At 32.1% G+C, this 129,593-nt stretch overlaps 2 protein-coding genes and 1 pseudogene across 3 annotated transcripts; all 3 read right to left on the bottom strand.

Annotated features, from left to right (window-relative positions):
- Positions 1-9,245: 9,245 nt before the first annotated feature.
- LOC143064393 (putative N-acetylgalactosaminyltransferase 9) lies at positions 9,246-39,156 on the bottom strand. 2 transcript variants are annotated; one of them, XM_076237195.1, is made up of 11 exons: positions 38,770-39,156; positions 31,063-31,229; positions 28,287-28,464; positions 25,858-26,061; positions 22,755-22,872; positions 20,495-20,582; positions 18,515-18,612; positions 18,004-18,138; positions 17,438-17,545; positions 15,007-15,132; positions 9,246-14,508 (listed from the first exon to the last, which is right to left on the bottom strand). In XM_076237195.1, the coding sequence occupies exons 1-11, from the start codon at positions 39,099-39,101 to the stop codon at positions 14,368-14,370; spliced, it is 1,695 nt and encodes a 564-aa protein (XP_076093310.1). In that variant the 5' UTR covers positions 39,102-39,156; the 3' UTR covers positions 9,246-14,367. The 2 variants fall into 2 exon arrangements, with proteins under 2 accessions (XP_076093310.1, XP_076093311.1); XM_076237196.1 differs by lacking the exon at positions 25,858-26,061 and adding an exon at positions 23,327-23,527.
- Positions 39,157-47,461: 8,305 nt separating this feature from the next.
- Positions 47,462-80,382, bottom strand: LOC143064392 (adenylosuccinate lyase-like). Its single transcript, XM_076237194.1, has 13 exons — positions 80,199-80,382; positions 69,620-69,823; positions 68,878-68,922; positions 68,479-68,558; positions 67,723-67,894; positions 66,593-66,639; positions 64,512-64,602; positions 64,010-64,079; positions 63,312-63,459; positions 62,682-62,772; positions 54,900-54,989; positions 54,119-54,295; positions 47,462-47,940 (listed from the first exon to the last, which is right to left on the bottom strand). Exons 1-13 carry the CDS (start codon positions 80,346-80,348, stop codon positions 47,848-47,850), a joined length of 1,458 nt encoding a protein of 485 aa, XP_076093309.1. The 5' UTR covers positions 80,349-80,382; the 3' UTR covers positions 47,462-47,847.
- Positions 80,383-81,803: 1,421 nt separating this feature from the next.
- Positions 81,804-83,407, bottom strand: LOC143062545 (ankyrin repeat domain-containing protein 45-like; annotated as a pseudogene).
- Between the last annotated feature and the right edge of the window lie 46,186 nt (positions 83,408-129,593).

The raw sequence follows: 129,593 nt of genomic DNA, 5'->3' as shown, positions 1-129,593 counted from the left end.
ATGGCTTTTAGAGCGTTATGTAGTGTATAAAAAAAAATTCACTGATACACTAAAATGTTAATTATTATAACGAATCACAATATTACGGCTATTTTTTTAATATGATAATGTAAGAATATACCAATGACGATAAAAATAATCAATAATTGTTTTTAAAATATTTGCCATCAACATTTTAAAAACCGTTTTACATCAGTAGTTGTGGTTAACATGATTTTCACCGGTTTCCGTTAATAACAGGATAATTATAAAACGCTTCATTTGTGTTTATTTGGCATAAATATGCACTTCGATATTTACTTTATACAAAACAACTTTCGTTTGTAACATTTCTTATTCGATTTACAAGAAATTTTTAATTTGAATAGGACGCATCAATCTGTTACAAAATTTATATAATTTCGGAATTACGGTCCGGGACGTTTATTTTTGTTTAGGTAGCACTCCACAGTTAGAAAATAAAATAAAAAATGAGCCACAAATTTTTTTTATCATATCCTATTTCTGGATTTCTAATTAACATAAACCTAACTGTTTGTGTGGTACATGTGCATATGCTTGTAATCAGTATCTTCCATAAATTTGATTTTCAAAAGTTAAAAGGGTGAAAAATAGTTCCTTTGATGTGTATCCATGGCAACATTCTGCATTTATTTACCATAAAATATTGCAAAAAGGGGGGTGAACATGTCACATATCCCCCCAAAATTTGGATCAAACTAGAATTTCAATGCCTTTGAGTGGTATCTTTTTAGTAACTGTTGACATACATCTTCCTAATTATCAAATAAAAAATGGGTGTCTTTCCCCTCTTTTTTTTCTTAAAATCTAATCACAAAGTTCGTGCCATAAAAAGTTGGAAAAAAACAGTACAATAATTGCCGGACCAATGTATGGTATGGACATGCAAATACGGACTGTCATACAGAAAACAGCCTATATTACATACATTACATAATTTTGATGTTCATATAAACCCAATACGAAGGCTATTTTGATACTCAGCTATCCAAAAATGAATTTTATTGCACACTAGCTCTCATATTTGAAAAGTCCACAGGGGCCAAAATGCGAAACCACACACCTAACTGTGGAGTGCTACCTTAATCCTCACTCTGTTCAGTTCTATCACTGTACAGGCAAAACGGTAGTATTAAATTTTCCCAGCATTAGGTTGGACTTTTGTGTACCAAAGGCAGTTGAAAGAAGTCAAATTAGGAGCGCTGGGATTGGATGTAAGGGAACAATATATTTTTTATTTATCTATGAATAACTGCAGTGTGTATATTTACAACATAAATTTTGAAACCTATTGAAATATTTTCTAGAGAATTATTCGAAAAGACTTCCAAAATTTCATAAATTTGGTGCAAAATAACGGTGGGCATGGATAACATAAACAAGCTCCGTTGGAAGTTGGTCATGATACTATTTGGCTTTAATTTTTAAAACAGAATAATAAAGTACTAACAACAACATATAACTGTTTTATCCAGGTTTTTATCTTAAAAAGTGGTAAATTTACAAAATGTTAATATTGTCGCCTATGGCAGAATAAATAGTACTGTTTTCCCTCCAAGCCAAATGTCGATTAGCATTTCACATTAAAATTGTTTAATTAATATCAGTTTTAGGGTTTATATTTGTCTTTACACTAGTTTTATATTTGCTTTGTTGTTGATTTCATTGTTTTTTGTTATTCTTAATACCCAAAGTGGTAATATATATTGTTTTTATCATTGTTTACATGTGGTAACATATATTGTTTTTTATCATTGTTTACATTGTGTTAAGTAATCGCTTTAAAATTATTCCGGATCTGTTGTGAAAATTTTCCGGATAATGTCAGAGTTAGGTAGTCCTTTAATACTTACCCCAACAAGTGCCAAGAGAGGGAAGTCTTCCTTAGATTGGCAGGAATGCATAATTTGTCAATAACTGACAAGGGCAAAGTAAGTTTTATTGAAGCTACTAAACTACGGAAAGATGAGATCTATTTGAAGATTGTAGAAGAGTTGTCTTCTATTAATCAAATTTTTTCGGAAAATATTGATGTTAAATACCATAGATCCTGTTGTAAATCTTACACCAGTAAGCAGAATCTATCTTGTTATAAACAAGAATTTATGGAAACGGAGGAGAATATAGGTGGTGCTTGCATTTTTTCACCTGCTGCAAGCACATCTAGAATCACAACTCTATCAGAGTGGTATTCCTGTATTTTTTGTAAGAACAAAACCTACAAAAAAGATATGTGATTATGGACTTTCCGAATTGATTTTCCTCTAAGTTCAGTATGTTTGTGATTTTACTTTTTTTTCACAAAGTGAAATCAGAAGACAGAATTAAGAATATACTTGAGGCAGCTAGAAATAATTCGGATCCACAGTTTTACATGAAAATTTTACTGAAAATGCCCTTTATCATTCGGCCTGTATAACTAAATATCTACTGAAAACACCCCAAAAAGTAAAAAAGCAGAATCTTCTGACCACGATACTGCATTTGTGAAGTTGGTATCAGAAATTAATTCAGACCTGATGGTAAAGCATAAGGCTTTTATGATGTCCACCTTACTTGAGAAATTTCGTTTCCTGCTTCCACAGGACTATGCCGACAAATACACAACATATAAATTGCAAAATAGGTTAATGAATTATTACGGCGATTCAATTGTCATACAACCACAACAAGGCCAGGGTAAATCAAATATCATGTTCAGCAGCTCTATATCTATCGGTGAACTCAAAATAGCACAGTTAGATTTGGAAATTGAATGTTCCAAAAATACAACAAGTGAAGAATAGATTTTACACACCGCTGCCAATATTTTAAGGCGTGATATACATAGCCTTGATCTAAACAATGATTATTACCCAACACCTTCCGAATGTTCTCTGCCGTTGTCAATTCAATCAATGCCCCCAACCTGACCAAACTTATTTGTTGGTTAATAGATGAAAAGTCTTTTCTGGCCGTTACAAACCAAAATCATACTACAGTAGAAAAAATGCGAAAATGTATGTTGCTTACAGAAAGCATAGTTTCAATGAGTACTAATGTAATCACTCCATTTCAAATTGGTCTTGCATTACAATTGTATCACGAATTTGGATCAAAACAATTAGTTGAAACATTAAATGCTTATGGGTTTTGCAGTTCGTATGATGAGGTAAGGCGATACCTAACAAACTGATCAAGTCATCAAATTGATAGGATCAAAAATTGCGTGTATGTTCCAAACGGTATTGTACCGCTGTCGTCCAATGGTTGTCTTGTCCAGGAAGGATCAGATAACATTCACATTAACACGGAAACGGTGGATGGCAAAGATACTTTCCATTCTATGGCTAGAGCTGTTTTCCAACTGCAGACTGAAATGACAGATGCAAGCTCTGTACATGCTGAACAGGTAAAAGTTAAACGAGGACAGGAAAAATTTCTACCAGTCGACGAGCAGACAATGTCTTTGATAAACAAGCCAAAAATGCGTTCTGAGCCTCCCCGTCGTGAGAATGCATATAGTGACATACAATCTTGTTCAGAAAGATGTGAAGCTTCTTTAGACTCCGTTGGGGTTTTGCTGCGACTTCTGTTCAGAGAAGTAATGAAATTTCCAAAGGAACTTCCAGAACAAATTAAACAAGCAATCCCTTTCTGGACTGGGTTTAATGGCCTAGTCTCAGAATCACTTCCTTGTCGGACACTTGTTACATATGCACCAGTTGTTGACTCGAAGCCAAGCGATATGTCAACCGTTTATACAACAATAAAGAAATGTATGGACATGTCAAAAGAAGTAGGACAGGACTTTGCAATACAGACGTTTGATCAACAACTTTACGCAGTATCACAGCAAGTGAAATGGTCAATGCCGGAAGTTTTTCAATCCCATATTTTGAGGCTTGGTGGATTCTACACACTTTCTTGTTTTAAAGCTTGTATTGGCAAATTGTGGGCATATGGAGGTCTTCGGGATCTTATGGTTGATTTTGGTGTTTATGCCGGATGCACTGTTGACCAGATGCTCTTAGGGAAACAGTTTAACCGATGTTAACACTCGTATATGAAGCATTACGATCGTTATGGTTTGCTTCGTTTTTCAAATGGTGTGAGGAAAATGATGGTATTGATGCAATACCAAAGGATGTATGGGTGATGCTGTCCAAATGTCAAGCAAAGTTTTCAGATGAATCGGAATCTTACAAAGATGTACTTACCGAGCTAACGATTCTGTATACCACCCATATATCACCATTAACAGTTAGAATCAGGAACATGGGATATCTCGAGTCCCCGACATTTAGGTACTGGTATATGTTCCTGAACGCGGTTGAAGTAATGCTCCAAAACATTCGTGCAGAACGGGAGGGTTTGTGGTCATTGCATTTACATACTACTACTGATATGCTGCCATACTTCTTCATAACCAACAGAACAAATTACTCCAGATGGACCCCGGTTTATATTCTTGATATCCCTTATAAAGTCCAATCAGCATTTGATTCTGGTGAATTGCAAAAAAAAAGGGAACTTTTAAAGGCATTTGGAGTGACATGGCCACCGAAAAAAAAACATTATAAAAGACTCTAAAGGGCATGGGGAAATTGTTGGGTTAACCCGCAAAAAATCTGCTTTCATTAGATGGACATTAACGAGACATGTTCTCGGTCATTTCGGTTCAGTAATGCGTGATAGAGTTGGTTTGTCCATAGAGAGTGAGTTATCTCACGAGGAAATGAAACCAACAGCAATGACACGAGATAACCAACAGGTTAGTGATTTTATATCATCAACAAAATGACAGATTCTTTTGGTGTTACCTTACATCCAGTTCCTCTAATTAACATTTCAACTGGGATGCACGCATCTAAAGAAGTTGAAGATTCTTTATTGAATTCTATTGATGAGGGCACACAAAGGCTTAAATCCTTTGTTGATGGTTCTTTGTCAAATGGGCAGTCTCGAAGTTTCTATAACCCGATATCAAGATCTAAACTAAAGTCTTTCGAGGATATGACGAAAAAAACTAAACTAAAGTGTCGTTCTGGTGACACAGTTAATGTGCATATCAACCCAGAGTTAGTTTTTAGGCGTGCCTTGGCTTTGGCAAATTGTCGAGAGGATGTAACAGTTGAAAAAGTTCTGTCCTATCCAACTGGTCCAATCCCAACATCCATGTTCCATGACGATGGTACAATGCGCAAGACTTGCAAGGCAGATTTAGCTCACATACTGGAACAGGATGTAGTAGTCTGTCAGATCCTTCCAATATTCAATATATCCCTAACCCCCCATATAAGAGATGGCATGGCATTATTGCAATCTATCAATGCAAAAAGGTTTAAAACATTTGGTGAATTGGATTTAGATTTTGTGCGCAATCAGGTTGCTTGCTTTCAATATGCTTCAGTGGCAATCTCCGTACAGCGCTCGTTTCTTTTCCGTATACTTAGTACACTACAATACAATAGTGATACGAAGTAAGTACGGAACGGATGTGAGCTCTGCGCCGGAGATTGCTTCAGTGGTTGCTGACATTTTTGATAGATATGACATTCATAATTCCATTAAAAGCTCTGAACGGGAACGTCGATCAAAGTCTTTTTTCAATCCAAAGGTGTTTTAAGTAATCGAAGGAAGAATCATTCCAGACTGGAAAAAAATTCTTAGTTCAGGTGAAAACAAGCAGTCACTTATAAAGTTTCTTGGTGAATTCACTTTGCAATATATGAAAGAAAATAGTTGTCTAATGGAAGGACAAAAACTGTACCTTGCTGGATCATTTCACAATCCAGAAATAGTGAAAATAATAAGTCCCAAAGATATATCAGATTGCAGTGAATTGTCAAGTACACAAGAAGAGGCAGATACACGTATTATTCTGCATGCCTTGAATGCTGACAAACTGTACAGGGAAAACGGTGTAAACGGTCGCATTATTGTAAAGTCTCCGGATACGGACGTGCTAGTACTTTTAATACATTATTTCCCACAGATGACTCATATATCTGAATTGTGGTTTCAAACAGGAATGATCACTAGCATTAAGCATTGTCGGCGTTACATTCCTGTTCATGAGCTGTGTGGATCGTTAAATTCAGTTTTGTGTAAAATCCTACCAGCTGCACATGCTATTACAGGATGTGATACTACATCGTCTTTATTTGGCATAGGCAAGAAATCCATGTTAAAGGCACTAAAAGAAACGCCTGTTCATTTCAATGACTTGTCCCAGATATCTTTATTAGATATAGAAGATTCGGTAGCTGTCAGTCGAAAACTCGTAACTAGGCTTTATGATCCTAAAGGAAAGTCCAAACGCTGCCATAATAATCTGAACAGTTTCCGGGTGAAATTAGTTACATGTAAAGATTCTAGCTTGGTCCGACTCCCTCCTTGTGACGCATCTTTTAAACAGCACGTCCTCAGATCTTCTTTCCAAACCAAAATCTGGATGACTGCACATATCGCCAAGTCTGCTATTGGATCGCCTCTACAGTTTGGTTGGAAAGAGGGAAAGTGTGGTCTTGAACCTGTCTTGTTTGAAGGTCAAATGTCATCTGACTTCCTTCAAGATTTGGTGTGCACATGCAAAGGAAAATCAGTTTGCAGTAAAAGTTGTGTGTGTTTTGAACAGAATTTGTCCTGTACTGAACTTTGTCAATGTCAAGCATCAGACCTTTGTAAAAACATCAATACACACCTGACAGATATAAATGATGATGATGATGCTTGATTACTTGACCTATTTACGTTTAAATAATGCTTATTCATATATAAACTCGTTTCGTTTTTAGTTTTTTCTAATGATTTAATATACGTTTAGTTTACTTTGACACTGAAGCTATTTCCGTTTATTATGATAGGATGATCCAGATATCCGAATGTTAAAAAACGTCAAAAAACGTTGACATGATGCTAATATATTTTATAAAACCTTATATGAATGCATCTTGATTGTACAACAAAAATATTAATGACAGCTTTTTTCTGCAAAAAAAAATGTCAAAACTTTACTAAAATAACCATCATGACCATTGAAACTGAAATCAATGAAATTAACTTTTATCCCTCCTTTACCTGACTTTAAACTTTTGTATAGTAGCAAGTCGTGTTCAGACGAACTAAATGAAGTCATAAATAAACAAAATGTATCATATAACGAAAAACGTCAATTTTAACGTTCAAAATGACGTATTTAAAAAAAAACTGGTAATCCCAACAGGCTCCATATATGCTGAATGAAATATTGTCCCATGATTGTTTAATATGTTTTATGTTCCTAAGTTTAGCCCAAAATTGACAGTAAAGACAAAATTTTGTAATATCCAATTGTTGACCTTTGACCTCAATTATGCAAAATTCCGACCACTTCTCATGCTTACGGCATCATTAATATGAAAGTTAATAATTTTATCTTTTACATGATATATTATTTAGCCGTGTGTTCGGTGGGTGCATTAAAAAATATATATGATTCTACCGCTGGTCTACAAGTCATCGTGTTGATAAACGTTTTTATCACATGATCAAAGTCAAGTTGAACCAACCTTCCTGTATCAGTGACCTCCCGGTTGTACAAGACTTTGTATACCTTAGCTATAAGAGGAATATAATTATTATGTTCTTTGCTCTTATGTTATTATGTCTGATACAAAATACTTCCATTCTAACAAACACGTATTAGCAGAGATCATGTTGGGTTGAACTACTGCAGTAGGTTTACCTCATAAATCCTCCATAACACCAAGAACGGCTAATTTTATTGCTTATCTATTTTGATAAATCTCAATGTGTAAATACACTTTTCTAGCTCCAATCGATTTTAACAGGAACAGCCAACAATTGCTAAAATGCAAAAAATTGTAATTACAGGGCACACAACTGAAAAGCAAGGATTTAGATTTTCTTCCCCGTTTCATTGTGGATGCATCTCGGGTGACAGTTTTGAAATAGCTCTGAATGTTTATACGATGGTAAGGATTTGCCGAAACATTTCAGTGGCAATAACTGCAAAACAGTTGGACAGATTGTTAGCCAAAATGTTCATAGTAGATAGAACTAATTGAGCTCACCATTTTATCCATTCGGGTAACGTCATAAAAAGAAAATATGACGTATACAAAACCTCAAACAAGAACAATGTCCTAAAGGCCTCTGGAGCTTTTTCTATTTACCACATTTAATCATGTGTTTGAATGATGTTTTGGATTAAAATAGTTTATGAGAAAAGGATCTATTGCGTGCATGCCATTTCAGCACATGCTCTTAAGAGAGTCATGCTGGTATTTATCTAAAAGGGGTTGATCTCAGCTAGGTGCTCCGGAATGGTAAGCAAATCCTGCTCCGCGTGTGGCATCCATTGTGTTGCTTATGGAAGTACAAACATGTTGATTAGTCTTATACGGTTGGTCACATTTTGGGGACAAGGAAAACGGGATTGTGGTTATGAAGATTGGAACACATCTGTCGTCTTCTGTGATATAAATATTTCATAATGATCAACCAATTCATGATGGCTTCTGTAAAATTTCCAAAAATTGATTTCAACTCTACAACTTAGAACTCTTGGTTTTATAAGGTTCTTTTATTAGCTTCAACCCTCCATTAAAGAAATCCAGATTTGTAAACTTAAGCTCTAAAAAACGTATCAACTGGGAGATGCATACTCCACATGCAGGCACTGCTTGAATGTTGCTACATAAAAATGGAAAATTCATACATTTGGAAGCTGAAAACATCTCTTTTGACGTAAAGTTGGGTTCCCAACCGACCCTCATCGTCCATTTAGATATAAATCGAGATATAGTGGTCCTTACTCCTTAATGTTGCATGCTTAGGGGAGAAGCAGCAAATATCAATTTTAAAATCTTTGGTTCCTCCCACACTCATCAGTATAGAAGTTATGGAGGTCCAAAGAATTTTATCTTATTTGCATTCTCCTTAGGAAGCTCCAGTATGAAGTCAGCTTTATATGAATAAAGGAATAGGTCAGCAAGAAGAGCACAGTTGGTTGCCATTGGAATGCCAATTGTTTGATGGGAAAAAATGTCAGTAAAGACAACAAATGTGTTGTCAGGAAAATTCAATTATCTTGATAATGTCAGTTCCAAAGAATTATTTGTTTGATGGTACAACATTAAGTTCGTAAAGGTTATTATAAAAAGAAAATAGCAGCAGAGTATACAGTTTCAACACATAGAGAGGACCACAACTAGTGTTTCATCTGCAGGCAGCATAAAAACATTTAATGATAATTTTATTAGCAAATAAACAAGGATTTCTCTAGCACCCAACATAAACTATTAAAAGAAAATAAATAAAATTACTAAGTATGATTATCAACTTAACAGATCTAAGACTGTTTATGGTATGTTTCGAAGTTACATGAAATATCAAATGCACCTGTTGGTAATGACTTATAAACTAATTTTTACAAATAAAATAACATAACAATTATTTTTTTAATAAAGATTCCTTTTAAATTAGTTATTTAATTCATTTGAGCAAACAAACATTTAAAAATTCCTGTTATAGAATATGCAACAAAGCAACTCCTGGAATCTCATAACTTTACAATAATCTTTAGAAATCAATATTGGAACAAGCATTGTTAACCACTGTGTCCTCAGATTCCCTAGGACTACATCTGCTATTAGACTAAATCTAATCTAAGTAATTCAAATAATTAACTCATTGTGTACCTACTCATAATAAGACATTATTCCCAAAAACAGAGCAAATTATTCCAGAAGACAAAAGATGCACAAACTAAAAAATAAATACTTGGAATATAAAAGTTAGTCTAGCAGCATGGTTATATCTTCCACAAATACCCCTCAATCAGAACAAAGTTGGCTATATGTCAACTCATCATTACACCAGTACTGCTGCACACACACAAATATATCTAAACTATTAAATTATAACCCCAAATGTTAAAATAAAAATCTAATGGCAGTTAGATAGACAATGTACTTACTAAAAGACTTAATATTCTTGATGGCAGAATAAATGTACGAAGACATTGTTATCTGAGAAGACTCCAAGAGCCTAACAAATGTACTTTAAACCGTATTTTTTTGCTCATTATCATAATGTATTTTAAAGTGGGATTAATTGTCAAGGTGCAAAATCTGAGACATAATCCTCAATTTAAAATATGAAATTTTGACTGTAAGACGTTTCTTTGCCGGACATTAATAAACAGATTAAGGACATTGTGGCTCATGTCTTAACTTACTTTCACCTTTGTTTAAATTATGCCTGCATCTTAATCTTAGGTCTTCATTATGTGTCTATATTATTTCCAAATGAATATAATAATATTGGTTTTCTCAAAGTTGCAGGAAGTTTCTATTATTAATTTCAAAACAATTATTGATTTGTTTCAAACAATAATTTAACAATAGAAGTAATGCGGGGAAATTGCCCAATACCCCTTTAGGACAATTTTATGATACCATCAGGAACAAATTTCCCTCATTTGTATTTATGAGTCAATCATTATTGTATCTAAATTGTTAATATTCATCTTTAAGATCAAATTGTATTCTTAAACTTATTTCCTCAATAAAAATGATATTGTTGAAATGAAAACTTTTTGTATATATGAAAATGTAATACCATCAAAACATACTACATCAAATGTGGTTTCATATAAAAAAAAAAATAAAGAACTGCGCCATGAGTGCATGATACGCCCGTCGCTTTTTCAACGAATAAAGTTCCATTACTCCTCAATGTTATATCAGAAATTTATAAAAAAAACTAAAGGGAGGTTATTATAGATATAAACGAGTCACCAAAGTTTCATGAAATCTGCTCAAAGCACTTTTGAGTTATTGTCCGAAAACTGGAAAATCCCTCCTTTTTTATGAATAAAATCTCATAACTCGGAAACGTAAAATCTGTAATTTATAAAAATCGAAAGGGAGCTTAGGCCAATAAATATAAACAATTCTACAAAGTTTCATGAGAACAGCTCAAAGCATTTTTGACTCGGAAACCTAAAATCGAAAGGGAGCTCACGTCAATAGATATATTCAATCCACCAAAGTTTCATACTAACTGGATTAAGCGTTTTTGACTTATTGTACGACATGTGGACAACCATTTGATTTTTAGGTGATGGTTATTATTTGATATTCAAAGAAATGTTATGTGAAATTTTTACTGCAGTTCTCTGGACAAAATAAAACTTACAAAGACTTATAAACGAGAAAACTTGGAGGTATTACTACTGAATCAATGTGTTGCAAATTGACTGTAATCTATGACTTCAAAAGAAAAACTAATAAACACGTCCATAAATATTGATTAAAACCTTCAATAAACATTACATTCCTCTTTTATACATCAAACATCTATTTTTCTTACCTTATAAAATTGGACAATTCAGTATCGTTAAGAAATAACTGACAATTTTCTTAAATATTTACAGTGTCAAGAATACAGTGATTTGTTTTAAGCACAAGTTGAATAGTTTTGTTGTAAAATAAAAAGTATACTTATAAATGACGTTTGTAGCTTATGAATTGATAACTGCATAGGCTAGGTATGCAATATGATTGATTGATTGATTGATTGATTTTGGTGCTAAATGCAACTTAAAGCATATTCTGATATAACATGACAACAAGTTTTAATTGGGGTATTCATTATTTTTATGATGTCAAAAATGTCAACTTATAATCATTGTGTTTAAGTTTTGCTAACTTTTAGTACTCAGAAAGTAGTAATTTTAGAAAATCTGGTTTTAAATTAAAGTTGCATTTAAGATAATATGGGTCAATACCATATGTTAGTAATTAAGTAGAAGTAGTATGAGAATCAAAACAGGTTAAACAACACAAAATAAAACATAATACATTGTATATACAGACAACAAGCACTAATTATTCACAACATTTACATATATATACTATCTGTTAATCTAAATATTAACATGTCAATGATATGTTCATAATAAGACACAATATACTCGTTGCTCATAATGTAAAAAGTATATAACATTCATCGAGTAGATTTAATACCATGTACAATTTAATTCTGAATAGTTTCACGCACATCTGAACATTAATAATATAAATTTGATAGGGAAAAGGGGTGTGATTGCCAATAATAAAAAATCCATCTAATGACCAAAGAACAAAGATATAAATAACTATAATATATGTATTTTATACTTTATCTAGTTACTTTCCACTAACTAAGAGACTTCATAAATCATTATCGTAAGATTGTAACATCACATGTCAAAATATTAAGAAAATATCTAACTTTTAAAAAAAGAAGGGACAACTTATTTATATAGACATGGTATCTTAAAGTAAATATAAGAATAAATAATACAATAAATGTAAAAACATAAATTCCTTACAATATTACAATTGTTTTTTTAAAACTAAATTTGCAGTAGATTTTCTGAAAACTTCATCAGTAAATTATGATAGATATAATCTCTGTAAGAGAAAAAATAATCAATTGTTAACACTACATTTTCTCATTAAGATGTAAATTGCATAGAGGTAAGGGTTGAGAAGGGTACAAAAATGAATTCTTTATAAAAATAGGTTATTTGTAAGTAGATGACATTTAAAGAGGTAAATTAGGAACCTAGAACTACATTACTCATCTGACAAACATTATAATTATGAAATAAAGATACAAAAAAGATATAAAAGCTTGGGATTTGTTTTACAAAAAAATGAATGTCTGACTAATCAAAGAATGGCGCTCTTTTGTGTTTAAAAGGTTTCTATATACATTTTTTATTTTCAATTTTTTTTTAGAGTATCAAGAAATTTAAAAAACATTCAAATAGTTTTAAACAGGATATTTCTGTTAAATTCAAAACAACATAATATGATTTCAGAAACCAGTGTGGTGTGTTTTGTATGTTGAACATTTTGAACATTTTGAACAAAAGATGACTAGGTTAAATCACATTATTTCAAATACTATATTTTTAATTATGCAGATTTCAACCTTTATTTTCTTTGGTTACATCTTCTGACATCAGACTCGGACTTCTCTTGAACTGAATTTTAATGTGCGTATTGTTATGCGTTTACTTTTCTACATTGGCTAGAGGTATAGGGGGAGGGTTGAGATCTCACAAACATGTTTAACCCCCCGCATTTTTGCGTCTGTCCCAAGTCAGGAGCCTCTGGCCTTTGTTAGTCTTGTATTATTTTTAATTTTAGTTTCTTGTGTACAATTTGGAAATTAGTATGGCGTTCATTATCACTGAACTAGCATATATTTGTTTAGGGGCCAGCTGAAGGACGCCTCTGGGTGCGGGAATTTCTCGCTACATTGAAGACCTGTTGGTGACCTTCTGCTGTTGTTTGTTTTTTTTTTTTTTTTTTCCTATGGTCGGGTTGTTGTCTCTTTGGCATATTCCCCATTTCCATTCTCAATTTTATTACTATAAAATGTTTATGTGACTCCAATATTATTGAGCTCTTAAGTATGAACACCAACCAATGCCGACACTGTAGGCTGCTGATTTACTTAAACATGGTAACTGTGGAAACACATTCAAAAAAGAATATTTCTAAACTTAATTCACATATCAAAGGAGTAAATATAATTTTCTTCAAGCTTGAATGCAGACTTTGGCAAAACTGCAAAATTAAATATTTAGGAAAATACAATTTCCCTCAGTCCACAAAAATGTGTTCCCACAAAAATTAAATGAATCCACACTATACTATTTCAACACAACAAATATTCATCACAGTGTAGATTAATTGAATACATTATAAATTATAATTGGATTAATTTCAATAATAACAATTTACCACATAATTTGCGTGAACCATTGAATAATACTCAACATCATTTTCAAAATATGAAAACAACCTGGATTCTTAAATTGTAACCATATAGTACTTCAATACTGCATGGGGGTTTCTGTGTTTAGTAACAAACTTTGCAATAATTCATTACATTCTAAAATTAGATAATAGGAATAGTTCATTCTTATATTTAGAAAAACAAGGCAAAAATGTTTGACAACCTTTAACAGATAAGTACAAAATTTGTAAAAATTCAATGTAAGAATATCAAATAATCATAATTTTTAATGTATGATATAGCATGTTTAGATGGAATTTACACAAAACATTCACATTATTTTAAAAAATCTTTATAAAAATTTGTGAATAAAATGGTTTAGATTAACTCTAAAATCATATGGTCAATGTACATGAATATACATGAATTTGGACTAATATTCAAAACCCTCATATAAATCACAGATATAAATCTAGCATAACATAGTCTACACCTTTACTATATAAAATCCCTGAAAGCACATCTCAAACAAATACCCACAGCTAAGTGTACCATGTCCAATCATAAATTGAGATAATGTTCAAATGTCCAAATCTGTGAGTCTTGACCATTACATGGGTTGACCACAACAGTTCCACCTGACTTCACTCCTGCTATGTCTAAACATTTCCCGGACTCCTTGTGCTTTATTGTTCCCTTTTCCTGTTTAATAGAGACATATTTCCATTTAATATGACTCACTGTTTTGAAGGATCATTTTATGTCAATATACATGATAGGTAAAATCTAAAGTTCCACACACTTTCCACCGTCTGATAGTTAATTGTATCATTCTAGTTTCATTTCAGTTGTTAACAAAAAACAAAATAAGCTAACTTTTCATTTCATTTATTTCAATACACCAGACAAATAATTGATAAGCATTTATTTTGACAGCTACTAATCTGTTATGTGCCTCTTCACATCAATTTATTGTTGTTTCCAACATGTGTTTTAGGAGGGAGATATCGTTCAATATTTCTCGTGATCATGTAAAACGACAATAAATCTCTATCAGAAATGTTTCTTGTAATGGACCATTTTATTCATTTTCATCCATTATAGCCTTCTTGTGGTACATAATTACCAACATGTATTTCACACTTTTCTCTTCCATACAGATTATTATTCCATACATGATAACAAATATATTAGGGTTACCTTATCATGGACCCATTTATGACTTTTAGCTCCATTACAGTTTTCTAGCGGCACATCTTTACCAGAATGGTGTGCTAGACATCCTTCCTCTCTGCGTAGTTCATTATCAATGCTTATAGAAAATACCTGTTAATATGTAATGACACACGGTGATGCAAAAATGTTAGAATATAAACTTATTATCTCCCTTTACTTGCAATAATAAATGTCTAATTCATTGTTTTTTTTAAATTATAATTTCATTTTTTCAAATTATTAAAGTTAAGTATCGAAACAAATGATCTTTATTCTCATAAACCAAATACATAGTTATAGAGAAGCTAATATGATCAACATACCTTAAAAGACAGATTAATAAAATTTCTGTTCCCATGTGTCCAAAAATAAGTTATATTCTATAAATTTAATATTATTCAGATTAACCTTGGAAACAATAAACATTTGTAACTACTCTGGATTAATTTATATGGCATTTATCAAGAAGCTATGAATTGTCAATACAGAAGAATCAGAGAGATTAAAACTGGAGGCTCTAAAGAGCCTGTGTCGCTCACCTTGGTATATGTGAATATTAAACAAAAGAAGCAGATAGATTCATGACAAAATTGTGTTTTGGTGATGGTGATGTGTTTGTACATCTTACTTTACTGCACATTCTTGCTGCTTACAATTATCTCTATCTATAATGAACTTGGCCCAGTAGTTTCAGTGGAAAATGTTAGTAAAAATTTACAAATTTTATGAATTTTTGACTATAAAGGACAATAACTCCTTAGGGGGTCAATTGACCATTTCAGTCATGTTGACTTATTTGTAAATCTTACTTTTCTGAACATTATTGCTGTTTACAGGTTATCTCTATCTATAATAGTATTCAAGATAATAACCAAAAACAGCAAAATGTCCTTAAACTTACCAATTTAGGAGCAGCAACCCAACAACAGGTTGTCCGATTCATCTGAAAATTTAATGGGCAGATAGATCTTGACCTGATAAACAATTTTACCGCAGTCAGATTTGCTCTAAATGCTTTGGTTTTTGAGTTATAAGCCAAAAACTGCATTTTACCCCTATGTTCTATTTTTAGCCATTGCGGCCATCTTGGTTGGATGGCCTGGTCACCGGACACATTTTTTAAACTAAATACCCCAAAAATGATTGTGGCCAAGTTTGGATTAATTTAACCCAGTAGTTTCAGAGGAGAAGATTTTTTGTAAAAGATTACTAAGATTTACCAAAAGTGGTTAAAAATTGACTATAAAGGGCAATAACTCCTAAAGGGGTCAACTGACCATTTCGGTCATGTGGACTTATTTGTAAATCTTACTTTGCTGAACATTATTGTTGGTTACAGTTTATCTCTATCTATAATAATATTCAAGATAATAACCCAAAACAGTAAAATTTCCATAAAATTACCAATTCAGGGGCAGCAACCCAACAACGGGTTGTCTGATATGTCTGAAAATTTAAGGGCAAGTAGATGTTGACCTGATGAACAATTTTACTCATGTTAGATTTGCTCTAAATGCTTTGGTTTTTGAGTTATCAGCCAAAAACTGCATTTTACCCCTATGTTCTATTTTTAGCCATGGCAGCCATCTTGGTTGGTTGACCGGGTCACCGGACACATTTTTTAAACTAGATACCCCAATGATAATTGTGGCCAAGTTTGGATTAATTTGGCCAAGTGGTTTCAGAGGAGAAGATTTTTGTAAAAGATTACTAAAATTTACGAAAAATGGTTAAAAATTGACTATAAAGGGCAATAACTCCTAAAGGGGTCAACTGACCATTTTGGTCATGTTGACTTATTTGTAAATCTTTCTTTGTTGAACATTATTGCTGTTTACAGTTTATCTCTATCTATAATAATATTCAAGATAATAAACCAAAACAGTAAAATTTCCTTAAAATTACCAATTCAGGGGCAGCAACCCAACAACGGGTTGTCCGATTCATCTGAAAATTTCAGGGCAGACAGATCTTGACTTTATAAACAATTTTACCCTGTCAGATTTGCTCTTAATGCTTTGGTTTTTGAGTTATAAGCCAAAAACTGCATTTTACCCCTATGTTCTATTTTTAGCCATTGCGGCCATCTTGGTTGGTTGGCAGGGTCACGCCACACATTTTTTAAACTAGATACCCCAATGATGATTGTGGCCAAGTTTGGTTTAATTTGGCCCAGTAGTTTCAGAGGAGAAGATTTTTGTAAAAGTTAATGACGACGGACGACGACGACGAACGACGACGACGGACGCCGGACGCCAAGTGATGGGAAAAGCTCACTTGGCCCTTCGGGCCAGGTGAGCTAAAAATATACACTTTCTCATTTGATTGAAAAAATGTGTTAGTTTGAAACATAATCAAAATGTTGAATTATGCATATTGTAAATTTTGTTGCCATATTAATAAAAATCTAATAAACCTCATTAGCACTTGCACCATTCTGACAACTAAATAATCCCATATTAAATGTTATCTTCTCATCTTTCTGTAAAGTGTCTAAACATAAGTTAGTGGCTGGATTCCGTACCTGGAAAAATGACAAAAATAACTTTCAAGTAAACAATATTATTTATTTCTTATTTTCATGAATCTATCATTATAAATCAGGTTAATTTTTCAACACTTCATCAAGATGCAAATCCCAATTTTAGGATACTTTGTTAAATATAAAAGCTATAATTATGTTTTGACAAATTCTCTGTATATGCACTTTGTTTTTCTTTTTTAATACATTGTATATAACCAACACATTTTTTTTTACCCTACTATGTTAATTCATGATTAAATTTGGATGCATATTTTTTTGTAACTTGTATTCTTGCATTCACTTTAATCATTCTCACAATTTGGTCTGTCATGTCAGACTCACATTTATAAATTCCTACAATAATTTCTAAATTTACAGTTTAAATGCTTAACTGACAACTACACTTTAGCAAATTTAAACTGCAATTGTATTGGTCTTATCAAATGTATGTGACTTACCATACCCCAAGCATACACGTTTTCATCTGGAATGAATTTTTCTGGATACACATTTTCGAGAAACCATCTAAAACTTTTACATTTCAAGTTTTCTCTTAATTCTTTTCTTCCAGATATATCACCATAATCCTGGCCCTATAATTAAAAGTCATATTGCATTCATTTCAAAATGAAAACTTATCTGTAAATCAAAATATTTTCAGGGAAGCTTTAATTTTTTCTCCTAGGTGCCTGTACAAGTTTGTAGTTATGTTCAATGTTGTGGTCTGGATTGCTGAGAGGTCCAAGTAGTTCTTCAACAGTTATTTCTACCTTTCCTACATTTGCTAGTGATAGAAGATCTAAAGCTTAGTCTTGTTAAATTAGTAAAATTTTAAGCAAGTCAATAAATCAAAGTGTTGCATGCATATATGACAATCACATAAAACTAAAAGTACTCTCCCTTTCAAAAGCAATATAAAAACATTTTTTTTACTAAATGGCCTAAAATATTGTATACTATGTAACTTACTAAGAGATCTTTCCTGTGCATATAAAATAATCTTTTATACTCATCCATCCAGACTTCTGCCAACCTCATGGAATTTATGCCATGTGTATCTTTATTTCCTGAAATAAAAAGCTGACATTATAAATTTCTCCATTTTTTTCTGATTTTTGATTTCAACTGGACCTGCAACCAGAAGTAGTTTCCTAGGCATATTTTAATAATAACCATGATTAAAAGTAATATGCCTGTGGGTTAACACTATTCGTGGAATTTTTAGGCCTCTAAACTGACATGTGTCAGATATCAAAAGGAAGCCCACCCCTCCAAAAAACCCAGTTTTATCTAATTTTAATTTTCAAAGTCCATATTTAAGCTCAAACTGAACATTAAAACAGAGAAACACGACAATAAATGGGGTAAGATTGAGATAACATGAGATACCGTCCATGGTATATTTTAAAAACATTATTTGTAGGAAAACATCTTGGTACAATAGTTGTACTGCAAAAATAGGCTATTAGTCTATAGAATTCTTACCTTTTTTTGGTAATGTTTATAAAATATAAATGGGGAATGTGTCCATGGGACACAGATAATGCCCCAACTTGCATATAATGTTAGAAAGGGACATAATTCTAGAACTGAATAAGTGATGGTACCGAACATTTGTACTAAGATAACAAGCATTGTGTATACATTTCATTACATTTTATAGAAGCAAACTTATGTTACAGAAAACTGAAACAAAGATTCACCATTTTTTTCCATTTGTAAAGGTGCATAACTTATAAATGGTAAAAGTGACAACAGCAAAATTCAAACTTGATCTGTGTTTTATGGTTAAAAACATTGTGTATAAGTCATGTAAGTTTTATATCATTTGGTTGAGGCAAATTAAAGTGAAAGAACAGAAACGAAAAAGTCACTAATTTTTTACAATTGTTAAGGGCATTACTCTAGAACAGTAAAAGTGAGTTCACCAAAATTGAAACTTGATCTATGTTTTGTAGTAATAAGTAATAAGTGTGTATGAGTTTCATTTTTGATTTGGTTTAGGCAAACTAAAGTTAAATAAAGAAAACCAATTTTGGAATGAATGGACAGACAGACGGACAACATTACGCTTAATGCCCTCTCTGCTACGGCAGAGGCATGAAAAAAACTAGAGGCTCTCAAGAGCTTGTTTCACTCACCTGACTCTACTTGCTTTTTTGAAATCATATAAAAAAAGGTAGAATTTGGTTACAAAGATACAAAACTTGTTCAGCACCTAGGGTCCTATGTTAAACTAATTCCCCCACTGGCGGCCATCTTGGATGTTTGATCGACGAAAAAGTAACAACATTTGGTCAGCATCTCATTAAAAACATTCATGCTTTGTTTTGTTATATTCCATTCAGTGGTTCATTAAAAGAAGTCATTTGTAAAAAAATTGTATTTCCAAAAGGGTCCTATGTTAAACTAAGTGCCCTGCTGGCGGCCATCTTGGATGATGGATTGGCTACAAACTAACAACACTTGGTCAGCACCTTATAAGGAACATTCCTGCCATGTTTGGTTTCAATCCATTCAGTGGTTTTCTAGAAGAAGTTCAAAATGTAAAATGTTAACGACCACGATGATGCCAGACGCCAAGTGATGAGAAAAGCCCACTAGGCCCTTTGGGCCAGGTGAGCAGTGAGAGCTAATAAGTCAACCATTTCATCTAAACTCTTAACCAATGGTGTTTTCATTATCTGTATGCCACATCTGAAGGGGGTCTCATTGGGGGGGTTTCGATCCTGGATCCCGCTTACTGTTTTGTCAGATTCCTGTATCCCACTTACACTATGTACGTAAGCAATTCACATTTTTTTGTCATATCCCGGGTCCCGCTAGACCTCATTTCCCGTTTTCCCGACACAATAATTTGACTTTCACGTGTCAGACTCACGCTTACAAAAAATCGGCAATCCCGTGTCACGCTTAGACCCCAATGAGACCCACTCTGAAGTACTTTACCTGGAAATGTGTAAGGATGACTAGATCTAAATATATGACCAACTCTGGAACAAGGTATGAACTCTAATTTACCACCACACATCCATGTCTGTAATGATATAAAGAATGTAGATTATAAACATATTGTTTAAATACTGGTTAAAATGTCTACTTTTAGTCTGTTACTAACACAAAAACAGTATTAACAGAAAAAAATAAAATGCTAAGCTGTGCGCAGCCTGAAAAGACCGCAGAGGTCTAACCCTGATCAGTTGGGGCAAATTTGGACACAACATAACATATGTTTCTGACACAAAATAAATGTGGTGAAAGATCTTCCAAATCTATTGCACAATAATGTGCAAATGAAGATTTCTTCTTGAAACTTTTCAAAAATTGAAATTTGAAAAGCTTTGAAAAAAAATAAGAATCCCTTAAAAAAATTGTACCCCCCCCCCCCAACTTATTGAAACCCCCTTGGAGCAATAACCCCAAAACTCAATCCTAAACTTTCCTTTGTAGTATGGAACCTTGTAGTACAATTTCAGAGAGATTTAATCACTTAAACACAAGTATAAAAATGCTTCTTTTTGTCCCTTTTGGCCCTTAATTCCTATATGATTGGGGCAATTAACCAAAAACTCAATCTCAGCCTTCCCTTTGTTATATGAAACATTGTGGTACAATTTCAGAGAGATCCATACACTTACACAAAAGTTATTGTCTGGGAACTATAAAAATGCTTGTTTTTGGCCCCTTTGTGGCCCTTAATTCCTTAACTGTTGGCCCCATAAGCCCTAAAATGAATCCCAACCTTCTACTTGTGGTATTAAACATTGTGGTTTAATTTTTTCAGGGCATTCAAAAACTTATACATGTTATACACAAGTTATTATCCTGAAAACTAGGAAAATGCTTGTTTTGGGTCCTTTTTGGGCCCGTAATTCCTAAATGGACAGCACCATCATCCCCAAAATCAATCCCAACCTTCTTTTTGTGGTATTGAACCTTCTGAAAAAACTTCAAAAAGATCTATTCACGTAAGCTAAAGTTATTGTCCAGAACCAATGTGACTTCGAACTACGATAACAACACAGACAACCAAGACATCATACCATCTAGATCCAACTAAAAATCATACAATGTAGCTCCTTGAATAAGCATTTAACATTTTTATTTAATGGAAATCAAATTTATAAAACATTTTTCTTTTTCAATTTCAGTTTCAAATCTAGCCAACAGATTTCTACAGGCCATGGGGATGAACATATTACAAATTTGTTGGATTAGCTCTCATAGTACTAGCTATCTTCTGATGAACTACCCAGTTTTGACCAGGCAATAGCAATGGGAGCAATGGCAGAGATAATAGATGACATTTTACTTTGCCAAAAAAAAACATTATCATTTATGACATTCTTTCAAATCTTGATAAAGCTAATTATGTCAAATACCTATTCCTACTGTGGGAGAGCATTTTCAATTATAAAGAAACTGACACTGAATTCTGATCAGATCTTGACTATGGGACATTTATATTGTATGATCACTGTTATCAAATAAATGTAACTAAACTTGAAACTGGCAGTTGTTTTGAATATGTGCCTAGTGGTGGTGCTTCAAAAGCAACATAACAGACCACTGCTTAATACAATAAAAGTTTACAGTAGAATATATATAGTTTTTTTATATTAACAAATTTGTATGTGAAATTATGAACATGACAACATTCATATTTAAAAGTCTGCATCTATGTCACGCGTTTTCACACGCTTTTTGACATGTCATGACATGTCATGACATGATTTCCCATTGTCAGAGGTTGGCAAGTATGCTAAAAATTTGGCGGTCATATAATAAAACTAGGTCTCAACAATGTTATAGCACTAAAATGCATGAGCATTGTAAACTAAGCTATTAACAAAGAAGTGAAGTACCACTTGGTAGATTTAGTGAACTTATGAATTTTATTTTAAATTGTGTATAAGGTACTTATTTTAGTCCTAGTATCTATAATGAGTTTATGTACACTATAGCATGTCTTGGAAATATTTTTGTAGATCTCAATACATCTCTTCTGTGCTTTTGTTCTTTCAATTAGTTGTTGTATATGTCTTATGGCAGTAGCCATAATTTCTGTATGAAAAACTTTGTATGAAAACATCAAACTAACCTTCAAAGAAGTCTTGAGGTTTGAACAAAATGAGCCATGAACCTCAGAAGCTTTCATATATATCAAGAAGCAAAGCATGCCACATATCTATATATTACACATACTTACTCTAAAAGAAATTTCTAAGTTCTCCCCTCCCCACACATCCATACCAGGATCATAGGATCCAAGTTCAAAGAAATATTTCCTGTCTGCAGCAAACAGGCCTCCAGCCATGGTAGGAGATCTGTTTTAGATTTAAAAAATATTTAAGAAATTTGTTATTATTTACATACATGACATAATATATGGTTTAGAAAATATTCATTTCTGTCTCTATAACAGTGACATTAAAATAAAAAGCATATGTGTATAGATATCAAATATAAACATTGTATCTACAGTATGCAAGATTGAACAACTTATAATCATACAAAGGAGAAAACAATAAACTGTCCAAATATTATCTTCATAAAATATCAAAATTAAATAAGTCAATAGGTATACTAGATGAATGAAAAGTCTTAAAACCACACATAGAGATTACCCAATGATTATCATTAACAAAAGCATTGATTTTTGGAGAAAAAAAAACAACCACATATGAAATTAGAGATTTCAGCATATGAAAAAAATATAAATTTAAGAAAATATTTCTATTTTTATCAGTGTTCAGGCTGACAATTAACCCGGACAGTTACCGTACAGGATCTGTGTATTGCCTGGAAGTTCTATCTTGTTCTGGGACATCTCGCCATGTATAATGCATGCTCCATGTAAACCCCCCAACCTGGTACCCGCCATTTTTAGAATACTCCAATGTATCATCCATTACAGCATCCACAATGGGACACAGGACATTCCTTCTGTCCTCCTTTATCCTGGCTAATAAAGGCTCAAGCCTATAGAAAGACAGCAACATAAGAAAAGCTTCTACCAATGAAAATCTAATCATGCATAAGTAAATATATACAATTGACTTGTTTTCCATGAAGGTAATCTATTATCTTCAAGTGTTAGTCAATTTATTGTTAGTTTTCCTATAAATCTACTCATTCTACTATTGATTCTTTATGATTGGGGAAGTACCAACTTATGTGGATTTTGTTGGTAGGAAATCACAAATTATAATGTTCAGGAAGTGTACATTTTTTAGAGAAGATGGCAAATCCATGAACTCAAATATCCAAAAAATGTGTTAATTTTTTGTAAATCCTCTAAAATAAATAAATAAAAAGTATTTTAAATTATTTGTATACTTTAAAGTATCCCATATTCTATAGGAAAAAAATTGAAAAGTCAATTGTATATAATACTTAAAACTACATGCATACCTTCACACTACCATTTTAAACAAAGTAACACACACCTTTTCTGATATTTCCATCAAATTCATTTTTTTTTTCGATTCAGATTGATGTAACATGCATGACAAAAGGTTTAGGAAGCATGCTCCAAACCATTTTCATCTATATATGTAAAAAGCATGAAAGTGTCAGAGCCACTCCCAAAAATCCTTTTTTATAATACTGGTAAATGAAGTCTTGAGAAGATGTGTTGATCCTGTATAAAGTTTATACAAGATCTTATTAATATAAGAGTCTGTGATTTTGTGAAAGCCTGCTACCCTCAAATATGAGAAATTGATGGTCAAGTCCCTTTAAATAAAAGACGCATAACAACCATACGGAAGATTTACTGCTTCAACCTGAAGCATACAGCAGTAAAGAATAATAAAAAGGCTGTAACACCCAAAGAACCAATGAATACAACAACGACATCTGAACAGGTACATATAGTCTCAAATAAAAGACAGGTTTCTGTATCTGTGGTCAAGTTTTGAGTTTCCCCATGTCCAGAGAAGTAGTAAATGAAAATAACAAAGAAATAGATCAAATATCTGCTATAACCATCACATTACTTATGGACAACAACACTAAGATATGAACAGAGTCATTCATTATAGACCTTCATAAATTGGAATAGAGAAACCTCAACAGTCCATTTTTTGGGTATCTGTCCTTTTCTATTATTTTTCTGATAATAATACATACAAGAATGACAGGGATGAAAAACATTGCACAACACAACAAACCACTCTACAGCAACAAACAAAAGTGAGAAAAAAATCAGATTTACAAACAACATTGAACAACATATGGTTCTAAATGTCTGAATTAGTACAAGCCCAGATAGTATCTTGTAACTTGTTTTTATGATCACAAACCTACCCTCTCTGCCTCCCCCTTAATATTTACTGTTCTAGTCCAAATGAGTGGGGTTGACAATGTTTACTCGAGGTAACAATCTGCTCTATTACCCACTCAGCTATGTGTTATTTATATAATGTTCTACTTGATGACCTTGAAATAAACCAGGAAGTTGTTGACAAGAAGTGCATAACTCTTAGTTTGATTATATACCCAACAGATAAAAATGCTTACCAATAAAACATCAAAATTCAAGGTATATCAACTCACTGACTTTGCATATGTCATCAATCTTAGATGTAATGCTTATTCTGTATACCTATCAACAATACAATTTGATAAAAGTTGTATATTTTAACAAAATAAAAAAGAACTGAAATAACTTAATATCCAATACTTTGTAAGACCACTAACCATCAAGGCAGTTTATGGATGCATCCCATTCACAAAGTACATTCATGATTGAATGAATGAAATGAAATAGGAATAAAACCGTGTGAAAGCTCTTTACAAAACTGCAATACATCATTATGATCATGCTTGAGTCACTTTAAATTAATTTTTTGGTGAACTTTAATGTGCATACAATTGTAATTTGTAAAATAAAAGGTAGAACATTGATGTACAGGTTCAAACCCAAGGTCTTGAGATCAATAAATTGTCAGATATTGCCACTTGCAGAATTTTGGGAGACTGAAAAATACAAAAAAAAACTGTATTCTGGTGCAGAACAAAGTATTTATGTTTGTGTGTGCTTTATTCTTTCTCCATGATGCATCACTTCTGTAAAGAACTCTATAGTGGAGCAAAGGCATGCACTGTTTAAGTTTCAAAGAATAAGATTAAGAAAAAGATAGGACATGCAAAAAAAATAATAAAAAAGGATTTTTTTCTAATAGAACTTCCCTGAAATTTGCAATACCAGATCCTGTACGTGTAACACACAGATATACATCTATATTCATACAACCAAACATTTTGGTTAAAATGAATTTGTTACAAAACAGTTACACACTGGTTACCTAATGGGATCAACTGAAGACTTTCTCCTGTTCTGTTCATGGCTAGGTATAGGACGCCATGAGAAGTGTAAACTCCACCAGAAACCTCCTACACTAGAACTTCCGGTTCCGCCATAACTTAATGACATTTTATCAATGTTATCTATACTGGGACATAAGACAACCCTTCTATCTTCTTTTATTCTGGCAAGGAGTGGCTCTAACCTATACATGCACAGTTGTTTTGTATATATTAGTAAGCTTAATTATTGAAGACAATTTTTTTTTGTTTTATTTGATCAGCAATTGCAATCTTAAACTGTTAAATATATGATAAATTAGAACAATAAAGTACAGATATAGCTTATTAAACTTAAACTATACATTTGAAACTACACAGGAACATGATTGAAGTTATCATTCTACAGTAAAATTTCATTGAATACATCCTAGGCCAAAAATAAAATATTGTTTGTTTCCCCTCACACGACCGACCCGGTAAAATCACCGCTACCCGAAAAATTTTATTGGCCATTCTTGTCCACTATTTTGTTTTTTGCTATGTTGATTATTGGTGATATCTTTCCGATGCTGAAGTCAACGATCGTTGGGTTTTGGGGATACCTTTCCGATGCTGTAGTCAACGAGCGTTTTAAATCAAGGTATTTTTGCATTGAAGCGTCTACATGATTCGGAATCAAGGAAAACAAACAAAATTTGTTTGTTTGCAAGGGTGATCTTTTTTTGAAAAAAAAAAAAAAAATGAAGCATCTTTCAATCCGCTGAGTGCATCTTGATTTGCTTTGTGTCTAACCTCTGTTCCTGTTTAAAAGATAAAATCTTAAAGACTTTGAGTAAAAATGGTCTGACTCGTGCTTTAAAATCTATCTACTCTGTCTTTGAACAGGTTGGGCACAAGTCAGGAAATGTGGGATACATGTATTCCCTGCTTTCATGGAACGTCCCTGTTTTCTGGTGTAAAAAAAAACCAGTTTAAATGGGATTTCCTTTTTCAATTTATGGCATGAAAATTACAAAAGGACACGTTTTAACGTTATACCTGCATCAGTAGAATTCGTAAATACTTATTAAAAGTATTTTAGGAAATACAAAACATGAATATAAAGGGAAGCCTTGTTTCTTCTAGAACTCGAAAAAAACATACAAATCTTTGTTTGGGAATCAATTGACCAAGCTTCATGATCCAGGTGTAACTGAACATAACTGAATTATGTTCACTTCTATTGAAAATTTTTATTCATTGAATTTTAATTCCCAAGTGATTAACATACATGTATCTTTTTGTCATCTCATAATTGATGATCAAGGTATGAAATGGTGAACAAAGGAATTGTTTTGTTGTGAGTTATGCATGTCTTGTGTACAATTTGGAGTTTAGTATGGTGTTCATTATCACTGAACCAGTATATATTTGTTTAGGGGCCAGCTGAAGGATGCCTCCGGGTGCGAGAATTTCTCGTTGCATTGAAGACCTGTTGGTGACCTTCTGCTGTTGTCTGCTCTATGGTCGGGTTGTTGTCTCTTTGGCACATTCCCCATTTCCATTCTCAATTTTATCAAATTAGACTTGAAATAAGCTTGATTTTTTTAACTAAAAAAACACTTGCTATCAATAGGCATTAGTATCACAAGTAGAATGTGCGCTTTTGTAGATTTCATTAAATTAAATGAATAGGAAAAAAAGAAGGTCCCTGTATACTGTTTTTTTAACACCAGAAAACTGTGGTGTACACTGAATTAGAATACAGGCCTAGGAATACCCCACTTTTCTTGACTTGAGCCTTACCTGTTAAATTTTGTACAAATTCAATATAGAAAACCGTATCAAGGAATAAAATAAAATAATTTGCCTACCTACCTACCCATACCCTAACAACCTCAGTCGGGAGAGGGGAAACAAAGATATTTTTAATGTTGGCCCTACTTAAAACCCTCGCAGAAATACTATTTCCACGGTCTTTTTGTTTTTACATGTCTCTAGATCTTTATATATGATTTTATGATTTAGGTAATAAAATTAACAGATGTCACACAATAATGTGTCTTTCTTTCTTTCTAGTATTTATCTAAAAATCATTGACTTTTTGTTATTTGAAGTCAGGTTTAAAATAAATCTATGATATATTATAGCTTAAAATCAATATCATCAATATTATTTCTACATGTACCTAGAGAAGTTATATATGATTGTTTAGATTACATAACAATGTGGTAGTAATGGCTTCAACAAAATTCATAGATCTGAACCAATTGATTATCGTATTGAATTCTTATATCTATATAAATATTATCTGTTTGAAAAGCTTGTAAAAGGGCTATGAATAGCCAGGTGGATTGCAGCTCTTTAATTTCCCTTCACATCTAAACTTATTTAAATTTAAATCTCAAAAGGAGACTTTCATGACTATATGAAAACAAGAATGTCATACCACATCTCTGAGGCTTCACAATGTGAATCTAGAAATATTATAACATCTCCAGTAGCTGCCTTGGCTCCTGCCAGACGAGCTCTTATCAACCCACTTCTTTCTTTAGTCCTGACAATTTTAACAACACCATCAGGCCAGGTTTTAGCAACATACTCTCTTAACTTGTCTCCTAATTCAGCTGAAAAGTTAAAAGTTTTATAACATTGTTATTATATTTTAAAAGTGATTGATATTCACATACATGTATGACAAAGTTAGACAAACATCTTTTCTTTTGATTCATTATCTCAAACTGACACAGGCTGTGACAGAATATATAAATTATATTATACATTTTTTTTTTAATAATAAATGGTTTTTTTATCATGTTTATTTAACAATGTTATGTAAAATACTGTATGTTGTATCAATTATATATGTTATGTGTATATGCCCCCCTGGGGACCTAATTTGGAAAATAAAATTTATCTTATCTTATCTTATCTTATTGACCAAGTTTCAATAAAATTTATTTATTCACAGTGTAGAAATATATTTTGTTCATGTCTACATGTGCACAATACACTATTTAAAGGGGGGGGGGGGGGGGGGCAAGAGGGGTCCCCATAACAGCAAAACAGTGAATTGATTTGGTGAAAAACAGATAACAAGGAATTGAAAAGGGACAATAACAGATAACAGTAAATGAAATATGAAAATAAATCTGTCCAGGACCAATCCAGTAGATGACTCGTAGATCTTAGTATATAACTTGTGGAATGGACCTAGAAAATTGTAATTTGTGTAAACAAGACGTTTCGGCCGTTGAGGCAGTTCTGCCTTGGTTGATTTTTTTCCGTAACTTGTACAATAAGTTATAGTATGGATATTGAATTTTTCTGAACGAATTTTTGATATACGGATATTTTTAATCTAGGGCATTTGAGGGATCAATTTTTAATGATTTAGGGTTTTTTTATTTAATTTGATTTTTAGATTTTTTATTTCTGAAAAGCAATATATACTTTACAAGTAATAAAAAAAAAATTGATGCACAATCTATTTTTTGTATTTAATGACCTCATGATAAAACTTACTTATAAAATACAAAAATACCCAGATCAGTGGAGACAGGACATGTAACTGACACACGCATGCCAGTTATGGTTATTCTGATAAAAGAAATTGACTCAAGTGACAATTCTGATAGTATAATAGAAATTGGACCTAGTGAAAATTTGGATGACACCAAGTGCAACACCAATCATGCATCTTATGTGAAATTATAGAATATGGAAAATTTGGGTACAGCATTGGAGAAGCTGTAGGATTTTTAAAAGGGTATTTGTCGAAAAATTAAACTGAAGGCACATCTTTATTTGCATCAATGGTTTCTGAGCTTCAATTTTCGCCATGTGAAGCAATTAAAAAGCTTTTAAAAATATGGTGGTCAGGGTTCTCTTTCATGTAATCGAAAAGAGAGGGAGAAGCACTTATAATATAAATGCTAAAAGAAAAAGATGTATAATTCCCAAAGACATAATTCAAACCCATACCACTTAGTAATGTAAAACAATTCAAAGGAGAAAACTAACTGCCTAATTTATCCACAAAATAGTGAACGAGAAACTTAGTAACACAGTAACAAACTACAACCACTGAATCCAGGCTCCTGACTTGGAAATAGGCACATACAGAATGTGACTGCGTCAACTTTAGCATGCTAGTTGGTGTTCAATCCTCCCCTAATCAGGGACAGTGGTGTAATAGTGGGCATAAAGATTTCTATGTGGTCATTGAATAAAAAAAATCTATAGGGTGTACCAATGCTTTTTTTATAACAAAATCCATACTATAAGTTATTGTACAAGTAATAAGTGAATTATAATTTGTACAAACTGCTACATGTTCACAGACAATGGAGTTTATTACATGTACAAAGGATAATAATAATATATACTGGAATGGTCCTGGGTCCAATTGATTTTAATATGTTTATGTGATGTATGTTACTGAAATTCTTCTGCAAATACAGGGCCACCCGATATTACCAGTAGAAAGACCCCAATAGATATGCATTGTAAGAAGATGTGGTAAGCGTGCCAATGAGACATTTATCCATTCAAATCACAATTTTCAATTATCTTCAATTTCTACGGAAGATTGGCTGTCAAAATGCTAACATTCCAATTTTCAATAACAGTTAACAGCAAATAGATTCTCACAATAACAGATAACAAAATAGATAATAGTCCTAAAACAGCTAACAAAGAATAAGACAATAACAGCTAACAGTAAATATATTTTCAGAATAACAGATAACAAAGAATTAAAATGCCCCATAACAGCATAACAGTTAAACCCCTTGCCCCCCTCTTTAAAGTGATGCCTGTGGTACTATATGCTCTGTCATGATATATTGTGATGAATAATTCTAGTTATGTATGAAAGAATGTAAATGGTGAAATATTAACCTATACATTGCTATATGTAGATGGCGAGGAAAGTTTGGTTCAAATTAGCCAAATTTTTGAATGTGTATACACCATGTACAAAATGTACACTATAAATGGTACCATTGCAATTTCAGTTTTTTAATAGGAGAAAGGATGAATGGTTTCATATTTTTGATAACATAAATAATGATCATTACAATTACAATGTAATCTAAATCAGAATATTTATGACCAAAGCAAACTTTTAACATATGGAATGTATGGTTACTATTACAAGAGAACAGAAGTGGTAACTGTCATCAATTGTCATGGTATAAGCAAAATTAATTGAATGTACATACGTCTATCACTAAAATCATCCAATAGAATAACTTCATATAGATATTCTGGTGGGGATCTATTAACAACACTGTGAGCTGTCCTCAACAATGGAGACCAGGCTTCATTATGGAATATGATTATCACACTAGCTGTAGGTAGCTCTTTAGGATATTTGATATTTTTACACCTAAAAAGGAATAATGGAACAATTATATAAAGTTATATATAACAATTATAACATGTATTTGTATAATACAATAACATTGTATATGCAATAATGAGATCTAAACCTCTATCCAAAAATTGAACATGTGTACAGTAGTGACAAATGTACATGTACAACTAGAGGCTCTAAAGAGCCTGTGTCGCTCACCTTGGTCTATGTGACTATTAAACAAAGGAAGCAGATGGATTCATGACAAAATTGTATTTTGGTGATGGTGATGTGTTTGTACATCTTACTTTACTGAACATCCTTGCTGCTTACAATTATCTCTATCTATAATGAACTTGGCCCAGTAGTTTCAGTGGAAAATGTTAGTAAAAATTTACAAATTTTATAAAAATTGTTGAAAATTGACTATAAAGGACAATAACTCCTTAGGGGGTCAATTGACAATTTCGGTCATTTTGACTTATTTGTAAATCTTACTTTGCTGAACATTATTGCTGTTTACAGTTTATCTCTATCTATAATAATATTCAAGACAATAACCAAAAACAGCAAAATTTCCTTAAAATTACCAATTCAGGGGCAGCAACCCAACAACGGGTTGTCCAATTCATCTGAAAATTTCGGGGCAGATAGATCTTGACCTGATAAACAATTTAACCCCATGTCAGATTTGCTCTTAACGCTTTGGTTTTTTAGTTATAAGCCAAAAACTGCATTTTACCACTATGTTTTATTTTTAGCCATGGCGGCCATCTTGGTTGGACGGCCGGGTCATCGGACACATTTTTTAAAACTAGATACCCCAAAGATGATTGTGGATAAGTTTGGATTAATTTGGCCCAGTAGTTTCAGAGGAGAAGATTTTTGTAAAAGATTACTAAGATTTACGAAAAATGGTTAAAAATTGACTATAAAGGGCAATAACTCCTATATGGGTCAACTGACCATTTCCGTCATGTTGACTTATTTGTAAATCTTACTTTGCTGAACATTATTGCTGTTTACAGTTTATTTCTATCTATAACAATTTTCAAGATAATAACCAAAAACAGTAAAATTTCCTTAAAATTACCAATTCAGGGGCAGGAACCCAACAACGGGTTGTCCGATTTATCTGAAAATTTCAGGGCAGATAGATCTTGACCTGATAAACAATTTAACCCATGTCAGATTTGCTCTAAACGCTTTGGTTTTTGAGTTATAAGCCAAAAACTGCATTTTACCCCTATGTTCTATTTTTAGCCATGGCGGCCATCTTGGTTGGATGGCCGGGTCATCGGACACATTTTTAAAACTAAATACCCCAAAGATGATTGTGGATAAGTTTGGATTAATTTGGCCCAGTAGTTTCAGAGGAGAAGATTTTTGTAAAAGATTACTTAGATTTACGAAAAATTGTTAAAAATTGACTTTAAAGGGCAATAACTCCTAAAGGGGTCAACTGACCATTTCGGTCATGTTGACTTATTTGTAAATCTTACTTTGCTGAACATAATGGCTGTTTACAGTTTATCTCTATCTATAATAATATACAAGATAATAACCAAAAACAGCAAAATTTCCTTAAAATTACCAATTCAGGGGCAGCAACCCAACAACAGGTTGTCAGATTCATCTGAAAATTTCAGGGTAGATAGATCTTGACCTGATAAACAATTTTACAAAATGTCAGATTTGCTCTAAATGCTTTGGTTTTTAAGTTATAAGCCAAAAACTGCATTTTACCCCTATGTTCTATTTTTAGCCGTGGCGGCCATCTTGGTTGGTTGGCCAGCTCACCGGACACATTTTTTAAAATAGATACCCTAAAGATAATTGTGGCCAAGTTTGGATTAATTTGGCCCAGTAGTTTCGGAGGAGAAGATTTTTGTAAAAGATTACTAAGATTTACCAAAAGTGGTTAAAATTGACTATAAAGGGCAATAACTCCTAAAGGGGTCAACTGACCATTTTGGTCATGTTGACTTATTTGTAAATCTTACTTTGCTGAACATTATTGCTGTTTACAGTTTATCTCTATCTATAATAATATTCAAGATAATAACCAAAAACAGCAAAAATTCCCTAAAATTACCAATTCAGGGGCAGCAACCCAACAACAGGTTGTCGGATTCATCTGAAAATTTCAGGGCAGATAGATCTTGACCTGATAAACAATTTTACTCCATGTCAGATTTGCTCTAAATGCTTTGGTTTTTGAGTTATAAGCCAAAAACTGCATTTTACCCCTATGTTCTATTTTTAGCCATGGCGGCCATCTTGGTTGGTTGGCGGGGTCACGCCACACATTTTTTAAACTAGATACCCCAATGATGATTGTGGCCAAGTTTGGTTTAATTTGGCCCAGCAGTTTCAGAGGAGAAGATTTTTGTAAAAGTTAACGACGACGGACGACGGACGACAGACGCCGGACGACGACGGACGCCGGACGCAAAGTGATGGGAAAAGCTCACTTGGCCCTTCGGGCCAGGTGAGCTAATAATATTCATATATATATACTATATCATCATATGTTCATGTACATGTAGGTACTTAAAAAAAATTTGGATATTATTGGACTCCTCATTAATATTGTAGAAGTGGCTGCATATGACATGTATGAATGTAACTTGTGGCTTTGAATACATAATTAAATGCATTTATCTAAAGGAAGTGATGAGCACTCGAAAACATGTTGAATCCACTATATCCTTAAGTGCATCTCGCAAGCCAGGATTCAGCTGTAATCCATTGGCTCACTGTCTTCATTTTTTTTTTATTTTGTTTATAAATCATTTGTAAATTATGTTTATTGTTTTTGGAATAAATCAGGCAGTTGGTTTTCTCTTTTGAATTGTTTCATATTTTGTCATACTTTTGCATTTAAGAGATATCTTTACAATACGAAGTATGTGTTTTGCTTATAATTGCATTGTTGAATGCCCTATATAATCTACAATTTTTAAAGTATTCATATGTACGCACTATCATATCACTGTTGTTTATATTCTCATCCTTTGGTCTATGGTAGATATATGTACATGTACAAAACTTTACATGTACATTGTAGTTGCCTCATTGGCAATTATGATCATACCACATATCCATACATATACAATTATATGGCATGTATGGCTGTTGTTAGTCAAATATCCCAGAACCACTTCTTTGAAGCAGTTTGTGGTTGTTGCCTGGTGATAACCTGGTTAACATACATGTAAGCTAAATGGAATACATATTGAATAATCAAAAAGAAATATGAATAATATTTATAACAAATTTATGGGATTAAAAATCATCTTTTTTTATGTAACTGACATACATGTACATGAATGAAGTGTTTTATTTTGATAATTATTTTTTCAAGGAAAACTATTTTAATTGAAAACAGGTCTTTCTCACAAATAATTTATGCTAGTATTAGTTTAATCTGAATTGGTTTTTTTTTGTTTCTTGTGTTGAAAATAAACTGTTATAGTTTTGGAAGTCTTCATTAGCCTTAAGAAGTGAAAAGTATATTACATGTATTACATATATATATATTCAAAATCTGTAATATGTCAGAAAGACAACAACCAAGCCTCTTTACCAAGATTACATTTACTAACTTTGATTCAATTGAAGTCAAATATTTCAGATTTTAATAAAGATAAAGTGTAATGAGCCATATTGAACCGGCGACAAAATATTTATATATCTTTGCTGTGAACAATGGTGAATCTTTGTAGTATACCAAATTAATAATTTTTAAAGCTATGAGTAACATCCATCATTTTGTCCATGACATATCAAAAACTAAAATAACAAAATACCGAACTTGAAGAAAAACTCAGAATTGAAAGTCCCTTATCAACACATGCATGACCAAATGGCAAAATCTAAAGCTCAAATTAAACAGTTCAAACAGATGGGTAATAACTGTCATGACTTGGTACAGGCAATTCAATATGATGTACAAATTTTACTAAAATAAAATCCTTTCTCAAAATGTGCTACATGTACATTTATCATTGTTTATAACCCTTTATTTATTATTATCATTGAAATGGCTTATTTTGAAATTCATTGTAATCAAATGTATTCATGATTACTTACAACTTGTACTAAAGTAATTTAATAAGATAAATTGAGAAATGGTGTACATGTACATTGTAATCCTTAATTCATTTGTATCCTACAATTGACAAAGTTACATGTAATTTAATCAAATACTCAAAAGTAATGGGGCACATCACTGATGCCCATGACATCTACTGAGTCCAAATAATCTTTACAATGTTCCGTTTATGATCATGACCAAACTCAGCAAAGACCCATCTAAATTGCATTTACTTCATAAATTCAACAACACTTATAACATGTAAAATCATGATAGTTATATATCTTAATCATGTTAATGATTTTTTTTCGTTACACTGAAATGCAGTCAACTTTAGCGTTTGATAGTTCATTGATAACATTCTGGCGTATCACAAACAAACAACTTGTTACGTCTCATTTCATTGGCCAAAAGATTTAAATACAACAACAATGTAGTCAGTGTGCACGTGAATTGACACAGGTGACCAACAATGGAATTTACTATGTTACTACGAAACGTAAAACAATGATTTGTATAGTTTACAAACCTTTGGTCAAAAGAATTATTAAATAAATGTTTTGTTAATTTCAAATAGTGGGGTCGAAATATTATACTGATATTTTGTTTTAAGTAATATTCTAAGTTCTTTATGCATGCAGCAACTCAATTATATTGTAACCGGCATGATGAGAAATATAAGGATAAAATAAAATACATCTGCCGCTTTTATACGGATGAATATATGAACCACTTTTAATTTCTTTCATACGGACGACAGGTTATAATCCTAACAATGTCGTAGTCACTTATAATAAGTATCTCATAATACTGATCCATTACAATAATTTATGAGGGGTTGCACTGACATTCCTCTTTTATTATTTTCATGCTATAAAACATACACACAGTACAAAAATGTAGCTATAAGCGTACCATAAACGGATGAAATTGTCCCCCAAAGATAGAAACAAAACAAGAGTGCACACGCTGAAATGTCTCGCCTTCTATACTAATCATTGATATTATGTTGATAGTCCTAGGTATAAAGCTAAGCTTTATTACAACTGTCACATAAACTTAACATTACCAAAGATAACTAAACAAAGACCAATGAACCTTGAAAATGAGGTCAAGGTCAGATGAAACATGCCAGGCAGACATGTACAGCTTACAATGCTTCTATACAACATATATAGTTGACCCATTACTTATAGTTTAAGAAAAATAGACCAAAACACAAAAACTTCACACTATGCAATGAACCGTGAAAATGAGGTCACGGTCAAATAAAACCTGCGCAACTGACATAAAGATCATAAAATATTTCCATACACCAAATATAGTTGACCTATGGCATATAGTATTAGATAAAAAGCCCAAAACTCAAAAACTTAACTTTGACCACTGAACCATGAAAATGAGGTCAAGGTCACATGACATCTGCCCGCTAGACATGTACACCTTACCATCATTCCATACAACAAATATAGTAGACCTATTGCATATAGTATGAGAAAAACAGACCAAAACACAAAAATTTAACTATAACCACTGAACCATGAAAATGAGGTCAAGGTCAGATGACACCTGCCAGTTGGACATGTACACCTTACAGTCCTTCCATACACCGAATATACTAGCCCTATTGCTTATAGTATCTGAGATATGGACTTGACCACCAAAACTTAACCTTGATCACTGATCCATGAAATGAGGTCGAGGTCAAGTGAAAACTGTCTGACAGACATGAGGACCTTGCAAGGTACGCACATACCAGATATAGTTATCCTATTACTTATAATAAGAGAAAATTCAACATTACAAAAAATTTGAACTTTTTTTTCAAGTGGTCACTGAACCATAAAAATGAGGTCAAGGACATTGAACATGTGACTGACGGAAACTTCGTAACATGAAGCATCTATATACAAAGTATGAAGCATCCAGGTCTTCCACCTTCTGAAATATAAAGCTTTTAAGAAGTGAGCTAACACCGCCGCCGCCGCCGTAGCCGGATCACTATCCCTATGTCGAGCTTTCTGCAACAAAAGTTGCAGGCTCGACAATTATTTAAATCGTATCATGGTGCACCTGAATGAATTCAGTGAAGGCAGGTTGTTGTAATAAATTGAAATGTTACATCGGCGAAGATTATTTCTTTTGCATGTGTGGAACTAAATAATAAATTAATACTTGTGAGAAATCGTAGTTTATAAGGAACAATTCTTGTTTGAATTGGGGGCCTTTTATAGCTGACTATGCGGTATGGGCTTTGCTCGTTATTGAAAGCCGTACGGTGACCTATAGTTGTTAATTTCTATGCATTTTGGTCTCTTGTAGAGAGTTAATCTAATAAAGTTTGTTTGACTGATTATGTCGCACGACCTTTCGCTAAGCTGGGCCGCAGTTAGGTGTAAATAAACAAGAATTTTCTGAATATACTGCAAAATTTAAATATTTCAAATAGAAACGGTAATAAATGTCCATTAATTAATAGATTAAGATATTTCAATGTTATCATGGTTATACAGCAAAGTTTACACTACAATTAAGACAAAATGGAATATTTATCTTTCCTCCACCAAAATCTTCCTGAACTCGTTCGCGTGGTGGTAGGGGTAGTAGAAAAGTCTGAAGAGGGTACTTCTTCTTCTTCTTCTACCCTCACTCAATAACAATATCATGGCATCTATAGGCTTCATAATGATATACGATAAAATTGAGAAAGGAAATGGGGAATGTGTCAAAGCGACAACAACCCGACCATAGAGCAGTCAACAGCCGAAGGCCACCAATGGGTCGTTTGCATCTGTGTTTAAGATTGCAGAAGCATAACTACATGTACATGGTCTTATGGTTCAATTGAAATTGATATTTCAAACAAAACCTGTAGAGCTTTTATATCTTTTATACGACGATGAAAAGTGAGCATGAATAAAATTTGAAATGGACATAGAATACATGTATATGAATGTAGTCAAGTCATAAGAGGAGCTTGAGATGAACAACATGAGTTATAGAATCACATTGTGGTCTTGAACAGCATGGTATAAATGTGGTATATATAGTCTAGTAGGGTGTGGTTGGGTTGGGGTGAAAGCAGGTCGTAGTAACATACATGTAGCTGTTATATATCTTGCATAGCATCTCCAAAAAGAATTGTGCTTTCGCTATGCTCTCGCAACAACGGTACATTTGTACATCTACCTTTGCCATTTTACAACGACCTTACTGCCCTCTAACTACACTTCTACGTCAACCTGATTTTGCTGATTTTTTGGTACATGTTCAAAGTTGATTCACGCTCATCACGTTCATAAAAACCTCACTTTTATTTTCAAGATTGCACTACAATCGTCAAAATTTGCATTTTTTTTCGGAGATCATAGTGCAAATAGTGGCCTAGTGTGACTAAGATATTAGATGGGTTTATTAATAGAACTGCATCACATAAACACTACATTAAATAGATCAGGATCATAGCTAACTTACCCAGGATCCCTCACATCAGGTACAGACCGCTGTAATGATATTTTATCACTTGCGATGATGTTGAAAGCTTCTTTTTTATACAGTTTTTCTCCAAGAGCTTTCTCTTCTCCTTCCAAAATCACAGCTTTTCCCTTTTCACCAGGGCCTGTCCTTTTACTCTCAGTCGTCTTGTAGTCCAAGTAGCGTTTCTTCCTGAAGGCCAACAATTCGTCATTTCTAATATGTGAAAATTTGTCATTATGGAAAAAAAGATATATTCCTATTGTCAATACTGACAACAGTGCTAAATATTTCCATGGGATCCGATATCTTCTCAAAGAACGTGGCAACATTTTCACCGGAAAGAAATGTCCATGTTTACATCGATGTAATATCCACACCAATTCCGAAAACGACGACGAAATCCTTCCGGAATTAGTCCCTGTAAATCCTACTATACAAATTATCATATCTTACGGAAATTATATAGCCGTACAGTGACGTACACTAACGCTTTAAATTATGTTTAAACCAACAATGCTCATTAACAAACGTAAAAGTCCAACTCTTTTTTAACGCTAGTAACCGAAAAAAACACCTTTGTTTAAAACAATGGATGCTAAATGTATCATGGCCCAGGGTTCCATTTACCTTCATGAGAACCCATGTATCATTTACCCATAAATAAATCAATAACTTTTTAGCTTTATTTAGAGTTGGCAAGGTATACAAACATAGACAACCATAAGCTCTAATGAGCTTTTAACCGACATATGAGACATTTTTAACAATACAACAACAATACAACACATTTAAACACATGCAATAAATTTCACAGCACAAAAATGAAGCACTAAAAGCAGAATATAAGCATAAGCGGCTAGGTATTAAAGTAAAAGCATATAAGTGTAAACTAGGCATAAACGCTGGATAAATGCATAGCATAAAAATATTTGAAAAACGGGATATGATCTAGATGGTAAATAAATTTGCATAATCTATTAACAAAAAGTCTGCACAAACTGTGCACTTAGAGTCATTTCCATTCCCGATGATGACTTTAAAATATTTTTGAACTGACTAAAATTAGCATTTGTCAGCCCAACTGATGAGTACTCCCTGTTGCCTACGATCTGTAAGATAATTTTGAAGTAATTTCACTGATTTAGAAGAAAGACCGTATGCAGATAATTTACTTAAAAGAATATCATGTGGTAAACAGTCTATTAAAGCTTTCGAAAGATCCATTAGAATAGCTGCCACATACATATTTTTATCCAAAGCTGTTTTCCAATCTTCAAGGAGTCTCAGCAAAGTTGTCTGACATCCATGACCTTTTCTGAATGCACATAAAAAAAGCATGAAATATATTTTTAAAAAATTCAGTCAACTGGTCAGACATAACCATTTCATATACTTTTGAAATTGTTGGTAAAATGCTCACAGGTCTATACTTCTTTTTATCCAGTGGATCATTCTTTTTGTGTAATGGTACAACCTGAGCTTCTTTAAGTCTGTTTGAATACTCACTGAACTCTATGGTGTTATTTATTAATGTTGTTATGTGTTTGTTGAGTACTGGTGCACCAGCTCGTAATAGTTTAGATGATATCTGATCTACACCAGTAGCTTTTTTATATTGATCTTTTTCACCGTTTAAAATCAAAAGGTTTGTCATGTTGTATGTTAGATTTAATTTTTAAAATACTGGGATGTGATTTTTCTTCAAAAATAGTACCTTTGCCTATGTCATTGGCAACATTAACAAAAAAAGTATTAAAGTTGTCACAAACATATTTAGTGTCGTTTAAAATTTCATTATCATCCACAAGTACAATTTTTTGTTGGCTGCGGGTAGACTTTTTAGATAAAAATGGTTTGACTGTGCTATAAAAGTGTTTTGATTTTTGTCCTCCTGCACATCTTTCTTGAAAATAAATGTTCACTGATTTTCTTTTTAATTTTGTGACCATATTTCTTTGTTTTCTATATGCTTCCCAAGTTTTGCTTGTTTTGTATTTTTCAAATTTTGTTCTCAGGATTTGTTTGTGAAAAATAGCTTTTCTTAGTTCTCTGTTCACATATGGTACTGAGTTTTTTCGAGGGTATCTGTATTTCATTGGTGCATGACAATTTATCACGTCAGAGACTTTAGTTTCAAAATCATTATATACCAAATTTATATCATCTAATAGTATACATTCATCTAAATCATGTAAAAAGTTTATATTATCAAGGTCCTTAATATAATTATCAACATTAAAAGATTTAAAACTTCTATATTGTGTCTTACTGTTTACACAATTAGGTGCTTTTATAAAAGTAGATATCATATGATATAAAAAAAGAAGATGTGACAATCACTATAAACACCAGTGTTAAAATTCAGTGTTTTGAAACAAAGAGTTGTTCTATTTGTAAGAATAACATCTACAAGTGATAATTCATACCTTTTCGTATAGCAAAACAGCAAATGCCTATGCTTCAACTTTTGTATATTTTTCAATTGTGTGTGCATTTTATGTTCACTATACTATTAATATCTCTGTACCCATTTTGACATATATTATTTTCATAGATTTTATCTCCGTCAGTGCTGAAATGGGAAATACAGTAATACAACTTATTTTGTTTAATCTTTATTAATAAAATTTGTTAAGTAGTTACCATTAACAAATTGAGTTGATTGATTCGATATATGACGTTCAATCGTTATCGATCGTATCAATCGTATCGATCGTTACGATCGAGTCTTCATCAAAACACATTGAGTTGATTGATTCGACCTATGACGTTCAATCGTTATCGATCGAGTTTTCATCAAAACACATTGAGTTGATTGATTCGACATATGACGTTCAATCGTTATCGATCGTATCGATCGTTACGATCGAGTATCCATCATCAATGAATTGAGTTGATTGAATCGAAAAACAATATTCTATTGTTATCGATCGTATCCATCATTAAAGATTTGTTGAATAAATTGATCGTTAATGTGTCTATTCAATTAATTTTTTTTAATTGAATTGAATTAAAACCTGAAGGAAATATCAACTCTTGTCGAATACTTTAAAGGGGACGACTATGTATAAATTTTGAAACGTGATCTAGTATAAAACTTGTGAAAACTAGAGCATCAGACAACCCCTTTAATAACGACATAGTCTGTGGTGCCAGTACTGCTGTGGTCATGGCGAAAAGACCACATATTCACTGGGTAATTAAGTTGTTTCATCATTACATGCTATGTACTTGTATCTTCACTATATACATTTACGACTGGCGGCATTGTCAAAACTTGCAAAATTGACCTTCATTCAATATCATTTAATCGATTTAAGTTTCCCTAGAGTGGTGGAGAACCCTGTAATTTTGTTTACTTATTTGCTTTCTTTCTTCTATTACGGTGGTAGGGATAAGGTGGCCGGATGGGGAGAGTTAGCTATACAATTCTTTTCATTGAAAAATTCTGCTTAGGGGGTTATTTCTATTATGAAATATACCGTATAAATCGTTAAATAAGCCGCAGGTTTTTTTCTCTGTCTTTGTCCCTGCGTGTTATACTCGGGTGCGTGTTATGTAAGTATTATTTTCTGTTTTCAGGACGACGGTGAAAGAAAAAAATATCTGGATTTGTTTTCTGGAGACAGTCAGATTGTCAAGTGCTTGCAGTGACTTGATAAATTGTTAATGTTGCATATTTTGTTATGAATAAATAAATATATTAACTAAATCGTTTGTTTTTATTTCATTCAATCATTGTTGGTTTACAGGAAGTCGATAACCATGTGTTTAGTGTTCATTTCGTAAACAAAGAAAGATAACTGTGTCCATACAGGATATTAATTGTGTATTTATCATAAATATGTAGTTGTTAGTTGATTTAATGTGTTTTAATATAAAATTTTCTAATGAAATAATAAAGAAAGTGATTGTGTGTCTTGCCAATATTACAAGTTTCTTTAAATGACGATGGTGATGCATGTGCTTAAATCGACACTTTAAAGTGCTTCATAAACAAAGAGAGATAATCGTGTTTGAGAAGAGGTACCAAACAGGATAAAATACTGAAGAGTAACTGTTTGTCGTTTTATTGTGTTTCAAAACGAAATATCTTTACGAAATATTATTGGATGTTTAACTAAAAAAAAAAGAATACTAATTTTTATAATTTAATCTGTTAAAACATTTATTTATTGCCGTCTTCTTTTAATCCCCCTTGTCATTGCTCATAACACTTTCATTTAAAAATAGACAATGACTTGCAAAAAGTAAATTTTTTTGTTTGTTGTATTCATCCAAATTAAAATTGAAAAATGTTAGTTACGTTCAGAACTTCAACTTTTATTTTATAGACAACAATAAAATTCTTAAGATTGATTTAATTAAAAAAAAATCTTGACTTTTGGGTGAACAGTTTTCACACGTGGGTACAGGTAAGTAGGTCATAATCAAGGTAAACAATGGCAGTTTTATGGCTTGGGTGACCTTTCATGCATACATTTTTAAGATTAATTTAAATCCTTAATGCCAATTCAAACAATAAACAAGCAATCAATACCATACTAATTTTAATCAAAACAACAAGGTTCAATGGACACCCAAGCTGTCAACACATGGCCATTGTTGACAAAAAACATCAAACGAAACTGGCATAATTAAAACAATGAGAAAAGTATAATTATTTTATTACGATTTTTTATTTTAATATGACACAAATAAATATATTCAAAAATACTCTCAACTTTCTCACCAATCTGAAAATAGAAATGAAACAAATTACGGTGTGAGTTACAAAAGGAGAAAATATTCATGACACTATCAGGTCAGTAGAATAAATATACGTTTTCTTCAGTGTGCGCTTAATATTCAGGTGCGTTTTATGTAAGGACAAAAACAATCTTCCCCCCAAAAAACGGCCGTGCGGCTTATAAAACGATGCGCTTTAAATTCGAAAATATACGGTAAGTGCTTTCAAATCAGTACATTTGAACGGAACCGCTGGTTTAAATTTTAATTCTCGATATTTGTATAAAGGTCTTGATCAAAACAAAAATAACTAAGATAACCTGATGACCACATCTTATATATTTTTAGACATATTTGGTTAAGGCCAAGATTCCTAAATGTAAACAATATCCTGTAGCTTTTCACATTTTTAGGGAGGTTTGCTATTCCAACTTTTATAATTTGGTTTCTTTAATTAATATATCCTGAAAAACTAGAAATTGAGAAAAAAAAACCAACAGACACGGCTTCCTCTACTTCATTTTTAGAACCATACCTCGAATTTGACAGAAGCGGTTGTTCATCTTACAACCAGACTCTATGACTTGTAAATTATACTATTTTATTTTAAAATTATCAATTCCCCTCACCTTGTTAGCAATATACTAGGCCAACTTCACCTGCATATGGTATATAAATTTCCCAACTCACTCAGTGTCCTGCTTGAAGTTGCTATTTAGACTTTATAAAACTTTCCAGTGTCTGTTTGTTTTGTTCACACATCTATATCGTTGTCAATTTAATGGAATGTTATGCGACTGTCATACAAGTGAGAGGTTTAGCTAGCTATAAAACCAGATTTAATCCGCCCTTTTCTACACAAGATTATAACACAATGTTGACTGCTGTATCCCAATCTTTTACATGTTTACCTATTACTTGTTTGTTTTGTTCACACATAGTTGTCAATGAAATGGAATTTTATGCAATTGTCATACAAGTGAGAGGTTTGGCTAGCTATAAAACCAGGTTTCATCCATAAATTTTTACATACGGAAATGCATTACATACTGAGAAATAAACAATTATTTTCCATATATGTTTGATGTATTTGAGATTTTGGTTTTGCCTATTGATACAGGACTTTTCGTTTTGAATTTTCTTTGGAGTTCGATATTTTTGTTATTTTCCTTCTCGCTTCGATGCATAGGTATATTATAACTGGATGAACTATGTTTTAACCTCATTATAGTATAGGTAAACAAAGGAAGAAGGGACACAGTTGGCTCCCCTAAGATTTCAAAATTATTGTTTAAACCATTTCCACCCAACATAACAATTGTTACATGTAATAAAAAAATATTTGACATCTGACCTCTTGGTTGAATCGGAGTTGGTTTTGTTTTATAAAGTTTCATTTGTCCAGTCATGAACAAGATATGTGCAATTACCTCCGTAATTAATGAATCAAAGTTGGAAGCATTGTGGCCATCAAAGATACTTCTTAAAGGGTACTAGGAACAAGCGTGGTTTTTTTTATCTGCCCACTTTTTTTTTTTTTTTTTTACATGACAGAAAATGTTTGATTTCAAAACAGCTCCAGCAACTATATTGCATCATAGCTTTCAAAAGTGTTTGGTCTACTGCTCCAGTGATTTCTGAGAAGGTTTTAAAGTATTTTACCAAAGGAAGCCTTATAACAAGGGATATAAAGTGATGGCAAGATTTTAGAAAGGCATGCTCATTTTTAAATGATTCAAATTTCGTTTAAACTCACTTTTAACTCATTCCTTTTTGTTTGAATTTGCTCCAGGTTTTACATGCTGACAAATTACTATACAAGAGGCTGTCACAACGACAGCAAACCGGATTTATTAATATTTATTTGTGTCCTGGCAATATCACAAGAACCATTACTGATGAATGGTGAAAGTGAAAATCGTCAATATCAAATTTGACCTCCATTTTGTCATCAGTAACAACATCTTAAAATTTGAAAAGCTTAGATTGAATGGTTCATGAGTAAATGCAACAACGTGAATGGAAACGCCATTTCACAATCTTTCAAGAACCATAACTCCTGAACGGTAAAAGTCAAAATCGTCATTATTGAACTTGACCTCTAATTTGCCATCAGTAACAACATATAAAAATTTCAAAAGCTTTGGTTGAATGATTCATGAGAAAATGCACGGACACGACTGGAAACACCATTTTTCAATCTTTCAAGAACCATAACTCCTGAACGGTAAAAGTCAAAATCGTCATTATTGAACTTGACCTCTATTTTGTCATCAGTAACAACATATTAAAATTTGGGAAGCTTTGGTAAAACAGTTCATGCGTAAATGCACGGACACGACTGGAAACACCATTTTTCAATCTTTCAAGAGCCATAACTCCTGAACGATAAAAGTCAAAATCGACATTATTGAACTTGACCTCCATTTTGTCATCAGTAACAACATATTAAAATTTGGGAAGCTTATGTAGAACAGTTCATGCGTAAATGCACGGACACAACTGGAAACTCCATTTTTCAATCTTTCAAGAACCATAACTCCTGAACGGTCAAAGTCAAAATCGCCATTATTGAACTTGACCTTCATTTAGTTGTCAGTAACAACATATTTAAATTTTAAAAGCTTTGGTTGAACGGTTCATGAGTTAATGCACGGACAACATTTGATTGCCCCCCCCCCCCCCCCCCCCCCCCCCGACCGACCGACCGCCCGCCCGCCGTACATCCCCAAATCAATAACCGACATTTTTGTCACAAAAATCCGGTTAAAAATGAGGATATAAACACAGATTTTGTAATGCAGGTAATTTTATTTTGCCTGCGTACAGATTCTATTAGTTTTTCAGATAAACGGCAAAAACCATGAAAATTTGTCAAAAATCGTTATTTCAAGTATACAAGTACTTCAGTAAGTAGTTCGAGGGTAATAATTTCAATTAAAATGATTTATGTCATATCAGCTTTTTGTAACTTTTGTATTGCTGATATATTTTGCTATGAACAGTTTCTACTTGTAGAAAAACAAGAATGTGTCCATAGTATACGGATGCCCCAATCGCACTATCATTTTCTATGTTCAGTGGACTGTAAAATTGGGATAAAAACCCCAATTTGGCATTAAAATTAGAAAGATCATATCATAGGGAATATAATATGTGTACTAAGTTTTAAGTTGATTGAACTTCAACTTCATCAAAAACTACCTTGACCAAAAATTTTAACTTGAAGCATGTTGGTTTATAGGCAGAATAAACAGTGAAACTGTGAGGTAATGGTCACTGATGATACTTTGCCCAAAGACTCGAAGGTAAACAAGTAGTTGTTGAGTGATGAATCTAAAACACATCACACAGTATAGCTGGCTGATATAAACCATAAAACCAAATTTCAGTAATCCTTGTTATGTAGTTCCTGATAAAAATGTGACGAAAATTTTCAACTTGGATGTCATATGTGAAATGGTATTAGTGTTAGGTAATCAGGTAGTTGTTGAGTGATGAATCTGAAAATGCATCACATCGAATAGCTGACTTATATAAACCCTGAAACCAAATTTCAGAAATCCTTGTTATGTAGTCCCAGAGAAATATGCAACAACAAAAATTCATGGGACGGAAGGACAGACAGATGGATGGACGGACGGATGGACAGACAGAGGTAAAACAGTATAAAAAAACACCAGAAGGTTTCAGAAGTGTTATTTATTTACAATGATAACAATCAACTGTGAACATGACGGACACCAAGTGATGGTAATAGATCACATTGGGCATTGGACCAGGTGAGCTAAAAATAAAATATGATATACCTCCATTGAACATAAAACCAATGACAATTGTTTTAAACAGCAAGAAAATATGTTTATTCAGAAATAATTATAAATATATAAGCAAACTAACTATTGGCAAAAATAAGTATAAGCATGCAGAAGCAGATTACATCGGTAAAGGGTTCATGTTCTGAAATTTCCAATTGTCCTTCGGTTGGGAGCCTTCAATGGTCCAAGCATTCTGTATCAATCTAGGTTAAGATGTTATGCCTCCTAAGATTTTGATCCAATACTGAAAAAGGTGATTTTCAGACATCCAATGTTATATTCATATTATAGGCCAAGTTCAACTTCACCATATTCTAACACTAGCTTTATGGTTTTAATTTCCTATATATCGTATGCTAAATACAACCCGATTGAGGATTGCTAGCCATACAAACAAAGCAAAGACCAAAGACAGAATCAAATGGTATGTTTTCTCTGTTGCTTCCTATGGCCCATGGGATTATAACAATTTATTAAATTAAAAGTGGGTAAGGCATTTTTGACCATTTTTTCAATGGTCTTTCCTTTATCATAAATTTAGATCTGATGTCCCAAGTGTCTTCATTTTCTCAGAATACTTTTCAATTAGGGGATCAGCTTCTTTATCCAGGAATTGATCAACCTGAAATGGACATAATTTGACATTATTATCACAAAAAAAAGAAGATAACAAAACATATTTAATCCTTACAGTCCATGTAAATATTAAGTACTATAAATAATATATCAGAATGAATATAGCAAATAGTAAGTGCCATACTACAATGTATTAAGAAGTTCAATTAATGCTGTATTTATAGTACATTTTGTGTACCTTTAATATTACAAGTTGAATATAATTAAATAATTGTAAACCTTGGGTACTTTTTATACATCTTATTTTAACCATTTATGTGTTCATCTATTTACATGCAAGTGTTCAACTGTCAACCAGATGCTCCGCAGGGCGTAGCTTTATACGACCGCAGAGGTTGAACCCTGAACGGTTGGGGCAAGTATGGACACAACATTCAAGCTGGATTCAGCTCTAAATTTGGATTGTGATTAAATAGTTGACACAGCATAGGTTTCTGACACAGAATGAATGTGTTCTAATGAACTTAAATTTTTTGTTTTCTCTTAGAGCAATTCACTATGCTGTTGAATATTAATCCTCTCAAAAAAATGTTTGAAGAAATTTTCTTTTTTATTTATGAAATTTCAAATGAGAAAAATTGAACCCAATTTTTTTAATCACATCCCCCTTTCCCTTATTCCAAAACTAATCTCAATTAAAATTTCTAATGGAGTTTGCAACAATAACTACTCATTTAAATACATCATAAAATATTAAGATGTAAAAAAACTGCTTGTTATCACTGAATGGTAAAGATTATTTTAATTTATCAGTTGGTAGTAAAAAGTGAATATACATTGTATATTGTATATAACAAAGATTTAAGTTGATTCTGGACAAAGAAAGATAACTCCAATTAAAAAAAAATCTTGCTATTGCACAATATTTTGCAATTAGATATTTCTTGCTTACTATTCTGGACAAAGAAAGATAACTCTAATTAAAAAAAAATTTGCTATTTCACAATATTGTGCAATTAGATATTTCTTGCCATTGCGCAATACTGTGCAATTGAAAAGACTTGCTATTGCACAATACTTAATATAATAATTTTAGATCCTGATTTGGACCAACTTGAAAACTGGGCCCATAATAAAAAATCTAAGTACATTTTTGGATTCAGCATATCAAAGAACCCCAAGATTTCAATTTTTGTTAAAATCAGACTAAGTTTAATTTTGGACCCTTTGGACTTTAGTGTAGACCAATTTGAAAACAGGACCAAAAATGAAGAATCTACATACACAGTTAGATTTGGTATATCAAAGAACCCCATTTATTCAATTTTTGATGAAATCAAACAAAGTTTAATTTTGGACCCCGATTTGGACCAACTTGAAAACTGGGCCAATAATCAAGAATCTAAGTACATTTTAAGATTCAGCATATCAAAGAACCTAACTGATTCATTTTTTGTCAAAATCAAACTAAGTTTAATTTTGGACCCTTTGGACCTTAATGTAGACCAATTTGAAAACGGGACCAAAAGTTAAGAATCTACATACACAGTCATGACAGTTAGATTCGGCATATCAAAGAACCCCAATTATTCAATTTTGATGAAATCAAACAAAGTTTAATTTTGGACCCTTTGGGCCCCTTATTCTGTTGGGACCAAAACTCCCAAAATCAATACCAACCTTCCTTTTATGGTCATAAACCTTGTGTTTAAATTTCATAGATTTCTATTTACTTATACTAACGTTATGGTGCGAAAACCAAGAAAAATGCTTATTTGGGTCCCTTTTTGGCCCCTAATTCCTAAACTGTTGGGACATTAACTCCCAAAATCAATACCAACCTTCCTTTTGTAGTCATTAACATTGTGTTAAAATTTCATTGATTTCTATTTACTTAAACTAAAGTTATTGTGCAAAAACCAAGAATAATGCTTATTTGGGCCCTTTTTTGGCCCCTAATTCCTAAACTGTTGAAACCAAAACTCCCAAAATCAATCCCAACCGTTCTTTTGTGGTCATAAACCTTGTGTCAAAATTTCATAGATTTCTATTAACTTAAACTAAAGTTATAGTGCGAAAACCAAGAAAATGCTTATTTGGGCCCTTTTTGGCCCCTAATTCCTAAAATGTTGGGACCAAAACTCCCAAAATCAATACCAACCTTCCTTTTGTGGTCATAAACCTTGTGTTAAAATTTCATAGATTTCCATTCACTTTTACTAAAGTTAGAGTGCGAAAACTAAAAGTATTCGGACGACGACGACGACGCAGACGCCAACGTGATAGCAATATACGACGAAAAATTTTTCAAATTTTGCGGTCGTATAAAAATCAATTAGTTAATTGTTAAATGTACATTTATGACAATTCTGATAAAAGGCGAGGTGCACCAGAGACATACACTGGCAACTTTGTACACAGATTTTTAGTGTGACATATATGACAATACTGATAAATTCATTATGTATTTATTGAAAAAAAATCTTGTGATTTTTGTAAAGGGAAACTGTTGCAATTTTTTAAAGAAAACATTTACATATTCAGGTTCTCAAATATGGAACAGTTTACCAAATGAAATAAAAATGAGTAATACACTTGTATCTTTTAAAACAAAATGTTACAAATTTTTCATCAATTGTGCAAATTAATATGCTTTTTCATTATTATTTAAATACAATTGTATATTGTGTATAATATAACTTTATAATACTCTATGTACTTATAAATATGTTATTATTATTATTTTGAGGACTCTCAGGAAGATTAGTTTTAACTAATGGGATCATCCTCTTGAAATAAAGATTATTTATTTTATTTATTTTATCCCTAATGCGCCTCAGAATGAGGAACTCAAAAGTCATGTATAAACAAAAAATCTCTATGTAGTGATATTGGACAGGTTTCTATTTTTTACAAATGACTGAGCTTAACCATGTGTGTTGATTTAGAAAGTAGGGGAACATAGAATAAATATGTAAAGACTATGGAGCTACTAAATGTGTTCAAAGTATTAAAATTTCTAAGAACTTGTGTTAAAAAAAAGAATTTTTACCACGAGGAGCCGCATCACGAGAGGATACTCAGGGTTTGCTAATTTACGGAAAAAGTATCTCACTTCGTACCCCGAAAATTTAACCACATATGTGAAAAAGTCTCAGCTTTGAAACATCATACATATCCAAAATAACGATATGGACTGAGCAACTGAAGAAAACGTTACCATTACCGCCCATGGAGAAACTAATGTACATCTTGACCCATCTTAGAAGAATATTGTCAGAAGTTTTCAGACTGATTTATGGATGATTTCACCTTGTACACTACAGAAAATTGTGAAAATGATGGAAATTAGTTTTTTATTTATACCTACAGGTAGTTATCCCAAATGGTTTTAAATGAACATTATCTATAAAGATCAGCAAAAACTTGATGAATTTTTCCCTTTTAAAATGCATTACTGGCACGGGGCTGAACACATTTTTTAGGCACAATCAAAACTTTGTTTACCCCCGAGAGATCCGAAAGGAATTTGTTTATTTAAATGAAAAAGGCAAGAACTAACTTAATATTATTAAATTGTAAGTAAATATGACATAAAAAAAGTCTTTGTTATGTAATTATCACTCCTTTCTACAGGAATAACTGATAATCAAGAGAAATAACACACTTCATACAATAAAGTGAGATACATCATCACATTGGTTTTTATCCAATAATTTGATCTCTGGTCAGTAAAAATCATATGCAAATAAACAGGAAAAACATGTACATGTATTAAGAAAAACATGAATTGTTATTTTTAATGCACACGAGCAAATCACAAGATATTGTCTTTTCTCAGTGAAAAGGGGGAGGGTCAAACCTTTTTTAAAACTATAGTGCTGCACCTATTCAACTATTAAGCTAGTAAGCTACTACTCATTGCTTCTAATACTTATGTATTTAAATGAAGGTGGTTAAGCCACAAGGGAGAAGAATTTTTCTTTCTTTGTGATAAAACTTTCAAGAATTTGACTTTTTCTCTCAATAATACTTATGTATTTAGATCAAATGATAACACAGCCTGAGTAAATTTTTTGTCATAAATTTGAGTTCCAGACATATCATTACTTTTTAACCGGAGATGGCAAACTACAGGTTTTAAAGAGTGCTGAATAACTGGTAAAAATATTGTTATATCAGACAAGCTCTAAATTGTTTATTTATGGTATTTATGCAAGTGAAGTTACAGTCAATATGTTTAATATAGGCTTATATGAAAACTGTTGCTATGGTCTTGATATTAAATGAAAATACTTGGTTACTGATCTTTTTCTACTCAATATTTCGAGTTAAACCTTGCGGCAACTGTTACTCATGTAACACTGCAAACTATAATTAGCATTATTTTGATATGTCATTATTTAATGATGCCAGCATACGTGTGGTGTCACAATGTTTCCTTTAAAACCTCACGTGACTTTCTCCCTGATGAAAGGTTTTCACTGAAATACATGTAAAAAATATTTGTTCTCAAATAGAAAAATGTGAAAGGACAAGTTTTGAAAATTTGCACTTCTTTGCACTCTAATTATATGATAACAAGAATGTGTCCAAAGTACACGGATGCCCCACTCGCATTATCATTTTCCATGTTCAATGGACCGTGAAATTGAGTAAAAAATCTAATTTGGCCTTAAAAGTAAATTGATCAACCAAAAGGGAACATGTGTACTAAGTTTCAAGTTGATTGGACATTAACTTCATTGAAAACTACCTTGACCAAAAACTTTAACCTGAAACTCCCACTTTTAATTTCTATGTTCAGTGCACCATGAAAATGGGGTCAAAAGATTAATTTTGTTTTAAAATAAGAAAGATCATATCATAAGGAACATGTGTACTAAGTTTCAAGTTGATTGGACTTTAGCTTCTTCAAAAACTACCTTGACCAAAAACTTTAACCTGAAATGGGACGGACGGACGAACAGACGGACGGACAGACGGAAGGACGCACAGACCAGAAAACATAATGCCCCTCTACTATCATAGGTGGTATCGTAGGTGGGGCATAAAAATGCGGAACTAAAGTTTCAATATGGGACAATATCCCAAATGCGCCTCAGAATGAGGAACTCAAAAGTCATGTGTAAACAAAAAATCTAGATGTGTGGTGATATTGAACATGTTTCAATTGTTAAAAATGACTGAGCTTAACCATGTGTGTTGATCTAGAAAGTAGGGGAACAATTTTCAAAGAACTTATTGTGTTAAAAAAAGGACTTTTTACTACGAGCCGCATCACAAAAGGATACTCAGGGTTTGCTAATTTACGGAAAAAGTATCTCACTTCGTACCCCGAAAATTTAACCACATATGTGAAAATGTCTCAGCTTCGAAAAGAGCCATCAAACATATCCAAGTTAACAATATGGACTGAGCAACAGAAGAAAATGTTACCATTACCACCTATGGAGAATCTAATGCGCATCTTGACCCAACTATAGGTTGCTGTATAAGCCTATATGGTCCTAGATGCATCCTCACAAGTTCAATATGAATCTGAATTGGAACTTAGTTAAGTCGGAAACAAGTATAATATTGGTTAGTGAGGCTTACTTTTTAAATTTCTCTGACTCCTCACACCAAGGTATATAGGATTATAGCTATAAGTCACTTAGTATTAAGATTGACATGATTGAACTAAGAGGTGCTTGTAAAAGTTTATTTATAAATAATTTCCTGTCACTTTATATTAAAATAATTTAAGGTCACTTTGTATTCAAGGTCAAAACTCTGACCTTGTGAAGTTTAAAACAAGAATGTGTCCCCAGTACACAAATGCCCCACTCGTACTATCATTTTCTATGTTCAGTGAACCGTGACATTGGGGTAAAAACTCTAAGTTGGCATTAAAATTAGAAAGATCATATCATAGGGAACATGTGTACTAAGTTTGAAGTCGATTGGACATCAACTTCATCAAAAACTACCTTGACCAAAAACTTTAACCTGAAGCGGGACAGGCAGACGGAGGGACGGACGAACGCACAGACAAGAAAACATAATGCCCCTCTACTATCGTAGGTGGGGCATAAAAAACTTGAAAAGTGGTAGGTCTATCATGGATACAAATCTTGTTGGTATTCCTCAAAGGAATTTGGTAACAGATAAGATTTAACATGACCTTAACAGGTATGAATCAATTGAGTCAAGCACCATTAATAACTTGTCAGAGAAAGTACCTGTTTTGGTGCTCGACCAATGAAAGTTGAAGCATCCAACAATGTATCAAGAATTTGATGAATTGGTTTAAAATAATTAGTCCTCCTTATTCTTTCTACAAGGTCATTATCCTTCCCTTCTCGTTTAACTACATTTCCTGCCTCCTGAGACAATACACGAATTTGTTCATGACATTCCTACAAAATCAACAAGTTATGATTTTATTACAATATTTATTTGCAACCAAAGAGTACATAAAGGAGTCACCTTTTTATAGATGTACTGGTATACAAACATGGAAAAGTCTGAACAGACTAATTTTCAAATTTACTGTACTGAACTTGATTCAGTGAAGAAATAAGGCAAATTTTTCAATAAATTATCTTGAATGATTTCTAAATGATACAGACTACAGAGCTGTATATTTATATATTTTTAAACATATCTTCTTCTTCTTTTAATACACAGTCTGACTCTTCTTGGGTGTATAATGACTCTTGCTTGTCAAAGCATGAGGCCTTTCCTTCTCCAATAGTTAAACTATTCTGAACAGCTAGTAATATGGTCTGCACTGAGTATGAATTAACACTTGTTTAAACTGTACTTGAATGAGTCCAAGCAGCAAAACTTTACTCAAGGGTTAACTGTTTTATAATATTTTTATGTAAAGATAGCTGGTTCAATTTATTTAAAGAAATACATTTCAAGCATTTTTAGGAGAAACTTTTTATTTTTATTTTTCAGATAACTCTACTTCTGTAAATTAAGAAACCCCATGATTTGAACACCCTAGATATATACCTGTCTGTCACCTCCGGCCTTGACCATGGCCATAATTATGTTTTCTGTTGCCATAAAAGGAAGTTCTTGATTAACTCTCCTCTCTATTACCTACAACATAAATTCTTTAATTTATATTACTATCTACCATCACAAAGGAGAAGGGGCTATAAGGGGCAAAATTGGCCTCAATTTCGAGAATTTTTCAAATTCTACTTATTCGTATGTGTATGGATTTCTTTTTCCGTTACACATATTCATTTTATGAAAAAAATGTTTTTTTGTAGTTATGACGTCATAATGCCGTGTTTTGACAACACTTCACGTGCATATTTGTTGGCTTTTCACAAGTTTTTACTCATTTTCACTAACTTTTTTTACGAAAAAAGTACCAGCGCATTCTTGCCCCAACGAAATATTTTATCAGAGCAATAATATCAAGATAAAGCATCTTATGTTGAAATATTTCAGTGGGGCAAAGCTGTGCTCATACTGAATTTTAATTAAAAACTTGCTCAAAACCGGCATCAAAGTTCAAAAATTTTTCGTCCGTTTTTCATATATACCGTTATCGGACTAAGGTTGACCAGGAACAGTTGTATTTTTTTAACATATTATTTGTCAATGGTTGATAATAAAACAGTTTCATTATAGAAAGTAAATTATAAAGTGTTTTTCTTCATATTAAAGTATAACATAGCCTCTCAAGTACAGCCTAGCCCTTGTCGTCTATATTTATTGTAAGTGATTACGGAACTGACACACGGAATTTTACTGGTTTCTGTTGTTAAGAAGCTTTTTATAGCGGAATAGAAATCAGTGTATCATTCGTTAAATACTTGATATTAACAGACATAATTAAAAAAACTTTTAATATGATAACTTAACACGTAAAAAATTCCACAGCACAGCAGGGGAGTGTTTTTTTGTTCTTTGGTTGTGAGCCAGAAGAGGTCCATTTCTGTTGTTTTTTTGTTTTTTTTTGCATTGGGAAGATCTTCTGGCTCTCTTCTACCTCTTCCATTTAAATAGGTGGTTTAGACAGCAGAGGCACAAAACAAAAATGGCGTTGTTTAGTCGAAATGACAATAATAAATAGAGAGCCTCCCCGTGCTTAAGGTTTATGCTCTTATATTATACTAGATTATGAGCCTTCGGCTGTTGTCTGCTCTATGGTCGGGTTGTTGTCGCTTTGACACATTCCCCATCTCCTTTCTCAATGTTATTATGCATGTAGATATATTAGAATGTGAGCCGTGTTATACATGTTTTTATGGTACGACAGCCTTAGTAGGACATCTCTGTAGGATGATAAGCTAGATGAATATAAGAACTACACGGACAATAACAGTTAAGGGCCAACTATTTAATATTCTAGGGAAGGAATTTTGATTTATTGTTGTTAAACTCTACTTTCATCACTCATGATTTGGCTAGTGGTTAGTTTAAATCATTAGATGAGGAATGAAGAAGGAAAGAGGGTATTATTGATCATTTTAATATGTCGCTAAACATGCCTATTTTTCAACTCTTAGCAGGCAACCATATTCATATACGAAATACTCCTGTCCCCCACCCCAACCGAAGTTATTAAATATCAGATGGTTTTCTCTTATTTAACACAACTTTAAATTGATGCTAATTTTTAACGCACAGTGACATATATTTCATGCATATTCAGGAAAAACGAGATTAAACGTCAGATATATATAATATAAAAACTAAGAGATGTGTTATTATTGATAATATGGCAACTATCCACCGGACTTCAAATATGAAGTGGATGTAAGCAATTACAGGCAACCGTAAGGCCTTCAATAATGACAAAATCCGATACTGTTAAGCCGTTTATAAAAGTCCAGGAAAAATGTGAAACAATTTAAACGAATAAACTAATGGTTTAATTATACATAACAAATCAATTTGAAAAATATCTAAAATGAGTTGAGACATGAACCAACGATAACCACTGAACTGCAGGCTCCTGACTTGGGACAGGTTCATAAAGAATATGGCAGGGGTTGATATTAAAACGAAGATGTGGTATGATTGCCAACGAGACAATTTCTGACAAGAGACTAAATGACGTAGAAATTAACAGCCACATATCACCATACGCTCTTCAACAATAAGCATAATAAAATTGAGAAAGGACATGGGGAATGTGTCAAAGAGACAACATTTCACATACTCAACTATAAAAGGCCCCGAAATCACTAGAAGAAAACTAACAGCCTAATTAATGTACAAAATAATGAACGAAAAACAAGTAAGTAACACAGCAACAAACAATAACCACTGACTTACAGGCTCCTGACTTGGGACAAGCACATAGTTTTTTACATACATAATTTGGCGGGGATAAACATGTAAGCCGCGGATCCCAACCATCCCCTAACCTGGTACAGTGGTTTAACAGCACAACAGCATGTTTGTGAGCGCTCAACCCTCCCCGAAGCTGAAACAGTAGCGTAGCAGTACAATATACAAACAACCTGCACAAATCAGATGCAATTAGATTAACTCAAAATATCGGTACGAGACAAACACAAAAAAAAACAGCAAACTAGAATTAAGACAATAGAGTATTGAACTAAGAGTATTTGCAATTACTGGTAATGTGTTCAAAACTAGTTGCAACTAGTACTGAGATAAATCTTGTTCTCCCAGAATGAAGTATCAATCAGTACACAAACAACTGGTCCAAGGACACAGTTATTGTCCTTTTGTTTTCGTTGTCTATAGTCCCTAGTGTAAACAGTGTATAACTTGCATGTTTTATTTGATACACTTTCCCAATTTATTTCTTGATATTAAATGCATGAAATATTAAGTAGGGGGATGCATTTACATGTTAAAAAACAATTGGGTGCTGAATCTTTATGTTAAGTAGTGATTTGGTCCAGTTCAAAAAGGTCAAATTTTATCACGCCTGAAGCTGTCAAACTGAATTTTACACCCCCTTAACACAGAATTGTCAATATTTTGAGTTAGAGATGGTAGAAGTTTCTATAATTTTGATATTATTTGTTCCACTGGTAGTACACTACACTGTAAAAATCTTTTTGAGAAACAGCAGGTGCGATTTTTTAAATTTGAATTTATTGTCTAAAAGAAATGCACTACGAAATAACTGCGTTCTCGGGCCAACTGATTTATTTATTAAGAAACGTCTGGTATACCTTATCTACTTACATATAGATCCATATACAATGAAGGTTGTAGAAAAATGGTAGTCCGAAGGTTTTGACCATCAAAATTGTGCATTAGAAATAATAGTTAGGACCAGAAGATGTTCTTCAAGGAGCACCATAGAAAAACGATATTTAGAACTTCCAGATATCTTAGCTTTATACAAAAAAAAATCCAGTTCGGTTTCTTTTAAAAAAAAATGTAGACTGAGATGTACTTTTTGATCAGTCATATTGACAAACATTAACTATGTTTCGTGCAGTTTAAGATTAATCTTAAAAATCAAATAGCGGGAGATTAAGCCTGGTTTGTTAAGAAAAATTGAGATATAGGAAAGCACAAAGAAAATTGTAACGAACAGAGCACACTTTTACAGTCATGCATGTCTACGGGACGTATCTTAATTTTCTAAAAAAAAAAAAAAAAAAAAGGTCATCGAAAACTTGATTTATGTCATCCAACATACATGACATAACAAAAATCTGCTATATTCGACGTCAAAATTAATTTTTATTTTACTCTTCACCAGAAGACATTCTGGAGACGTGCAGAAGAGACCAATAAAACAAGCGCCAGACGAAAACCTCAGTTTCTATTTTGCACTATTAACGTCTGTTTGGTAAAACAAAAATAATTTAGACCACGACATAATCAACAAAGATGAAATGGCCATATCATTGATATAAACAATTTAGTTGAATAAGAAGTAAAGAAATGAAAAAAAAAAATGTTCCTACCGTTTATGAATCAAAATGATCAATATGAGTTATTAACTTCAAATAGTTGTGTCAATGTGGTTCAAATCGCCTACACGCTGCGCATTGGGCATGATGGTGTACGTTCGAGTCCCATCAAATCCAATTGTTTTTTCATCGTTTCGTAATTTTTTACATTTGTCCTTTTAAATCACATTATCATGATATTGTAAAGACACCTTACAACAAAAAATAAACTAGAGGCTCTAAAGAGCCTGTGTCGCTCACCTTGGTATATGTGAATATTAAACAAAGGAAGCAGATGGATTCATGACAAAATTGTGTTTAGGTGATGGTGATGTGTTTGTACATCTTACTTTACTGAACATTCTTGCTCCTTACAATTATCTCTATCTATAATGATCTTGGCCCAGTAGTTTCAGTGGAAAATGTTAGTAAAAATTTACAAATTTTATGAAAATTGTTAAAAATTGACTATAAAGGACAATAACTCCTTAGGGGGTCAACTGACCATTTTTGTCATGTTTGACTTATCTTTAGGTCTTACTTTGCTGTACATTATTGCTGTTTACAGTTTATCTCTATCTATAATAATATTCAAGATAATAACAAAAAACGTCAAAATTTTCTTAAAATTACCAATTATGGGGCAGCAACCCAACAACCGGTTGTCGGATCCATCTGAAAATTTCAGGGCAGATAGATCTTGACATGATAAACAATTTCACTCCGTCAGATTTGCTCTAAATGCTTTGATTTTTGAGTTATAAGCCAAAAACTGCATTTTACCCCTATGTCCTATATTTAGCCATGGCAGCCATCTTGGTTGGATGGCCGGGTCACCGGACACATTTTTTAAACTACATACCCCAAAGATGATTGTGGCCAAGTTTGGATTAATTTAGCCCAGTAGTTTCAGAGGAGAAGATTTTTGTAAAAGATCACTAAGATTTACGAAAAATGGTTAAAAATTGACTATAAAGGGCAATAACTCCTTAAGGGGTCAACTGACCATTTCGGTCATGTTGACTTATTTGTAAATCTAACTTTGCTGAACATTATTGCTGTTTACAATTTATCTCTATCTATAATAATATTCAAGATAATAACCAAAAACAGCAAAATTTCCATAAAATTACCAATTCAGGGGCAGCAACCCATCAACGGGTTGTCCGATTCATCTGAAAATTTCTGGGCAGATAGATCTTGACCTGATAAACAATTTTACCCCACGTCAGATTTGCTCTAAATGCTTTGATTTTTGAGTTATAAGCCAAAAACTGCATTTTACCCCTGTGTCCTATATTTAGCCGTGGCAGCCATCTTGGTTGGATGGCCGGGTCACCGGACACATTTTTTGAACTACATACCCCAAAGATGATTGTGGCCAAGTTTGGATTAATTTAGCCCAGTAGTTTCAGAGGAGAAGATTTTTGTAAAAGATTACTAAGATTTACGAAAAATGGTTAAAAATTGACTATAAAGGGCAATAACTCCTTAAGGGGTCAACTGACCATTTCGGTCATGTTGACTTATTTGTAAATCTTACTTTGCTGAACATTATTGCTGTTTACAGTTTATCTCTATCTATAATAATATTCAAGATAATAACCAAAAACAGCAAAATTTCCATAAAATTACCAATTCAGGGGCAGCAACCCATCAACGGGTTGTCCGATTCATCTGAAAATTTCTGGGCAGATAGATCTTGACCTGATAAACAATTTTACCCCATGTCAGATTTGCTCTAAATGCTTTGGTTTTTGAGTTATAAGCCAAAAACTGCATTTTACCCCTATGTTCTATTTTTAGCCATGGCGGCCATCTTGGTTGGTTGGCGGGGTCACCGGACACATTTTTTAAACTAGATACCCCAATGATGATTGTGGCCAAGTTTGATTAAATTTGGCTTAGTAGTTTCAGAGGAGAAGATTTTTGTAAAAGTTAACGACGACGGACGCAGGACGACGACGGACGACGGACGCAGGACGACGGACGCCGGACGCAAAGTGATGGGAAAAGCTCACTTGGCCCTTCGGGCCAGGTGAGCTAAAAATGTGCTAACAATATTTCAGTTTTATTAAGGTTGAGCCGGTAATTGTTGAAATGTATAGTTTATGAAATTGCGATCTTTATTCATATATTATATGTATACTAGTGCGTAATATGTCCCACCTTCTTGTGTTTTTATCAGCCGAGTACATTAAAGTACACACAAACTCATTTTTGGTTATTTAAGTTAAAAGAAAAACAAATAAGGCCGTTAGTTTTTTCGTTGGAATTGTTTTACATTGTCATATCGGGGCCTTTTATAGCTGACTATGCGGTATGGGCTTTGCTCATTGTTGAAGGCCGTTTGGTGACCTATAGTTGTTAATGTCTGTGTTATTTTGGTCTCTTGTGGACAGTTATCTAAATGTCAATCATACCACATCTTCTTTTTTATACAAACAATAACTGTAGATTTTCTCTGGTGAAAAATTTCTATAATTTGGTCATACATGTACATAGAACGAATGTTAACTTGTTGTTACCATAGCAACTATTTTACTGATATTAAATAGTAAACTTTATATCAATTTTGTTCTTTATTGTATTAAAACAATGGTTCACTAGTAATTATGTTTGCACGTTGATTATTTAAGGTGTAATCTATTGTAAAATGTACACAATACATAAAAAAGGATAAAATATGTAAAAATCTGATATTTAAGCTTAGTCGGCCTACCATTTTTACGACGTCCTAACAAGAAAACCGCAAGAGATAACTATAAAATTTTTGGTGTTTTATAAGCTCCATATCATAGAGATCAATTGAAAGAAATATCAATAGATTCTGAAGTGGGGCCAATTTTGCCCCTTATAGCCCCTTCTCCTTTACACTTATTTAAAATAACTTGTAATTTGATGGAAATGTTTTTCTTCTAATGAATGGTTACCTCTAATCAGCAAAGAAAAGCTGCTCACTGACACCTTGTTTTTAAGGGTTCAAGGAACAGTTGTCTTGACTTGCAACACATATTAAGAGACAAAACCAGAATGTGTCCCTAGTACACGAATGCCCCATCCACACTATAATTTTCTATGTTCAGTGGAGCATGAAAATGGGGTAAAAACTCTTATTTGGCATTAAAATTAGTACTATCATATCATAGCGAACATGTGTACAAAGTTTAAAGTTGATTGGACTTCAACTTCATCAAAAACTTTGACCAAAAACTTTTAACCTGAAGCGGGACAGACTTATGAACGAACGTACAGACCAGAAAACATAGTGTCCATAAATGGGGAATAAAAAGAAATATTTTTGCACAAGTAAACCTGGTTTGACCATTTTTTGCCTGTCTAAAGTCAGGCTATCTACCCAAGTGTTGTTTTTTTGTGGTATCAGAAGAATTTGGGGTTGGTGTGGTCTTTATTATGTCCAATATTTTAAAATTATCCTTTTACATTTTATGAATTAATCCAATGAATGACAAATATTTCCAGCTATCAGAACATTGATGTCATATTTTGTTATTACGTACTATCAATAACAAAAATCATTTTGAATTATCTGTGAAAATATAATTATTTTCTCCATCATTTATCCAGTGTTATCATTCTTTGTTGAAATGTGCTTGCTGAGACTCATGATTTTTTTTAAGGTTTAAAAAGAATCCACAGAATTAAAATATTTTCCAATGTAAATCAAGTATGGTCTGAAACCTTGTAACATAATGTATCTGCATACAAGGTATGAAACATTGAGGTCTTATACCTTATGAAATATAAAGCTTTACACAAATAGATTATGCCGCTGCAAGATAGTAATACATATGTCTTGCATACTACAACTTTCATTGCAGGCAAGACAAAAAAAACCTTTGCTATATAATTTAAGTGTTTCAAATACCTTAGGATATACTACAAGTCCATCTGATATATTGTGTAGAGTACTCATTAATATGTCCGCTGTGAGAAAAGCTTCAGCTAAGCATATTCTCCTATAAAAAAATAATAACACAGTTTACAAATGACAACTGTTTATTTTCATAGCTTAAAGTTTTAAAGCCCTGGTGCCCTGGTAGCTGCAACAAATAAGGTAGCCTGGAAAATGCAAAACAATTTTAAGAAATGCGATAAACAAAAACTTGTTCAATTCTTTTGTTTAAACCAAGCATTTGGGAATTCATCCAAAGTACCAAAAAGAACTATGTAGCAAAATCTTGTTATGCCATTTACCATGTTTACCACAATCTGAGCCCTGTAATTGAGTTACATCAGTATATTGAAATTATATTTTTATGAATTATAAACTGTATGACTCCATGAATATTTGGTTGGAAATCTAACTGCATGTAGAATCTAGGAGGTAGAGAAATAGGGTCACTCAGATTTTTTAGTCAGTTAGACCAGTTATTCTAGATAAAGCAGATTTAACCCTAGCATTCTGTCTAAAAGAAAGGTGATAATATGAAGACAGATGTAAGAAAGTAAAGATTTTCATCCATTAGATAGACAATCAAATGATAAATAAACCAACCTATTAGCACTATCATCTAATGTTCTCTCCATCCATTGTGTGGAATGTGTCATTAATGGATCTTGAACTAAACACATTAAATGTCTGGCTAAGGAACAACATCTCTCACTTCTCATTGGATTTCTTTTGTATGGCATAGCACTGGATCCTGAAAAAATAGAATATTAACTGAGATAAATTAAAGAATATTGTTCATGCAATATGCATTTAACTAAATAATTCAACATACTGAAGACTTCCTATTGCTTGTGGTAACATTATAATTGTCACAATGAAAATTAAATCAAAGCATCAAAATGATACATGACAATACATACTTTTTAAACACTCAGAAAAAGATACAGCATTCACTGTATACAAAAGCATAGCAAGTATGAGATACAATAATTGTTTTTCACAGCATCAAAGTTGTTGAACTAACACATGTATGTGTATTGTAAACATTTTGCTGTCGTGACATTTATGCACAGGACCAACAATTTTTGACATCTCTGTAGTATGATCTAAAGACAGAGTAGATATACGGCTCATGGAATAAGTACAGGTATATAAGCCTTGTGAAAAAGAAGAGTAGACAGATTTTATATTACTTTTCAAATGAATAATCCTTATACCCTGCTCAAATTAAGTAAACACTGAAGTAAAGTTTTATTTAATTGCCATTTATATATAAAAACATAAAATGCTTTAAAAATTACCTATTTGATCCTTTTCAAATGGCTCTTCCATCTCTTTAAAATTGGCTAACAATCGTATGTCTGTACATATCTATAAAATTAAAAGTAATGATCTTGTGACTTACTGTTGCAATGTTTTACAAATTTGTGATATGTAATATGTCCACTTGTATTTTTATCCATCTGATGAGTTAAGCCTTTTTCAATGTTCGTTCTTATGTTCTTATGTTGTACTATTACACCACTGTCCCAGGTTAGGAAAAGGTTGGGATCCCACTAACATGTTTAACTCCGCCACATTTTCTATGTATGTGCCTGTCCTAATTCAGGAGCCTGTAATTCAGTAGTTGTCGTTTGTTTATGTGTTACATATATGTAGGTCATTAGTTTTCTCGTTTGAATTGTCATTGGCAATCATACCACATCTTCTTTTTTATATAAACCCTTATGAACAAATGGTCCTAGAAAAGCTAAAAACTTTATGAACAAATAAGATTTGACTAGCTATAAAGGTTCATCATACCTTATGTACAGATGATCCAAGACTAGCTAGAGCAGCTAAACAATCTACATCAACTTTTCTGCTATATGTCTGTCCACATATAAGGAAGTATCTGCAATTTAAAAGTACATCAGTTATGTGATAGAAAGGAGTTATATATATGTAAGACTCAGATCGACGTCCGGTCTCTAATCGACGTCCGTTCCTCAAATCGACGTCCAAATCTGACGTCACAATAAAATAACATTCCAAATCGACGGCCAATTTTATGCCTGTCTAATCGACGTCCATTTTTTTGGCATTTTCTAATCGACGTCCGATTTTGAGCTTCTCTAATCAACGTCCGTTTTTGACACAGAATACAAAACTGAAGTGAACCGATAGTAGCTGAAACATTTAAACCTTTAAACATATTATGTGAGACAAATAAAATATATTTCGGGACTTATCATTATTTACCTGGGAGGGGGGCTGGTCATTTTGAAATCAAAAGTATAAAATTTTCTTGATCCCCCATAAAATTTATCTGTTTTGATTTGATCCCCCCCGTAAAAAAAATAAAAAAATGTGACACCCCCCCCCCCTCCCTCTATTAAACATGCCAAAATGTTAACATGCAATACACTTATCATGTTATTTCACAGAAATATTGCAAACATGAAATATTTTCAGTGAATTGAGTCCAAAACCATATTTGCAGGAACATTGCCTTGACATAGGACTCTTTCATGAATATTAAATGGGTAGAGCAAGCCAGTGCTTTGGGGAGCTTTTTTTTCTAATTTCCTTTATTGGGCTATTAAAGAAACTTGTTGAGACAGTAACTGTACATTATTTACTAAGAAGGATCTATTAAAAAAGAGGGACGAAGCTCCTACATGTCGTTTGGTTTTCTTAGTCTTTGGTTTGCATTACTAATTGCCTAATTATTATGAATAGGAATGACACACGCTCCTTTATGTGGATCAATTGGATTAACTTTATATCAAGAAAAACTTTAATATGCATGATACCTATTTCGGATTGAAAAATAATTTATGTACATGTATAAGTGTAAACAATTGATATAAAAAAGAAGATGTGGTATGACTGCCAATGAGACAACTCTCTACAACTATAGGTCACCATACGGCCTTCAACAATGCGCAAAGCCCATACCGCATAGTCAGCTATAAAAGACCCCGAAATGACAGTGTAAAACAATTCAAATGAATAAACTTAAAGCCTTATCTGTGACCAATAATTTATTATTTATTGATATTGGACATTGATTTAAGACGACAACAATCAATCGGGTGTAGTTTTGGCAAGTAGTGCCGTCACATTGGACGTAGATTAGAGTATCAAAATATTGGACGTCGATTAGAGTATCAAAATATTGGACGTCGATTTGAGAATGTGACGTCAGATTTGGACGTCGATTTGTGAAACGGACGTCGATTTGAGGAACGGACGTCGATTAGAGGCCGGACGTCGATCTGAGTCTAACATATATATAAACTAACTGTTTTTAATTATTTTTCAACTATCTTAATCTTTCTGTTCTATTATATGTACAAATCATAATGCAAATGATTGATATAAAAAATTATTGAATAAAAACAAAATAATAGAGACTAGATTCAGTATTTTTCACTGTTTTTAAATTTAAATTTCTAATTTCTCATTAAACAAGTTTACTGCAGCTTTTACTAGATAGGTACAGGTATATTTTACCAACTACTTATAACATTTGTCTGCTCTTTGGTCAGGTTGTTGTCTCTTTGACACATTCACCATTTCCATTCTCAATTTAACATATTTTTTTATCTTAATTAAAAAACAACCCAATGCTGTATAACACCATGGCCAAATGTCATCTATTACTCAACATGATGCCTTCATTATTAGAAGAGTCTTCATACATACCATATATAACACTATAAATCTTAGGACCACTGGCAATCCAGGCCTTAAACTAAAATTCATTATCATTCATATTATGTGTACTATTTTAATAGGACTGACAAACAACTCAGAATGTATGGTATTTCTTCTAAATGGTTGTTTTTATATATGTAGCAAAGTAGTTCTTTGGTGTAACAAGTCTAGTCATGACTTACTTCTGAAACCCTGCCATCTCTGTGACTAGTCTATCTAATTCTTCAACCTGTAATATATACTTCAAATTAGTATAAAAATAAGAAGGTGTGGTTTGATTGCCAATAAGAAAACTATTCGTCAGATATAAAATTAAGTGGCCATGATAGTAATCAATTATAAACCATCATATGGGATCTGCTTTACTGTTTCATTACAACATTTCCAAATCTTACATGATTAGGTGCTGCATTTTTAGCATCTAAAACTCAACTTCTTGTTTCATGCCTATCAGATGAGACCAGTCGTTTTCATATGGTTATTAGTTTGTTCTTACTTGTGCTGTTATATCACAGCCCTAGGTTCGGAGGGTTGAGTGCCAACAACCATTTTTAATGCCAATACATTTCATGTTTGCCAGTCCGAAGACAGGAGCCTACAATTCAGTGTTTGGCATTGGTTGTTGTCGGTCATATTTGTTTTTGATTTATTAATTTGTTAAAAATCAGGCCTTCTGGTTTTTTGGTTGAATTGTTTTATTTTTTGTTATGTTACCTAAGCAATATAGATTTTACACATCATTGGAGGACCTTTGATGATCTCATCATCTATAGTTAACTTACTTAAATCCACTTAGATCGGACTTTGTTTCAATGGCAATCATACTATATATGAATTTTTTTATTCATTCAAATTTCAGATGTACAAGAGTAATTATATGCCCCTATTGCCTCTCAGGTATATATGTATATATATATTTTTTTTTTGGTATTTGTTGTATTATCCATATATCATTTTGATGTTTAGTTATCTACATGGATTATTTATATATGCTATTGGAAAATTGAACGTTAGATAAATTTATAAAGACCAATCATTATCCAATGTGACATGTAAATTCAATCCCTATCATGTCCACTGTGAAACATCACGAGAGGATATAGATACACTTAACCTGGTTCTCTGTTGATTGTCTTAAGAAAAACTACACTACTGAACATATATATACCAACATATACAATATGTATGTACCAAGGTAGCTATACGCTGGTGTTTGTTCAGTAATGCTGTTTTTCTTTGACAATGAACAGAGAACCAGACCATGGTTACATATATTAGGTTGTAATGATACACAGTGATATCAGTCTGATACCTTATCATCATCTCCTTCAAACAACTGTAGAAAGCTTGCTTGGGTCCCTGTTGTACCCTTCACACCACGAAAACGCAAGTTATCCTTGGCAGTTTCTAAATTTGTAAGATCCATTAGTAGATCTTGAATCCAAATACAGGCTCTCTTACCAACTGTTGACAACTGTGCTGGTCTGTGGATAAAAATATATCATGAGTATTTTATTATTAACATAATTTTTTTTAATTTAAACAAAATGACTAGAAATTTTTGTATTGATTCATTGCTTTACATGCTTTATGCAGAATATAAAATATGATTCAGTTCAAATAACTTTAGCATGTGATTTAATTTAGAAGCTATAAGGTCCAAGTACCTAAACTGCTAATCTGGCAAATAGGTTTATGGAGTAAATAATTTTTTTAATGATTGTATGACAAAAATTAAAGCTTAATTTTTTCTGTTTATCAAATTTTGGTGAGTTTGGTGATTGTTATGTATTCAGATAAAAAGACATGATTTACCATGTTTACTTTATTATGTTTATTACAAACCAGATGAACAGGGATTACATACATTATATACAAGGACAACAAACATCACAAACTCAAATCTGAATAAAATTGGGATATAGTAGAGGGAAGTATTTATGTACAAGTCATCATACCAAATTGCATGTTTTGTAAATTTTTATGAAAGTATGACAGAAAACTAACTACAACATATTAATAAAAGTATCTATATTGTAAATATCATTGAAATTTATTAGGAACTTACTGTAAATGTGTATATGACAGACAAGGTAGATCTTTAAACTTGCGAGCAAAGCTTGATAAACTCTGTATACATCTAGCTAACTGAAAACAAATAAAATTGTCATTGGATATGGGAATTGAGTCAAAGAGAAAACAAACCTGACCAAAGAGCAGAAATCAGCCAGAGGCAATAGGTCTTCAAGTGGTATGTGAACATCTTAAATTATCATTCAAAAAAATCTTGATCTAAATCCCATTTAATAAATTTTGCTCAAGAACCTTTAAGAAGCAGTCATGACTGGAAATAGAGATCATTACCATGATAACCAGACCAAATGTGACAGAAAAAGACATTCTGAACTATAACTTACCTTTGACAGTAGGGTCAGTAATCAGTATATAGTACCAGTATATACCTTACCTTTGGTAGGAGAATGACATATCCATCTTTCATGACTATTAAATCCTTTAATAAAAAAAATGGAAATTAAAATAAAAAGAATTGTAGAGATAAAAATTTTAATCAACAAAAGTTATATAACTATAGACAATTAAACCCACAACCCATGTCATAATTAGTCACAACAACTCTAGAAGCTTGTTTAAAGGAACATTATAATGCATACATTGTGTTTAAGGGAAGTTGACATCTAGAATATGCTCATTTATATATCATAACAAATGATTATAAGTTTCATAAGTATAGTGTTTTAAACTACACGAACAAGAACATGTCGAAAGCATATTTTGTTGTGGTAAGCATACCTCAACTTGTAATTCAAAGTTTCCACTTCAGACAAATAGGAAGTACCGGTAGGCATCTGACAGGTACAGAATAATACTCATAGATTATATATTATTAACTGCTGTCAAGTTGATGACCAAAAATGAAGTTTTTCTATTCAGCAAATGTTCAGTATTTGCCAATAAAATGAGAGAAAGAAATATTTGTTATTTAACATATATTAAACAAACTGAAAAAAAATATGAAAGGACTAACTCTTAAAGTTGCAATATAATAATACTTGTCTGTTATCAGTTATATATCATGTATATCTACATAGATCATTTAGATATAAGAAGATGTTTTATGATTGCCAATTTGACAACTCTCAATTGAAGTCACATCACAACACAAATGTAAGTAGATATAACATACATACTGTGTTATCACCAACAAATGCTGATGTAGCACCAAGATGTATAATGGGTGATGCTCTAGGACAGGCTTGTGCAAATGTGTGTACATGTGCCATCACATCATGTCGTACTCGTTCCTCCTCTTTAGCAGCTGTTTCAAAGTCAATACATTCAATATTTTCTTCCATATCCTTAATCTGGTCAGCTGTTATGTCCAAACCGAGTTTCTAAAATAAAATGACATGAAATTTTAACTTGATGTTTGCTTATTTGTAATCTTCAATCTTGTATGTACCTTTTAGATAAATAATCTTAGAATGTGTCTGAGAACCTGAATGTCATAGCTTTACCTGCTAATAACTGCTACATGTACGTGAGCAAACTTAATTTAGAGTGCATTCATAAACAAAAAAAAACATTTAATTTTCAAAGTTATATGGTTATAAAGGGATGAGTGACTCACTGCCAAATTTCTAACTGTTTGCCATACTTGCCAACCTCTGACAATGGGAAATCATGTCATGACATGACATGACATGACATGTCAAAAAGCGTGTGAAAACGTGTGACGTACATGTAGATGCAGACCTTTTAATATGAATGTGGTAATGTTCATAATTTCACATACAAATTTGTTAATATAAAAAACAATATATTCTACTGTTAACTTTTATTGTAAAGCACCACCACTAGGCACATATTCAAAACAACTGCCAGTTTCAAGTTTAGTTACATTTATTTGATAGCAGCACACAATATAAATGTAACATAGTCAAGTTCTGATCAGAATTCAGTGTCAATTTCTTTATAATTGAAAAATGCTCTCCAACAGTAGGAATTGATATTTGATTGAATTACATGTAGCTTCATCAAGATTTGAAAGAATGTCATAATGTCTTTTTTTTGGTAATGTTAAATGTCATCTATTATCTCTGCCATTGCTCCCATTGCTATTGCCTGGTCAAAACTGGGTAGTTCATCAGAAAATAGCTGGTACTATGAGAGCTGATCCAACAGTTCTATGATTTTTGGCCTGTAGAAATCTGTTGGCTTGATTTGAAACTGAAATTGAAAAAGAAAAATGTTTTATAAATTTAATTTCCATTAGATAAACATGTTTAATGCTTATTCAAATAGCTACATTGTATTTCTCCTCTCACATGTATTGTTTTTTATCATTGCATCATAGAATGCACAAATTATGCGTTACTTGTCACTTGATCATTTAAACTCGAACTCCAAAATATAGTTTATTAATTTTGAATCTTGCCGTATACATCGTTTTGGCTTAACAATCTGCGCTTTAGACCACGGTACAGGCCCTTAAAGTGACCTCTTTCTGTGTACATTTCCCCTATAAACATGTATAAAGTGAACTTGAAAGAAAGTCACAAAATTGTTTAAAACTAATCACAAACTACTTACCTTTTACTGTTTCAAGTGTTTGTCCATATAGAAAAATAAACAATATGGCAGCCAAACAATTACTTCGAATTTTTCGGTCTTTATCGCAGAATAAGGAAACTAGAGGCTCTAAAGAGCCTGTGTCGCTCACCTTGGTCTTGTGCATATTAAACAATGGACACGGATAAATTCATGACATAATTGTGTTTTGGTGATAGTGATGTGTTTGTAGATCTTACTTTACTGAACATTCTTGTTGCTACAATTATCTCTATCTATAATGAACTTGGCCCAGTAATTACAGTGGAAAATATTTTCTAAAAATTTACAAAAATTTATGAAAAATGTTAAAAATTAACTATAAAGGGCAATAACTCCTTAAGGTGTCAATTGACTATTTTGGTCATGCAAAACTTATTTGTAGATCTTATTTTGCTGAACGTTATTGCTGTATACAGTTTATCTCTATCTATAATAATATTCAAGATAATAACAAAAAACGGCAAAATTTCCTTAAAATTACCAATTCAGGACAGTAACCTAACAACGGGTTGTCTGATCCATGTGAAAACATCAGGGCAGATAGATCTTGACCTGATCAACAATTAAACCCTGTCAGATTTTCTCTTAATGCTTCGATTTTTGAGTTATAAGCCAAAAACTGCATTTAACCCTATGTTCTATTTTTAGCCATGGTGGCCATCTTGGTTGGTTGGCCGGGTCACGCCACACATTTTTTAAACTAGATATCCCAAAGATGATTGTGGCCAAGTTTGGATTAATTTGGCACAGTAGTTTCAGAGGAGAAGATTTTTGTAAAAGATTACTAAGATTTACGAAAAATGGTTAAAAATTATAAAGGTCAATAACTCCTAAAGGGGTCAACTGACCATTTGGGTCATGTTGACTTATTTGTAAATCTTACTTTGCTGAACATTATTGCTGTTTACAGTTTATCTCTATCTATAATAATATTCAAGATAATAGCCAAAAACAGCAAAAATTCCCTAAAATTACCAGTTCAGGGGCAGCAACCCAATAACGGGTTGTCGGATTCATCTGAAAATTTGAGGGCAGATAGATCTTGACCTGATAAACAATTTTACAGCATGTCAGATTTGCTCTAAATGCTTTGGTTTTTGAGTTATAAGCCAAAAACTGCATTTTACCCCCTATGTTCTATTTTTAGCCATGGCGGCCATCTTGGTTGGTTGGCGGGGTCATGCCACACATTTTTTAAACTAGATATCCCAAAGATGATTGTGGCCAAGTTTGGATTAATTTGGCACAGTAGTTTCAGAGGAGAAGATTTTTGTAAAAGATTACTAAGATTTACGAAAAATGGTTAAAAATTATAAAGGTCAATAACTCCTAAAGGGGTCAACTGACCATTTTGGTCATGTTGACTTATTTGTAAATCTTACTTTGCTGAACATTATTGCTGTTTACAGTTTATCTCTATCTATAATAATATTCAAGATAATAGCCAAAAACAGCAAAAATTCCCTAAAATTACCAGTTCAGGGGCAGCAACCCAATAACGGGTTGTCGGATTCATCTGAAAATTTGAGGGCAGATAGATCTTGACCTGATAAACAATTTTACCCCATGTCAGATTTGCTCTAAATGCTTTGGTTTTTGAGTTATAAGCCAAAAACTGCATTTTACCCCTATGTTCTATTTTTAGCCATGGCGGCCATCTTGGTTGGTTGGTCAGGTCAAGCCACACATTTTTTAAACTAAATACCCCAATGATGATTGTGGCCAAGTTTGGTATAATTTGGCCGAGTAGTTTCAGAGGAGAAGATTTTTGTAAAAGTTAACGACGACGGACGACGACGACGGACGAGGTGAGCTAAAAACCAGGTGAGCTAAAAACCAGAGAAAAACGATATCACTAACGAACAAAAAATGAAAAGAACGAAAAAGCGTGTAATTGCGGGTAAAGTGGTGAAAAGGATGTACACGCCATGCGACAAAATACGCGCGTGTAAACGGTTGAAAAAGCGTGTATTACACACGAATATCATGTCACTTGGCATGTTTGCTGTTTTTTATGACCTACCGCCGACAGAAAATTATGCCCCACCTATGATAGTCTGGATCTGAGGAAGTATTTTTTCACAAACAGAGAATTTTACATATGGAACAGCCTCCCTGAAGAAATTATATCAGCAAAAACTTGAAATACTTTTGAAATAGATTAAATGTTTTGCCATCCAACTCAACTGTTACTAAATGATTTAATACATGATTTTAAAGCAGAATATGAAACGTACAATTAAATAGAACAATGATGAAGTGAAGCAGAATATAATGGTACAACATTCAGCGTTCTTAAGATCCATATCCATAGCCAATATGTATATGTATATATTACGGGGCCGTAGTGATAGTCCGACTCTTCAATTTAGTCCGACAGTTCGATGGTCTGAGAGTTCGATGGTCCAACGGTACGATGATCCAACAGTTCAATAGTCCGACAGTTCGATAGTTCGACAGTTTAGTGATATTTCTACTTCATATTTATGTGAGTCTGAAGTCATGTACCGGATTTGAGTACTGCATATATATGTTGAAAGTATCATGAACTGATTTAAAAGTAAAAAGATCCTTCCTACCAACTGGAGGAAAAGCTGAACATGACTTCGGGTCACTTGTGTTTTTTAGCAATAGGTAAGTATCCAATGGCCATAACTTTGTGGACTAAGGTTTTTACTCAGTGTTCTCCCCAGGCTGTTTTAGCGTCGCGGTATCGCGACGTTATGTTTTCTTCCTGTGACGCTATAATTATTTTAAGGATGTTATTTTTCTCGTTTCTATAAGGCAAAGCCATGTCCTAAATTTTGAACTTAATTACCGCTTATGATTATAAAAAAAAATATATCACCTTTAATTGTAATCCCTTCAAGTGGGACAATAGAGGCAATGTAGAGTGATTAAATAGGTGTTAATTGCCCTTTGGATGATAACTGTTTGGATATGAATACCCCGACGGCCTAGCCAAGATCAGATGTGCATTTCATATTGGGTCTATGTTATAGGCTTGTAAAGACGAGAAGATAAACTTTACATAAGTAATACATCTTTGAACTGAAGAAGAGAATGTAAGGTTTCACAATGAATATCAAATATCATGTATAGGTGTTACCGTTTTGAAAAAAAGCACTAAAATACACGCTGAAAATGGGCAAAATTTCATGTTATGTCGTTTCATTTAAAATTTCAGTTTTTATCAATTGATAGTTAATAAGTGAACTTAATTTGAACTACATTATTGGTTCACTGTTATAGACAATTTATTCATCTTTCTTTTACTGGTTGTTGCAACAAAAAATCTTCAGTGGTTACAAAGTTATGATAAAAAGTTGAATACTATGCACTTGTTATGAAATTTTGTACTTTTGTTTTTAGCTTGCTCAGTGTAGTGATAAAAGAGAAAAATAATTCAAATTTATGCTATTATGTGTTTTGCTTTTTCTTCTAGTATATACATTATCAAAAACTACCTCATTTATCAAAATTGCAGTACCCTAGGTGGAGATATATGCCATCAAAGTTGGATATACAAATAAAGTGAAAAAATGTCTTGTCCGTAGACATGCATTCCCTAGTAAACTGGTAGCATAATTACATTAATGTTGCATTGCTAAGTTCCTGTTCTTTTGTAGATATGAAAACACTACTAACATTTTTTTCTACCATCTATTAATAGAGGAAAAAATTCAAAAATATGTCAGAATGTCTTGGTTGTAGACACATGTCTTGTCTGTAGACATGTCTTTTTATCAATATTGCTTGGCTTTATGGGTCTTAATTAGTCCTATGTGTTGTTTAAACTTAGAAATATCTTATTTCTAATAAATAAATGGTAATTTAAGTGTTCTCAATTTTTGTAAAATTACTTTACAGGAGTGGATTTTAAAAAGTGTCAGATTATCAGTCATATAAAAAGCATACCTTATTTTACTTCAATATTGTTTATTCCAGTTGCTGCATACATGTACCTTAAAAGATTAACTAAATCAAATGAAGAAAAAGTATTTCTCTCTCTCTAACTTTATCTTTTGCATTTCAGTATTAACAGCAGATGAGGAAGTGTCTACGGACAAGACACTTGTACATAACAAGTATTAAATTCAACTATTTGTCTGCTGTGGAGCTTAAATCTTATTTATAGGTGATGAAAGTTATCTATTCAAATTAAAACTCAGTATTTTCAACATAAATATAGTCACAATTAATTCTAACAGATTTTTTTTTTAACTGAAATTGTCTTGTCCGTAGACATTACCACAATATATTTGTATCCAATTTCCTTGAGTTCAGCCTAATTTGATAGGTAAAATGTATGTTATTTTTTCAAGAGAACACATTCAACTATGTCAAAATTGAGTTTTAATAATAGTTTTATTGTTTTAAACAGTCAGATATATGGATTTCAGTTAAAAGAATGTGTCTTCATTTTGGCTCAAGGTGGTACCTAATACTACAGAGAGATAACTCTGTAAAGTCAGCTAAACGTTTTAGTAACGTTGTGTTGTAAAGGGAATATTAAGCATCTCAATATTCAAAATTGGTGTTTGTCAAACTGCTATATAACCAGTGTAATTTTTCTGATAAAATGGTTCGTTCAAATTTTTTGAAATTTTTATATTTTTGTTAAAGGGTCAAAGTACATGAAGTAAATACTTAATTTTATGAAAATTAAACGAGCCAAATTAATTTTAGTGAAAGTGTTGGGTACCACCTTAATCAATAAATTATTGAGATATGTAAAGAATTATGGGTACATTTTTATATTTTCCAAAATTTAAAAAACACAGCTTAAAATTTAATTAGTAACTTTTAATCTTAACTTTAGCAATCATCTTTGAAAGCATTTAATTGAATATCAATAAAATGTCTTGTCCGTAGACATTATCAAAATGTATTTGTTTCCATTTTCCTGGAAGTTAAGCATCATTTGATAGATAAACCTGATAAAAATGTATGTTTTTTTTTCAAGAGAACACTTTCAGCTATATCAAAATTAGGTTTTAATAATGCATTTCATTAAATATGAATACAATGTCTTGTCCGTAGACAAAACATATAAATTGTATTGCTAATAAGTTTGATTGTTTATTGTAAGAATATGCATCAAGTTATTTTAATGTTCTATACACCAAAAGAAAGGTTTTTTTGGAAGTTTTGTTATTTATAGATAAGTATAGATACAGTTTTATCAGATTAGATTAATGATCAAAGAAAGCTACTGTCATGACTGTTGTTTGAAATAACTGTGAGTTAAACATGTTCTTGTCATTTTTTTTTCAATTAAAATATTTGATTTTCAATAATTCTAAACATATTTTGTTGTCTTTGTCATTGACCAAAATTCTGACACTGGTGACCATAAAATTGAGAATGGAAATGGGGAATGTGCCAAAGAGACAACAACTCGACCATAGAAAAAAAACAACAGCAGAAGGTCACCAACAGGTCTTCAATGTAGCGAGAAATTCCTGCACCCGGAGGCGTCCTTCAGCTGGCCCCTAAACAAATATATACTAGTTCAGTGATAATGAACGCCATACTAATTTCCAAATTGTACACAAGATACTAAAATTAACATAATACAAGACTAACAAAGGCCACAGGCTCCTGACTTGGGACAGGCGCAAAAATGCGGCGGGGTTAAACATGTTTGTGAGATCTCAACCCTCCCCCTATACCTCTAGCCAATGTAGAAAACTAAACGCATAACAATACGCACATTAAAATTCAATTCAAGAGAAGTCCTAGTCTGATGTCAGAAGATGTAACCAAAGAAAATAAACAAAATGACAATAATACATAAATAACAACAGACTACTAGCAGTTAACTGACATGCCAGCTCCAGACTTCAATTAAACTGACTGAAAGATTATGATTTCATCATATGAACATCAGGCACAATTAATCCTTCCCGTTAGGTGTTTAGTATCATACCATCATAACATATATGAGAAGAACATAACCCGTGTCATGCCAACAACTGGTTTTTGAATAAATGTGTTTAGTTCCGATGCAAAGACCCTATAAGTGAATCAATATTAATGCCAAAATATGCAATCTTTAATGACCTGACAACGGTATCGTAACTATATCCCTTCTTAATAAGTCTATTCAAAGGTTTTGTTAGTTTTTGAGGTGAATACGGACACCTTTGTGCTTTATAAAGAATATTTCCATAAAAAATTGGATGTGAAATACCTGAACGTATAAGAAGTCTGCATGTTGAGCTATATTTACGAATGATGTCCTTATACCGATGATAAAATTTAGTAAATGTTTTGACTAGTTTGTGATATCGAAAACCCTGGTGTAATAATTTTTCAGTGATACATAAATTTCTCTCGTTAAAATGTCTTGAAAGCAACCATTAAAGAAAATTATACAGTTTTTAAACACCATTTATCTAATAAAAATATTAAATATTTCTTCCAAAAACTGCATGTAATTATATAAATGCTTCCAGTGTTAGCCTAACGATGGCAATTTTTCATAATTTAAACCATTTTTGAACCAAAATATCAAAAGAGTTTTTCCCTGAGGTGATACTCATTTTTGACTTCATGTGAAACACAAAATGCATATCTGATTGTGGCTAGGCCACCAAGCTTTCACTTGTGATATGATTAATACCCAGATCTCTACAATAACTTTTTTTTCAACTTGTCCAGTAGGACAAGTACATACATGTACCAAAACTTACTTGTCCTAATGAAATTGTTACTTGTCCAAATTTTTTTAATTAAAAATATCCTTTTTACATCTTAAGTTGATTAAAGGAACAAAACGAACTTAAACAATAGAACAGAATTTGATGTATTTCTTTTAAAATTCTTTTAAAAAATATGAGTCAAGTACAACTGAATCTAGTCATGTCACAGGACTTAGGTTCTAGTTTTCATCAATGCCAGTCTCATCAGACTCTGCACATGAGCCTCAGAGGCACCATCTGACAGGCCTGTACACACATAGGATTTGTATCCTGGCTTTTTTTTAAGTTGAAAAAAGTTTATTCAAATGCAATCAATAAAAAGAAGATAAGGTCTGATAGCCAATGAGACAACTCTCTGCAAGAGACCAAAGGACACAGAAATTAACAACTATAGGTCACCATATTGCAAGTATTGTTTTTTTTTACTTATGATCAAATATGATTTTGTGAATTTAATGGTTAATAAAAAAAAATACCGGTATAGTACACTGTATACATATCTATTATAAGGAACAGAATAAGGTCATGAAGGTAGCAAAATGATGTACTGATTTGTCTTGGTCCCTAAATGTTTCCTGCCTTGCCAAACTGTCTATCAATCATGTCTACTAAATATGTCTCCTACGGTGCCAAACTGTCTTAAACTTGGAGCTTAACCTGTCAGGTGATGAACTGTCCTGTAAAGTTACCTTATCTAAAAAGCACATCATTGATTCAGATCAGTAAGACTGGTATTTCCGAGAATATACCTTTTACCTGTTAAAAAGTACCTGACAAAGAACCAGTTAAAAATTATCTATTACAAGTACATTTTGTAAACATGTTGAAGAAAAAGGTTTTGCATTTGAATAAACAGAATACAGAAACATGTCAAATTAATATTTGTTTTCTTGTGTTTGTTTACAATTACTTTGTTCATCAAAGTTGGATTGAATTTATTTTCTGCAGAATAATTGAACTTGTCCCGACGGACAAGCTTGATACAGCCTTTACTTGTCCAACCGTTTCCCCCTCTGGTACCGGACAATCGTACAAGCCTTATTGTCGAGGCCTGATACCACGTGGTCTGCAATCGCAAATTTCGACAAGGAGAAAAATAATGTAATCAGAAAATCATAAAAAAAAATCGAAAATATGTTTGCAAAATGAAAATTCAAAGAAACAAACAATTTTTCTCTTTTAAAAAGAGGTTGAGTCGTATCTTTTTATGACTTTCAAAAAAAAATATTAGTATTACTTTCTTTCTCTTCCTATTACTTTTTGTAAATCGAGAGTGAACATTTTGATTTTGAGCTAAATAAGTGAACATTTTGATTTTGAGCTAAATAAGTTTTGTACTTTCTTTAGAAAGTGATCATAATTGGCTATAGTTTACATGTATGTTTCATCCATTTTCGTCGTCTGTAATTTGCTGCAAGACCCAAATTCTGGACTTTTCCCCACAAACTCTGATTAAAATGAAAATAGCATCCACTGATTTGAGCGTTTGGAAGCTCAGTTTCAACTACTGCTATCAAAGCGAGTTTGAAATCGGATACAGATGAGTTTTGTTGGGCGCCACCTGTGCCGTGTGATTTGTTGAATTTTGACTTTAATTGTTAGTAAAATATGTCTATAGTCACCAATATTGTGATCAGTCATTAGACAAGTTCACAAAACACAGCACTCTATTACGGTAACGGCCATGAATGGTAAAATATTGCGAATACAGCCTGGGAAAAGTTCTGAAGGTCCTGTCGCAATATGTTTCTGTACATTGTCTAAGATTTATCAAGTTTTCATTTGTTGAATATATCAGAACACCCCAATTGTTGTTTTTTATACAACAGAAAGGGGTGGATTATCTGTGAAATAAGTCAAAAACAATAACTGGGATTCAGTTTTGGAAAAGTTAGGTCTGTTGCATCTCGAAAGCCAGGTTGAACATCTTGTGTTTGTGATTAGTCTATATCTGACATATCTGGTTGTATGTGTCGGACTGTCGGACTATTAAACCGTCAGACCATTGAACCGTCGGACTATAGAACTGTCGAGCAGATCCCCATATATTACATGAATCCTAGTCCAAGTAATTATGATGTTCTTCAACGATGCAAGGTGTCAAAGAAAAAAGTATAATAGCCTATCAAGACGTCATAATTATTTGGACTATAGGTAGCCATAATTGGCCATTGGTATGACAGTATGACCATAAAGAAGAAGATGATGACTATCATGACTATGCACGAGATAATTTGAATGCCTTGTTTCAGAAGATGAGGTGGTACTGGTTTGTTTCTCCAGGAGCCTCATGTTGGATGTATTGAACCTTTTTTTTTAAATAGTACGATTTCTTTTTATAAATTATAGGATCGTATACATTTATTTTATTTAAAATGTGTAAAAATAAAAGGGGAGATAAGCCATAAGGTCAGATTAGGTGATTTGCGACCTCGATTTGCAGTCATACCTGTTCCCCCTTAGCAAGCCACGTCCACAATTTTCTCCATGTTGTAAATTTTTTCATATCGCTAAAATTGAAGGACATTTCAGGGCTAGCATATCTCGACGCTAGAGGTGTTCTATATTTTAAATATTCTTTCGGGATATCTCCCGCCATCTTCTTTTCGAAAGTGTTGAGGGTTAACCTAAAACTGGTAATACGATTTCCCGAGTACAAGCAAGAACTAATTAACATCACAAGGACCAATTGATTGGTCCCGAAAACTTGATTTTACATGGTATTATACTTAAATAATATAAAAGTATATAATTTGAAGAAATTAGAAGGGGAGACCATCATAACTTCATTCGGGTAATCAAGGATTTGTAGTCTTACTATACAAATCCTTGGGGTAATGAAACTTTAATTAATTCCTTTATTTTCAGTACACTCTGATATGATAAAACAGAGACAATATATAGATCTACATGTTTCAAAAGTTTATCTGAACCAAGGATTTGTATAGTAAGACTTAGAGTGCTGCTTGCCGCTGTCATCGTTCAAGCTTGTATGAATCTGCTATACTGTAGGGGTCCCATAGTGTTGCTGCATATTCCATTTTTGATCTTACTAAAAAAAATGGAAGCAGTTTTCTTACATTCCTGTGGACAGTATCGTTAATTCCTTCTGAGGAATCCTATGAAGGGTTGAAACGTTTGTAATGTTCGTGCAACACTTCAGGTCTTCTGATATCTCCACTCCTAGGGTTGCTCTGAACTTGTTGGAGTATGTGGCCGTTTAGTGTGTAGAATCTCTAGCTTTTGTTTTTAATGCTTAGTATGTAGCATTTTTTTAGCATTAAATCGCATACCGTCAATTTATTTGCCCGATCTTCTAGGCTAGCTAGGTCTTTTTGCAACCCTTTTTGCAGCAGTGTGTGGTCTTTCTCTGTTTTGATGGTTCTGTATTATTAGCAGTCATCGGTATAAATGTATGGTTTCGAATGTATGACTCCATATGTATGGTTTGAATGGCAGCCAGTTTGAAAAATCCGAGATCACCAAAGATAAGAATTTAGAGATTTTCTCTCCTGTTACAGCCTTTTTGTGTACCTTCTGAGAATATTAGATTTGATTGTCAGCCCTACAACATCAAATATGTTTTTATAGTATTCTAAATATTAAATTACATATGATATGTTGATGGAAGTAAACTTCCACAAAATTCGAATAAAAGGACAAAAAGTACTCAGTACTGTGTAAAGCCTTTCTGTTACGTTCTGTCAAGTTACCTGATATAAAGTAACAGCATATAGCTATTATCAATAACAGGAAGGATGTTGAAAACAATTTGAATTTCACTGACGAAACAAAGTCAATCTACTTATGCCAACCATTTCATGTAATATAAGTTATTGTCATCATATTAAATAAATCTAAACATGATATGTATACACTGTTTTGAATGAAGAGATAGGTTTTTGATTTTTGATAACAGCAGAGAACATTGTGCAATTTTAGTATACAGATGATAACAGAAAGGAATTTTTTTTGCCTATAGGCATATTTTTACAGAAAAAAATAGCAAAATTCTATATTATATAAAACAAAATATTTATACCCTCGACCCCTCTTAACATGTACCAAACTCTTCCTTCTGGAGTTCTCTAGCTGCTCTGGCTCTTACCATTTTTCGCTTCTTTCTGAGGGAGGTTCATTGAGTTTTTCCATTATGGGATTGAAAACTTCCTCTGGTACCATTTTCTGAGTGATAAAATCTTTAGTTGTAGCAACAGTTGTCCTCTCTACCCACTCAGCCTTCTCTTTACACGTATTTGTAATAATGTTTTTGTTATCTTTGGTGAACTTCTCTTGGACTTTCTCTCCATCTGCCAGAGTTTATTGTGTTGTTTTGCAGGTCAACTCTAGCTCAATGTAAAAAGTCAACACATTCAATTTTGTTATATCTGAGGGCTGTTTTTCTTGGTCTTTCTCCGCAAATGTTCCTCTGTTGTAAATCTGATAGTGCTTCTATCAAAACTTTCAGTACACCTAATTTCCCCCCAGCCAGCTGCCTGATGCATTGCACAATAACCTTGACAGTTAACTGCCAAACATCTGAACCTCGCTGAACCAATCCCCTTGAAATATCACCACGCCCAAAGTAGCTGTAAGATCAAGAGGCTATTTTCCATCTTCTCCACGTTGATTAATCAACTCAGCAACTGTTTCATTGTAAGCATCCTCCTCATCTTCAAAACACCTCACAAATCTTTGTGAATCATTTTTTTTAAATACACTTTGTAACGATTATGTTATTTGGAAGCAGAATTCGACTTCTTTTTCCTCTTGTTCTCCGTCAGATGTCATCGATTTTCTTCTTCTGTCACTTTTACATCCGCCAACCTTTGCTAATTTTGTTGTCTACTTTTTCCGGTTTTACCTACAGAACAGAAAAAGGGATTTACTTACTCTTTAAAAGATCCAACTAAACGTTGCGATGCTTCACTCTTTTTTCACAAAGTATTACATATGACGGTCATGATGCAAGTCATTTGAAACTATGGCTCCGAAGTCGTTTGACAGCCTTCCTCTATCAAGTTTTATAAAATTCAGCACACTATGACATTCCTCTTTCAAACTATATACAAACATATGCACACACATAGTTTTTTAAATTTCAAACTTAAAATGAATTCAATAATTAAAGTATTTAAATATACAACATAGAATATACTTTATTCAAAATTAATGGACCAACAAATACACATTATACAAATACACATTATACATATACTAAACAAAAAGGAACGCAATGCTTAACCTCGAAACATATAAATGAACTAAATTAAGAAAATAAAAATAAATATAAACAAAACTAAAAATAGGCCAGAGGCTTCCGACTTAGGGCAGGTGTGGCGGAGTTGAGCATGTTTTGTGAATCTCAACCGTCACCCTATACCTCTAGCCGAATTGGAATAAATAAACACAAATAGCAATACGCACAGTAAACCTCAGTTCAAAAGAAGCCAGAGTCAGTTGTCAGATTAGATAACAGAAGAAACTAAGCAAATTGACAATGATACATAAATTAACAAAATACTACTAGCAGTAATGACATGCCAGCTCCTAGGTTTGTCCCCTCCGTAAAACATTCAGTATGCCCTATTCGGAATATACAAATATTGTCAAGAATTTCAATTACGGCCGGGAAACAGACTGGCCAGCTCCAGACATCAATTGAGCTGACTGAAAGACTGTCTGCATTATAAGAAAATCAAGCACTTTTTAGGGGTTTAGTAGCATACCATCATAAAATACATCAGAAGAATATAACCCGTATCATGCAATTAACTGGTTTTAGAATGCAGGGCCGTAACTAGCCTCTTTTAATAATGAGGCAAAATATATATGCCGAGCGTAGCGAGGCTAAAAATTTTTGGCGAGGGGTCTGAAGCTCTGAGAAAAATAACGCAAAATCGTGCATTCTGAGCGTTTCCCGGACTTTTTTTTTTACATTGAAACGCAATTAATTTTTAGCTATTTTTCCGACAATATTCTGGTCTCAAAGCTAAAACATAGATTAATTGTAATTTAAGACTTTTAGGTTTCACAGGGACAACATTAAAAGTAGACCGATATGTAGGATAAAGCAAAAATCGTAAATCTCATAATCTCATAATCATTAAAACCGGACCTGTCTGTCGATCTGTTGTTGTCTTGTATAGTGCTTAGACTTTTTTTATTATTTTTTTTACTAGATTTAAATATAGTGACAGTGCAACTATTATAATTATACTAGTACTGAAAAGTCGGCACTAAGGAGCATCTTGACCTTGTTTTACGGTATTAATGATTCTTTTATTGTTGACGACCCTCCAGTAACTATCAAGATGAAGAACAAGAATAAAAACTTTGACCATTGATCATTGTATTTGTTTCTATGCATTGACTTTGTGTGAGATTAGGTTCCGTGCACGTTTACTCCATGTTCCTTTATTTTCTGTTAAAGGGTCTGAATTTAATGCAAGTTTAACCCTTCAATGTAAAAGGTCATATTGCAATGCATTGATGTTTTTATAATTTATATAGATGACTTGATACGGGGAAATTAGGGGTCTTACATTAATTTAATCCATGTCAGCTATCTTTCTACAAAAAAGAGCCAGTTTTCTTTGATATCAAGTTCAATTCTCCATGCAGAAACGACATTTTTTTTTGCTGTGTCCAGTATAGCATCGTATATTCTTAAAATATTTTCTCACACAATGTCTGGACATCGGTGGACATGCACTACGGCAAAACCAAACGCTTGCAAATGAAAATCAACACTCAGACTATAGTCATAAAGTAGGACAATAAATGAACAAAAGACAAACCCGAGACACGGAAGTACAAACAAAAGAAAAACCCGGGACACAGAAGTACAAACAATAGACTATCTACTCTGAAAACTAAAAGTAAAATAGAAACATGGATCACGAAAACATGCAGGGGCAACAACAGATAATAAGGAAAACGTGCTTTTTGCAAGAGACTTTCAGTGAAAACAATTTGATATGAAGACAATGTTTTTTTTCCGTATTTTTTTTATTTTTGAAATTTCCAACATGAGGCATTTGCCTCATTTGCCTCAATGTAGTTACGGCCCTGGTATCAATTGGGAGATATATACCCCGTATGCAGGTGCTGCTGGAATGTTGCTACTTAGAAATGGAAAGTTCACAATTGGAAAGCTGAAATCATCTCTTTTGTCGTAAAGTTTTGTTTTCAACCGACCCTCATTGTCAAGCCGACTTAACTGTATCTGTAGTATCCTTTATCTCCAATTCGATGGGATAGATGCGTTCCACATAGTCACCAAATTTTGAATTGTTTAGTGAAAGAACGTCATCTATATAGCGGAAAGTAGAGTTAAAAGATATTTCTAACTTCTTATCTGTCTTCCTAAGAAGTTCCTGCATGAAGTCAGCCTCATAATAATAAAGAAACAAGTCGGCAAGTAGAGGGGCACAGTTTGTTCCCATTGGGATGCCGACAGTCTGTTGAAAAACACGTCCTCCGAACGTTACAAATATGTTGTCAATCAAGAAATCAAGCATCTTGATAATATCGGTTTCAGAGAATTTTTTGTTTGAATCAGAGTGATTCTTTACAAAGTATGATTTATCCCTCCCCAAGACAAGATACTTGTATCTACGTTGACCATTCTTTTTTATGAAGCAAAGTAATACCAACTCTTTCAATTTGTCTTTTAGTTTGGAATGTGGAATACTTGTGTAAAGAGTAGAAAAGTCAAATGTTTTAATACTGTTACAAGATGAAAGAGAGTTAGATTGTATGTACTCTAAAAGATCTTTGGAATTTTTAAGTATCCACATCTGATTCACGCCACCTCTAGAATAGGCAGTTTCACAATAACTTTGAAGCCCGTCTTTGATTGCTGATAAAATAGATGTTAATAATTTAGAAAGAGGTTTCGTGGAGCACTTGGAAGACCCAGCAATATACCGTTGTTTGTAAGGACACTTATGTAGTTTAGGTATCCAATACAGTGATGGAAGATCCAGTTCTTCATCTTTGGTTGAAATACCAAAGGAACAAAGAACAGACCTATGATTATCCAGGATTTCCTCTTTGGTAAGTGTCGTGAGGGTATATGTTGAGTTTCCAAGTGAAATGTCTATACCTAATTCGTTTATCAAGCAATTAATGTAGTGACTTTTACAGACAAAAACGATGTTATTTGGGGCTTTGTCTGCGGGGACAACAACATATTTATCATGGAGGCCGGATAAGTGTTTAGCAACATTTGGGTCTTTAAAGATTGACGTAGCATGGGCATTGATGGACCCATTCAGTTTCTTAATTCTGATTTGTATTAACGACCTCACTGCCTTAGTCCATTCGGATAGAGTGTCTACGTCTTCCTTTTCACGTTTAGCCCATTGCCTGGCATAATCCTCGACTGAGTCCATCAGAATTTTAAAGTTGTATTTCCAATTGATGGATTTAGGCTCACGATAATGTCATCAGTTACATGTATAGATAGATAAGCCAATTGTGAATGTCCTTAAACATTTTCCTAGCGCTGATCTGATTAAGATAAGTTGCAATAGAATTTTTATAATAAGCGAGTTATTTACTTATATACAGTGAGAGTTTTGACCCTGTAGATTTATTCCGAGAAAAATCGCATGTACTAACACAATTATGTAGAAATATAATAACACGCTATTATATATACATTATAATTGCTTAAAACAATCGTACTACATAATGCTCTAACGTAAACATAATTTGAGGATTTAGAAAATACTTTGAAACAGGATTTAAAGTACAAATGTTACAGTGTTTTATAGATTATTTCATCCATATTAATCGCGAACGTGATATTTACTTTAGCAATTTCTAGAATAAACCAGCCTAATACTTACTTTTTTTTTTACTTTATTCAACTTATTTTGATCACGATTTTGTTAAAAAGTTTTTTTTCAAAACCGCTAGAATAATATATCACTCAAAATGTAAAATAATTAAATCGCAATACATCTCCAATTAAACTACAAAAACTGATAAACACCACAAATAAAAAACCAGGAAATGACATTATAGATATCATTGTCTCATGTCATAATGATTCCAATAGCAAAACAAAAAAAAACTATTGACCATCTAATTCTAACTACGAGAACAATGACAACAACCAATCAAAATCACACGTTGTTAAGTGATTTATCTAATTAAACATCTTTTCCGTGTATGCTATATTCTTGTTTTTTTCTCCCTTCCCTTATTTAAAAGTGTCTGCGATATCCTGTAGGCATTAAATTCTAACATTAATTTATATAAAGACATTAAGATAATTTTCTGTGAGCAGATTCAAGTGTAAGTATTTTTATATTTTTTATATTTATTCTCGTTTCTTTTCTTATTACACACAACACTAAATTCATATCGGAGATATGTTATAACAAGTAGCATTTTGAAATTTTTAAAAAGATGAATTGAAAAAAAGAAAAAGAAAAATCACTTCAAGCATGAAAATCGAGACTGTCCAGTAAAAGCCAATCTTCCTCAGACCTACTCCATATCATGTTCTAGTAGTTTTACAATTCTGTGTAGTTATGTCCTCTTTTATTTTGATCAATTAAAGAATTTTTGATTCAGTTAAAATGCAATCACATAAAACCAAAAATCAAAAGAAATTCAATTTGAAATTCAATAAAAGCTAGTACAGCCAGTCTCGTTTATCGTATTCATAGTTTCAAATTCCTCGTTGGCATGTCATTATACTTCATGTCAAGTTAACTGGAAAATAGCTAAACAGATATACAAAGTAAAATATTTTAGGAATAATTTATGTATGGATTATTTCAAATCAGGCAAGTAGTTTCAGCGGGAAAATGTTTAAGTATGTTTCGGAGAACAGACAGTGACAGACGGATTACAATTGGATTGATGTTGTAATTCACTGACACGTAAGATGGCATGTTACCGTATAGCGGGTTTTTTCGCGGGGTGTAAATTTTCGTTTATTTTCGCGGATAGAACAAAATCGCCAAAATAAATTAAGCCAATTTAAAAGTGTACATGCAAAGGTAATGTTAAAAATGTTGAATCCGCCAAAATAATAACCGCTAAAATTTTTCGGATACCTTATTCAATGAAAATCGCGAAATTTTACACCCACGAAAATAACCCGCTATACGGTATATTATGCTTAATTTCATTGTAAGAAGTGAGCCATACGGATTTCTGTCAGATATTAAGATCCTTTCGGAGGAGGCTGTACCTGAGTCATCTCTGGCCGCATATTTTTCAGGATATCAAGCTGATGCCCATAAATAATACGTACATTGCAAGTCACCAGAAACAGATTTGGCACAAAGTTAAGCAAATCAATATCCTATTTTTTTTTTCAGTCCAAATATTTAAAAGTAATGTTTTATAATGCAATACTCCATTATATCTGAACATTCCCAGAAACGGTTTCCGAGACTCAAAAGAAACTCCTATAATTAATGATTTTTGTATAAATGTATAGTTGGATCAAACATATTAAATGCTTCTTATTTTATACAGCGAGAAAATGATTGCTGCTTGGTGTACGATACTGATCTTGTTATCCATCCTGTACCTGACGACTGCGTATCCCTGGCGGTACGGTGGAGGTAAGAACAGTTTATTGTATGTTATATCAATCAAAGGAGTATATGTCAATGAGGCTGTAACCCATGACTCAAAACTCTAAAATGCAGTAGACTAGTTAAGTGTTATTTTTATTTATTAAAACATGAAAATCTGGATGTAAGCTGAGACGCAGAAGAATATCATTTGTGTGGTCTTTTATATAACGTTGAAAACTGTACTTCATTTATACAACTAACGTATGCGATAAATTTGAAAACAAATTGTGAGCGTTGAGCTATTTGTTCGATATTTGACACATATTTGGGGGTCTATTTTCCCAGGAAGACATCATGTAAATCTTCGGATTTTTTTGATTCACCGATTGTGTCCTATATACTAGTATTCAATATCTGTCATGACAATTTTGACTAAATATGGTATCAAATGGCGTTTGAAGATCTCTATCGGTGTGACTTCTTGATCCGTGGGGTGTTCACGCGTTCTCTTTAATTTAACTAGTACTTTCAAAAAGAATTCACGGATTTTGAACATCGAAAACTACTTTTGCCTTTTATTAATGGATACATTCAAATAGATAGACCATAACAGAAGCAATGAGATCAGTATTACCGAGGATTTCAATACTTAATTATATATACCTTACTTCTATAAATTGAGAAATTTGTATTATGTCTGTGGGTAAGACGCATATTTTGCAGCTTAAAGTTAAAATTTTGACCAAATTAAAATAAGTAGTAAAAGTCGAACCGTACTTGAATTTTATTTCCTACTTTCAACATTTTGTATAACAGAAGGAATGTTAATTAATTTATATTTCTTTCACTATTTTCAGGTGGATATCGGTATGGTGGTCCTGTACATTATGGAGGAGGTGGATGGGGCTATGGAGGTGATGACGACGGCTATAACAGATGGGATAATGGATACAACACATAATCATGACAATTAAATATACTTTTATGCAGTTGAAATTTTCTGTTTCAAAACTTTCAAAACGTGACCGACGCATAAAAAGTAGAATAACAAGAAGACCAAACTCCGAGGAAAAAACCAAAATGAAAAGTCCCTAAGCAAATGGCAAAATCCAACACTCAAACAAATCAAACTGGTACATGAATTATCTTATGTAGAAAATAGTGAATTAAACCTGGATTTAAAACTAGCTAAACATCTCACATGTATGAGGGTAAAATAAAATTCCATTATATTGACAACGATGTGTGAACAAAACAAACATACTAGTACATGATAGGTAAACATGTCAACATAAGGGTACAGCAGTGAGCATTGTGTTACAATCTTAATAACTATAAAAAAAAAAAAAAAAAAAAAAAAAAAGATGTCAACAAAGATAAACAAAAAGATGTATTGACAAGGTACATTACGAAAACGATAGACAAGAATACAAAAAGTTTACCATAGAATAATAACACAATGACGGGGTGTAATAAATACCGAGCCAAGTCAAATGAATAATGCCAAAAAATAGACTAAACAATTAAAGGAATGGTTTACAAAGACAAAACAAAAAAATACTTTAAAACGCGTTTAAGATGATAAACCACATCAGTACCTATAATCTTTACTTCAGGAAGCGCTCCACAGTTAGAAAAAACAAACATTAAAATTGAACCTCAAAATGTTATTTCATCTTCTATTCCTGACTTTCTAATACATTAACCTAACTGTTTGTGTTATACATGATATACATGTGCATATGTATGTAATCAGTATCTTCCATAGATTTATTTTTAGAAGTTAAAATGGTAAAAAATAATTCCTTCTTTGTGAAACCATGGCAACATTCTGTATTTATTTACCATAAAATATTGCAAAAAAGGGGGTAAATATGTCACATATTCCCCCATAAATTTGGTTTAAAGTAGAATTTCAATGCCTTTCAGATATACCTTTTTAGAAACTGTTGACATTAATCATATAGAAAAAAGCCCATATTACATACATTACATAATCTTGATGTTCCTATAAACCCACTATGAAGGCTATTTTAATCTTCAGCTATCCAAAAACGAATTTTATTCTACACTAGCCATTATATTTGAAAAAACCACAGGGGCCAAAATGCGAAACTACACACCTAAATGTGGAGTGCATCAAGACCATCGTGTATTTTTTGTGAAGTTGATACGGAATATTTATCAACAAGGTCTTGGTATCTTCCGATGAACTTTTTGAGCAAAAGGACGAGACGTTCTTTAAGATACCCCTGGTTCATCAACGTTCTGCTCAGACACTGGTAACGTTTTACAAAATGTGAGTAGCAGCTGCAACCTCGTGAATACCGAATGAGTTGGAAAATATATTTCGCATATGCAGCTGAAGTTGGTATATTGCTACTAAGATGGAGGAACTTGATAATTTCTAAATTAAAATTATCTTGTTTGTCAAATTCGAGGATTAAAAATGAAGCAGAGGATACCGGTATATTAATATCATAATATATCAATGGAACACGATCCGAAAAGTTTAGATTGTTAATGAAAAGAACATTATCAATATCTGAATGTTTAATTAAATTATCTAGTTTCTTTCATCTTGTTTTTGTAAAGTTTATGAAGGAACTCCGGCTCATATGAATGTAGGGAGAGTCGCGATCGCACAGTTCGTTCCCATAGTAAGGCCGACAATTTGTTGAAAAAGTCTAGCTCCAAATTCAAAAAATATGTTGTTAATAATACAAAACCTGCATACTGTAAACTTGTTCCTCTGTGTAGCATGTTTTTTTACCTTATTGTTCACTTTTAACAAAAATATGGCGTTTGGTATCCCAAAATAATAAATTTATAGCTTATGCTACCATTTTTATGCTGAAAAGCACTGTGGATTATTTCGTTTAGGTGATTTGTTAATTTCATATGGGGAATGGTGCTATGCAGAGTTGAACATCAAAACGTTTGATAGACCTAATTTAGAAAAAGATCGAGATTTAAAATTAACCAGAAGTTCTTAAGAGGTTTTTTTAGGTTTTTTTTTTAAAGAATCCACATATGCCAATACGCGAGTAGACAGTTTCAGTTTCAATTTCGTTAAACCCACTTTCACTGCAGAAAGAATCTTTCTTAATCTAATGGACATCTTTTAAAGAACATGCAGATGAGCCGGCAATGTACCGTTGTTTGTACGGAATTTTGTTAGGCTTACGTATCAAAGTCCTCCGATTTGCTGTTCAAAATAATATTCAATGAAGCCATGCATAATTTATAATTCGCCAAAATCTCACCCTTGTCAAATGATAAGTTCTTGTATGCGGAATTACCTGATAGCTTATTTATTCCTTATTCTTTAACAAGACACTCGTAGTTCAAAGACAGTCCAAAGACAATATTATTTGAAGCTTTGTCTGCAGGAACAACAGTATATACTTATTGTGAAGAGATGATAAACATTTCACAGCCTCTTTGTCTCTGAAAACTAATTTGGTCGATCATTCACACAGTTTTTTTTAACTTATGAATGCGAACTGATTGTTTTGACCCATTTTGACAAAGTGTGCCCATGCTCTAGCGTAGTCCTCAATGGAATTCATAATTATTTTGAAGTCATTGTTCCAATCGATGTGTTGGAGTTCTCTACACTAAAAACCATGCGATATCATCTTTCTGAGATGTTCCCGATGAATTTTGTTTAGATCCCCAATTTAATAACATGGCCAGAGAAGCGAGTTTCATAGGAATTTTTATATATTGTTCGAGATCAAAGGATCAAGGTCCTACATTGCTTGCTTATAGTTAAATACTTTAGGTTCAATGGTTTAGGGTGAAACTATAGGATATAATGAAACAGACTGATTTTGAAAATACAGAAGAATTTTATATGTTAACTTCTTGTAAAGTAGAACGTTGCTTATGTTGATTGCATTAATTCATTTATTGGTAAATTGATCAAGAAGGAATTTATATGTAAAGGTTCCGATCTTACTGGTTTAAAATGACGGAAAAGAGTAGTACAACATTACTAATGTCGATTCGGCGTTGAACACAAAGTGTTTCTACCCAAGACACATATTGCCTTAAGCTATTCAACACAACGGTTCAGAATTTTTGCTTCATTATGCTGTTCAATTTCATATATCATTCAACCTTCTGACTTTTTAAATTCGAACGCAACCGATAAGTCTGATGTAGACGAATATGTGCTCAGCGTACCAAATTATAAGCGTGGTATGTCCGTGTCACGGTATATTTGCGTCCAATCGTTTTTCATTTTTCGTTTGAGATTTCTCAGAAACCGTTAATGCAAAACAAAAATGTTCTCGATTTTCGTTTTTGATTTCTCAAAAACCGAATCGGAAAACGAAAGAGTTGTCCGGGCATTTTTCGTTTTAGATTTTTCAAAAACAAAAATGAAAAACAAAAGTGTTTTCATTCTTCGTTTTTGATTTCACTAAAGAAGAAAAAAATCGACATTTTGATTCATTTTGGATTCATGGGTATCTTTGATATGTTTTACCGTCAAAATCAGTTAGTGCTAGTACATACTCTTTTCTGTTCAGTTACATTTCCCACCTCCTGTGTCTAAAGGCTCTGTGTAGAGTTATGAACGGATATACCATCGACGTGTGCAAAGTCCCAAATATTTGATGAAGCTCATTTTGTATCTCACAGTGTACAATTTGGAATTTTCTTGACAAATGTTCTACATTCAGGCAACTGAATGATTCTCCATGTTTGTCGACAATTATCTTTCGCATGACAACCTTATATTTTATGAATATCCGACTTGTGTTACTATACCAACAGTTATTATCTTCCCCTGTGTTTTTCTAGTTATTCGTGTATTTTTGTTCTTGATTTTATCAGTTTTATATGTTATTTGTATGAAACGGCTTTTGCTACCTGTGCCAGACTTTCAACAACTTGTTCCATCACTTGCTGGTTCCCTTATAAAGGATCTATAACCACGTCTATCTGATTTTCTTCTTTTCCTGATTAATTTTTTGGAACGGTTATATATATCTTTCCTTTTGTTGTTCCGTATTCACATAATTCAGACTCCAATGATTACATACTCTTTTCGTCAAAGAAAATCATTTCAAGAGTTCTTGTAAAAACAAATCGGAAAACGTTTTGAATTTTTACATTGCTTTAGAAATACACATTGACGATTTTGTTAAGGTGGTGAAATCGGATTAACATATAAGAACCTGTTGCAGCTCATTGTTCGAGCATTTTGCTGCCTTATAAATAATTCAAAATTGAATGAAATTCAAGATTATTTATTTTATTATAAAATTTGTGGTTGAAGTTTTCAAAGTCCATTTGCCAATATAACAAAGGTTTAAAGGACGATGCAGTATAATTAATAATTCTGGATCTTTCCTGTATTTGTTCTCTTCTTTTTCATTATGCCCATTTTGTTCTAAAGTACGGAGCTTGTGTATCCAAACGTTTTCTCTTCTTTTCGCAGTGGTTTCTCACTCTGTGCGTTCTATGATATGGAAAATAACATTTCCAAAAGGATGTTTCTTTGAGTAGTACGTCGTTTGAAGGGACAGGTTTTGTTTGTTTTGTATCATGACTGCTGGTTATTTATCCGATTAATAGATTTGCCCATAGTGTCTCCCATATATACTGAATGTCATAGGTGTTACATGCTCATACATCAATTGTATTCAGTTTTACACATGGAATGTGCGTCGATAGTGTAATTTTGTTTTGATAAGGAGCTGACGAAAGAAATGCTTGTATTGGCAGCTTTGTAATATGAGCAATGCCTTCTCCCACATTGTTTGTAGCAACAAGGAGGTGGAATACCTAAAATATAAATGCAAGTAAATAAAGGAAATTTATTCATTTAAATAAAAATATATTTGTTACATAATAACATTATGAGAACTGGGGAATGTTTATCGAAACTGTCCTATTAAGATCGGTCCTATAAGATGTTCTTAGGACAGAAATTATAATAAAATTAGGACCGACTTACGACATGTCTCAGCATGCACATCGAAGCTATTTGAGGATGATCTTAGTTAGGATGTCCTCACCGCTGTCCCAAGTATTGGCGTAAAAGAAAATAACAAATGAAAAAATTGAAATATTGTATCAAATCAAACCAACAACTTTAATTAAAAACCCGATTAAATATTAGAAAATAACTATTAGTTTTGAATTAAAGGTAATAAAATAAGTTTGATATTTTAATTGTACATTTAAAATCTTTGAAACAAAACACAAGTCAAAAATATAACTACGTTTTATATTAGAATTGAACAAACTAATTGTAAATAGTTCAAATTAAATATATAATCGATAAAATTATTATATGCTTTGAGGCGCTGAATTTGAATTGTCACGGTTTCATACTTAAAAGTTCAAATTCAAATCTCGTGCAACTTTCATATAAATACTGAGTACTTCAACTATTTTATTTTATTACTGCAATTAACATACGTTTGTATACATGTATGAGCAAAAGAAAAAAATCCAATTTTACCAATGCAAAACTACAGGGCCCAGTTTCATCCTAAAAATAAAAAAGAAGATGTGGTATGATTGCCAATGAGTTAACTCTCCCAAAGAGACCAGAAATTAAATCACTAATAAAATATGTTATTTATATTAAAACGCATCAAATAATAATTTAAGAATATGAAAAATTGATGGAATTTGTGTTAAAATCATTTTGTTATCACAAGTTGTGGAACTATTAACAAAGAAAATTTACTTATCCAATACAAAAATTGGCAAATGGTGTGAGCAAAAAATACTATCTTAATTTTGTCTACTTTTGACCAATTCAAACCAAGGATTTGTATACTATGCAAATCCTTGTTCAAACCAGCTCGACTAGTGATGTGTACAAATTTTCGAATTAATATTATGATTACTCTATAGAATCTTTCCCCTTTTTTAATTGCATACAATCACTTTTTTTTAAATCTTTTTAATATTTTGTAATACAGCAACACATGAAAAAGGTTTGAGTTAATTTTGTTTTAGCTGCTAAAATTACTTTAAAATAAACTTGAATACTAAATTTGAAGATCTGTCAAATGAATGTATATTCATACATGTAATATTAGAAAGATAATTAGGAAACGAATTTATATCAAGAATAAATCACCAAAAAAGCATAAATTCCAGAGTTTACTTATTGCCTAAAATTATGTTCGGCAATAGGATGAATAATCATCATCAAATTTCAGGAAATAAGCTTAATGCCTGAAAATTTCAGGCAATAACTTAATGCCTAGGCGTTAGCTTATAGCCTAGGATTTAAGCTTAATGCCTAATTTCACTTATTGCCGCTAACATATATATCATGTTTTAGAATTAATTTACAGCGAGGGGCTTACTGAAAAGTGACATACACATTCAATGTGTCCAATACTTAAAGTACTAAAAGTCTTTTTTGTGTCCCTTCTCTAGAAGTTTCGAAAATGATAAAAACTAAAGCTCAAATAAAATTTGGTGCAACATGTTAATGAAGTAAATCTCATTGAAATGTTCCATAAATTTTGTAGCAAGGTATATAGGCGAAAGAACAAAACTAGAATCACAATTTAAAAGTAAAAAAACCTTCAGAATGCGCCTTTAATAACCTAAATGTAAAGATACTTGTTGATCTACTAAAATATCTAAAAAATATATGTTTGTGCTAATACACAATTCCTCCTCATTGTTAGGAAACAAGTTAAACCGTTTCTTTTGAGAATTAGCAAATCATGTTCATGCATTAACATTAAAAAAAAAAGAATTGTTCGTTTAATACTAGTAAAAAAAATCGTTTTAACGTGAAGGCTTCAAAGTAAATAAATGCTATTTTAAAGCTAAGAATTAGCAATACATTGGCTGCAGAATGAATTTTGATTTTGAATTATCTCTCTTAATATGAAAATATAGGTTATTTTTTATTTTATTTTTTTATATTGAATTGAATTTGAGTTATTCCTCTTGATGTGGATATTCAGATAATAATATCGAACTTTTTATTTGATTTACAAGTAGCAGTTAACATTTTACAAATAGCAGGAAATTTATAATTAATATCCTAAAATGCCATCTCATTTCTTTTAATATCAATTTATAGACGAGAAACTAAAAGACAATAGTTGAGAATTTTACAGTTATTTAAGACTGCACAATACATCTCAAAATGTTTTTTTTATAATGAAACGCCATAAAAAGCTGAGAAGTGACACCTCTACTCAAATGAAAATGTCGATGTAGTACGAAGTAATAGTTGCCTATGCCATACTAGATGTTAACGATCGTGCATTTATTTTGTGTCACTAGCAATAAGCAGGTGGTGAAAAAAGGGTTGAATGTAAAAAATGGTTTCCACTGTAACAATTAACTACTTTTTGGGTGCTGTGATGATACTTATACGTTTTTATTCTTCCAATAGTGACCGGTCTGAATATAATAATTGACCAAAAACATTAACAAACCTTTAGCATGAAAAAGTCATTTATTTGGAACTAAACTATTATCATATCTTAATGCAATTTATGGTTTTTCAATATGTAAAGTTAAGTTGTAGTTTGGCCATGAATAGAAAATCAAAATTTAACAGAAAATGGGCGTCACTTTTCATCCACCCTCTTAAAAAGAAATCAATTTATCATTAATATAATTCTAATCTTCGGTGAATGAGGAAAGACAACCTATAAAATCGTATTGTTATACTATTATAGATCATTATAAATTTTGAAAAACAAACTTCAGGGACACAAATGTAAATATCCCCCGTATTGTCATGCGACATAAATTATATCAAAATATAATTCAACGGCAATAAACTACCCTAATTATAGAACTGTACATCATGAATCTAGATTGTAGGATAAAACCGACCTTCTTCATTCTTAATTGTAAATCTTTAAAGTCTGTTTATTTTAGCAAACAATTGACGCAAAACAAATGTTGTTCGTACGAACAGTATGATTATAAGACTTTCGTGATATTATATAGTTAATATGACAGTATATGTCAGTCATAACATGTAAGTTTACGCAGGTGGCACGCGTTCTAGTGCACATACGAAGTAAGCATATAATTAGATCTGCAGATTTTACGTTTTAACTTTATATAACATAACTATTAGTTGTCTATTGAGATATAATGTAAGTCGATCTAAGGGCAAAAGGTTCCCCCTGACATCTTGTGCTTTTATATAACGTCGTCAATTATTCATTGTCACTTTAATTTGTTTAAGTTTTGAAGTTCTCCAATTATTTTAGGCTTCGCATAGACTTTATAACAAAATACAGTTTTATAATTTTTAACCTATGTAACATAGCCAAGTCTACTTGTGATACAAAGTCTTAGTAACTTCCATCTGTTCTATCAATTAGATATGTACAAGACATTCCTAAAATAAATATAACCAGCTCAGTCTACATTTGTAAGTTTTCCAAAAAAATATAAGATAAGACCAGGGAAAAAAAGAAAAAAAATAGAAAAAATTATAACAAACACATAAATTTTGAAGACCCATTGGTGGCCTTGGACTGTTTTCTGCTCTTTGGTCGGGTTGTTGTCTCTTTGACACATACCCTATTTCCAGTCTCAATTTTTTTTTAAATGTAACTATAACAAACTAAAACGATTTTTTTTTAATAAAAATGAAATTGTTTTCTACAAAGAATATCGTTCATTACAATGAATGTATGTGATACATGTTTACACGTAAACTTATAAAATGTGTTCGTATTTAAAAACAAGGTGCACAATGCAATACAGCAATTCGATTTTTTGGGAACTTCTTTTGAAATGGACTCAATAACGGGAGGACTTTTTAGATACAAGGTGTGGTCTTACGAACGGACATCACTTCACAACCCTGACTCGGAATATTTGCGGACAAACACTAACAAAGTGTTAAAAATAAATAGTTTTTAATCAACAATATTCCCATTTCTTTCTTCCTCTAAAAAAAAACCGAACAAAACAAACACAAAAAATCAATTCAAAGAATTTTATTGTTCAAATGTTAATTTAAACATACATTTAAACAAAGAGATTAGACAATAGGCAAAACCTATACAAACACTTTCTCATATGTAAGATGGATTGAATAATTCACTGATACATAATATATTTCTGATCATTCAGAGATCATACATTTATTGCAGTAAGTCAGTGAGGCAACCCCTTCTTGATTTTTTTTTATATAAATAAATGCATATTTAAGAAATACTTGTCAATGAACCCTTGACAAAATTAACACGCATCATCTTTCTATACTTCGTCAATACAAATATCCTTCAAACAAGAGAGAAAAGAAATATCAGCTGTAACATTGGGTATATTGAATGTGTAAATAAATACTCAATAATGTACTGAAGTATTTAAAAATCACTTTGATGTTATGTTAATTATTACAAGAACATATTTCTTGAATCTAAGCTTTTTAACTATTAATCTATTTTATAGAGGATTGCTGCATTGTTTTTATTCAATCTTTCTTAACGTACTCTGTAATTACTACTTCGCCGTTTTTACCTAGCCTAGCTGCTATCTAGATATATTTAGCAGCTAGGTTAGCTACACGTACAGTGGTAAAAAATCTACGTAGCCCAATGTAGCTGCTACGAAATCGAACGCAACCCATTCGAAAACTTCTATACAATGCATTTTAAACAGCAAGTAGTTATTAACAAAAACAGAATTAAAGTGGATACATCATTTTCAAGGTTGAGTATTATCAGGATTAATTGTACTTGTTAGTATAGGTTTGTACAACTACCAAGCAGTCTGGTGGAGCCTATATAGGTTCGTCTGTTTATTTTAAATTTAAATTTATTCTGTATAGCCAACTTTGAGGGAGATAGCATTTTTTGCTAAGAGATAATAGCAACAGTGTATGTCAGTGAGATTTTTTAAATATTGTGACCTCGAGAAATGTCGAAATGCACATATAATGGAGAAAAGATTAACAAACCGAAATGAATCCAATACAAATTATAGGTTATGTTAGAGAGCGGAGCATATATGTCTTTATAGTTGTATGACAAGGGGGGGGGGGGGGGGGGGGGACGATGACCATCTATATACTTAAGTACTATATTAGTGAACATATCATATTTTTAGTTTCCAATAAACAAGAGTAATCACTTTTCAAACTTTTGTATTTGGCTTGAGATTTTTTAAATATTGTGACCTCCAAAATCACTTTAAAGATACTTTAATTGTCGAAATGCACATCTGATGCAGAAATATAGCAATGGATTTTTTACAACGGCTGTGGGTTTTATTTCCCAAATCCTTGGAAGGATTAACTTCCTATATCAAGAAATACTAACATGCTGCTAGTATATCGCATTATCCATACTACCATATAAATGAATATGTCAGTTTCTTTTTCAAAAATGTGCGTTTTGCATACCGTCCAGAATGTGGGGTTTTAGTGTATTGTGTTATAGAAGAACAGGTTTTAGTGTATTGTGTTATAGAAGAACAGGTTTTAGTGTATTGTGTTATAGAAGAACATTGTTTAATAATTCTTTTTATTTAATTAATACTGTGCTGGTTTGTCAAGCAATTTTGCATAACAGAAAAAAATATTAGTATTCGGTTTCAAGTTCAAGCAACACGACGGGTGCCACATGCGGAGAAGGATCTGTTTACCCTTCTGAAGCACCTGCAATTATACCCTGCTTTTGTTGGGTTCATGCGGCTCAGTCTTTAGTGTTTCATGTTGTTTTTTGTATACTGTTGCTTTTCTTTATGGTTGTTTTTTTTTGTATACTGTTGCTTTTCTTTATGCTTGTTTTTCGCCATTGTGTTGTCAGTTAATTGTAGACCTGTGATTTTGAATACCCTTTTGATATCTTTAGCCTCTCTTTTTGATGAAATATTGTGGGATTAAAACAATGAAATTATATAGTTTTATATATAAGGAAGATGTTAGAATTTCGGTGAAATTTCAATTGTTTTGTATGTACAGCTTACTGCTAAATGATATGAGAGAAAAGTCTTCAATTAAACTTTAAAAAAAATTATACACATGTTTTTTGTGAATTTTTTTCAAATGTTGTGATAGCTCTTTTTACTGGGTTCTCTTAGATGCTCAATAAAATGATAATGTATGTTGTAAACCGCAGCTGTGTGAAAAGAGCAAGCATTTTGATTTGTAACAACAGTGATTGAATTGTCTTCAGACGATTTTTTTTCAATTCAGTAAATTAAAAATTGTCACCTTGAATATGCATATAGACATAACTATATTATTCAGTAAATAGTCGTTTAATATATTCGAACATCAATAAATGACCATACAATATATAGTTTGACTAGAAAATATATTAATTTTAAATATATATATATTTATCGTCAGTATACTTTGCAACTTTTCACAAAGTATTATTCGAATCACAGGCGTAAACAATCTCAAGCACTATCTGTTAGCAGTCTTATCACAGTTCCTTGTTCTGAAAATGTCTCAAGACTCTCATGGGAATTATACCATATGGAAACAGGCACCTTTATCCAGAGGTGATTTTGGGGATTCACCTTAATGAGTCTGTATAGTTCATCGATAATTATTGAAATCGGTCGCGAACGATGATATATTAATTAGATCTGATTCTGTTGGACTTTCCGGTATCCATAGTTTGGCTGTATGACGATTGTTCCCGATTTTCGTTGTATTTCTACTGTCCGTCCAGGATAAAGAATGACCTAGAAGCTCTTCTCCATTATCTCTATTGGTAAAATCTGAAAGAGAGATAAGAATATTAAGTCAAAGAACTAGAACAGTTTGAACTAACAAACAAAAAAGCATTGTTTTGGGTCTTTATTTTTCAAAATGTTTTACTATCATTCAATATATTTTGAAACTTGGTTATTATTTCGAAATTGAAGTGTGTTTTCTGTGTGTGTGTTTATGTTATTTTAAACGCGTATTTTTATGAATAATAACACAATATATGTTTTTGAAGTCAACCTTAAAGAATTAATAAGAACATTCAATTACACTGCTTTATTCTTTTATTGTAAAAACATTTTTTTCTTAAATTCTATTCTCATAGAATGCAAAAAGACAATTCTATTCTCAGGAATGCAAAAAGACAAAAATAGAAGTTAAAACAAAATAAAGCAATATCTACGAAATAAAGACTTCACGAATCCAAATATCTTACCTGAAAAATGGCACCGAACAATAACCTTCTCTTGTTTGTCATCAGTATTTTTATCCTGGGAATAATCGCTACAGCTTTCAACTATCCCCGAAAGATATCCAATATAACGAATTGCCAGTTTTAATGTATCCACTTTGGATAGTTTTCTTTCTGTGGTAACGGTAGGAGGAATGGATTGTCTAAGACACTCAAAGGCTTGGTTTATTGACTTCATCCGTCTCCTTTCTCTCATATTAGCAGCCTTTCTCTGGTGAACCCTTTTAGGTGGAAATGATTTATGTTCGTCACTGCTACTGTCTAAACTGTTAAAAAATACATTTTCTTGGTCTGAATCATTAGAACTTGGAGAATCTAAACTGGTAGAATAATCTACGGCATCGTAGAAATCTAGAAAGTCGTCCTCTAATGCATATAGATAATTTTCCATTTTTAGATTTATAAGGTAAAGATAAACTTATTCGTGTGACTGGCCCGTGTCGAGATATTAAATAGATATGTACACACTACGATCATATTTATATATTATAATTGAAAATCTTTGGGCACGTGCCACGGTGGGGACCATCGACATCAACCAATCAGAAGGCCTGTCGCGTGCTTCTCACGAGAAATTTAAACCGTCTTTAAATTTTATTGACAAATAGGAAAACTATCAATTTTGACAAAGTCAAATTTGATACGGTAGAGTTGTTATCATGGTTTAATAGCCCTTGACAGGTACCTGGTGACTGGGTTTATTTTGGGTTTCTATTGTTAATAGATTTATCACTTTAATACCCGAAGATACCGGTGCCTTTAATAATATTAAGTTAAATCGCTTAAAGTGTCAAATAAAATATTTAAATTTCAATCAGAAATAGTTGAATTTATCAATTTTATGTAACAAATTAGATAAAATGAAATCACCTGTGTAATAAATAAAAATTAAAGGCAGTTTGTTAATATAATACAACAAAACAGGAGCATCAGGAATAGCTATATATTAAAAACTCTGGTACCACAACTTCGGTTAATGAAATTAAAACTCATATATCGCAAAAGAATAAATCTAAGAAAACGTAAAAGAAGAATCTGACTTTGTTTTTTTTTTTAAACTTTAGCTGCATTGTTAATAATGTAACCAAATATATTCGATCTATCTTACCTGGCATTTATTGTATTAAACTTGTAATTATCAAACAGTTAAGTTTTGTATATAAGATTTTTTCCAATATGCTTTGGTGCGGGTATCGTTATTTGCACTGAAAAAGAAGATTTTCCAGTGGCAACTATTTTAAGCATTTTCAGTCCGATTGAAAAAAAAACGAGTACCTAACTCTGAAAGAATGCAGCCGAATGTTGGTGTACCTGCATATATTGAAAATGAACACTATTACTAATAGGATTTGCAAGGTCATGGTTTTTTTTCTCAGACTGCTTACGACGGCTTTACACTTATTCTTTGGTTTTGAAATGATTAATATTTTGTTTTGGATACAAAATTCTTTTATATGTGTTTATTGTCTTTGGAATAGCTTTAAAAAACTTCGATAATCTCTGATTGTTACTTTGTGTATTTATACTTATTAGTCCATTTGTTGTGTGCTTTATGATGATCTGATGAGTCAAGCTATGTTCAATTGAATTTTACGGGTGTATAATTATCTCATTGACAATCATACCTCATCTTTTTATCATTATATAGTGGGATATGCTTCATTTCTAGTTTCATTCCGATGACTATTACTTTTAGTATGTCGATTGCGTTGGAGTAATGACACTCGGCAATACCAATACCAATAAAAATAGAGTAATATGAACTATAGTGTTGCATGCAACAGCTTAAGATTCCCAGATAATGCTTCTGAACTAAACAAGGTTTATATCACGTGAATTGGTACTTACTTTATACTATTTAAGAGTGTTTGGTTTTTTGCTCTTAAATATTTGGCTTTCACAGTTTTTGTACTTGAGCGAAGTTAATGGTCTCTGGTTTTTTTTTTGTCCTAAGGTTGCTATCGCAATGATATACACCCAATTGTTTTTACTTTTGTACTTGTTTGGCTGTATAAATATTTTGTTTTGAGCGTCACTGATGAGTCTTATGTAGACGAAACGCGCGTCTGGCGTACTAAATTATAACCTTTGATAACTATTTTATCCACGCTGTTTAAGAATCTTCAAGGTATGCAACTTTATTCTGTTATCCTAAGGCTTCTAAGTTGAACAAACGGCAATATTAACAATGCTGTTTACCTCACATATATACAGTTTATTTCGAGTTCCTGATAGTGTCCTAAATTGTCAGCCTTGTAGATGTCTTTTAAAAAAAATCTAAGACAACCATTGGAAATAAAAAAACTAAACGCTTAAGGGTTCAATGTTAAATTACAGGATTGAAACAATATGTACATGTTCATTTTCTTCTTTTTGTATTTGTTCGTATACTTGCCAATGCTCATACAAATAAATGTTATAGTTTCCGTCAATATACATATATATTTTTTTATACATATGTATAACTTATCCTCCTGTTTAACACAGAGTATTATTTTGAAATGCATTTATAATCTCTTTTCATTATTATAAATATAAAATAAATTCGTTTTTTGCTAGATTGAAATTATATATATATTGTCTGTAAATTCAGTCTAGCGACAACAAAGACTGAAGTTTTTATATGAACCTCAAGCATTGTACCACTTTTATTATTACTCACCTAAAGCAACGGTTTACAAAACTTCGACGAAGAAATGATTCAAAAATAAAGTATTGATATGTGCAATTGTCATTACATTGATTCATAAATATTGAATTAATGACAAAGAAAGTCAAGAAAGTAACACTATCACAATAAATTTTCAATATTTAAAATCCTGCTATTGGTAGACTGACTTGGACGTTAGACGCCAGTATGAGTACTTCAACTCCGGGTCAACATCAACTTGACAAAAGTCTATTCACTTTCAGTACCATGCATTTGTATGCTGCATCTCTCAACGTTTGATGACAAAAGTCGTTTTTTTTGTCACAAGAGTTATGATAAACATAATTTGGGAGATGGAGTATCAATAAGGCGGGGTTAGCAAAGATTGAAAAGTATTAAATTGAAACATTTCAAAAACCAATGTACAATGAGAGAAAACGAAAGTGTCTACCTCTAGGTCCACCCTGCGGCGTCCAAAATGGAAAGAAATATTTAAAAAAATCCTTTGTGAAATCTTCTAGTGACACTGTGCAATTTTTATACCTAGATAAACTTTAAAACAACAATGAAGGCATTTGATGTAATGATTTAAACAATTAACAGAACAAATATGCTTCTCCTTTTCAAGTACTTTTTTCTTCTTACACAAGCAACTAAATTAATTGTTGAACAATATTATGAGACACACAACAGCAGATACAGTTAACACATGGGGTCAGATTCACTAACTTGCTTTTGCCTGAATGATGTTGCAATATTGTATTCTGTATATTTAGTAGATTTCTTGGCATGCATTTTTGTTTGATTTTATTATATGCATACACTTTTAAGAGCCATTTAGAATTGCAAATAACATTAGAGCTTATTTGATTAAATACAAATATTGTTTTCCTTATTTGTGAAACATGAGGTTGCAAAATATTAAACATACACTTGATAATGTTGAACAAATAATAACTTCTCAGACACCTTTCAATATCTTACTTCAAATTAATTATTCAAATATCGAAATCGAACGTTATAAATTATTGATATGGTCATTTTGTAACACGTTATTATCTCCCAATATTTGATTTGACAATATGTAAAATTCATTAATACCTCCTTCATAACATGACACAAGTCAAAGTATTTGTATACAAATACTTTTCAATACAGAGAAGTTTGTTCTAAGGCACATCTTATGTATCCGGTATAATCAAAACAATTAAATAGGAACATTAACTTGCCGTGAGTTCCAGTGGATGTATATTTTACAAATATAGACAAGTTTAGTTTATAATCGGAAATTTCGTTTTATCTTCCGTTTATATAATGAATAAGAAAAAAGAGCAGTGAACATAAATTATCAAAATAACCATTATATGCTTTAAATTTCTATAGTCTTGAAAAGTCCATTATCGCTATAATGCTGCGTGACTGGCAAAATAGGCATGTGTGAAAATATATGTCACCCCGCGCAACAGCAATATCCCCAGTTTGAATTTCAGGCTTTATATTAAAGAAAAATTATAAACCTTGGGTTCTTATTGGAAAAATTGAGTTCGCATCTTCGAAAGTTACACGAACGGCCGTCATGACTTTGCTGACCTTAACGAAATATCTTCTATGCTCACGGATAAGTATTCTTTGTTGTAAACCTATCCTCCTTTTCATGATATGGTAATCACAGAATGCGAAATTTCACTATATTTTACTTTTTAAGTCATACAACGGGTGCCACGCCACTACTAGAGAAGGGAATAGGAATGTTCCCACTGCAAAACACTTTTCTATATTGATTAACGCAATAAAGTAGTTTCATAAGTTGTAACTTTCAAATATATCATTTCAGTGAAATCTATACCTATCATATTATATATTTATTTATTTCACTCTGAATAATTATTTATTCCCACTCGTTCAAAAAACTATCACAGAAAAGAGACGAATGAGATATCTTCGTCTAGATGTGTGATTAAAAAATATAGTGAAACATTCTACTATCAATGTGTGTAAAATTGAAAATAAGAGCCGTAAATTTCAATATTTCACAATTGTTCTCCCTTTTGGTACGGGAATGCATTTTTTTCTGTTTTTAATTTAATTCAATTCTATCTAGTATATTTCACGAACTTACTATATACCTATAGTTTATATAGACTTTGGTAATAAAGATATATATAAAATATTTGCTTGTTAAATTAGGAGAATAAAAAATAAACGAATTTCCTTCCAGTTTATTTTATAATCTATTCTTATTTCCATCGTTTTATTTGCACACCATGAACAAACAAATTGAATGAAAATCCATAGTGAAAGTCGTGCCTTTGATATGCATACAAATATAAGCTTTGATGGTCACATTATTTGTTATTTATATTTGGAGAGAACAGTACATGACAAAATTCATATGACATAGTGTATCAATATAATAATCAATGAGAGCCCAGGTGGTCGTGTGGTCTAGCGGGACGGCTGCAGTGCAGGCGATTTGGTGTCACGATATCACAGTAGCATGGGTTCGAATCCCGGCGAGGGAAGAACCAAAAATTTGCGAAAGCAAATTTACAGATCTAACATTGTTGGGTTGATGTTTAGACGAGTTGAATAAAATAATCAATATATCAATATCAATCAGAGAGCCAATGAGGGCTGATACCGATCGATGGTTAGTGCAGCAAATCTAACGATACATTATACTCTTTTTCATATTTTCAACATGGTATACCGGAGACATATACAGGGTTTCAAAGTAGAACATATATTCAAACAATTGTATATGTATTCACACACGAATCATGCAACACAGTTGTTAATTTCTATGTCATTTGGTCTCTTGCAGACATTTGTCGCATTTGCAATCATACGACATCTTATTTTTATAATACAAGGTGCAGGAAACGGAGCAAGGGGTTCATGCGTTTACCATGAACGGTAGAGGGTATACATATTCAATTGTATCATCCTCATCAGATATTCAAAACAATGGTATTAACATCTTAAAATAAAACAGGATTACTGTATAATTGTGTTTTTATTATGATAGCAAAATTTATCATATAATAGCGAGTTTTTGTCGAAATGAGTCGACTTGTGTCTGATTAAAACGCACAAGGAATTAGAGGACTACCGAAGCAACTGTATAAGAAAATAAAAAAGTGAGTGATACCATTTACCCAGCAGCACCCTTCGCACTGCCCTGTTGTCAAAGCTAAACCAAAATACTATGTATGACAATAAAAGAGACGCGAAATATAATAAAGGGACGTATACACTCATAAGTCGAAAATAAACTGAAAACGTCATGGCAAATGAATTATCAGATCCAATGTTGTTAGAACAAGTGATCTAAATTTCTTACTGTGCAGCGATCAACCAACTTCTTGTGCCGTTTATGAGAGAACATCGATATAAATGGCTCAGTCAGAAAAGAAAAATTCACAATAGGGAAATTGAAATCGTCATGCTTTTTTAAAATTTTTGTCGACGTCAGTGTAAAAAAAAAGAAGATGCATTTCATTTCAACCATATGCTGACAACATATCTATGCATTAGAGTTGTGAACTTCAAGCAGTCAGGCAATATTAAAATGTTTCTATGCATCAGGCATTAATATTTGCTGCGAGACACTTTTTTGCGTAATATACACTTTTCTCAAGGTATAAACAACATCCTTAGATATACTGAAAAAATAATTTGGAAATATGTTATCCAAGTTTAAACTTGAACATTCGAAAGAGATTTCTAAAGAAAAAAAAAACCATCTCATTTCTACAAATGTCATATTAGTGGTAGGTTTAGCTAGCTATAGAACCATATTTAATACACCATTTTCTTCGGAAAGTGCCTGTGCCAAGTCAGAATTATAACAGTTCCATTCTTTTAGTAGGTTATAGAGTCTAACGATTGATCTTGACAGTTTTTATGAACTCTCTTTTTTAAATTTACCTTGGAGTTCGATATTTTTGTTGATATTTTTTAAGGATTTTGTTTTCTTTTTACAATTTATAAAAGTAAGTTTATGATTGCGAAAATAAAAAAAAACCCGGTCACTTCACTCTCTGTGTTAAAAGCAAGAATATGATTTTAAACCTTTTATAGAACTGTAACTTAAAGAAAGCAAATTTAACCTTGCAATGACACAGCTTGTACAATCAATATTGTTCTTTCTCACGACGAATTTGAAAGAAAACCATTCTAAAGAATTTTTTTTTTTTATTAAAATGAAAAATGAAAGTTCTTTAAGTTCTTAAATTTATCGTTAATTATAAGGTTTTTAATTTTCTGGTATCTCACAGTCTGTTGGAAAAGTGTATTTGCTCTAAACAAGAATCAAATAACAAAATGTTTATTTAACAAAGGTAATATAGTTCTATCAAGTGTTTATAGTATTCGACTTTCATCGGCTTTAGAAGTAAATTGTTTACTTCTGGATAACAAAGACATTGTAAAGATTAAATATAATCAATATAGTATTGACTTAATAGAGTAACTTTTCTATGTCTAAAGCGGCCCGACAGAGTTCACTGTTGCTTCTTCGTCTTTATAGTTGATTTATCAACAAATTGTTACTTATACAATACTTCCCTGCTTTCTCGGCGGGAATTCTAATCTGTACCCAATTACCTAAAATTATAATATACCACAGTTGATCAAATAATAGTATGACATTTTTGAGTCTATTCGTGAGAAATGTATCATCTTGCAAAATCTGCTAGAATAATTTGCTTTATTTACTTTTAGGCGCGTGGTTTTACACAAAGAAAAAAATAGAAAATTCATTAATTTCCTTTCAGAAAATTTCAAAATTTTTCTTCATTGCAAATTTATGAAATCATAAAATTAAACTTTCGAGAAACTTATGCCACAACCCTCTAAAATACTGCTGTCTTAAGTATGTTTTGAACAATTTCGTCACCATAGATCATTAATTTATGACAAAATGTGACATCTTTTAATTCACATGCAATTAGCTGCACCTTTGTTTGAAGCAGCATGTCCTAATATTGCGCTTTCCCACCATAATAAAAGAAAATGCCCTGAAATATTAAAAAGACGTCCAACTTAAATAACTTATCATAGTCCTGCATAAGGAAAACTTTTTGATAAATATTTTTTTTCTTCTAAATATAGAAAATGAATTCTTCATTGTCTATATGTTATTTATCTTCACTCTTAAGAATTATACATGTTGCATGATTACCAAAATAAAAGGATGTCTCGGTTATCGATTTAGTTCTGTTAAATGCTCTTAAGAAACCGTGTCAGGTGATACAATGATTACAATTACTTATTTATCTATAAATATCATGTCATAAGTGTTAATAAAGATTATATACTGTTAAATCAAATAAAGCTACTTTGCAATCAGTCGATAATTATTTTTACAAAAGAGAATGATATAATTAATCATTTTAAAAATTGCAGTTTGGTCTCAGTGCGAGTATATACAAAACAATTTAAAATGAAAACATAATCAAAGGAAAAACAATATCAAGATATACAGACCGTCTCTGTGACTCAAGCGACATTAGTGACGAGTACCATGCATTACATTATGAAATTCAAATATTTGAATAAGTAAGAACGAAATGTGTAACTTAGTATACCATTGGTCAAACCGTCACATCTTTAAATTTGATCAGCGATTTAACTCAACAAAGATTGTAATATTAGAAAAAATGTACTTTTTTCAAAAATGTAAATGTGAACGTCAGTCCTGCTAGTTAATTCATTGTATTGTTCACACATTACAGGCGTCAGTAGGTGGCCTGTTGCAAGGCAAAACATGTGTTCTTTTCCAGTATGCCGTTTTCTAGTAGCAGTCACAATTTACGACCTTTATCCTGGCCGAAGTACAATGCAGAACATATCTTTTGAACCTATTCTTGAATTGATTCTTGTCCTGAATATGCATGAACTATTTGCCACTTGACTTAATTGACCTACATTAAATCTAGATCTATCAAATCAAGGACGTATATATGTTAGTTAGCTACGTCCTTGGTCAATTGCATTTAAAAAAAAATCTCTATTCGAATAAAAATGCTTCTAATAAAATTCAAATAAATTAAATATGGGACATTTAATATGGAAAAACAGAAATAACGATTCTATCTTTGTTATTACTGTTTCAGCACAAAAAAAAAACACCCCCTCTCAAATAACTTTTAATTTTTGTTCCTTGATTTTGATGGATGTTATAGTAACAATTATCTCTTATTTCACTTAAACGACATTAAAACAGCATTAGCGGGGCATTAAGTTTTTACTTGCAATTTGTTTCTTATGTTTTGGATTGCTAACTTCTCTGCCCCGAGTACTTCAGATCTGAAATACTCTCGTATATCTATAAATGTCCATTGATCACTCGCACTGCAAGGTCCTTTTTATCGCCATTTGATAACTAAAGTGGTTAGTCAAGTCCAATGAGAGAATACACCTACTGTATGTAATACAGATGGAGGGTCAGTAAGACCTGTGGTCAGTACCTTATCAAAGTGTCAACAAAAATGACCGTTAAAATACAAAGAAGGGATTATAAAATTAGTGGCTGAAAATCCTCAGTAAATATTTCCACTATCTCTTTATTGATATCAATGATAATAATGAAAAATATTTTAATCTAAAAATATTAAAATCTGGTTATAATATGACGAAATCCAATAATACAGTAGACAGCTGAACGGTCAATAGATATATTAAAGGAGGAGTCCTGTTTTCACCGAGTCATTTTAGACTTTTTTTTTATATGCTGAGTTCACACGTAATTCGAATTCGATTCGCATTAACTAATTCGAATTAGTTTAATTCGCATTCGAAACGTTTATTAATCGTCCTAACGTCGAATTGGAATGCGCGTCAAATTCGCTTTACTGTCCTAACGACGTTAACTTTTAATTCGGATTAACAAAAACGTATTTCTAATGCGAATTAGTTAATTCTAATTAGCCGATTCGAATCAATTCGAATTAAAAAAGAAGAGTGTGTGAACGCGATTAGCGAATTCGATTCGCATTCGATTCGAATTCAATTCGAATTAAAGGTACGTGTGAACGAGGCATTATATTCTATAAGTTGGAGGGTGGTTAAATGGTTGAGAAATGTTTAGACGAGACTATTCGAAAGGAAGCATCCAACAACACAAACGAAACTTTTAATTTAGTTTTTCAGTTCTTATCGTTTGGTTTGGTTCACTCACTGAGTAGAAACTAGAAAAAATAAATGTAAAAAAATAATTTCCACTTGTGTTCTTTTTTATCAATACATAAGAAAATATAAACACCGGTCTATAGTTAAGGACTGTGTGCTACCCTTTAGCTTTCATATAGTTATTTGTGCCGTTGAATTACAATTTTATAGATGTATACAACATGTATCCTTTTATAATATTTATATACAAAAGTTGTCTTGTTAACATACTTTCATAAACTACACCTTCTATCATATTATCAGTCTAAGGAAGAAGCGATTCGAAAAAAAAACTTTTCTTACATCAAAGAGCGATATTGTCTTATATCAACGAGTTGCATTGTGGGAAATCTCAGACGAATGTTTACATTTTTATGAAGGAACGAAGATTTCTTGGTAAGTAATGGTCTATTATTCTTCAAACAGAGTACAATTAAACACGACAACAGTCTGTCTGTATATTTTTCATAAATTGTGTAATAAAACAACAAGCAAGTTGTGTTAAAAATCGATATGTTGAATAAATGAGAAATAAATGCACGATTTATTATTTGTAGAGTGTCTTGTCAGTTAATATCAAGTTACAAAATTAGTGGAATGCACGTTTGATGATTTCAATTGTTATCTAAAACAAAATCACCTATAATTCCATAATTCTGCTATATTTTATAATATGATTTATCATTGCGATATTTGTCTTATATCACAGCGATTATTTTTTAATATAAAAAATAATGAATGCTATATTTTTCTAATATAATTGCGATAGTTTTATCATATAAAATAAATACGACAACAAGTCACGATGTATATTGAGAAAACCGGAAACATAATTCTCAATAGTGGTTCATGACACTCAGTTTAATAACAAAGGCATAATATTAGTAAAATTTCACACCCGTAACAGAATAAACGTTTAAATTTACTAATCACTTCGAAAAATGTTGTTTTACTCTTTCGTTACTGATAACTGTTAACAACCTTTTATTTCGATCATATGATTATACTGAGTAATTTTATTTTCAGTGATGATGCTATGGCGGAATTCAAATGTGGCTACTGTGTATATTCTACCGAACTATTTGAATCTATCATAGGTCATGCTGTTAATATTCACAAAGACAAAGAAATATCATATCTTAAAAAAAAAAACATTCAAAAACACAACTGAATCCGATCCGATTCCCAATAACGCCTGCAAATGAATACTTAAATGGAAAAATAATAATTCCAAACAAAGACAAATGTACAGTTTCTATTGTCTCGAACTTAGAAGATATCAACTGTAAACCTAATAAAAAACTTAAAAAAAGTAATAAAAATATAACTGAGCAGCCTCAGACCATAGATACAACCAAGTCATATACCACGAATGAAAAATGTTGTCAAACAGAAGATGCATTTATAATAAACACTGAAGAACTTGTAGACAAGGAAAAGCAGTTTTTATTTGACATTAAAGTCTTTTTCCCGTTGGCAATTCGATATCTATATGACAATAACCAGCTTGCCCCTTGGACGCTTCTTTTCAGATGCCTTGCCAACAAACGTCTTCCTTTAAACAACATATCGTATCACCTATGTCTTGATGCTGTTACCTGGTTTACTACTGAAAATGCATGTGCAGTGCGATACAACGAAGTAGTTAGACTTTGGAGGACTGGAAAGCAGCTATTTAAGGGAAAATTTTTAAGATTCATGTCAGGATTGAACAATAATTTTGAAGGGCATGAATCACATAAAAAATATCCTTTGTGTGAGATCTATTATGCCTATGCATGCTACTGGGCCATCTTGAGGTAAACTCACACTGATTGCATTTAAAATTGAGAATGGAAATGGGGAATGTGCCAAAGAGACAACAACCCGACCATAGAGCAGACAACAGCAGAAGGTCACCAACAGGTCTTCAATGTAGCGAGAAATTCTCGCACCCGGAGGCGTCCCTCAGCTGACCCCTAAATAAATATATACTAGTTCAGTGATAATGAACGCCATACTAATTTCCAAATTGTACACAAGAAACTAAAATTAAAATAATACAAGATTAACAAAGGCCAGAGGCTCCTGACTTGGGACAGGCGCAAAAATGCGGCGGGGTTAAACATGTTTATGAGATCTCAACTCTATTTGAAATAATTCTGAAAACAAAATGATTTCCAGTTCTATGTCTTCTCTGTCATTGACATTGGTTTCAAATTGTGTAGTTTCTCTTCTGTTTCCAAAGAGTTCATCAACGAAGTGACTAGTGTGGGGAAAACGATATTCAAGCATCTACTTGCATTGTATAATTATGTTTAGTTATCGGTTTTATTTACATTTTGCATAAGAATATATTTTAATGTAGTTCAATCAGAAGTTCAGAAAAAGAAGGTACATGACGTATGCCCTATTCCTGCAATTTTCTCTGAATAGCTTTGATGTTGTAAATCTCTACTTTTTTTCACGAATTTCATTCATAACCGCGTCTCCTACTAGTCAATTACAATAATCATTTTTTATATTTATATTCATCTTTTCTCAATCATCATATCTTTTAGGTTCTATATAGGCATGATCTCAATAGATGTTCGCATTAAAATAAACCCTCTTATTAATTGCTGGAATCAAGGAATTTTACATTAAAAAATATACAATTCCTTGCCGGAATGATCGATGTATGTTTGAATTCCAGCGTTCTGCATAGTCATTCTATTTTACCTTTTTGGGTAAAGATTTGTTCTATTTTCCAAACTTTGACAAGTGCATTATTAAAAAATACAAAATATTTTCTTTTTAATATTTCAAATATTTGTAGTATTTATGTAGTTTACTATTTTTGATACAATCTATATATATTTTAATACTTATACATTATGTTTAACGTTTTCTGCATCACCTGTAAATTTATGCCTCGTTCACACGTACCTTTAATTCGAATTGAATTCGAATCGAATGCGAATCGAATTCTCTAATCGCGTTCACACACTCTTCTTTTTTAATTCGAATTGATTCGAATTGGCTAATTCGAATTAACTAATTCGCATTAGAAATACGTTTTTGTTAATCCGAATTAAAAGTTAACGTCGTCAGGACAGTAAAGCCTTGATGACAGTAATGACAGGACGCGCATTCCAATTCGAATTAGAATTGACGTTAGTACGTTAAACGTTTCGAATGCGAATTAGTTAATGTGAAACGAATTCGAATTACGTGTGAACTCAGCATACGTAATGATAAATTCGATTTGATGTATTTATACCTGTCATAATGTTTATAACTGAACAAGTAAAGTCCTATGCAATAAGCCTCTGAATAATGTTAAGGAAATTATTGAACACATGCTTATTCTAAATTGTTTAAATTTGATTTTCTAATTATCTCAAAGACGCGTGTGCGTATACATATAGTAATTAATGTAACAGTTTTCAATTTTAATTTATTTTTTTTTTACCTCGAAAAGATGTATAAAAGAGAAAGATGTCCTATACTCAAAATAAATGTATGGGTCAAACTGCAATTATACAGTCAAAATATTCATATACGATATATACAGCTATATTAAACAATTGCTAGTTTTTCATGACGGTAAGTGGCATGCTAAATAAGGCAGTGGCCCCAAGTTGTTACTTTTTTGTTCGTTTATCATATTTCATTAATAAAGCAATTAGTCATATGAATTTCTTAACATCACATAAGGTCAAACTGAACAATCACTACAAAATCCGCCAGGGGATATAACGTTGACCACTAGGTCACATAAGAACGAGCTCATGTTATTTTATTTCTCATCAACACGACTTAGCATTGCTAACTAAGGATCTGGATACTGAGATTGACGGATCATTTATATCCTTGCTCTCTACGAGTCCATTCATCAAACTGGTCAATTACCGGACGCAATATGTTCCCGGACATTGAAAATGACCAGGACAGATGTAGAATTTGTCGCTTGATTACTTTTCAATGATTATAACATACATTTATGATACAAAATACACAATGGAAAGTTTATCAAATATTGTTAATACTTTTGTCAAGCTGTGCCATGCGTACAACAAATATTATCATGCATATCAAGTGCACAGGTGACATTTATAAAAAAATAATCATTTTAAAAAGTAATGCTCTCGGTGTAATTTGTTCTACTTCAGTCTCTCTTTCACAATTTTCAAACTGTAGAAACTTTCGGATGACAACAATATATAATTTTAATTGTTCTATTTTTGACGCCTCCTCAACACCGTGCAGTACATATGAATAACGGGAGTGTTTTTTTTTATCTGCGTTTTGTATCGAAGGTTTATATCAGCATGGCCTTGTACGGTTTTAGTAATCATGTTAAACGATTTTTACCAGTTATTTTATGCGCATTGGAGTTAGAAATGATAGGTAAAATTGCACTGCGATCTCGCGCCTACATTCCTGAAGAGTATTTATCAAACAAGTTTAAAAAGAACAAGTATAGATTATTGTATTGGACAGATATGCATTTGCATAAGGGAAACTTATTTTTCATTTAATGTTTTTGAGATATATAATTTTTTTGAAAAAATGTATGCACTATCAGCTGTTGTTACTGTATGGGCCAAGAAAACACTTTTCGAAAATCATAATTAGAATATAATGCATAAGTGTCGTTCAAATGAAACAGTTTTCCTGAATAGCATAAAAGTGTCCCTGTATGCTTGCATGTAGATGCAAAATAGTTTACATTGATGTTTAGTTGTGCAATGTTTTTTTATAAGAATTTATCAATTTGTTCGAACACACATATCAAAACAATATACTGACATCTTAATCAGCAAATAAGGCAAAATTAAAAGTAAATTCTTAAAGCAGTCTCAAAAAATGAATTTGTATAATTTGTGTTTAGTCGTAAGCGATATAATAGCAAAGTCAGCAGAACACACTTCTTCAAGATAAGATAATGGTAATCCTTAATATTCATAAATATCAACGAACTTGGTGACTTTATGTATTGTTTCGTAGTATTATCTATGAATAATAATTGTTTATGCAGATTTGAAGTCAATTTGTTTGCGAACCTCTTCTGTGTATATCTGGTCATATTAGGAAAACAGATACAGTAAGCCGTTAGGCCGAGTTAAGGAGTTTGAACTACTACAATATGTTGATAAATTTATCAGCTGTCTTTTGTAGCGACCCTTCAGTTTATCCTGTAAGTTTTGCTTAAGAGAACTATCTAGAGTTGTATTTACTGTAAGTTTGGTGTAAAAGGTAATAATATTTGATAAATATAAGGTTTAATCTGGTTCGTTTTCGATCGCGTGACTGTCGCGAGACCGATATCCACACCTTTTAAAATCATTTCATAATTTCTAAAAATCAAGTTTTGAACATACTTGTAATAATTATTCATAGTTTTATATCAAAATACTCGTTATTAATGTTTGGTAAGTTCAAGACAAAAACAGATTTTTTTCAAAATAGTACTTAATTTCTATGCAAACAAAAATGATATTATATAATTGAAGCTAGATCTTATAAAATTGTAATCCATCCCATTCTCATAATGATGTAATACCTTGTTCACTGTGAATACTGATGACTTTCTGATAGTGCACATAAATATTGTAATCGGATTGTCTTTCTCTGATATTAAAAAGATTTGGATTCTTAATAAATTTGGCCTGGAGCAACACTGAAAAGACTTTAAATTTAATTGTCGAAATCTGGTGCAACAAAATTAGAACCAAAATTTTACTTCAAGCAATTAGGTAATACACTCTCATCAAAATTATATAAGATATATTGATAGAGCAAAAAGACAATACTAATAGTTTTCATCAATAAGTCCCCAACAAGCCTAAAATACAGATTATATGTCCACGCTTTGCTGTAATCAAACCATCACGTAGGGAATTTTCTTTCAAACATTTTTTTTATACTTAATGAACTTTTCATTTAAATACAGATCCTATGTACTTACTTCATTCACTTTCAAAAATTACAATCATAAAAAGCTGGTTGGGTAAGACCAATTTGTTATTAAATTTCCGCCGATGGAATCATACTCCCGCTATAGATATAGTTACAGTTATCATCAATTAATTTAATTTTGGATATAACGCGTCTTTTGATTGCCTGACGTTATTTTGTTATCAGCCCATAGACATAATTTAGTCATGTGACCGTGACGTCATCAACCTTTTTTCATGGTTTTCTACGGTTTGAAATGGAATTTAGAATTAAATTATAAGAAATGACTGTAATATTTTTTTTTGTCTATTCGAAATAACATAAAAAAATGTGGTGCACACTGTTAAATAACCCGCTACGCGCGTTATTCAGTGTGCAACAAATTTTTTATGCTATTTCTTCATAGACAGAAAAAAAATATTACAGTCATTCCTTAATTATTGATTTCTACTTCCTCGCTGGGCACTGTATATATAATGTCCAATAAAATCACCGCAAACACAAGCATCAGATGTAACATTAGTTTACCGATGTTCAAATCTCATATATCCGTTAAGAAGATATGTCTACTGTTTTGGCATGCTGTGAAGCTTCCAGTCTTGTGGAATACCTATAGACAGTAATGGCACTGATTCCGACCCAACGTTTATAAATCAGAGGCAAAAGTAATTTACCGACGTTCAAATCTAAAATATCTACTATAGTATTATAAGATGATACATCTTCTTTTTGGCATGCTGTTTCAGCGACAAGTCTTGTGGAATACTTGGGGATGTTTAACTGGCACTTATTCCGACCTGACTGTTGAAAATAAGAGACAACAGTAGTTTACCGATGTTCAAATCTAAAAAAAATATTATAATAAGATATGTCTACACTTTTTATCATGCTGTTAAGCTTCCAGTCTTGTGGAATACCTAGGGATAGGAATGTTCAACTAGCATTGATTCTGACCTGACGGTTATAAATTAGAGACAACAGTAGTTTACCGATGTTCAAATATAAAAAAATCCTTTATTATAAGAAGATATGTCTACACTTTTTAGCATGCTGTTAAGCTTCCAGTCTTGTGGAATACCTAGGGATAGGAATGTTCAACTAGCACTGATTCTGACCTGACGGTTATACATTAGAGACAACAGTAGTTTACCGATGTTCAAATATAAAAAAATCCTTTTTTATAAGAAGATATGTCTACTTTTTGGCATGCTGTTTTGTTACTAGTCTTGTAGAATAAACAAAGACATGATTGTTTACCTGGCAGAGTATTAAATGTCAAGAAACAGCCGAGTGTGTGTGTATATATATATATATATATATATATATGTAACTGGTATCTGGATAAAGAACACCAGTCAGTCACTGCAGTAACCGGGATCAATGTTTATATCTTTGTTTGTTGTATTTGTTTAGTCATATTGTATGACAAAGACAATACAATGGCAACTGAATGACATACGCAAAAAACCTCTATAGGCCTTCAACAAAAGACAAATGTCCTCACTATACTTTTATTCATAATTCGTCGCTAGACTGCAACAGGAACTGATAAAGATTTGTCACCAAATAGTTATCAAAGGTACCAGGATTATAATTTAGTACGCCTTAAGGAAAAATAACATGACACAAACAACCACAACTATCAATATGACTGTTAGTCCACCAAAAACAAGGGATGGTGTCATACACCGAAAGTCGACTGAAAGTACTAGATATAATCAAAAGTTTCCAAACTAAAAACATTGACGTTGAAGTTAAATGCAAAAATGACAGATAGAATTATTCAAAATCTGTGAAATAAAAATTCCATATGCTGGTGAGAACGAAATTAGAAAAACTGAAAAATTAACAAACTCTTATTGTCAATATATCGATGTCAAGATGCGATAAGAAATGTCTATTTTTACTATTTTTTTCTGCATTTCATGTGTTTTAACTATTACTGTGTAATTGTTCCAGACTGTATGAGTATTTGGACCGTATGCGTACTTTTCAAAATTCGCATACAGTCTGAGTGTACGCGTACGGTCTGTCTAATATTAAGAAGTTAGTCTTGAAAGTTATTAGATACCAATGTATATTGCAGACCAATATAAGTTAAATCTCAAATTAATATAAAAAGTTCAATTGTAATTGAAACTTAATATTTTGGCTTTTTAAAAAAGTCACGCTAATCTAATCTGCTTAAAATGGCATGTCAGTAATACATTATTTGAAATATGATCACTGAAATTGAAGTTATCGGAAGTAAACATAATTTGGGGAAATATTTGTTTAGAATATTTAGTAACTTTTACCAAATATGCAAATGCAAAGGAACTTGCATTCACATAACATGTAAATGTAAAACAAAATATGACGTTCCTTGTGGTAGCAAGTGTCACCACTTAGGGCGACAGTGCCAAAATAGGATTCAAACATGTAATTAAACAAATATGAATTTCAATTGATCGCTTATTCACTATATTCATTAAATCGTAACAATAACAATTTGTATCATTAAATTGTAACAATAACAATTTGTAAAACTAAAAACAATTCGTTAAATTTGTTTAAATTTGTTTAAATTTAACCCCCCCTCCCCCCCCCCCCCCCCCATGATCCCAAAACATGTATGGTCAGCTCGTACTGGAACTTATGCGTACGAGTATACGTATACTCATATGATCTGGAACACTGGAACATAGTTATACCCTCGTGTTATTCAGCATTTTGTATCATTTGTTAAACAATAACTCATCTTTCTATGTACCAATATATAAGCGTTGTAAGAGTCATTTCTGCTTGTTATATGAATTGATGATTTGTTCGTTAGTGTTTGTATCTAGTAATAGTTCGAATATTGTTATATTTCATACGTAAGGTAGAGTTCCAACAAAAACAAGAGTTATTGCACTTGTTTATTATTTCAATAATTATAGAAAGATGAAGTATGAGTGCCAATGAGACAACTCCCCATCCAAGTAACAATATTTAGTGGTAAACGTATGCTCAAAGTTGTGCGAAAGCTTAGGTAGTCAAAGCAAAACAAAGAGAACAGGAGTTTTTGTTCGAATAAATCTTATCGATGTAAAAATAAAACCCTATTAAAATATTCATGTGCTTGAGTCCACAAAAGTCATCATCAGAAGAACATATCGGGTTTCTATTTAATGGAACCTTCAATGCAATATGAAAATTAAGTAACAGTTACATTTCTAGTGGTCTGCGTTTTAACAAATCATTTTTAAATGAATGAAATCGAGCAGAAAATTAAAACACAATATGCATTAATATAACGTTTAAAAATATATTAAAAGTTACTAAATACAAACTTTCGAATTTTGTGAGATAATAAAAAGCATGATGTCTGAGTATCATGTCGCCTAATAGACAATTCGAAGATCGCTCCGCGTAAGGTATTATCGCGTGCTGCACATTGAGATGCATTACACAACCATTATGATATGACAGAAAATGTAAATTTTCTTATATCATTACTTTACAGTTTTCTTTTAATATTGAACTTTTATATTATCTGGTTCTTTTCCTAAATGGCATGTATTATAGAGAATTGCTGACCGATAAAATTGCTATATAATTCACACTGGGCATATTTGGAAGTGCTGTGCGAGAGTTAATGCTTTTAAAATGAAGCTTATTTTATAGCATAATTATTTCAATTTTTGTTGAATTTTATTATACTGTGAATGGATTTTATACATTTTTACTATGTAACAAATATTATTGATCATTCAATGTAATCTTTTTCGTACATACCGAACTCAATTAGAAGGGAATTATCATTTTCAATCCGCGAAAAAGTAAAATAATAAATACCGAACTCCTAGTAAACATAAAAACGGAAAGTCCACAATCAAATGGCAAAATCAAAAACTCAAACATAGGCATTTTCTTATGAATAAAATGGTAGATTAAACCTGGTTTCATAGCTAGCTAAACCCTAACTTGAATGACAGTCGCATAAATAAGCAACTTTTATATAGCGGAGAGTGAAGATAAAGGATACTACTAACTTTTCCTTTCTTAAGAAATTTTTTCCTGAAAGGGGTAAAACCACAAAAATACTAAACTCCGAGGAAAATTCAAAAAAGACCAAAAGCTCAAACACATCAAACCAAGTGATAACAACTGCAATATTCGTGACTTGGTACGGTCTCATATAGATAAAGGAACAAGTCGGCAAGAATAGGGACACAGTTGGTTCCCATTGTAAATGCCGATTGTGTGTTGCAAAATACGTCCTCCAACGTAACAAATACGAAAGAATAATGTCAGTTTCAGTGAATTTTTTGTTTGAATCAGAGTAATTTTATTCAAGGTAGGATTTTAACCTCCGGACGACAAGATACTTGTATCTACGTTGATCAATCTTGTGTTCATGAAACAAAGCAGGACCAACTGTTTTGATTCGGTTTTTGTTTTGGTTTGGAAAGAGGAATACTTGTGTTAAGGGTAGAAAACAAAAAATGTTTTAATATTATTGCAAGATGAAAGGTTCTTCAATTTTATGTACTCTAATGTATGGAATGTCAGTACTCTAATTGTAAAGAATATTACCTCCCTTTTAATTACTCCTTCCTTTTTTCTTTCGACCATTCTGTTTATCGAAAGAGTAATGCAGTCCATCCGAATTATATGCCATACAAATTATTTCCTGCCAAGTTTTCTATAACATATTTTTTATGTATCCCGTGGTTGTCTAAATGTTTATACTATATCTGTGTTTGAGGTTGGATACTCGACGTATTGATACTTTTAGATTTTGGATTTTCAAATATTTTGGCCTCGAACATCTCTTAAAAGACATTGATTGTCGAAATGCGCATGTGATGCATAAACATTGGTACCGTGTTTTGTTATTTCTACAACTGAATCGATGTGAGCTAGTAAGCTGTTAGTCTCCGAGTGTATCGCCATCACAGTAGTCAGTATATCGGTATGGCATAAAAATACGGATCTTGTTAATTAATTAAATCTTGCTGTTATAAACCATTTGAAATTATTTGAAAGTAAAGAATATATCACCCTCAAGCTAAGTTCTAATTCCATGTCCAGATTCCTTATGTTCTTTTTGGTTTGATCCGCTTTGTAACATTTCTATTAGATTTTGGTTATTAAAATATGTTTACATGTTATTAATTGTCGAAATGTGCATCTTGTCTATTAGAATTGATACTGTTTATGTTATTCTAAACTTATACATAACGCATATCAAGCCTGTATATGGAGTGTGTATATATATATATATTTATAAGTTGATACGATATTCCAGAGTATTTATTCCTACCATGATTACCTTGATAGGGTTGCTACATACGAGAAAGCTGTGAAACCAAGAGTTCCAAGAGGTAAAGTTGGAGTTATCCCTTCAAACGAAATTCGAGGTGGTTATCAAATATCTGTTTCGCATATGACAAGGAATGTGTATTAATTGCTTAACCACAATTTCATCCTCTTTTCCTCAAATATGATATCATAGAATGAAACATGCCAACGAATTTGTATTAAGTTTTAATTATAGAAAAAATAAATTTTACTGTATATACTCCCTAGATATTCATTAACATTATGTGCAACAGGGAAACTTGATGGAATACTGTACATAAACTCCTTTTAAAAAAAGAAAAAAAATATATTTACACAATTGTTGCCATTTGTGAGTAGGATCTGCTTAACATCCGAAGCACCAGAGACCCGCAAAGTGGAAAGGGATTAATATAAGTTGAAAAACTTGTTTCCCAATCCACTATAAATAAATATGTTTAAACTAAACCAGGGACCAAAGTCTTTTTTTTGTGGAAAGGGTTCATGCTGTTCAGTGTTGAGTGTGTTTTTTGTCGTTTTTCGTTTTCTGCTCTGGCGTTGTCAGCTTGTCTTTGAGATATATATTCCTTTGTCATATGCCATCTCCTTTTTGTTTTTATCATTACTTGTTTGATTAAAGTCCGCTGGTGTGTTTAAGAGTTGTGAAAGAACATTGTTCAATTATGAAAACTTTATTTAATTTTGATTATTTCGTATCATTTGCCGATCAAGGCGAGGTAATTCAAGTCAAACCTTATGATTTCAAGACCAATTCATGATTTAAGGATCAATCTATCCTGATAGTGTTGCCTTCCCAAGTTCATGTTTTAAAATCTATATAATATTATTTTTTTAAACAATGTTCAGTAACTGTTTAATTCAGAAAGAACTTTGTTCAGTGCCCCATATTGTAAACAATTGTATGCAGTTTTGTATTTTTTGAACAATTTCGTAAGGAAGGAAATTTTACACAAAAGGAACATCTTTACAGCTTGTGTATTTCTTTTGGGGGGACGGGGGATTTATGACGTTAATCATCCTATAGATAGTGGCGATAGTGAATTATTTCCTGACCATAGATGCAAACAGTTATTACTTAGTCCAATTTTCATGTTTAAAACAGTTTTTCAATACTTTCAAGTACTAAGAAAAGTATTCAGGGTAAATGGTGATAAATAGACACGATAAGGAACTAAGTATTCTGATTTGATTTGATATATCTACACGTCTTTGAAATAGAAATATTATTAATTTTGTATGAAAAGTGCAATACAAATCATTAACTTGGAAGTCATAGGGTCATCATTTTCTTTAATAGATGTGTTTATGTATAAAAACACCTTGACGTATTTGATAAAGAAAAACAACAATAGCCTCGTTTTTCAGTTTTTTTTTAAATATAAGAAATATAATATTTTACTACAAGAAGTTATATAAAAATATTATGATGTGAGCATACACTGTTTGGATAAGGCTGCTGTTCATAATTAGTTTAAACAAAAAATATTTTAAAATTACCATTTTAAGCCAAATATTTCTATTTTGACATGGTCATGACTTAAGCATCTTATTCCTAATTCAATAGAATGAAGCTCTTTTTCGAGGTATCAAGGTTTTTTAGTTGTTTTATTTTTAGTTTTAAGAGCCGGCATATTATTGGTTCTCAATGCTCTTCAACTTCATAACTTTACTTTGCCTTTTTAATATATTTTGATTCGAGCGTCACTGGTGAGTCTTTTGTAGACGAAACGCGCGTCTGGCGTAAATATGAAATTTCAATCCTGGTATCCTGCCTTCCCTGTCTGCTTGAGTTAATAATTTAGGTATGTGTAACAGTATTTTACCAATGTTCAAAATAAAATAAAATTTTAGTTGGCAAAGGACATCAAACACAATGAAACTAGTACGAATATATATATATATTTAACACAGCTAATACTTTTATATAAAATGAAAACTATTTCATTTATATTAAATATGTAGCATAGAAATACAGGTTTCTAAAATCTGTTATCCGGTAATTAATATAATTGATATCTATTTTGAAAACCACAAACTAATTTACTTTGTTTTACTGAAGGAAAAAAAAACACAATCAAATAAAACCATTATTGTAAATAGCCAACCACATTTCAAAATTGGCCACGTGTCTCAGCCGTCCGATGATTGTACTTCCGGAACAGTTTCAATTTTTGCACGTGATTTTATTTCTTTTTACTTTGTGACAGATATCGTATTAGGTTTTAATTACTGGACATTTACATACTTTCTCCTACTCGGGACACAAATCAGAAACATAATGAGTATTTTAATGTTCTAATACCAATCTATCATTATCTGTTTTATGAAATATAATCCCAAACGACGTTCCAATTTCTTTGGACATGCAAATCAAAGTTAGCCATGATGGCTAAATCTTATCGACGGTTTCACGAACACATTGTAGTCTGTTAAAACGTATTTAAAAGTGTTAATCAAATTCAAATTGATCACAAATTAAAAAACTTTCTTATTTTATATCTTTCAAATATGTTGAAATACTGAAAAAAAATTCATGAATTAGAAATCTAAAAAAAAAAATATACACTTGATTTTAACCAGATTTCTAAGTGACAAAATGCGTTGTATTTTTAATAATCACATGTTAACTGCGTAGGGATTTGCATAGCGATTGGTCCACTGATAGCTGGGGATGCTTACAATGTCGTCGAACTCGGTCTAGCTACTTTTGAGTAAATGCGATTCCCTCAGTTTTGTAAATTTCCGAAAATTCTTATTTTGCTAATCAATTGAATTATCTGTTCATCGAATTGAAATATAAGACATTAACATCTACGTTTACCTCTAAACCATTTTTCTATAATATGATGATCGGTCAGATTTCCAAATATAATATAGTGGAACCCAGTCTCCGTGCTTACTTAATAGTGGCAAACAAATTCACTTATCGAAAAACGTAACATTACAAAAAATAACGAACTCCGTTGTAAATTCTAAACGAAAGGTCCTTAAGCAAATGACAAAATCAAAATCTCAAAACACACGAAACGAATGGACAACAATTGTCATATTCCTAACATGGTACATTAATTTTTTTATGTAGGAAATGGTGAATTAAACCTGGTTTTATAGCTAGTTAATTACTTGTATGACAGTCGACTGATATGTGTTTTCTTAACACCCAACTCAAAATAAGTGCAGTTAAGACAAATCTGTAAAAACGGCTAAAATCGTTTTGTGATTTGGTTTTTAGAATCAGAAAAGTAAAAGGTAAACATCACTGCTGTTTTATTTTATTGGTAGGTTGACCTATATTGTACTTTATGTATTGAATTTGGTTCATAAGTATCAATTGATCTTGTGTTAAATAAAATGTGGTGTAAGAACACATATAGTAAACAACAATATTGATATATTCAGTGACACTGTTGGACAGATCATTATTTTACAAACAGTACGTAATACTGCATCACGTTGGATCACATATTTATGTTTTTCCCTTAAAGTCATTGATTATTAACTTATTGATTGATTTTTCCGTATGAATTTAATTAAACAAATAAAAGACGTGTTTAACTATTCTATATTGTTTATGCTTTATGCAAGTGAAATAATGTGTTATGTTCGAGAGAAAAAGAAAAAAGAAAAATGACAACTACTCCGCGATGATTTCTGAAATATTGACAAAAAATAAATTTAAACTTTTATGCAATAAAATAAATTATCTTTTCACTGATTTATTCGGCAACATTTCTATCTTATAATAGCAAACATTATTTGTTGATATTAATGTTCATGTTTTTATTGATTTTATCTTATCATAAAACACATTTCTTTTGAATAATTGTATACTAGTATCTTACATTTTCATGTAATTTACTGATTGCATGATCAATTTATTACTTTTCGGGGTTTTTTTTCATAGCAAAAATCGTGGATAAGCCTTTGGTAAAATAGAATAAATTTTCTTTTTTCAATTTATGCAATAAAAACTACTCCCTTTTCAATGAAAATTAATAAAAAAAAAAAGAAATGTCCAACATTCATACGTGTGCCATCACGACTAATTTATATTGCTTAATAAGTCATTTGTATAAAAGAAACGGACCAGTAGTTAAATTCCAATTTTACTCTTGTAAAAAAACTAGATTTTAATTGCATCATAGTTGAATAGAATTGACCATTGAAAATGACATTATTATCTTGTCCTTTATAATAACCCACCGACCAGAGATAACTCAAATGACATATGTATTGTGTGATTCTCCAGGACACGATCCCAAATTTACATTTTAAAGGATAATTTCGTAAAATTATGGTAATATGTAATAAAATGACACGTGACTTTGTAGAGCCAATTAAATAAACCTATTAATGAACTCAGAAGAAGTTAATAATTTCAAAAGATTTATCGAGAAAGTAATTGGGACATCTTTTTGCTGTACTTGATAATAATTTATGGCTCGTTATTACGCTTCACAAATGTTGTTTTTCTCAATTTGACCTTAAGCTTTCAAGTAACCATAACGGATAAGGTTATAGTTTTAATGTGTCATCCTTTATAAACTACAGGTGTACTGTCTTTAAATTACACTCAGTGGTAATTGTCTCTTTTATAACACGTTTAGAAAAAAAAACAAGTAAAAAAGCTCTATCATTTTTACCGAAAAGACCATCTGTACACATACCTAGACATAACTTCAATGCCGATGATGATTATTCGAGATGGCATGTAAAACTAAGATTTATTGGCAGTATTGACCACATCTTTTATTATTAAACACAAATTTAAATATGTACACATATATAGATTCAACGTTATATATTGTTCAACTAGATAGATTCATAGATAACTAGATTCATAGATATATAGATCATTTTTTTATTACCTCTGGCAACCTACAGATAACTAGATATATATATATATATATATATATATAGATAGATAGATGTATGATCCTGGGATACAGCGATCAACTAACTTAGCTGTTGATTTCTGGGATACAGCGATTCACAAAATGTACTTTATCACTAAAATATAAACAACTGTAACTGTAGTTTATCACACGCAGCGAAGTTGCCAAACATATTTTTCACTTTTTAACGATCAAATGTTTCTATACATCCAACATTTAACTGATTACTGCAATTATCGACATCACATGGTAAATCATCAATGGAGAAGAATATTCCATACTGGAACTTTAACTACGAGTAAGGGAGCTACCATTTGATTTTTATGGGGGGGGGGGGGGGGGGGGGGGGCTAGGATGAAAAATTTTGTCCTGCATTTTTTTTTAGCTGTAATCTCTGTCCTGCCTTTTTATTTTTTACTCTGTTCGGTACTGCCTTTTTTTTTTTTAGTTTATCCTGACTTTTTCTTACCTAAATTGTCGTCCTGACTTTTTTTTTTGCAAGTGTCTCATCCTGCCTTTTTTTTTACTCAAAACTCCTGTCCTGCCTATTTTTTTCAAATTTCATCCTAGCCCCCCCATAAAAATCAAATGGTAGCTCCCTAAATACATGTACCTGAAAATAAAAAGAACAAAAGAGCAGTACTAAAACAAAATTACATGGTTTAACTATATATAGTGGAGGGAGGGTGGGTATTTTCAAAATACTTCTCTCTGTAATTATACACGTCTTCTCTCTTGCAGCTCAAAGTTAAAAAGAACGTTAATGTCAAATTCACGTCACAACTATACATTTTAACGACTACATATGAATTTATAAAGGAAAGCACTGCAACGGACGAGATTAAAACTTTCCACAAGAATAACCGAATTTATGTTTATTACATAAATTCTATTATTCGAGATGGCTTGTAAAACTAAGATTTATTGGCAGTATTAACCACAGCTTTTATTATTAAACACAAATTTAAAAATGTACACATATATAGATTCAACGATATATATTGTTCAACTAGATAGATTCATAGATAACTAGATTCATAGATGTATAGATCATTTTTTGGTTACCTCTGGCAACCTACAGATAACTAGATAGATAGATATATATAGATAGATAGATGTATGATCCTGGGATACAGCGATCAACTAACTTAGCTGTTGGATCCTGGGATACAGCGATCCACAAAATGTACTTTATCACTAAAATATAAACAACTGTAACTGTACTCACACGCAGCGAAGTTGCCAAATTGATTCGGTACGGTATATGTCGAACTCAACCGCACCGGATCAACCGCCACTAAAGTGGGGATGAAGCTGCGATAGGACTGTGGCCAATACTGTTTTCAAAATACTTAAGATATACTCATACTAGTACCAAATGTATCTGGATATGTAGAAGAATTAGAACAAATAAACATTTCAAGCGCACCTTGCAAATTATTTAGAAATATGTCATTTCCTAGATCTGTCAAATGAACACCATCTTCCTTTAAAAAAGTACTATTCGGAAGAATATCTGGATACTTTATATAATGTCCTCCATTCTTTAACACGAATGATGCAATGGCACTATTTATCATAATTCTGCATGTTATCATGCCATCATGACTTTTTGAATGACGCCAATTTGTTCTCGGTAAAATCTGAGACCAAACAATCGAACTATTGGGTAGATAACTTTGTACCTTCTCCAAGGTGGCCTTGATTTCATTTCTTAAAAAACCTATTTTCGCCTTCCCCAAATCATTACCAGCAATATGAAGGACAAGATATTTCGGGTTTTTTTCATATTTCACCAGTCTTCTTATTGTTGATTCCAAATCTTTCAAACCCATGCCACCATACCCTTGCCACCAAATTTTAACTCCTACTCTATGGAGACCTAAATTTACACCTACTTCTTGCGTGTACAAATGCATTTCTTATCAAAGATGAGCCTACTATCAATACTTACACTTCTTGGCCTACAATTTAGTACACTTATTAACATTAAAAATTCTTAATTAACCATCAAATTCAACAAAATTAATTCAAAATTGTGGTATTCGTATATAACTTTTGAAAGTATCAGAGCTCCAAGGACCCATTACTTTAACTTGCTCGTCAGAAAAACCAAACATAGTTGCTGAAGTCGCACCACCGATTCTAAATGAGTGA

Source organism: Mytilus galloprovincialis, chromosome 2 (assembly GCF_965363235.1).
Source record: "Mytilus galloprovincialis chromosome 2, xbMytGall1.hap1.1, whole genome shotgun sequence".
Taxonomy (NCBI): domain Eukaryota; kingdom Metazoa; phylum Mollusca; class Bivalvia; order Mytilida; family Mytilidae; genus Mytilus; species Mytilus galloprovincialis.
This window is presented reverse-complemented; position numbering and strand designations above follow the sequence as displayed.

Coding starts and splice junctions, on each gene's coding strand:
- LOC143064392 (XM_076237194.1), bottom strand. CDS start 80,348: ATGGCGGGAGATATCCCGAAAGAATATTTAAAATATAGAACACCTCTA. Junction 64,603..66,592: donor GAGATGGCAGGGTTTCAGAA/GTAAGTCATGAC, acceptor TTTAAATTGCAG/ATACTTCCTTATATGTGGAC. Junction 47,941..54,118: donor TTGGTCGAGCACCAAAACAG/GTACTTTCTCTG, acceptor TGTCCATTTCAG/GTTGATCAATTCCTGGATAA.
- LOC143064393 (XM_076237195.1), bottom strand. CDS start 39,101: ATGTTGCCACGTTCTTTGAGAAGATATCGGATCCCATGGAAATATTTA. Junction 28,465..31,062: donor GGATGATTTTAGTGATAGAC/GTATGTACATTC, acceptor TTAACTTTTCAG/CTGAATTAGGAGACAAGTTA. Junction 15,133..17,437: donor ATGGTGCAAGTGCTAATGAG/GTTTATTAGATT, acceptor ACATATTAACAG/GTATTTTCTATAAGCATTGA.